This window comes from Ambystoma mexicanum, chromosome 1p, assembly GCF_040938575.1.
Source record: "Ambystoma mexicanum isolate Mex_15411 chromosome 1p, UKY_AmexF1_1, whole genome shotgun sequence".
Taxonomy (NCBI): Eukaryota; Metazoa; Chordata; class Amphibia; order Caudata; family Ambystomatidae; genus Ambystoma; species Ambystoma mexicanum.
Genome location: NC_090921.1, coordinates 450,654,462 through 450,798,640, shown reverse-complemented (window position 1 = coordinate 450,798,640; position 144,179 = coordinate 450,654,462).

The window sequence follows — 144,179 nt, the reverse complement described above, 5'->3', positions numbered from 1 at the left end:
GTTGGAGTTACTCTGTTATTGAGGTTTTTCTCTTATTGATATATTTGGGCCTATCTTAACAACTGGCAGACCATCCAGCTACTCCTGTGGCAAATTATGCCCTGAGCTTAAGAACTGGCGCAATCAGACCTGTGTGATAGCCAAGAAAGTACTGTGTGCAAAATCCTATCTTGAAAAGTGGAAGTGATAAATAACAGTTGGAAGACCCAAATTGGTGGGAATCTTTGGCCAAAGGGGACATTGTAAAGATTTGTCTCTTGGTGAAGAAGATTGCAGACACAACAGGTAGGGAAGGGCATAATTTTACTTAAGTTCCAGTTAACAAGGTAACAACAAGCGGGTAAATTACAAAGTAAGTATTAAGGAAGACACAGGAAACATCCACCGGCTCTCTCACAGGCTCTCAGCTCCAACTGACATATATATATATAACATTCAGGGATACTCACAACACAACATTCTACAGGCAAGCATTCTGCCAGGTATTCCATCTTTCTAGCATGCACACAGGGCCAGGGCAAAGGAGACACATGAAACAACAGACATCTGTATGTTATCAGAGACATAAGAAGGGTGCATCCTCATTTTCGTTTTCACATTGTGTCTAACATTTTGGACAAAAAGTTAATTTGTTTATAAGAAGAACTCTTTATGTCATAAATGTGAATTACCCCAGGGGGAGGTGAAAATGTTTAAGCTTTCTTTCAGAGATTAGAACTCTTTTTTTTCTTCAAGCGGTGAAGTTTCCACCGGATAGAATGAACCATTGTTTCTTTGAGGGTGTCTTTGATGCCTATTTTCAGGTGTAAAATGTCTCCTTGAGTGGCACATTGAGGAAGAAGGAGCCCTGGGAGTCCCAGGAGCCACGGGGCTCAGTACTCTGCAGGTCAGAAAGGGGGATTTGTTAGATTAGAAATTGGGTTGCTGTGGGTGAATGGCAATGCAAAATCTGACTCCCCTGCCATGCCTCCTTTTGTGGGGCGGGGTGCAAACATATACACTGTCTGTGTTTTCAGTCAAACCTGTTGAAGGACGTGCTGCGTGATATGGCATCTCCTCCACTGCCTTTTTGAATTTGACTTGTTTTACTGTTTTTTTGTTGCCTTTGTAAAGCCTGGATGTCAGACCATTGTCTTGTTTTGAATGCAACCAAAATTGAAGTTCTTTTCTTCCCTGCTAATACTATCCTTCTCCCCTACACTCCTTCTTTTGCCTCTTTTTCTCCTTCTCTACTACCTACCTCTAGTGGTGCTCGAAACCATGGTCTCTATCTTGATACTGATTTATCTTTTTATCATCACATCTCCATCTCCTACTCCTGTCTGTATAATCTTTTTAACATTCATAAAACTATGCCCTTCCTTACGTTAAATGCTGCTAAACCCTTGATCTTACTTATTTTCTGACGTCCATTCTATTGCTCTACCACACTTTTTGGTCTTCCTGTTTCTCGCTTTGCTCCTCTAAAGTCTGTCTTCACCTTCACCATTCGCCTTTTATATTCACTCTCTCCTCGTGATTCTATGTCATTGTCCCCATCACCTCTCGGCTGGCTTTCCTTCTAATCATGCCTCAAATTAAATAGTCTCTGTATTGTTTTTAAATCTCTCTATGACCTTGTGCCCTCTTATCTTTCATCTATTGTTTCTTTTTATCTTCTCTCTCATTCTCTTTGTTCTCAGTTCCTATTGTTACCATCACTTCCTCGCCACATGTGTGAACAATCGCAATTTTGTTCTTTTTCTTTGCTTGCTCCCCTCCACTGGAATGCTCGCCCCCTCTCTCTTTGTTATATTACTTCTTACCATGTACTTTGCACTTCCCTCAAGAGCCATCTCCTCCACTCTTGATGAAGATTTTGTACATGTTGTAAAGCCTGCAAACCTCCTTTTATTGTACTGTAAGTGTGTTCTGTACAGTGCTTTGGAGTAAAGCGCTATATAAATGTCAAATAAATATGAATACAAATGTTTGCAAGCAATTAAAAACAGAGAAAAAGAAAAAATAGAGGCAATATTCTTGGAGATGCAATTAGCCTTACCCCAGGGTTCTGTGTGCTCACTTGCTAGCTGGAGTGAGTCTCCCATCTACCAACCTTCCCAGAGTAGCTTAGCAAGCGCCAGCAAAGTTATAATGAGTTTATTAAGGCTTGAAAAACATCTTCCACTTGAAATATGAAAGTAGGGTGAGCCATTTCAGCCAAATCCTGAAAAACACAGCCGCACCCTGTAGGTACAACTGGAAGTACACCTCCATATCGGAGCCAGAAGAAAAATGCATTTGGGTAGGACAGAGATGACAAATGGAGACAGACCAAGACACTGAGAGACACACAGGCATACAGCAAGAACGGGAGAGACAGACACATAGAGAGATGAAAAAGACTGCACTGAGTTACAAAGACAAAGAAAGAGAGAGAGAGAAAGAGACAGAGAGCAAGCACAAAGGCAGGATGCCAGATTGTGAATAATACTATTGGAAAAGATCACTGGAACCACAGGAAAGTACATCAGACAAGTACATTTATTGAGTTACATTTTTTAAGTATGTGCAAAATACATATTGGACCCACAATGCCACCACCCAGGTAACTGTTTCCAACGGTCACTGCTAGAACACCTGAGGTAGGGGCGGTCCACATACACTCACACTGTGCACTGTAGGATGTATTGATCCACTTTTCTGTGCTATGCAACATCACCCTGCCTGTTATGGTGAAAGTAACTTCAACAATGGCGTCAAAACCCTTGTGTGCACCAAAAACCTACATAAACCGCGTCCTGCAACACACAAAAGAATGGATGCACAACCTGCCATCCATGGTGCATGTGTCGTGGGATAGAGCACACACTACAGAAAATGTGCCAGTGGGCTCCGTGACCAGCAAACAGAGTGCAGAGAGAGAAGCAGCGCTTTGCAATTGAAACTCAAAAATGTGCCTGTAAATCAGATTTGCTTTGCTCCTAAAAACCCCAAAATGCCTATAACACAACACTTCTCAACATCCAAAATCTTGCTTGGCGCTTAAATTCATGTAATTTTATGAAGCATTGAGAACATACATAGTCATAAATGTGAAGAGCAAAACATTTCTTCAGAAAAGAAACTGACAGCCCCTGTCAAACTCTGGGTGCAGTACCTGGGGCTACTTGTGGATGAAAGCTATCAGAGGAGCCCCTGATGAAACTGCAAATTATTAAACTAAATGTCTGCCGGCTTAGCAAACATAAAAAGGATTGTTGCTAAAAGGAATACAGATCTTAGTTGTGTTTTTGATCCCACAGATTGAATGCTAAGAAAGTAATGTATTTATGTGATTTGATGCAATAAGTTTGGTTTTGCTGGATTTTAATTAAGAATAAATTAACCTGGCTGAGCTGCAAGAACTGGAAAAGCAGGTTTCTCCCAGGCCTCTCAGCAGAAATTCACTGGGAGATGCTAATGCGGGTTAGCCCAGATATTTGTCTACAGAAAGAGAAGGAACAATGGCAGAGCTTCAGCCCAGGAAACTGAGGTGTGAAGGGAGTCGTAAACTGCTCCTGTAAGGGGCTTCCAAAGGAGGGGCTGTTCATGAACTGCAGGGAGAGACAAAGGAGCAGAACCATTTGCTGTTAAGCATGAACAAAGTACAATTTTGAAAGACTCATAACTTGGGATTCAAAGTGGTGAAAAATATACCAAGGACATATCTGTTAGTCAAATTTTTAGCTGCACGTTTTAAGAGGCGGCAGAACCGTGTAACATGTTCTGGAGAGGAATGACAATATATGTGGTTTTATGTGAAATGTATTAATATTAGAATTGTGAACATTTACACACACATCCCCATGTTGAAGGCGCACATTTGTGGTAATTTGCAGAAAATTTGGAAAATGTGTTCATGGTGAACAGGACAAAAATCTGTAAAAAGGTGAAACAAGATGCCAGAGCTGCAGGATTTTGATGAACAGCTACTACATAACATATGCCATCTTTGTTTGTGATTTGTGAAAGGTGACCAATGTAGAAATATGTATTTAGGATGAATCTGATTTTGAGACCAGTAGCTAAAGGGAGGTTTCTAAGAACTGTAGAGCAAACCATAAAATGTGACGTCATCCGGCCATGATCCAATCACTCAGTTGCAAGGCGGAGATGAGGTTTTGATGCAATCCCAGCCTACCGGGGCTCGCTTAGTTAAGCAGGCCATACACCCATTTTGTGATGTCATTTTAAAGGATAAATAGAGACAGCTGACAACACATAGGGACTCACTGATTCACTCACTTTCCTGATTCCGGCGAAGCACTCTGATCCAGCATTCTACATCCAGCTTGCTGTCATGATTCTTGCCCCTCATGTCCCCAGCCCTCCAAGATGTCAGGCTGGAACCAGGCCACGATCACCTACATGGCCCTCAAGGGCCTCTCCATCCCTCCAAAGACCCACTTGGAGTCAGACTTGTCGCTTGTGGCACCAGACTCACTCACTCCCATAGGATAACATTGGGGATTGGACTTGTAGTGCATTGATGGGGACAAGGTGGATGCCCCACATATTTCGGTTCCCAGAACTGCATGTTCAGTCTAGTCTTTGGGTGTGGTTCAGCCCAGAGACACCTGGGATACCCAGAGACTATTTAAGCCACGCCCAGGCTGAGAAACATGCTTTGTGTTTTCTGCACCTGCAGTGTGACGCTCACCGTGTTCGGATCGGTCTCCAGTAGGCCTGCATCTTTCTTTTGCGCTCAGCTCCTGCAAGAACAAGAACACTGTTAGGAACAGCCTTACCTTGCGGCGCTTCTGCCCATCATTCATCGCTCCTTCTGTTCTGCGGGCATCTTCTGTGGTGTCATTCCCATCCTCGCACGCCGCTTCCTAAGGAAAAGGGAAAAGAACAGAAAAAAGGCATTAGTAAGCATTCAGCAAATCTTCGCTTATTTTTAAAGACTGTACGAGCTTCAAACGCTTACCTGAATCCCAGCCGCTCTGGGGGAACTCTGCCTTCGGAACTTCTCATCCATCTGCAAGAGGGAAAAGATACTCCAGGTTAGCGTGGAAACATCTAGAGGCGCCGCATACCGCGCTTACTCACCACATTTCTTCTTCATAACCGGCATCCACGCTGAAAACGTCACAGCACCTAAAAGACACAGAAAAAGAACTCAGTTCAATAGAAATATGAAAGGGTTACATCGCGCATCACGCTCTCACTCACCTTCAGCGCTACTCATCTCAGCAGCACGTCGCCATCCCCGGACACCGGCCATAATCTAAGGAAGGAAAGGAAAGAAGTTAGAGAACTGTTCAAAAGACTCATTATACTTACCTGTCAGACTCTTGCCAGTGAAGTAACTAGCCAGCAAAGAGCCCGCATCAATCAACGCGCCCTTGCGCTGAAAGCAGGATGGAGAGCACACTTTCCAAGAAAACAAGGTGAGCTGTGGATCAAAGGGAAGGGTTGGACCCCGGGGAAGAAGGAGTTCAAGGACACAGAGACAATAGGGAGTTAAACTCTACCAGTCCTGTGTTTCAGGCCCAGTCTCCAGTCGAGTAGACTCCAGGGAAGGGATCGAGGTCGTAAGAGATCAGAACAGGCTGATTGACGTCCCTGTGGATACCAGGTGAGCGTTACATTTTAACATCTTTCCAGATCCAGATGCCAAGACTCTTGCAAGCAGTAGACAACTATTGACTTTCCGCAAGGCCTAATCCTCAAACTTATTCTTGCAACCCAGTGAAGCGCTGCGGTGTGAGAAGGCCTTTTGAACTAGTATCCTGAAATTCTCTGGTTTGCTACCACAAGGCTTGCCTGAGGAACTCGCTATCCAGCTGCTTGAAATACCCACAGACAAGGAGGGCAGACCCAGTGCAAATCTGGTGACCGGCATAGCTGATCCAGTACCGTGCCTGATGTGCTGTTCTTCCTAGACCAGATCCAATCCATGCCCAGAACTGACGGTCCAATTTAATAACTTAATCTGTGAGTACTAATAGGAAGAAAAGTGACCCTAATATATCTGCATTGTATGATCCCAATCTCAAACCCATCCCATCTGTAATTCAGAACCATAGTATTGCTAGAACTATCTTTGCGCTGACTCTTTTCTCATCTGTGTTATTAAACCCTAACTTCTTATTGAATGATTAAGAAAAGTAATTCCCAAACAAAACGGAAAATAGAGTATCACACATGAACTATTATGAGCGGCCGTGAATGACCTTCCTGTGTGGCATTCTACTTTTTGTAGTCTTTGCTATAGCATAAGAAAACCTATCTGTCATTTCTAAACCCGCATTTCTGTTTTCCATTCTCGCGCCTATTTTACAAAAAATGACCTTTACTAAAATCTCTAAAACTCCCTCAGTTTTTATGATAGAAGCAAGATTCCAACTCCTACTTGTACCCAACATCCTTAGCTATCCATAGAATCACAGTGAAAACAGTGCAATTCATCCGTTACAGTGAATATGGCGTAAGGAAAAGTGTGCCACAAATTGAAATTCTGAAAGGTTTTTACAGATGTGAATTAGCTTTAAACTGCTTGCAACTTGGACTTTGAGATTTCAAATGTTTTCTTTTGACTAAATCATTGTTTGTGATTGTGTGCAACTGTTCAAAGTGGCTCCATATGAATTTAGAATAATTTAAGTCTTTTTGAGCACATTTGGTGTTTTTGCTCAGTCAATTCCAACGACAATTTCAAAGCCATGCCGACAGTTGAAAAGTAAATTCTGTTTTTCTCTTGTGTTTGAAGGGGAAAGGTGGGAGTGATATTCTGTTTGATTTGTGCTATTCCTGAATACCTGCTCGCTCCTCACATCTATTCATCGCCTATTGGGGGGTTGAGGGTGTTGCAGGGGGAACATTTAACCATAGTGCCATCTATACCCAACCAACACAAAAGCATTATTTTCTGTGCTTCATTTGTTTTATGATAATTCCTTGATCCCTAGTGTATTAAAGATACTATTCAGTGTTCTATCACCCCATTGGTGATTGTTGTTTACCTACTAAAATATATTGTGATTTGAATTCTAGATACATAAATAAATATTTACCTTTGCAAACTAGCCTGATTCCTGGTTCAGTGTGACCGGCGGGGTTCCAGGAGAAGGGTGTTATACGAGTGGAATATTGTTCAGAATATTGGACTTATAGATAAAATAAATAAGAGTTTCACTTGTGCACTACACGCTGGGTGGGACTTGGGTGTGCGCCGGATTGGAATCACTTACAGCACATGACTTCACAGACTCTGATATCACATCCACAGGCATCCACGCCTACAACCAGGGATAGAGAAAACCAGATACCACACAGATCCATTCTTTATTGAAACAAAGAAATATAATTCGGGTTATCGGAGCAACATAGACAAACACCAACCATTGAGGAAACCAGGAGCAGGTAGAACCAAGAAGCCAAATGCCCAACAAGCAACTACAGGCGACAATAGACACAACACCAAGACAACCAGACCCATCTTCCATGTCCAATCACAAGGGAACAAACCTCAGAACTGCCAGAATGCACACGCTATACATACAAGCGCGTGTGAAACCAACTGCATCCATTCCAGTTCCGGGAAAGCCCTGGGAATATTTAATAACATCCCTACTAAGACCTATCTCCATCGTCAACCTTTGCTTGCAATATCCTTGCTGTGGGGAAATCAATAGACTCCATAAGGCCTTTCACGTGCCACTTGTCACTACTCCATGTCTCTTAGGTCCTTTCATATCTCTATTAATACACTTCTACATAACAGTCCCTCTTGCAGGAATCTCACTGAAATTCTTACTGATCAAGACATACCGCTTGTAACACACTTCTATGCAATAATCCTTGTGGCCGGAAAATCTATATCTTTTCTCACCTTATTTTAGCTTTAGTACATTACTCCAACACTTTGTGCACAATATTCCCTGTTGCCGCACTACAAAAACACGCTATGAAATTTGCCGTGTTAGAGGTATGCAATCATCAAAGGCGACACACCTTCTTGCGGGAACTCACTTTTGTGATAGGATTTCTATTCAGATTCCCAGCAGCCACTGGCAGCAATCCTTGCTGCCGGAAATCACTCACGTACAGCCAGCACTCCTTGCTGCCTGAAATCAATCAGGTTGTTCAGCATTCGCCACCAACCATGGGCAGCACTCCTTGCTGCCGGAAATTACTCAGTTTGTTCAGCATTCGCCATCAGCCCAGCCACGGGCAGCACTCCTTGCTGGCAGAAATCACTCATGTTGTTCAGCATTCGCCACCAGCCACTGTGGGATGTATTGACCCACTCCGCAATGCTATGCGGCATCACCCTGCCAGTTATGGTGAAAGAAACGGCAACAATGGTGGCAAAGCCCTTATGTGTGCCAAAAACCCACAAAAACTGCGTTCTCAAGCCCACAAAAAGATGGATGCCCAACCAACCACCCATTGTGCATGTGTGGTGGAATAAAGCACACACGGCAGAAAATGTGCCATTGAGCTCCATGATCAGCCAACAGAGTGCAGAGAGAGAAACAGCACTTTGCAAGTGAAACCCCAAAATGTGCATATAATTGGCACGTGCTTTGTTGCTAAAAACTCCAAAATGCCTATACAAAACTCTTCTCCACATTCAAAATCTTGCTTGGCGCTAAAATTCATGTAATCTAATGAAGCACTGCGAACATACAAAGTCCTAAATGTGAAGGGCAAAACATTCATCAGCCAAACTGAATTGTCTGTAAAATGACGAATCTGGGTGCAGTACCCTAGGCCACCTGAATGACAGCTGTCAGATGAGTTACTGATGAAACTTTAAAGTGATCTAAAACTAAAAAGTCTGCTGGATTAGCAAATATAAAAAGGATTTTTGATAAAAGGAATACAGATCTTAGTTGTGTTTTGATGCCCCAGATGTAAAGCCAAGAAAGTAATGCATTTATGTTTGATGAAACAAGTTTGGGTTTTGCTGGATTTAAGAAGGTAATTAGCCTGGTTGAGCTGCAAGAACTAGAAAAACAGGTTTCTCCCAGGGGGAGGGATATCCTCCTAGCAGAAACTCACTGGGAGATTTTAATTGCGGGATAGCCCAGACTTTTGTCTATAGAAAGAGAAGGAACAATGACAGAGCTTCAGCCCAGGAAGCAGAGGTGTTAAGGTGGTCATAAATGGCTCCTGGAAGGAACAAACAAGCAGGGGGATGCTCCTGGACTGCAGGGAGACAAAAAGGGGCGGATCATCTGTTGCTAAACATGAACAATGAACAATTTTTAAATACTCATAACTGGTGATTCAAAATGGTGAAAAATATACCAAGGACATACCTGTTAGTTTAATTTTTGACTGCACCTTTGAAGAGGAGGCAAAACCGTGTAACATGTTCTGTACAGGAAAGGAATTATATGTGGTTTTATGCGAAATGTATTAACGTTAGAATTGTGAAAATTTACACGCACATCCTTATGTTAAATACACACATTTGTGGACATTTCCATAAAGTTTGGAAATTGTGTCCATAGCAAAAAGGACAAAATTCTGTAAAAAGTTGAAACAAGACCCTACAGCTGCGGGATTTGGAGGAACAAATGCTACATAAAATATGGCACCTTTGTGTGTGATTTGTATAAAGGTGACCAACATACAAATGTGTAGTTAGTAGAAAATCCAATTTTTAGACCAGTGGCTAAAGGGAGGTCTCTGAGGACTGTAAGGCAAACCATAAGATTTGAGATCATCCGGCCTTGATCCAATCATTCAAATGCAAGGCGGAGATAAACTTTTGGTCCAATCCATACACACAGGGGCAAGCTTAGCTAAGCCGGCCCATACACCCACTTTGTGATGTCATTTTAAAGCATAAATAGAGACAGCTGACAACACATGGGAACTCACTGATCCAGTTACTTTCCTGATTCTAGTGAAGCACTCTGATCTAGCATTCTAGATCCAGCTTTAACACCCTTCCAGATCCAGATGCCAAAACTCTTGCCAGCAATAGAGAACTATTGATTTCAGCAAGACCCAAATTCTCCAATTTATTCTCTCCACCCAGTGAAGCGCTGTGTGATGTGAGAAGGCCTCTTGAACCCGTATCCTGAAATTCTCTGGCATGCCACCACTAGGCTTGCCTGAAGAACCCACTATCCAGCTGATTGAAATACCCACAGACTAGAAGGACAGATCCTGTGCAAATGCGGGGACCGACCTAGCTGGTCCAATCCTGTGCCTGATGTGTTGTTCTTCCTAGACCAGATCCAATCCCTGACCAGAACTGACGGTCCATTTAATAACTTATTTTGTGAGTATTAATAGGAAGAAAAGTGACCTCTAGTATCTTTGCATTGTCTTATCCCAATCTCAACCTATACCGTTTTTAAATTCAGAATACTGTCAGAACCTTTCCTGCGCTGATTTTTCTCATTTGTTTTATAAAATCGTAAGTCATTAGTGATTTTGAGTAAGTAAAGTAAATCCCAGAATGGAAACTAGAGTATCATACATGAAAGGTTACGCTGGCCACGTAACTGTGGAAATTCACGCGTGACATTCTCTTTTTAATAGTCATAATATAGTGTAAGCAAGCCCATCTTTCAATTTCAAAGTGCATTTTGGTTTTCCATTCTCGCGCCTAATATAAAAAAACCTTTACGAAAACCTCTATAACTCCCTCAGTTTTTATGATAGAAACTAAATTTCAACTTCTACTTGTTTCTGACATCAATGGCTATCCATAGAACCCAATCGCGAATATCGCGCAAGGAATGGTTTGCTACTAATTACAATTCTGAAAGGTTTCTACACGTTTGAAATAGCTTTAAATTGTTTCTGACTGGACTTTTAAATTTCAAAAGCTTTCTTTGGACCAAATCATTGTTTGTGATTGTGTGCAACTGTTCAAAGTGGCTCCCATATAAATTTATAATAATTTAAGTGTTTTTGACCACATTTGATGTTTGTGTTCAGTCAATTCTAAAGACAATTTCAAAGCCATTCTGCAGCTGAAAAGTCAATTCCGTTATTCCCTTGTGTTTGAAGGGGGAAGGTGGGACTGATATACTGTTTGATTTGTGCATTTCCTAAATGCCTGCTCTCTCCTCACATCTATTCATTGCCTATTGCGGGGTTGAGGTGTGTTGCAGGGGGAACCTCTAACCATAGTGCCATCTATACCAAACCAACACAAAAGTATTATTTTCTGTGCTGCATTTGTTTTATGCTAATTTTATACTCATTCCTTGATTCCCAGTGTATTAAAGATACTATTCAGTGTTCTATCACCCCTTGGTGATTGCTGTTTACCTATTAAAATATACTGTGATTACATTTTAAATACATAAATAAATATTTACCTTTGCAAACCAGCCTGATTCCTGGTTCAGTGTGAGCGGGCGGGGGGGAGGGTTCCAGGAGAAGGGTGTGATAAGAGTAATATATTGTTCAGAATATTGAACTTATAGGCAAAAATAAATAAGGGCTTCAATTGCGCACTACATGATGGGCAGAACTTGGGTGTGTGCCGGAACTTGGGGGCTTGTTGCTGGATCCTGAATTAGGCATACCACTCGTGACAGTCTAACACAGCGTGCAAGCTGACGGGGTACATACACCTTGTTGGGTCACCATACTGTGCTACACTGTATAAGCACCCCTCAAAAGAAATACTCAAAGGAGTTGGGCCTGTTTGAAAAAGTAAAGTAAACCTGAGATAAACCAGAAGGAAATTAATATTTCCGGAATGGCGACCCCAGTGGAAATCAATATTGCAAGGGAATACCTACTGCACAAATTGTTTGTCAGGGGTGAATGGCTAGAACAGGACGAACAGGTATGGCTGAAGGGAATAAAACAGCAAATCACTGAAATCAATCTTGATATCTGGCAGGGCAAGGGGCCATTACATCAAGCACTTAGCAAATTGTATATGACCCCTAAAATAAAAGAGGAGCAATGCAAAATTGCCAAAATAGCAGCCTACCTGTACCTCCACATAGGAGTCATACAGGAAAAGTATGCAGACCATGTAGATTTCACAAAGGGGCAAGAGGAAGCACTGCAGAAAATCCAGAGCAATCTGGACACTGCGGAGCAAAGGCTCCAGGATAGCAAGGAATCTGAAACAGAGGCTAGGCATTATTCCACCAAACTCCAAGAAGAACTAATGCTCTTACTGCAAAAGAATGCAGAGCAAGATGCCCAGGTACAGACACTTCAAAAAGAGTGTCAAGAAAGGTTGTATACTCTGCAACAGAGCCAACAAAAGCTGGAGCAGCAATTACATTTTAACAGAGTCTGTGCAGAACAGTTAGGGGTCTTACAAGACCGTATAGACAAATTAAAAGAGGAAAACAATAAATTAATTATTAAAGACCTAGCATCCCAAACAGAGTTTGATGAGGAGCACCAGAAAGCTGAGGCACTTAAAAAGCAGAGGTACCACCTGGCTGAGCAGAGGGGCACTGTAAGTCAGGAGAGGGACGTCGTAGGACAGGAAGTCAGCCATTTAAAAACAAAGTTAGAAGAAAATCCCCTGGCCATTCAGGAACTTGGTGAAATCAAAATGGATTACAAAAAGCTACTAGAGCACACCAGGCGGGCGGAGGAGGTTCTGACAAAGAATAATCAAACAAGTAAGGACCAAACTCAGGAGGTGAGTCTCCTGCAGCAAAAATTAGCCCAGTACTCCCAATTCAGACAGGAAGCACAGAGAGACAACGAGGCTCTCTGTGAAAAAAAATTACAAGCTCCACCAACAGATAGTCATGCAAGAACAACTCATAGAGACCAGTAAGGCCTTAATAGAGGAACAAAAATGCCAGTTATCGGCATGTCATCAGGAAATAGGGGCTGAAAGAGATGAGGTAAGATGGGAGAGAGAAACCCCTGAGCATAATCTCAGGAACCCTGTCATCAAGGACTTTAATCCCTTCAATTCCATGGACTCTGCCACCCTTATGTCCACTGGCTCATATGAACGAAGGGCCACAGGGATGGCAGACTTCAACACAATGGGAATTATGGGACTGACAGGTCAGCACCTCCTAGAAATTGATGGGCGGGCATCTATGTACAGGCTTCCAAATGCTAGGGCCAGCTTCTCTGATCAGGGAGACTCCAGTGAGGGGAGAATCAGAGAACTGGATCCTCAACAATATCACCTATCAAAGATCAGTCAGTCAAATTTGGTGGGGAATTCCATGAGACTAGTCCCACAAAAAGCATTTTAAAAACCTCTTCCCAGCTAGGACAGTGGGGGGGTACTCAGCCAATCCTGGGAGCACGAGAGAGTCAGAAGACTCTTCTGAGCGCCACAGGTCTCAAGAGACTAGGCCCCCACATTCTGCCAGCCATTCCCAAGCCTGCAGAATCAGGGAAAGCCTAGAGGATCAGGCAGCCACCTCTCGTAGCAGTGCCTCTGAGACAGAGGATGAGTGGACAAGGGTGACCAAAACTAAAAAGGCCAACAAAGTTAAAAGTGCCTTACTGAAAGATCCCCTGAAGCAAATCAAGGATATTAGGAGCGTCATCCGCCCTGCCATAAAAATGCCAAATATTCAGTTTGGGAGCACCTTGACCTGTTTGACCAAATGATGGAGACTTTCCACCTGAAGGACAGCCAAAGTTGTATTCAGTATGTTAAGTTGACATTTTCACCTGAGTACTCCAGCTTCTTTGCCGGGCTGGAGGATTAGAACCACTTTAGATGGTTCACATATAGGGTGGCCATTTTAAAGCATTTTTCAATGCATAGAAACCCTCAAAAGACTGGCAAGGCAGCCTACAACCTGCAATGTGGGGAAGACCAGGCCCCACAAGAATTTGTCCAAGAGCTGAAACGTGCCTTTGCACAGACCATCAGGAGGGTGCGCACAGACAGTAGGGAGTTTGTCAATACTTTCTTTCATGCGCTCCCTAAATACATTTTGACCCAGCTGGTGAGGGACTTTCATGAGAAAAGATCACTAGACTGGGTCATTGAACGAACGACCCACATTTGCAGAAGTGCAGAAGCCAGTAGAGACTAAAAGTGCTAATAGAAACCCAAAACCAACCAACACCCTTGCTGCTGCTAAGGTGGCGGAGGTGAAGGTTGCCCCCCTTTTACATTTGGTGATGGGAAGGCCTAAAAACATTCCTGCACAGAATCCTACTAACTCAAGACCCAGAAGGCCCTTGGGCCAAGCCCAAAAAGGGAGTCAGGGAGGTAACCCCACAAATGGCACCTCTAGCTCACCTGACTACATCAGTCCCGTTACAAGGGCAATAGACCCATCCGGGGCTATGTGTGGACTCCCCAGCCCAAGGGGGGGGATCCAACCAGACATCTGCCAACCCAGGAAACTTCCCTCCTCACTTTCCCCAGGAGGGCAGTAATCCCCCAAATGCCGGGTTGAATTTCTTTCCCCGGTACCCGCCGAACACCAACCCCCAAACCAACGCTTCTTTCTTTCCCCACTTTCCTGAGCCCAGACAGCCCAATCCGGCAGAGGGCAGACCAAGGGTGGAGGGGTACCAAAACTATCCCAACCAAGGGTATTATGGGAGAAGGGACAGTTACCCTTCCCGTGATCAACCAAGGGTAGACCAGAGGACCCCGACCCAGCCAGAGCGGGTGTCCCAAATGGAGCACTAGGTCCAGAACTTGGCACAGGATCTGGGTCGCATGCTGAGGGCTCAACAGAACCCACAGATGAGCATGGCGACTCAGAACTCCTCAAATCAAGGGTCCGGTGCTCCAGAGCAATGATGGAGAGAGAACCCGACAACCCACCGGTTCCCAGGGAGGAGGCACAGGGGGAAGGGGGGCGTAAAGCCTTAGAGGAAGCTTCCTTCCCCACCTGTGAAAAGCCCCAGGAAACCTAGGAGCCAGAACCAGAATCTCCTGCCCCCGAAAACCTGCACCACAAGGAACAGAGGGTGGGTAGGAGAAATGAAGAGCCTAAAAAGACCCATTTTGTGGAGGAGGTGCAAATCTTCCAATTTGAAGGAGGGGGGTCCTCAGAGGATTCTGGGAAAAGGATCTTCTCCTTCAGGGATGGGGGAACACCTCCCAAAGAATAATGGGTCCCAAGAGATCCTGATCAAAACTGGGTAGATGTGGGGACCAAGATAAAACCGCCCAACCTTGAACTCCAGAATGACCAGCAAGAAAATCACTTTGTTCAAACCGATTCTGGTGACTGCGTCCAAAAAGGGGGGGCAGCACAGAATCAGAACCAAGGGAGCCCAAATCTCCCCCCATATCCAATTGCCACCTTTTTCTTACAGGTTCCCAAGATCCCAAACAAAATCCTGCCCAAATCACCCCTCTGTCAGAATCCAAAGCAAAGAAATTAACACACCAATTGGCCAAAAATGCGCATTATCTTTGCCCCCTTGATGAAAAGGAGGGAAGGTTTTATGCCCCGGTCCAAATACAATGTCAATTTACACTTTTGGCACTGGTGGACACTGGATCCCAAGCCACCCTTCTGTCAAAAAGGGCCTTTGATCAGCTGAATTTGTGAAGGGGGGAGAAATACCAAATCCCTCTCACCCCTCTTCCTGGACAACTTCAGAACTTCGATGGGAAGGAAATTATGGTCGAGGGGACTGCGGATTTGGACATTAAAATTGGGCAACACAAGGTGAAGCACCCGGTCATAGTTGTGACTCCAGAGGGCACACCATGTTTACTACGGGATGACATTCCTCGTCGATTGTCCCCCCTCATAGATTGTGTAAACAAGGTCCTCTGGACCCAGACTAACCGACCAATCGAATTAAAACATAGTATCAACCATGTTAGTTTAAATGGCACATGCCACATGGTTGAACAAAAACCTGACCAAATTGAATTCCATTTCCAAAATAGCCAAATCCCAGACGTGGCAGTAATTGCAGTAGAACAAACTGGTGAAGGGAAGTCATCTCTATTTCTGAAAATCAACCTTCCTTCCAGTCTCAAGTGACATTCAACACTGGAAGGGAATACTCTGAAATTCTATACAAATTCACAATCAGAAAATCCCACTCATATAGTCCAAAATGATGAGAAACCAGCTCAAAGCTTGGTTGACATTCAGAAAATTGGAGAGCATGTGTTTATCCCTATTCAGTTAAATGAGGGGAAGGACTCTGTTCTCGGCCGAGTGTGTGTGAACCAGGGTAAGAGCTTCATCAGCGAGGCCATTTACCGCAGACTCCCAAAATATCCAGCCATTCCCACATTTAAACTGTTAGACAAATGGGAAATGGACCTGGAAACACCCAATTCCAAACATCTCCTGCCTAGCAGGTGCATGCTCAAAATGCCCATAGGCAACAAGAGCATAGTCTATAATTGTTGGGTCGTGCGAGATGTCCCTGCTGCATTTTATTTAGGCAGTGACATTCTCAATCGCTTTGCCATTAGTTTGGACCTAATAAACTTCAAAGCCTGGTACCAATTAGCGGGTAATTCTATGGACTTAGATGACCCAGAGAAAGCATTTCGGTCAGCTCAACCGCTGCCATATGCAGTTGAAATTCAGATTGGAGAGGACGTCACCATCCCAGAACGGACCCGACAATTCTCACTTGAAGTAAAAATTCAAGGAGGACAGAAACTGAAAAATCCTGACGCCTATGTTCATCTCAATGCTCATTTCCAACAGCATGGGTTGGGGGTAAACCCAACACCACTAGTCCATACCGAACATGACACTCTTCCAATAGAGGTGGATAAAAGTGACCTAAAGAGTATCACTCTGGGCGCAGGCACCATTATTGGAATGGCAGTTGATGACTGACATTTTTCCATAGATTTAGGTAACAAACTGATAGGACCAATCCCCAGTGCTTATTTTGACAGTGATAGCGACAATGACACAACACCAGAAAGGATCTTCACCCGGTATGGGGGGAAATGCCCGACTTGGGTGGAAGGGTTAACTTGGCCTATGTAGATGATGTCCTAATCAAAAGATCAACTGTGAAGGAACACATAGCAGAGATCTGTTATGTTCTGACACAGTTGAGGGCTGCCAGAGCAAAACTTTCCTTCCAAAAGGCACAGTGGTGCAGGTATCGAGTCAATTTCTTGGGGCATGAGATAACTCCCTAGAGTCTCTGTCCCCAGGAAAAGAAAGTAGAAGCACTCCAGAAAATTAAAGACCCCACAACTCTGCAGGAACTAAGGATCCTCCTTGAACTGACTAATTACAGCAGAAAGTTCATTGAGGATTACGGAGAGATCATGAGATCCCTGATCCATCTGTTGAAGAGGGGGTCAAGTGGGAGTGGGGTCCAGAACAAGCCGAGGCAGTAAGACAACTCAAAAGAAGCCTCTGACAAGCACCTTGCCTAGCTTACCCTGTCAAAAACACAGAGTTCTTCTTGGAGACAGGGTTCTCAAATACATGCGTGACTGCAGTATTATATCAAAAGCATGACAAGGTCAACAAAGTAATCACCTATGCGAGTAAGACTTTATCCTCTGTGGAGGAAAAATTCAACGATTGTGAGAAGGCACTCCTGGCAACGGTGTGGGCATTGAAGAATTACCGCCTTTTTATCCAGGGAGAACACATCATAGTGGAGACTCCACACCAGCCTCTGCAATATCTTCAAAGTGAGAGAATCCGAGCCGGAAATGTGAGTAATTCCTGAATTACTTCCTGGATTCTGTCAATGCAAGGCTATGGAGGTCAGATATGGCCAAAACAAGAGTCCCCTCGCGCAAGGACGAAAATCCTAAAATCAAGGACAACATGGAGGCATACCTTAATTCCCCACACAAAGTCTATGAAGAATAATGTGTGAGGGAATGCCCACTGTCTATGTGGATGGGTGCTCATACCATGTTGACAACAACGGGGAAAAGGAACTTGTGGCCGGCGTGAGGAATGCATGGGTGAATGATGCCCCAGATCCCTCCGCTGGGTACAAAATCGGTCTCCGAAGTAGTCAAGTGGCAGAGCTGATGGCTGTGCATCAAGCCATCCTTACTGCTGTCCAACACCAACTCCACGAACTGGTCATAATCACTGATTCAGATGTACGGAACAGGTAAGTAGAGCACCTGGTTAACTGGAAAACCAAAGGCATGCTATGTGCTAATAATAAACCTTTAAAACACGTAAAATGTATCCAAAATATTGATGATCTGATCACCTCGAATGGGATGACCATCTACTAGAAAAAGATTAAGGGTCATTCTAACATAGAAGGACCAGACAAAACTGGAAATGACCTCGCTGATCAGCTGGCCAAAACTGGAGCCCTCCAAGGGGATCTACCTGAGATTGAGTCCCTGTTGGGGGAAATCCAGGTTACTGCTATCAGTAGGTGCCATACAAATGCTCACAATTAACTCTCAACTGCACAATGGAGTAAGGAGACCCCAGATGCTGATTTGATTATGGCCCAAAAAGGGGATCCAATAATAGGTAAGTTTTATCAACACATTGAGGACCCTGAGAACTTTCCCCTGATGGATACCGATTACATTGGGAAAGAGGACCTCAGAGTGTTGATGAAATGTCAAAACATTTTCAGAATCCAAGACGGTTTGTTGGTGAGGAGATCCATATCTGGCCATGACCAGTGGGCGGTCTCTACCTCATTCCAAAGCCTCATGCTAAATCATGCCCATGATGCGGCCACAGCCAGTCATCGGGGGTTTCATACGACATTAGAAATCTTGCGAGAGGTTGCATACTGGCCACACATGGGGCAGGACCTCGACCAATACTTGAAGGGGTGTCTTGTGTGTGCACAATTTCAGCCAACATCACTCACACACTGTGCTCCCCTCCAGAAGAGGGGGATGACACTGCCTTGGTCAGATTTGCAAGTTGATTTTATCGGACCCATGATTCGCTCCTCTAGGGGGAACAAGTACATGTTGACCGTAACATGCTTCTTCACTAAATGGGTGGAATGCCTCCCGGCCCCAAATTGCAAGGCAGAAAGAGCAGCTGCCCTGATGATCAATCACATCTTCTCGCATTTTGGACTACCCCAAAGGATTGAGTCAGACTTAGGTAGTCACTTCACTAGCGAAGTGATGACAAAGATGTGGGAGATACTTGGGGTCAAAAGGAAACTACACTTTGCCTAACGGTGTCCTCTAGTGGTGGAGTTTAGAGGTACAATAAAACTATTGTGAGCATATTAAAAAGGTTTTTGGCAGATTCTGGGCCAAGTTGGGGCATTCGATTACCCCTTGTCCTGATGGCCATCAGATCTACCCCTTCTTCTGCAACAAAAATGTCTCCATTTGAGCTGATGACTGCACGAAGGATGGTGCTTCCCCCAGCATCTGCTCTACAGAACCCAAGAGCAGACCTTGATAAATGCCTCCACAACTCATGAGTATGTTGAGAATCTGAGAAAACACCTTCAACACACTTTTTTTTGTTTTATTCGTATTTTTATAGCGCACAACAGCCCGAGGACATCGTGGCACTTGTTACAGTATAAAGCTTAGTTACTTAGTTACATGGTCATTAGCAATATATATACAAGTTGCAATATAGTTACATAGTCATTAGCAGTATATATACAGGTTACAATATAGTTATATTACATTTGTGTTATATTACAATATACATGGCAGAAGTGGAGGAGGTTGTCCTCCACTTGCTAGTTGAGGAGAGTGGCCTTGAGGTTGTTGCGGAAGACAGATATGGAAGTTTCAGCTCTAAGGGTGGCAGGGAGTGAGTTCCAGAGTTTCGGTGCAATAGCAATTTGCCTATGCTCAGCGGAATCTAGAAAGATCTGCAGACAGCATGAAGACCCACTATGATCTTAAAACAACTAAAGAAGAATATCAAGTAGGTGACCAGGTCTACTTGTACAATTTCCAAAGGAACCAAGCCAAAGAGCGCAAATTCCTCTCAACTTGGCGGGGTCCTTTTGAAATTGAGGACAGAATCTCACCAGTCGCCTACAGAATCCGCATCCCCAAGGGCAGTTTGGCAGAAGGGGAAAACAAGTGGGTCCACATAAACCAACTGAAGAGTTGCCATCCCAGGCATACTTTGCACCAAATAGAGGAGCCAACCGGAAACCCAGAGTGGCAAAATCCGGAAACATAAAAGAATCACTAGATGTTCACCGTATATGTGCGAGAAGAGTGTTAAGACCATTAGTAAACAGAGATGCGGAATATCACCAATTGTAATCGATGCAAGTGTCTTTCCCACTGCTGACATCCCCCCGAAGATGTGTGGACACAGTAGTGGGACAATTTCCATAGCCATGCTATGTTCTATCTTCTAGCATCTGAACTAAGAATCATCCCAAGGATCACCAAGAAGGACCACTCGCGGACTGGGAGGAAAGACCCAAGGAGCCGGAAGTGCCGCTCCATACTCCCAACCAGAACCAGCAATACTCCCAACCAGAACCAGCAAGGAGAGCGGGTTGCCTCCAGCACTGATGGGAGAAACAACTGAAAATGTCCACATGGACAGAAAAAGAACATCCCAATCTCCCGACTTCCCCTTGACAGGAGGTCAAAACCAAGTCAGGAGGGAGGGCTCTGTGGGATGTATTAACCCGCTATGCTATGCAGCATCACCCTGCCAGTTATGGTGAAAGAAACAGCAACAATGGCGGCAAAACCCTTGTGTGTGCCAAAAACCGACAAACACTGCATTCTCAAGCCCACAAAAAGATGGATGCCCAACCAGCCACCCATGGTGCATGTGTGTGGAATAAAGCACACATTGCGGAAAATGTGCCAGTGAGCTCCATGACCAGCAAACAGAGTGCAGAGAGAGAAACAGCACTTTACAAGTTAAATCCCAAAATGTGCCTATAATTGACATGTGCTTTGTTGCTAAAATCTCCAAAATCCCTATACACAACACTTCTCCACATTCAAAATCTTGCTTGGCACTAAAATTCATGTAATCTAATGAAGCATTGCGAACATAAAAAGTCTTAAATGTGAAGAGCAAAACTTCACATCAGACAAACTGTATTGTCTGTAAACTGACAGCCTCTGTCAGAATCTGGGTGCAGTACCTTGGGCCAATTGAATGACAGCTGTCAGATGAGTTACTGATGAAACTTTAAAGTGATCTAAAACTAAAAAGTCTGCTGGCTTAGCAAACATACAAAGGATGTTTTGATTCCCCAGATGTAAAGCCAAGAAAGTAATGTATTTATGTTTGATGCAACAAGTTTGGGTTTTGCTGGATTTAAGAAGTTAATTAGCCTGGCTGAGCTGCAAGAACTGGAAAAGCAGGTTTCTCCCAGGGGGAGGGATATCCCCTCAGCAGAAACTCACTGGGAGATGTTAATTGCGGGTTAGCCCAGACTTTTGTCTATAGAAAGAGAAGGAACAATGACAGAGCTTCAGCCCAGGAAGCGGAGGTGTGACAGTGGTCATAAATGGCTCCTGGAAGGAACAAATAAGGAGGGGGATGCTCCTGGACTGCAGGGAGACAAAAAGGGGCGGACCATCTGTTGCTAAACATGAACAATGAACAATTTTTAAAGACTCATAACTGGTGATTCAAAGTGGTGAAAAATATACCAAGGACATATCTGTTAGTTTAATTTTTGACTGCACCTTTGAAGAGGAGGCAAAACCGTGTAACATGTTCTGTACAGGAAAGGAATTATATGTGGTTTTATGCGAAATGTATTAATGTTAGAATTGTGAAAATGTACACAGACATCCCTATGTTAAACACACACATTTGTGGAAATTTGAATAAAGTTTGGAAATTGTGTTCATAGCAAAAAGACAAAATTCTGTAAAAAGTTGAAACAAGACCCTACAGATGCGGTCCATTTAATAACTTATTTTGTGAGTATTAATAGGAAGAAAAGTGACCTCTAGTATCTTTGCACTGTCTTATCCCAATCTCAACCCATCCCGTTTTTAAATTCAGAATCATAGTACTGTCAGAACCTTTCCTGCGCTGATTTTTCTCATTTGTTTTATAAAATCATAAGTCATTAGTGATTTTGAGTAAGAAAAGTAAATCCCAGAACAGAAACTAGAGTAACACACGTGAAGGGTTACGCTGGCCATGTAACTGTGGAAATTCACGTGTGGCATTCTCTTTTCCTAGTCATAATATAGTGTAAGCAAACCCATCTTTCAATTTCAAAGTGCATGTCTGTTTTCCATTCTCGCGCCTAATTTACAAAAATGACCTTTACTAAAACCTCTATAACTCACTCTGTTTTTATGATAGAAACGAATATCGTGCAAGGAAAGGTTTGCCGTGAATTACAATTCTGAAAGGTTTCTACACGTGTGAAATAGCTTTAAATTGTTTTTGACTTGGACTTTGAGATTTCAAATGCTTTCTTTGGACTAAATCATTGTTTGTTCGAAGAGGCTCCTATAGGAATTAAGCGACAATGCTTTATAAAAGATGGCTTGGACTGTGTACTTTCCAATCCATCTTTATAAACATAGAAATATGCTATGCATTTCTGTGTTCATAAAAGGTGCATAGAAAGTTGTAAAGATGGCTTCAAAAGTACAGAATTTGAGCCCACAGGTTATCCAAGGGACAAAGACGCTTCGTTGACCTGGGGAGCGGGTGGGAAAACAAAGGGACCATAACTTCCGAGGGATCATGAGAGGAACGTGCAGTGCGTGAGAAGTGTCATCCAGGCACAGCGTTGCTGAATTTGAGTGACGCTGTGGCTTACTGACACTGCTGTCATTCAGCTTGCCAGACTTGAAAAGGGCAGGTGCAAGACCCATTGCGGCTGCGGCCGTGGCAGGATAATGTGTCCCCCCTTGACATGGTGGGACGGGGGCCCTGGCAGGGACCCGGCTTAGCCCCACTTTTTAGAGACTGCTGGGGCCCAGGCCATGCCCTGGCCCACTTAAAGCACTGGGCACTCCTCCCTCTCGATTATCTCAGGAGTGGGCCCTCCTGCCACTCCAGCTTGTTACATAGACTAAGCTTCCATCAACCCAGCCTGATCAAAAATCTTCCATACAGCCAAATGCTCAGAGTCAAGAGATTAGTCAGCAACCAGAGAGATTATGAGATGGCAGTTAAAGAAATGGGCAAAACAGTTTTGGCAAGAGGCTATTCAGAGGAGGAAGTAATATCTGCAGAGCTACGTACAGCCAGACAAAACAGAGATGAACTGCTCACACTTAAAAGAAATGAGAATGAGACCACTACACCACATGTCTTTGTATCAAAATATTCAGGCCAAAGTAATCGTATCAAGGCCATCATAAAGAAAAACTGGAATACAGTCACATGTGACAAAAGAGTGGAACACCTGTTTAAGGAAATCCCTACGTTTGCTTATGAACTAAGTGCCAACCTCAAAGATAGGTTGATCCATACCAGACCACCACAAAAGAAAAAACAAACTAATCGCATAGGCACATTCCCATGTTTCAACTGCAGTAACTGTAGCTATATCATGAAAGGTGACACAATAAATCATCCTTATTCTGGAGAGAAGATTAAACTTAAAGATTTTGCTGCGTGTGATACATCAGGAATTATCTATGGGATCAAATGCCCATGCGGGTTATATTACGTTGGATAGACACAACACACAGCAAAGACAAGGTGGAATGAGCATAGATCCTGCATTAGGAATGGAAATGCAAACTCAGCAGTGGACAAACATTGGCAAAGCAAAAAACATAATTTGGCTCAAATAAAGTTCGTGATTTTGGAAAAGGTCCACAGTAGAGAGAAGCATGAAGATTTACAAAAAAGACTCGATCAACGAGAGACATTTTGGATTGACAGATTGAGTGCCTTGACACCGAAAGGCATCAACGAAGAGATTAATTATATGTGCTTCCTCTAAATAAGGAAGACACATATGGGTGACTCTAACCAGAACATTGACGACTTTGTTTCATTTATTGTAATTTGTATTTTCTCAGAATTTGGAGATGTTGATTTAAATACTGGTGTGGGTTGCTAGCTGGCTTTACATTGATTGTCTTAGATTTGATTTATATATGTCTCCTTCCAGCAATAGATATTAACAAAATACTTAATCACCACTGTCAATTGTAGAACAATTTTTGGAGTGCACCCCGGTCATTCTGATCGGGTACACAAGCAAGAATCTAATGTTGTTCCCTCCTATTACACTGCAGCTAATCTTGAACAGATACAATGAATCATGTTCGTGAAACACTGAGATCCCCCATACATCTCTTTCCATATTTATTTATTTGTACTGTTTTTTCTCGGCTCCATTAGAGCTTGTATGCATCACTACGCACTGGCCTTTGAGCGCATTCTAATATACATTTACAGGAGTATCGAGACACTGATTTACTCATTGTGTGCACGTAAAACCTTGTGTGCATCACAATGCACTGGCCTTGTGTGTATGTAAAACCTTGTGTGTATCACAACGCACTGGCCTTGAGCACATTATAATACATGTTTACAGGAGCATCGAAATACTCATTGTGTGTACGTAAATAATAGCACAATTGGCATCGTTTAACTAAAATAGACTCACTTGTTTACCTGATCACTGACGTGATCACGCGGTTGTAATATGCATTATTGTCAATCAGTACGCACTTGATCTTTGAACATTAATGTTTCCATGGCGACAGTCCCACCTCTCTGTGTACTCACGCAGAGAGGTGGGACCGGAGGCGTACGTGCGCCCGCGTTCGCGCAGCTCCCCGTTGCCCCGCCCCCGTTGCCATGGACATTTCAGTAAAGCATCTGAACCCGCGTGCTTTTCGCATTTGCGTGCGAATGTGCCCGGGTCCAGACTGCTGTTTCTTTACTCGCAGGTAAGCGTTCCTGATAAAACATAAAGTAAATATGGCCAGTGTACTTCACAGCACACTGATAGTCCTCATTTCTCACATTCAACAGCGGAATTGGATGATGTAAGAAAACACGCATCCTCTTGGAGAACTTTTACAACATACCAGGTACAAGATGTGAATATGAATAACATAGAACTGTGGGTGGTCAATCTTGAAGGACATTTTTTATAATCCTTGCTCCTGTTTCTCTTTTTCTCTTTTTCTTTTTTTCATTTTCATAAATCCAGATCGACATGGGGTATGTGTTTTAATTTACATGTGTACATTTATAATTGTAATGTAGTGTGTTGTTCTACTCAATTACATAGAGTTGTGAAATTAGATATTGGTACAGCCCTGAAGATGGTCACAGACCGAAATGCATAGGCATATGTACTAATTCACAAATAGTTCCACGTATTCATGGGATGTCCCATTTGACAGAGCAAAATTAATATATGAAAACTGAAATGTGAATTAAACATTTCTCTCAGTAAACTTTAATCGACTGTTTTTTTTTACCAATTGATTGGTGAAAATATCAACAACTGTTTAGTAATTTGTACTATGTGTGCAACCCTGGTAAGGGTCAACTGTGAGCACCAGTTTTAAATAAGGTACCATCACCTTATTTTTTCTTTGTTTCTATGTTGTGAGGTCCGGATGCCTAAGGACCTTTTCTACACTGGAAGCTCCAGGATAAAGCGAGTTATATGCTCATTTATACATCTATTGAACTTTTTGATAAAACAGATTCCGTAGTGCCCACCTACACTCCGTTTCTACCCTCCTGCCACTCCATCATCTCAGGGTGGGCACTCCTCCCACTCGATCTTCTCAGGGGTGGGCACTCCTCCCACTCATTCATCTCAGGGGTGTGCACTACTCCCACGCGATCATCTCAGGGGTGGGCACGCCTCCCACTCAATCATCTCAGGGGTGGGCACTACTCCCTTTGCGATCCTCTCAGGGATGGGCACTCCTCTCAATTGATCATCTCAGGGGTGGGCACTTCTCCCACTTGATCAGCTCAGGAGCGGCACTCCTCCCGCTCGATCATCTCAGAGGTGTGCACTCCTCTCACTCGATCATCTCTGTGGTGGGCACTCCTCCCCCTCGATCATCTCAGAAGTGAGCACTCCTCCCACTCGATCATCTCAGTCGTGGGCACTCCTCCCACTCAATCATCTCAGGGGTGGGCACTCCTCCCACTCCATGATCTCAGGGGTGGGCATTCCTCTTGCTCAATCATCTCAGGGGTGGGCACTCCTCCGACTGGATTTTCTCAGAGGTGGGCACGCCTCCCACTCGATCATCTCATGGGTGCGCACTCCTTCCACTCGATCATCTCAGTCGTGGGCATTCCTCCCATTCAATCATCTCAGGGGAAACGCCTCGATCGCTTAATCTCCCGCCTGAACAGCATTCATACAGTCAGTCAGCTCTGTTCTTACCTCTGACTTAAGCTCACAAATATTCGATTGTCCTGGCTGTGTCATCTACATGGCAGAACACTTCGCACCAACAAGACCCTAGCCATTGTCATGAATGCTACTCTCCCTGAGTGTTCCTTGTCCCCATGTTCCTTGTTCCAGTGTTCTCAGCAGCATGATGGTAACACTGAAAAATGTGGGGCGCTCATTTCACACCTGACATAATTTCTTGACAAGGTGTCCATGCAGACGTAGCTCCTATGCTCCTAACAGCCCTTACAAAAATGCGTAGATGGAAAGCCTTGCTGCCCGCATGACACCACATGGGACGGCTTGTGCAGGCAACAGGATTGTCTTTCAGGCCTAACGTCTTCAGCTCCTCCTTCCGCCACCATTCCTCTACTCCCTTCACCAACAGCACCACTCCTCAGTGCGCTATCACAGCAACAGGGTGAGCTGGCACCCCTGGCACAGGGGTCCACCCCTCCATGTACACCTCTCTAAGCCTCCTTGGGGTCAATGCTGCATATTTTCATAATCCCCTTTGGCCTGACTCTCAAAGGCTAGCTTGGGTGGTGGTACTTCTTCTGGTGAGGTGGGGCTATGGTTGGCTGCTCTGCCTTCACATGCCTGGATCGTTTCCTAGCCCTCATGTGGATCACGTGTTGCCAGTGTTGTAATGGAAGATCACTAGAGCCAGGAAAGTACATCAGGTAACACCTGTTTTTGAGTTACATTCTTAAAGTTTCAACATGTATAATACACCGGTGCCTACGACCCAGGTAACTGTCCCCAGAGGTCACTGGTGGAACACCAGGCCATTCGGCGTACATTAACATTCTAGACATGACCTCACACAGAGATCGGACCCACAGACATTCACACCTACAGCCAGGGACAATGGAAACCAGATCCCACAGACACTGTATGGCGAGTACAGCTAAAGCGAGCACCACCTAGTGCTTTTCAGGCAGTCCTCTTCTAGTATGATATGATATGATATGGCATTTTTAACGCGCCTATACACAAGTGATTCAAGGCGCGACGAGGCGGGGGGGAACAAAGGGAGACAGACGACGATCCTACTAGGCCAGGTGTCATTCAGACCGCGCAAGTGCAAGGGGAGAGGGGACTGGGAAAAGTGCAAGGGGAAGGGGAGAGCGGGAAAGTGCTGTACATGGTTAGTAGAATACAAGATAATTAATAGGGGCCAGCTGGTGGCAAGTGCAAGGAAAGTGCAATACGTGGTTAGTAGAATACAAGATAAATAATAGGGCCAGCTGGTGACAAGTGCAAGGTAAGTGCCGGGAGAAGGGGCTGTGGGATACAGAGACAGTCCCGTAGTGCAGGTAGGCAGTGCAGGGAAGAGAGGCTTGGCCAAGGACCGAGATCGGCGAGGCCCCTGCTGCGGAGAGAGATCTACCCCCAGCTCGTTGCTTGGAGAAGCGGCTGACCCTTAGGTAGTTGGAGGTGGATGAGCGAAGAGCTCGAGAAGGAAGATATTTAGGAAGAGAGAGTTGAAAGTATTTTGGCCCAAGGCCCCAGAAGGCCTTGTGGACAATACAGAGGGTTTTGAACTTAATCCTCGCAGCCACTGGGAGCCAGTGTAGAGATTTCAGTCCTGGAGAGATAGGGTCCCTGTGCTTGAGGCCAAGGACAAGTCTTGCAGTCCTGTTCTGGATGAGTTGCAAAGGGCGGAGAGTAGAGGCAGGAAGATTTAGATAGAGGCTGTTACAGTAGTCCAGCTTTGAAAGAACCAGGGCTCTGGAGACAGTGAGCTTCTGGGGGAAGGAGAGGAAAGGATGGATCCCTCTGAGGAGGTGCAGCTGGTAGTGTGACTTCTTAGAGAGGTCAGATATGTGAGGAGAGAAAGAAAGTGTGGAGTCGAAGATGACCCCAAGGTTTTTTGCCTTGCAGGTGGGAGCGCCAATAAGTAGAATCTCAGTCTTAAATCTAGAGTCATCAGTGTTCCATAAAATGCATACAGTTTACAGATTGCTCAGCAAAGTGCGTCCCATATGCAATGTCATGCTGAATAGTACTGTCAAGGTTCATTTTGAACAGTACTAGCCGGTCAAGTGGCACAGCGAGTAGAGCGCTCCCTTTGACATCCGTGCAGAGCCTGCCAACGCAGGTTCGAATCCCAGCGGGCCAAACTCAGCCTTTCATCCTTCCGAGGTCGATAAATGAGCACCACACACCGTGGGTAATAAAGTAGCCCATAAAAATGCCTCGTTATTATTATTTATCTTGCGGTGTCTGTCAAGAAAAAAAACCTGAACAATATTGTTAAGGAACACGGAATGTACCCAGAACACATAGGATTGAAGAAGAAAGGGAGAGATATTAGCATCTGAAAAGCCGAGTGTATCGCATGTGTAAGGCCGCGCGTGCATCGCATGTGTAAGGCCACTCTGAATGAGGGTGCAAAGGTCTTCTGTTTTCAAGATGGACAAGGTGCAATTCTGGGGCGTCCATCAAGAAGCCTGAAGATGAGGAACCTTGTTAATAAATGATGAACATGTAGTAGGTTTAAGTAAAAAGAGAGATTGTAGGGGCTGGACAGTGCTGTATTGATTGCCAAGCACCTCATTTTTCTGTGATACTTTACGGAGATTGGAGGGCTGCTTTTCAGGGCACTTTGGCATCAGGTCCCATTTGTGCTTCTGGTTTGGGAGGGGCGTTTTGCACGGTTTGGGCTGTCAAATCCGAATTTCTGTGGAAGATGTTGATCTTTTAGAAATTCCTTTCTTCCATGGTTGGTACATATCCAGAAGTCCAATGCTGAGTGTCCAGCACAGTTGTACAGCAGAATAGGGGCTGGACTTTTAAGTACCACACTGACCACTGTACTGGCCACACACGTGTAGGATAGCGATATGATATGTTATATATAACGCGCTTAATCCCCAGAGGTTTCTAAGTGTGGACCAATCGAACCTGTGGGGCTCTGTGTCGTCTTGCTTCCAAGGCGAACACGGTGCCCCTGAGCTATCCTCCCGAGATTACATCCTTTTTTGAACATGGAGGCAATGCGAGCAGACGGGGGTTCTGGAGTGGACATTGGGCCAAAGTGATGAATGCCTCTGCAGTAACTTGATTCTGCTTATCTGTGCCACCCATCTATGATACAGTAAGTCTATGTGCACTTTCCTCGTGATGTAGGTTCAAATCACTTCGCATGTATCGGTGCTAGTGCACATCTACTGTAGTTCCCAATCTGGGTCCTGTATGTGCACACTAGAGAAACGTACCTTCCTCATGGATTTTAAACACATAACTCAGACCATATGCTCTGCTGTGTGTCACTTCCCTGTGATGCTTATGATAGGTTCTAGGTATGTATAATGTGTTCTCAGGGCTTCTTATCACTATCTACTACCTATCTCTAGCACTGCTCGAAACCATGGTCTCTATCTTGATACTGATTTATCTTTTTCTCATCACATCTCCATCTCCCACTCCTGTCTGTATCATCTTTTTAACATTCATAAATATCTGCCCTTCCTTACGTTTAATGCTACTAAACACTTGATCTCCTCACTTATTTTCTCACGTCCATTCTATTGCTCTGCCACACTCTTTGGTCTTCCTGTTTCTCGCTTTGCTCCTCTGAAGTCTGTCTTCACCTTCACCCTTCACCTTTTATATTCACTCTCTCCTCGTGACTCCATGTCATTGTCCCCATCATCTCTCGGCTGGCTTTCCTTCTATTCAAGCCTCAAATTTAATTTTCTCTGTATTGTTTTTAAATCTCTCTATGACCTTGTGTCCTCTTATCTTTCATCTATTGTTTCTTTTTATCTTCTCTCTCGTTCTCTTTGTTCTCAGTTCCTATTGTTACCATCACATCCTCGCCCTCTGTGTGAACAATCGGGATTTTGTTCTTTTTCTTTGCTTGCTCGCCTCCACTGGAATGCTCGCCCCCTCTCTCTTCGTTGTATTACTTCTTACTCTGTACTTTGCACTTCCCTCAAGAGCCATCTCCTCCACTCTTGATGAAGATTGTGTACATGTTGTAAAGTCTGCAAACCTCATGTTGTTGTACTGTAAGAGTGCTCTGTACAGTGCTTTGGGGTAAAGCGCTATATAAATGTCAAATAAATATGAATACAAATGTTTGCAAACAATTAAAAACAGAAAAAAAGAAAAAAACAGAGGCAATATTCTTGGAGATGCATTTAGCCTTACCCCAGGGTTCTGTGTGCTCACTTGCTAACGGGAGTTAGTCTCCCATCTACCAACCTTCCCAGAGTAGTTTAGCAAGCGCCATCAAAGTTATAATGGGTTTATTAAGGCTTGAAAAACCTTCTTCCACCTGAAATATGAAATTAGGGTGAGCCATTTCAGCCAAATCCTGAAAAACACAGCCAGACCCACTTCCAGTAGGTACGACTGGAAGTACACCTCTATATCAGAGCCAGAAGAACAATGCATTGTGGGTATGACAGAGATGACAAATGGAGAGAAACCAAGACAGTGAGAGACACACAGGCATACAGTGAGAATGTGAGAGACAGACACATAGAGAGATGAAAAAGACTGCACTGAGTTACAAAGACAAAGAAAGAGAGAGAGAGAGAGAGAGAGACAGAGAGCAAGCACACAGGCAGGAGGCCAGATTGGGGATACTACTATTGTAAAAGATCACTGGAACCACAGGAAAGTACATCAGGCAAGTCCATTTATTGAGTTACATTTTTTAAGTATGTGCAAAATACATATTGGACCCACATTGCCACCACCTAGGTAACTGTTTACAACGGTCACTGCTAGAACACCTGAGGTAGGGACGGTCCACATACACTCACACTGTGCACATGACTTCACAGACTCTGATATCACATCCACAGGCATCCACGCCTACAACCACATATAGAGAAAACCAGATACCACAAAGCTCCCTTCTTTATTGAAACAAAGAAATATAATTCGGGTTATAGGAGGAACATAGACAAACACCAACCATCTAGGAAACCAGGAGCAGGTAGAACCAAGTAGCCAAGTGCCCAACAAGCAACTACAGGCTACAACCGACAAAAAACCAAGACAACCAGCCCCATCTTCCAAGTCCAACCACAAGGGAACAAACCTCAGAACTGCCAGAATGCACACACCATACATACAAGCGCGTGTGAAACCAGCTGCAACCATTCCAGTTCCTGGAAGGGCCTGGGGATATTTAATAACATCCCTACTAAGACCTATCTCCATCGTCAACCTTTGCTTGCAATATACTTGCTGCAGGGAAATCAATAGACTCCTTAAGGCCTTTCACGTGCCACTTGTCACTATTCCATGTCTCTTTGTTCTTTTCATATCTCTACTAATACACTTCTGTATTCCTGTTGCGGAATCTCACTGAAATTCTTACTAATCAAGACAAATCTCTTGTAACACACTTCTATGCAATCATCCTTGTGGCTGTTAATATCTTTTCTCATCTTATTTTAGCTTTAGTGCTTGCAATGTCACATTACTCCAATACTTTGTGCACAGCACTCCCTGTTGCCGGACGACAAAAACACGCTATGCAATTCGCCGTATGCAATCATCAAAGGCTACACACCTTCTTGAGGGATATCACTTTTGTGATAGGATTTCTATTCAGATTCCCACCAGCCACAGGCAACACTCCTTGCTGCCGGAAATCACTCAGGTTGTTGAGAATTCCCCACCAGCCACGGGCAGCACTCCTTGCTGCCGGAAATCACTCAGGTTGTTGAGAATTCCCCACCAGCCACGGGCAGCACTCCTTGCTGCCGGAAATCACTCACGTTGATTAGCATTCGCCACCAGCCACGGGCAGCACTCCTTGCTGCCGAAATCACTCACGTTGTTCAGCATTCGCCACGGGCAGCACTCCTTGCTGCCGGAAATCACTCACGTTGTTCAGCATTCGCCACCAGCCACGGGCAGCACTCCTTGCTGCCGGAAATCACTCACGTTGTTCAGCATTCGCCACCAGCCACGGGCAGCACTCCTTGCTGCCGGAAATCACTCACGTTGTTTAGCATTCGCCACCAGCCACGGGCAGCACTCATTGCTGCTGGAAATCACTCACGTTGTTTAGCATTCGCCACCATAGCATTCGCCACCAGCCACAGGCAGCACTCATTGCTGCTGGAAATCACTCACGTTGTTCAGCATTCGCCACCAGCCACGGGCAGCACTCTTTGCTGCTGGAAATCACTCACGTTGTTTAGCATTCGCCACCAGCCACAGTCAGCACTCATTGCTGCTGGAAATCACTCACGTTGTTTAGCATTCGCCACCAGCCACAGGCAGCACTCATTGCATCCATACCCACACATCTGCAGAGCTTGCTATGCACTCCAGTGCCAACACTATTTCACCTCATTGCAGTGAAGCATACATGGAGCTACACGAGTGTGGTCATTCCACCTCTAGTTATTGCTTAAACTCAGGTGCAGAAAGAAGCTGGTCTTTTTAACACTTGTGACTCTTGACACATATTTGCATGGCTGCATCAATTTGACAAATGTGGCAACCGCTTTCAGAAGATTTTCATATTATCACTTCAAAGGCATTTGTGCTGCAGCCCCACCTTTAAACTATGAACCAATGTTCCTATATTTCTTTCTGTGAAAGAAAACATTTACTTTGACAGACACAGAACCCCTTACATCGATATAAATATGTTCGAATAGCAAAACTACATGCAGTAAATATTGAATAATCAGTTGCTTGTTTCCCTCTTTTTTCTCTCAAACAAAATTCAACTTCCCTAAAAGATTGTACGAATTCAGGGTGGGCACTGCCAGTGCTATAAGAGGGGTAAGAAATTGAGCGGAGGGCCCTCATTTGGGGGCATGACTTCCATGATGTGCGTGCCCTGAAAATGACCATAGTAAGGTACGCAAACAAATATATAAATTTCTGTAAGCATTTATATATTTGTTTGCATACCTTACTATGGTTTGTGTACTTTTCAAGCCATCTTTATAAAAATATAAATATGTAAAGATGGCTTGAAAAGTACACAATTTGAGCCCCCAGGTTTGTGTAATTCAAGTTCAACATTACACCGTTTCTTCAGAAACATCAGGCTGAAACACATTTTTTAAATATACTTTCCCAGCCAAAACCGAGAAGGATCAGATGGGGCAGTTGTCCACACTAACAGAGACTAACATCACTGTCCTAAAGAAAAAGTTGAATTTCAATCCCCCCGCACATGCATGTCCCCCCAAAATAGTCACCTTTGAAAATGTAGTGATGAGACAGGTACTAGACACCATAAAGAAGAAAAACTAACATAAAGATTATCTCAACAGGGAAGAGAGAACATGCCTTAAAAAGTTGAGTGAGATAGAAAGTCTGACAATTAAACCGGCAGATAAGGTTGGTGGTATTGTCCTGATGGACACCACTAAATACGAGACGAATGCCTCATCTCTGGGTGATACCATCTCATATAAAACACTTGATTGTGACCCTGCCTGAAGACTCCAAGAGGAGATTAAAAGTCTCACGGATCATGCCCTCCAAGAAGAATGGTTCTGTACAGATGAAACATGGTTCCTGAACAACATCCCAAAAAGGCAGCTTTCTATATACTGAACAAAATACAAAGAAATAAGGAAAACACCCCCAGAAGACCTATTGTGTCTGTCATAGATTTCCTTCTGGACCCCTTGTCCACATATAGCGAGTTCTTTTTTAAACCTTTTGTACTCGCCATGCCTTCATACATTAAAGATACAACGGATATGATAAAAATGCTAACGGGCTCGAATATCGGAGAAAGTGATCTGATAGTGACCATGGACGTAGAATACTTATACACGTCAATACCGCAAATGGAATGCCTGAATTTACTTGCTGAATACTTAGACACACGCAACACACCACAAAAACCACCCACAGGATTTATTCTGGAATGTTCCAGAATTGCTATGACAGAGAATTTTTTCTTATTTAAAAAACAATTGTATAAAGGGTGTGAGCATGGGGGGCAACCGTTGCCCCACATGTATCCAATCTCTATATCAGCAACTTTGAGGTCTGCTTCATATCTAACATCTTAAACAATACTACTGAATGCCAGCAAGAATTTGCCAATAAATTGCGGATATGGCAATGTTATTTAGATGACGTGTATGTCGTCTGTATAGGGAACAGTGCATCCTTACTGAAATTTCATACATGGTTGAAGACATGTGACAAAAACATCAAGTTCACAATTGAGTGGAGTAAAGATCAGATCAGTTTTCTAGACCTGATGATTAAAAAAACAAGAGATTCCCTCACAACCTCAATATACAAGAAAAAACAGACAAAAATACATTGCTACATTACTCTAGCTTTCATCCCGATGGTCTAAAATACAATCTGCCATACGGACACTTTTTACGCATACGGCGTAACTGCCCAACAATGACAGAGTATAATGAACATGCTACGCAATTGAAAGAACGACTACGGATACGGGGGTATCCTAAGAAATTGATAAGAAACAACAAAAAGAGAGCAGCAAACACTGATAGAGAAATATGCCTGACAAGTAAGGAAAAACAACACAGCAACAGGTTAGTCTGCGTGACCACAAACAACCCGGTCAATAATGAAATCAAGCGAATCATCAACCGCAATTGAGATTTGGTAAAAAACCCAGGCACACTCTCTAAGAAACCAATGTTTGCCTTTAAGGGCAATAGCAACTTGCACCAAAGGCTAGTCTTACTGGAAGAAACTAAAAGAACCAACACTCATGAGTCAATGGGGCCTACCACCTCTTATAGGACAGGAAATGCATTGTCTATCCTATGACTGAAACTAAACATGTATTCCAATATGACACCATCACGTGGACACTAAAAAACCATACTAACTGTCGCACTAAAAATGCTACTTACATCTTCTCCTGTCCCAGTAACCGACTATTTGTGGGGAAGACTACAAGAGAGGGGAGAATAAGGATAGGTGAACATTGCTCCTGCATCCGCAATCGGGTTCCAGATAAGCCACTAGTTGATCACTTCATGAAACAAAACCACAAAGACACTGATTTTAAGTGGTTTGTCTTACAAACTATTAGACCTAAAACCCGCGGTGGAGGGATATCATCTGGTTTACACAGATTGGAACAACGGTGGATCTACCTTCTAGGCACAGTACGCCACAGACTTAATATTTCCGTTGAGTGGAATGCACTTGATAGACATTGAGAGAAGACATGGTGAGATCTGTGACTTTAGCTTGCTGAATCACTCACTTTGTCTGCCGGAAAACTACACACCCCAGAAGGCACTGGGATGGACATAAAGGTAAGTAAAGTGTAGGGATGCGTCCCTATTTGCCTGAATCCAGCATAGGTACAGACCACTGAGGTGAGTTTTTTCTAAGCCCCAGTCTGCTCAAAATCATCTTCTATCAATTGTTTACAGACTACGTGCCCCATAACCCATTGGGATATGATATGATATGATAGTTTATTTATATAGCGCCTATACACAATGTGTTTCAAAGCGCTTCATATGCTGAACCCGCCCTAAGCGTTCACGATCATGCATATATCTTGTATCAACTGATGTACCATGTGCTGTATCATCTAATTACACACCATGCGAGTATCACTGCTAAGAGACTATGTGCCCCATAATCCATCAGGACACTTTGAAATTGATATTAAGGGGGTTTTCCCACATTATTTGCCCGTCCTGAGCTGTCATGGTCCTGTTATATACCTTGCATCAAATTTATGTATTGTGTGCTGTATCTTTTTAGCCATTCTATCCGCTATTATTAAATTACACATCACGCGAGTGTGACCGAGTCCTTCCTTTACCTTTATTAAATCCATTACGACAATGGCGCTGTAAACAAACCGACAGCCACTGCCTGACACTGGAGGGAATAAGTATGCTGTATCCACTCGGTATTAGAGGTAAGTTTGGAATAAACTAGGCGGCTCAGTCATGTGATATACTGCACTAGCTATAGTCCGCACGTTCTTTAGCACACACAACTGTCGGGAGTGCTCCTATTCACGGGCGATCTCTGTCCCTTTGTGCCATTTCAGACCGGGACACTGACTACCGCATAAGTATTGGCTGGGATACACCGTGCTGTCAGATTTCCATGACGCTCACGAGAGAATTGTGTTTGTGAGTATTACAGCTATTATTAAATGGTTTACACAGCAGCAAGAAAGTGAAGTAAAGTCTCTTACACAGGCATCTCTGCCTTTGTCTCTCCCTCTGCAGGGTGAGATATGCTTTAGTATACCACCCGTGAGAACGGTGTGAATATAGCACAAAGGTACATCGTCTGGTACGAGATGGACCATGCAGGCAACGCCAGATTGACTAGTTGCAGGAAAGATTACTAGTGAGTCATTCTGCCTATTTATATAGATGCAAACTAAATATATAAAAAGAGTAGAATTTCGAAAAGAACAACCATACTAATACCCTGTGATTGTATGTGCATTGTTGTTTTCTCATTCTCTAGGTGTATACACACATTTATCGGGTATACAATCTATTAAGACTTAACTCAAAACAGGAATTCATCCCATCATCAAGTCACCGCCCGCTGAACACGCAGTGGAGGTGAGTCTTGAGAAAGCAATACTTAGAGAGTGTTGTTAGTTACATACATTAACTGTTTTTCAAATAAATCAAGATGACAGGAGTGGAAGGAAAGATGGTAATTCGTGTATCTACATTATTACTTTTTAGATTGAACAGGCTTACTATCCTATCAAGAGGCAACATACATTGGACAGTTGCACTCTGTCCTGATGAAGGTTGGCTAGAATATTGGGGCAAAGAAGTGTCAGCCCACAGTGAACTAAAACCGAAACACGTGTAGACAACAAAACCCCCTGCAATAACACAGAGGGCCACATCTAAAAGACACGAGAGTGTTGAACTTGAAATTTCAAACTATTGTATGTTTGGAGACAACTATTGCCCATTTCTGAAATATGTGTTAGTATGAAGATGGTATGCATGAGTTAGGAATGAAAGATGAATGATGGGAAAGATTGAGCCTATTTTTAGTATGTTAAGGATTTACAAATAAATATTCATTGTTTATGCTATGTGAAATAAACACCATATCTTGTTGATATTTTGTCAAATCACAGCAGAATCCTGTTATCTTTACCCTATTGGTCCATATTTGGCTTTTGCTTATGTATTCTCACCTGGAGGACCGTAGATAGTGACCAGGTACCCTTATATTTATGATATAGCGGTTGTTTCCTACTATGGTGACCCCTCCTATCTTCTGGGTTGGTACTGTTGCTGCCGTGTCCATGGGCTCAGGAGAATGGGCACGTACTTGTTTTAAGTGTTGCGTTGGTGTTGTTCCCTGCGGCACCATCATCTGAGGTGGTGGTGCTGTTATTCAAGGTGCTTGTTGATGTTGTGCCTGTGGGATTAGTTGTGTTTGCTGCTGCATGTTTTGCATCGGTCCAGGTTGCTGTTGTATGTCTGGGATATAGTAGCCATTCTGTTCGCCTTGATACCCTGGTTATCCCCATACTTGCTGGATCCACTGTTCCTGCATGCTCGGGAAATGTGTTCTAATTGTCCACAGGCCCAGCACTGTGGGGGCTCCCTTGCCTGCCACAGAAATCCCCTTCTCCTCCCCCTAGCCCTTGTTGCATTTGCTGTGCGTAGCCCCAGAACCCTCCTACATACTGGTGTGATTGGGGTCCGAACCCTCATCCCCTCTGGAATCATCCCCTCCCCCTGAAGCCCTGTGGGTAACCACCTCTTCCTATGTACCCCCCTCCCATAGGTGGTGCATATGTTGACTGTGGTTGAAGTTTAGTGTGTGGTTGAGAGGTTGTGGTTTGTGTCTGTGGACTAGGGCTTGTTATGATTGCTCCTTCTAATGTGTACTTGGACAATTCCTTCTGCACTAACTTGGCTTCATCTGCCTTTCTCTTTCTGCCTTCTGTTTCATTTTTTGTTGCCATAACCTGCAATGGTGTACTATAGTGAGTTGTATTTCTGGCCATGCCTTTGCTTCCATTCCTACCAATTTTTTTTGAAGTTTTTCTGTACTGGTTCTGGTAACCCTTGTAGTAGGATGTGATAAAGTATTGCAATCGTTTTGTCCCACGGCTCTCGAGTTTCAAGGCGCCAAAGCTGTTGAATCTCCTAAATGTAATTAACAGGATCCTTGTCGTCGCGCATCTTGCGTGACATAATGGCCCCTACATCTGATGTGTCTGGGAATTGTGTCCGTAATGCCTGCCATAGTGCAGCCCTACAGTTTGAAAATGGTGCCCCATCATGTGCTGTATTGTGGATAGTCACCCCTGGGAATCCTGCCCTCTTCCAGATGTCATCAGCTGCATCGCCCAGTAAGGATACTTGTAGTCCCTTGACGTCTCCTACTGCTAACCGGTGGCCTGCCGTTAATGTTTCCATTTAATAAATCCACTTCCCTGCTTCCCCACTTAGCGAGGGTAATCTGCACTTAATGTTTTCCTTGTCTGTGTGTTTCCATGGCATGTACTGTGGTGGAGTCCCTCCCCTTTCCAGCAACGGCATTAGTGAGTATGTGGTCATCTCTTCTGGTGTACGCCGGTACTGCCTTATTTGAATGGGTCCCTCTTGTCTTCTACCTCTGCACTTATGTCTATGGGTTCTATTGTGTGTTCCTATTGTAATGTACTATGAGGCCCTACCACTCGCCCTCTGGAACAGGAATGTCCCCTTGATTTTGTGATCGTCACCCCATCTCTTTTACGTCCGGGGAGGTCTCTAAGTCTACTGCTGTACAGTGTTTTGTGGAGTCTCTCCTCTGCTGAGTCTGGTGGTTTACCCCTCTGTTCATGTGTCTTAAACTCCCAAAAAGTCCCTCCAGTAGTCCTTGTGAGGTAAAGCTTGTTAGGTCCTTCCTACTATTCATCACTGTGGTCATTGTCCGTATCACACTCGTCATCTATTTGTCTGCAGAAACTAGTTGAGAGGTTCCGTTTTTGTGTTAATAGGGTAGGGGCAAGTGGTACATTGAGGTCAATATCTGTTAGCCTACAAATGTCTTCTTCCTCCCGCGCTCCCATGCGTGCTGCACTGTGTCTACTCGACCCTCCCGTGTATTCACCAGTATTTTCCCCTTCTCCTCATTGCCCCTCTCCTTCTTGCCTTTCCCTTGCTAAATCCACCTTTATCTGGTCAATTAGCTTTTCCAACATATGCGCTTCTTCATCCATTCTAGTTTGTTCCCTTGCCCAACATTCCATTTTCAATTGTTTCAACCATTTCTCCTCGTACTTACGCGATTCCTGTGATAATATTTTCTTCCTCCACAACGCCATCTCCAACTCCTTCTCTTCCTCTAGTATCCTTTCTAGTTCCTCCCTCTTGTTTACCACTTCTTCTCTCCGCCCCCTTCCATCTGTTCTTTCCCTAGCATTGTCTTTCGTCCCTTTTGTGATAAGATCGGATATTCTGCCTTGCTTTGTCCTTGCGACTCAGTTTCATTTCCTGAGCCCTGTTTTCCTACCCTGCCTTCCCCCTGTGCTTTTATGTTTCCGCTGTCTTGAATTTGCTCTTCTTTGTTACCCTTATCCTATTTGGGCCTATACCACATCCGTGTCCTAGCTCCAAGCTTTCTATTGCCCTTGTTGCACCCTCTGCTTCCTCGTTGTGGCCCCTTTTAACTTCAGTAGTATTTGTGCAGCTATCCATTCTTCTGTTCCTATATATTCAAACTCATTCTTTGCGTGCCGTAGTCAAACCCCGTTATGGTCTGGGCCGTCGGGCACCTGCCCTATCCCTTGTGATAGTTCAGTTTGGGCATATGGGGGTGTTTTATATGTTGGGTTTGAGTAACCTTGCTTCTGCTGCTTGTAATTCTCTCAATGGATACAGGCCCTGCTCTTCATCCGCATCATCAGATATTACGCTCAGCAGTGCAGGAGGTGGAGCGGATGAATCCAGCCCTTCCTCCTTCAGTTCCCGTAAGCTCATCATCCATGGTCTATCCTCTTGAAACATACGTCACAATTCAAATATTTCCATACATTTAGCTAACTTTTTCCCTTTGTACGTACTCTGCAAATGGGTCAAAAGTGATTGCAGCACGTCTTTGGAGAAACTGCCGTTGGGTGGCCACAGTCTCGTTAATTTGCCTTCTGTGCTTTTGGGCCATTGTATGCTATATTTTATGATCTTATCTTTATACGGGGGAAGGGTTTTACAAAGGTGCTGGATGGGAGTTATCGCCCCACTATACATGGTCCCAGCTCCACCTTACGAATACATTACAACTGTTTACCTGACCGCTAGTCGAGTCTTTCGATACCCGCTGTCAATGCAAAAAAAAAGGGTTACAGTATGCAGTTTAGCAACGATTTTCACTACGAACCTCTGCAGCCCTGTACCATACATGGCAGGGTTAGTTCTCAGCCCCGCCTTCACCAGTACTGCCGCTGTCCAGCACACCACCTCAAACGTGTGCAGGCGCCTTCCGCGTTCTGCCGCTGGTTCACCTGTCCTTCAATTCCACTTCACAAAACCAACTCCTCACCTCTCCACACCGTGCCCGATGTAACAACCTAAGGGTGATGTCACCAACTAATGTCTAATATACAAGCTAATGAAGAGACAATTGTGTGCACATGATAAATGCTGCTATCCTCATTCCCGGCAATACATTCCAAACCCAAAATAACCCCACAGCTATCTTCCCACCCCTCCAGGGGTGGAGAATTCTCTTTCATCTCTTGTATTTGCTGCAACCGATGCGTCGCCTGACGGTTGAAACGCCTCTCTCTGGGGAGACTTAACCAGACAAATACCTTCCACAATCTAGGATAGCTCCAGCTTACCTTCACGGGGATCCATCATCTATGCTCTGAACTACAACATCCAACATATAGGCATACCTCATATATACAAGTTGTCACCGTCCAAGCCTACTGAGTCCACAATATTTGCTCCTCACCAGAGCCCTTCACCGCGATGCTCGAACAACCACAAAAAAGGGACTTCTACCTCCGCTTAGGTCCTTACAAACATGCACATGTCAAACAATTTCAATGCAAACAGTAATTACAAGTCATACCTTCCTCCTCCCATCTATATTAAACTCACCCACTCAATATGTTGCCTGTTATGTTGAGTTACATTCTCTTTGGGTCAGTCGACGCTGCTCGGCCGCTGGCTCCCTGTTAACCGTTTGTCTCGCCCCTCCGGACTGCGTGGACACCTCGTCGACCATGGGTGGGATAAATTTCTCAAGGCGGCTCCCGACAGCCTATCTCCGGTTGCGCTGCCTGGTTATCTCTCAAATCCTGCAAGTGTCCTGCAGCCTACTGGGTCTGACGGCTAAGGAGGCAGCGTCTGGCTGGGCTGGCGTCACTTCCGATCTCAGTGGAACCTCCAACTTGTTAGGGGTGGACCCCGAGGTACGGCCGAGCCACTCTAGGGGATCACTGGAGCGAGTCCTTGGAAGGCCTAACTCCTCCCTTTAGCCAGTCAAGAACGCCAGGTCCACACAGCCGCAAGGAGTACTGTGGTTTATTATAACAAGCACGCCACAGTGATCACATACATGGAATGGCATCTATGAAAGGCCAATTTTGTTAGCATCTGACGTCTCAATTGGCGTCATCTTCGTGAACCATCTCAAAAACCTATACTAACTCGACATAGGCTGTTGAGTAGTAGGTCCCATATGGAGATGCATAGAGGTGCTGGGTTATTGGTCTATATAGTGTTAGGTGGTACGTTTAGCCATTCCCCAAATGTTGTTACTGCAAAGTTGTTACAGTGAGTAAGCCTGGTGATTGGTTGGTGACCCCCCACTGTCCACCTTGAGGGTCCTTGGCTATGAAAGGATGAGCCTGGAGCCCCTGACCCTGGGACTAACTCTGTTCCCAGCCGCGGAACACCTGTGAATAGTGCATTGTGCAATTCTGTATCAGCAAGGTGCAACTATGTGTCAGCATCATGGCAGTGTGTAGCCCATAGCCGTAATGAGCGCGCTCTGGTTCCCAACGCAGTATGGTAATGTGACTGTAACAATATTGTTGCAGCTATTGTCTGGGTGGCGGGACAAGCTGCTCTTCTCAGGCCGTAATCTTGGCAGCTCCTCAACTTGGCCTGTTCACGTGCATGGAGGCTGTAGTCGTGAGGCCAGGAACTCCAAATTATTCTGTATTTTCTTGGGGAGCTCACTTCTCCTGTGGCCGGTGTTACTTAATTTCAGAGTGAAGAATGTCAGCTGCAACATTGTGACCACGGTGGCGGCTTTGCTGCTGCCACAGGAGTCCTGCTATGCATGATTATGTGAGGCTTGGGGTCCCGATTCTAGGCCGATCATGGCTGCTAGATTCATTGAGCCTTGGTCTGGCTTCTACTGTATTTTTTATTTATTTGTACTTGATTTATTTAAACTTTGAAAAAATACTCACAATGAAGAAAGGCAACAATACAAAAAACTTTAAAAAAGTGACAAACAGCAATCTTAACCAAATATTACATTTACACATTCAATAATTTGACACAGAAATTTGGATACACAGACAAAAGGTACCTAGCAACACTGCTAATCTACACAAGTTGTCAGTTCATGCATTAAAATACAATGATTTAAAAGATAACATATTTTATACAGAGGATCATTTTACATGTGTTCAAGGAGGTCTGTGGGACCTATCATGGAATATTATTTTTTCTGATATGATAAAATCATTACTTCGTATTGCAACCCATACTATTCACGTCAGACCACATATGTTTTTCAGAAAAGCAATTAGTCTGATTTTTTGCGAGATTACATTGCTGTGAAGCATCTGGGACCATAGTGCCTCTCTATTGACCAAGGAAATGGATATCACAAAATTTGAGAAGTATAAAATTCTCTGCGGAAGGAGTGAGGGACATACGAGCAATACGTGTTGGAGAGTTTCATCCTCTCCCACCACATTACAAAAATGACACCATTTTTTGTTCCCCCTATTCATCTTTCTGATGTTAAGTATCTCTTGTGTCTTCATGACGTTCATTCTGAAACACATTGTTTCGTTTCTGATCAATCTACTCGGATACTTACTTAAGTACCCTACTATTTCCGGATAAAATTTCCAAAAAGTTGCTACTTGACAATAGATTCTAGATCGTTGGATAGTGATCTTATTATCAGACCAATCATTACCTCTCAATATTTTCTTTCTTTCTATTTCCTTATCCGGATTATCTAACAGGGTAGATATTGACACCCCAAGACTCAATAATAAATCTTCTACCTCTGTTTTTAATTCCGTCATGAATACATCTGAGATATCTCCTCCCATAATTGCATACAGCTTTTCCTTTTTAGCGAATAAACACTTCCTCCATAGTGAGACTCTTTTCCATAAAACACATGATTTCAAAGACTGTATATCAAATTCGTATCTAATTAGTTCTATAGGTACACTTGCTGGCCAAAAAAAACAGCACCCCTTTCCACACAATCCCTTTCACCACTCTTAGGTAATCCATGAAGTCACAGACAAAAAATGTGAGGCCATATAACAATCTCAGCAACACCTTCAACCTAAACAACTTTCTGCAGGGAGTCATGGAAAATGTTCCATATTGCATTTGAACAAGGCGCATTGGTCTTGAGGCTGTCTCTTCCTTTGCCTTCAGGCAATTTTTAGCTATGGATATAGATCCGGTACCCGTAAAAGAATAGCCTAGATACAGTAGGACATTTTGAGTTTTTAGTGGTTTACTTTTGCACAGCCAAGAAAACTTTGCTTGGCTCTTGTTTCTTCTTCCGAGGTGAAGAATAACTGTTTTAGTGGGGTTGATATTTAGTTTTAGTTCTTTTACAAATTCCCCAGATGTATTTATCAAATACTGTAGTCCCACTTTAGTACTGTCAAGAAGAAGGACATTGTCAGTGTAAGAAATTCATCCCACATTAGTCCCACCTATCTTAGGGCTTATCATTCCTTTCTCCACCAGAGCTTTTCCTGCACATGAAAAATACAGATTAAAATGGGTGGGAGCCAATGTAAACCCCTGCCTGAGCCCCTTTGTGGTAAGAAGACATTAAGCCCTCTGAGTTTAAACATACTCTCATTTTCGTACTTGAGTAAAGAGGGATAATTATGTCTAGCAATCCCTGTGGCATTACCAAATCCATTAACCTGTGCCATAATATAGGGCAATCCACCATGTCAAAAGCGTTAGTGAGGTCCATTGGGGCTATGAACATTGGTGAAGCATCCTTCAGCAGTACTTTCTTCTGTAGACTTCTGAGTACCAGACCCCCGCAATCTGTTCCCATGCCTTTTTTAAAGCCTATTTGTTTATTGTCTAGGATATGATTGACCTCCATCCATTCCTGGATATATATTAGTATGAGTGAGGCAAAGATTTTTTAATCAACGTCAGCTATTGCTACTGGCCTATAACTAGTTGGACTTAAACGACTACCTTTTATTTTAAATGGGTAGAACATATGATCATTTACATGAATATGGCATTGTCTGCGGTTTAATTACATCGGCGAAAAGAATATATAGGACTCTCGCCCAAAATGTTATGTTGTATTTCAGAATCTTATTCGATAAATTATTAGGTCCTGGTGTCCTTGAATTCTTTGATCTGGCAATCAGTCTGGAGACATTCTCAACTGTGTTTTCTAAAATCCATTCCTGTTGCTTATTGCTTTATTATCTACACAAACATAATTTCCTTTGTACAGGTTTTCGAAGTGATCTATCCATACTGACTCCTCAATGGAGTTAATAACCAATTGTGTTTGCATTGTCTCAAGAAATTGGACGAGTTATGTCCCTTCAGAGAATTCAATATATCCTCTGCATCCTTCTGGTACATCTTCCCCCAATAAGAAATCATCCAATTCTTGTATTGTTGCCTTACTTGTTTAACCTCAGCTTGGATTTCATACTCTTCGCCACCCTCTTTTCTTATCTATCTTACTTTTTTACACATTAGAATTTTATGTTCATGAACCATGATATCTGAAGTATGTCTGTGAATCTGTTTGTTATTTGGACTTGTTATTTTCTTGTCCATCATCTTTTCCACATTTTTCATCAAATACATGGAAAAGCTTATAACCGAATATCGTATTAGTCTTATTTCCATCACAGATGTGTCATAATCATATATCATGGTTGTAATGATTTTTTTGTTTCCGTCCATTTTACTCTAGTACCTCTTATATTCACTGTGACTCCATCAAAATAAGTGGAATTTTCCCTTGGCACCAAACAATCAAAGAGAACAGTAAGCATTGAGTGATTACTGGTGGAGAAGTCTCTGAGTTCAAATTTCTTCATACATTTGCTAAATTAGTATGATGTAAAGATATAATCAATCACTGACAATGTTCCCCTTGCTTTCCAGGTTGGCAAAATGTTAGCCACCTGTTCCAAACCCCATGTATTTGCAAATGTTAACCACAATGATCCTCCACATTTTCTATTGCCTTCCTTAGGTGCTTAATCTCTTGAGTATGCACGCAATTCGTCACCTTCCAATGGATTCACATTGTAATCCGCATTTAGATCTCCGGTTACAACAATTTGACCCCCTTGGTTCACATATAACCACTGATCCATTAGATCACCCAGAGTTAATAAGTCGACCAACTGTTTATCTGTGTGATCCGAGGGGTTCCAGTATATATTTATTATCATCATATGGAGAGTACCTCCAGTTTCTTCCACACAAAAAGTGGCTACCAACATGGAATACGATATTTGCCACTTCCCCCTTTTCTTAATCTGTTTCCCTGACGATAGCCAAACAATAGACCGCCTTTAGGCCGATCTCGCTGGCCCCCAGTCACATGCATACAGATTACATCAAAACCATCCTACAGTAGGTTGCCTCTAGCCCAAGTTTCATTTAGCAAGATAAATTCAAAACGGGAACTTTCTACTATTAATTTATCATTCTTTAATAGTTCTGTGCACCCTCAGGAATTCCAACTAAGTAGATTCAGAGTCCCTATGGAGCTAAAGTGGTTTCCCCAACAATTTTAATTGGGAGATTGAATCTTGTAGCGATAGGGCCAACCATCGCCAATCTTGCACATCAGTGCCCTTAGATTTTTCAATGTTCGAATGCTCCATTTTGAAAGATTCAGCTTGGTCCAATCCCATCCTGGCATTATCTGTTTGCCTCTCAACATGGCATGGCAATGGACTAAAAGTCGTGATATCAAACCCTCTTTTCTGCAATGCCACCACCTCTTTCAACAACAGCGACCTAATCAGAGGGGAGGGTATGACAAGATGAACATACTCATACCTCTGTCGGTGTATGAAATTGACTAATAGAATATCTGCTGATGAAATTAGACTCAATTCTGGAATCTCGGCAAATAAGGACAGAATGTAAGGTTTATTCAGGGAATAGGGACCACCATCCTGTCAAGACTTGAATGTCGTGCAGAATATAAGACCTCCTTCCCTAAGTACCGAACCGAAAGGTAAAGTAACTTGCTGTTCAATCTTTAGGGCCACAGGTGGCAGGTACAGGAACGCAGGTCATCCCGACAGATGAAAAGGAATGATGCAGATAAGACAAACAAATGGCCACAAGATGGGTTTGTAAACAACAGGTAAGCAGTATTAGAAATCTTACCTAAGTGTTGAATACTATCCCAAAAGGGGTGTAGGTATGGTAAAAGGAAACACACCCGTTTGAGAGCGTCAATGTACCCTCAGTGTAAGCAGCAGCAGGTGGTGGAGAGTGCTCACACTGGAAGCCCCTGTGCAATGGTAACTGGAATAGTTCACTTGACGGTAACACGGTAAGTTCCAAGCTGAGGCAGGGAATTAGGAAGTATCCAGCAAAACATGATCCAAAATCGAAGTCCGTAATACAAGTCGAGGTCAGGAAGTCCGGGAGTGAATTAAGCAACAACAAATCAAAGGAAATCCAAAGATAGTCTAGAATACGTATCCGAGGTCGAGGTAACAGTTCCAAAAGCAATCGTGAGTCCAAACACCAGGTAAACGCCAGAAACACAGCTGTAAAGCAAAGAAAGGTGTAATCTTCACTGGTTTAAGGAAGTTGCCATGGAAATCCGGTCACGTGATCGGGATCCCCGTGTCACGTGACGCGGACCAAAGCGTTGTGTCATGGCAACACTGTTCCTTTTCGAGCGTGATGTCAAGCGCCAGGGTAGCTGCCAATAGAGGAATGGGCGCAGCCAGCTGCCGGGACTCTGAGGCCGCCGGGATGCTCTGGAGCCTCGGTGAACCACCCCCTGCCGCTGTAAAGGCATGGGACGTGAACTGCAGGTGGGCGTGTTTAGTGATACTGGTGGTGCATTCTGGGAATTGTAGTGCTGCGGGCCTGAGTGTTGGGACACGTGATGCTGCGGACATGGATGCTTGACACATCCTCAAATAGATAACTCATTATAAGGCTGGGAGACTCTGGGTATACAGGCTTTCTAAGATCATATTCTCTATTCCTCATACTTCTGTTCTCATAATCCCCAATATTTTCTCCTTCCTGCCTTCTAACATCGGGCCCTTTACCATTGGCCTGTACATTAGTATCTTGATTCGTGTAATTTTCCGTCCCAAGCATCCATTCTATTATCCATTTCACTGCTTCTTCATCCATACTCACATTATTCTGGCTTTTATTATCTAATTCTCTCGTTGTAATTACCTCTGTGTTTTCATACCTGTCACCCTCAATAATAGATTCTGTTCCCATCAGTATATTTGTGTTGGTGGCTGTATCAATGTTTATACAGGTGTTCCGTTCCTGCACTTTGGCGTGGTGTCTCAAGCCTGTATTGACTGAATGTGCTACAGCCCTGCTTTTTGCTGGTACTGGTCTTTCTGTTGGAGTCGCTAACTACTGACTATTTGAAACCGTACGTTGAACTCTATTTTCCAGTGTCATATCTGATTACCATTTCTGAGAAGTCGCTGACACTGGTGTAGCAGTTCTGGAGGGTGCAGCCGGGTTTTTAAAGATTTCGAAAATGTCATTAATACCATATGCAATAGACTTCAGTTGCATTTCCAACCTACCAGAATATTTCTTCTTTTTCAGAACATCTGAGAGGTTATTTTCTCTCTCATGATATTCGCTTTGTGTGGCATGATCTAACATAGTTTTCTTGGACTTAGGACTACAAGCCTCTGGAACTTCTTTTGACTTTGCTGCATCGGCAATAGGATATTTGAGTTTCACATCCTGCTGGCGATCCTCCTCTGTCCTATTGCATAAGCCTTTGTCCCCCAGGAACTTTCTCGATGATTTGATCTGATTCTTTTGATCCAGTGTTTTTTTCAGTTTGATTTTTTTTTCTTGCTGTTTTGATAGTTTAACTTTAAATTTGAAGTCATCAGCTTGATCTGTTGGCTGGATTTTGGGGTCAATTATTTCATCAATAACTACATCCTCAGTTCTTTCTCCCTTGGCTTGGCCTCCATTGGAGCCCTCCTTTATCAAGGTTTCTGTTATATCAATCACATCCTTATCTTCAACAATGTCACCCTCTTCTCTTAACTGAGGTTCACTGGGCTCTTGCGATTCCCGTGGCATTTTAATCAGTAGACCATACAATACTTCAGTTAATTTGTCGGAAACAGACCAACCGCTGTTAGAACCTCATTTAAGACGCTTGTTTGTTTACGTAGTTCTTTTATAATAACCCCACTGTGCATCCCAAATGTTATTGAGAGGTCAAACATTGTAGAGTGCCCACTGGGGTTATCTTCAATTTCATCCTTGTGTGTAGATAACCCCAGCAGAGTTATATCACCGTTTTGGAAGTTTTCAGGCGTGTCAATAAAGGATATATTTGAACTATACCCTATAGGTAGGTTACCCAGTGCCTCAGGAGATTTGGGATTTTATTCATTACCTCTGCCCTCTTTTTCGTGGTCCTCTGCAAATAAAGATTGGGAAGAATCCACGTTTTCGACCAATGTTGGTTTTTCTTTATTGTTGTTTTTAAGCTCATTTGAGCATATCTGGGCGCATACGAGTAGCTCCTCCTCAATGTCGGAGGGATGCGGTAACGTTAGAGCTGCTGCTATCACCAAGCTTGCTCTGCACGTATTTATAGAAAACGTTTTTGGTTTTGCTTGCACCTTTCTTTGCACCAGTATTCCCTGTCTTTACATATATGACTTATGCTATTCCCAACGAATAAATGAAAGCATTCAAGTGCGTCTACGTGTAATTTTTTTTATTTTGTGATAATTCTAGGCCCTTTTGGATGAGACGTGTTTCGGCATTAGACTTTGCCTTTCTCAAATCCGGGCACTTCCTAAAGTATTGCGGTCCTGATAGACTGCTTGGAGCACGAATTGAACTTTTTTTCAGCAGATGGGATTTGACCCCAATTACTAACTGGACTGCAATAAAGCAGACTCTCAGGACCGCTTTAGGAAATGCCCAGATTTGAGAAAGGCAAAGTGTAATGCTTTCATTTATTCGTTGGGAATAGCATAAGTCATATATGTGAAGACAGGAAATACTGGCGCAAAGAAAGGTGAAAGCAAAACCAAAAAGGTTTTCTATTTTTACTAACGGAGTTGAGGAGCTCATGATCTCCGTGTTTTCGACAAACTGAAGGTTAACAAAACAGAATCTCCAATTCAAAAATTCCAATTTCCAAATAGATTTGGAGCAAAAGTATCGGTTGCGAGAGTACAAATCTAAGGGTATCACCAAAAAACACCTCAAATTGAACCACTACACGTATTTATGGCTGCAAGCATGTCAGGCACGGCATCCTTTTTTGCCACCACCATCTTTTTCCTCATTTTCTTATTTGGTAAACTGTCCACCCTTAGCCAATAATCAAACCGCCCTTGCAGTTAATGTACAAGGAAAACCAGCACAGCCGTGCTGCAAAATTTCAACAGTATCTGTGTATAAATTCAAATGTTTTACCAGTCAATGACTTTCTGGAGTTGTCCCCCAAGCATGTATCTACAGAGCTTGGGTTATCTGCTCGCGGACAAACACAGAATAATAAGCACAGCCACCATAACAAACTTCTTTACCTTCTCACCTTTGTTTATCTACAGACGATGGTCAAACGGTCAAACTACATTTGCAGTTACGAATATTGTGAGTTCTTGCACCCGCTCCCAGGTAACAGGCAATAGGCACTTAGGTGCACTTCCGCAGTGCTCGCGCACGCCAGCTATATAGTGAATCACGTTGGGAGAGGGCGGGGCCTGAATAGAAAGAGAATAACAGTATATTACAACTCTAAATAATAGTAGTTAACTTCTGTCTGCTGTAAATAGTCTTTGTAGAATCCCTAGGTAATAGTCAAGTGGCGCTCATACCACAAGTAGAAAGTCCTTCAACATGCATTGGAATGAAAACAGCGTTCCATGTGGGATTCAATTCAACAGGCATTTTGATGCACTTCTGCATTGCGCGTGCGCTAGTGCACCCGCATGCCAGCCTTGTAGTGAATTACATTGGGTGGGGGTGGGGCATCTTCTCTCTCTTACCTCTCTCTGCACTCTTACTTTTTCCTACTTCCAGTCCCCATTCCAAGTGTTAGAAAGCGAGACTGTCTCACCTCCACTCCACTGGCTTCTACTATACACGCCTTCTAAATAGTCTACAAGTTAACACGTTATTGCTGTCAGGTCCCTTGGGTGCTCCTGCCACACCATGGGGTTATTTGCATATGAGCATCTGCAAGCATGTACAAAAACTCTTCTTGCTTCTTGCGTTACCGCGGTGCTGTAGCAAGCCTAATGGCAAAATAATAAACGTGCATACGCTATGTATATGTCACTGTCCTCTAACTACAGAGCTGTATGCCAGTATTCTTCCTGTAGTTGAATGTGTGTGTGTGTCCAAAGTGTGCCGATGGCACGTGTGCTTCATTTCTGATGTGGCCATGGCGTCATGGCGTCTCTAACGACAAGTGGCTTGGTGTCTTGCTTTTCAGTGGAGTCTGCCCATGTAACTGTCTCCCGCTCCGTCTTGTGTCTTTTCGTTTACTCTGGGCAGAATTCGCTCTACTGCTGGGTCATAAGGTCTGCTGGGCAGGTATCGCTCATGGTAATTGTCCATCGTGGGAGCATTTGGAATGGATGTGGGTTCGTATGAGCGACGGCCATATTGCAGCAGATTCTTCTTCCGGTTGAAGGGTCTTCCGGGACGGAGGGCACGTTCTGGTTCTCCCTTCTCAGTTCACAATACATGGCCAAACGGGAAACAGTCCTGTGGTACCCTATTGAAGATGAGGTGGAGTAATATTTGGTCAAGGAATTATACAGCATCTCGTTGCATAACAAACAAGGAATGTTTTTTGAAGCTGTGTTATAGATGGCATACCCGTCCCACAAGGTTACATAAGATGTTCCCATGGATTCCCCCGTTTGTTCGCCGGGGGGGTTGAGATAGCAGATTTTTACCATATGTGGTGGCCGTGCCCAAGGATAAATAATTACTGGCTGGAAATACTAGATATATTGAAGGCGACAACGGGTTTGAGTCTCCCACTGAACCGGTTAATAGTTCTATTAGGGGGAGTGGATCAGTTGGTATACCTATATACGAGGCAGCATGGCACGGCTGCTTACACATTTATTATTGAATGCCAGAATTACATCGGTAAAATGTTGGAAATCTATGAGGGGCCGGTGCTTTCCATGTGGTGGGTTAAGGTGTGGGAGGTGTTGGTATCAGAGAAAATTATGGATACATTGGAAGACCGGATGGATGAGTATCTTAAGATTTGGTTGCCAATTATAGAATATTGCAATGATAACCCATCAACGGCCTATAAACTGATTTTACTGCGTAATTTAACAATGACATGAGCTGGAATTTACCTTCGAGGTCTGCGGTTGGAGCTGGGTGGGGCTAGAACGTGCGGGTTGACAAAGTATGTTGTTGCTGTTACTGCATAATGTCGATTACCCAAGATGCTCTGTATCTCAGATTACGTTTTTAGTTAGAACAATGTTGTATACCATGACCACACCTTTGATGAAAATAAAATTGGTTTAAAAACACCATTAGAAAAGTTATTTCCAAGCAACTTTTTGTAAAAAGGCTTACATCCAGGATCAATATTCACCAAACATCACCTGTGCCGATCTAGGCAAAATCTGACCATGGAAACATGTCCACATTTAGACCAAGAATTTTCAAAGTTACATGTGGAAATGAAATTTCAGTTTCCTATGTAAAGTGAAACGTAAAATTAATTATGGGGCCACACAGCTGCTCCTAATATATATTTTGCTATCTTCCTTCCTGTCAAGAAATAGTATGGAACATTTTAAAAGGTATTACTTTGAAAAAAAAGGTTGCCTCACTGAATAATCTATGCACAACAAGCATTCATTTTGGAATACTCTGTATAGCATGACCCCCTAACACACCTCTCTCGCGCTCTGGTCAACTTCACCCGCCTTCTCCCTTATTGGCCGCCCTTCCCGCCCGAAAGCCGTTTTTATAAAGCAGAGGGAAAAGGCGTCCTCTACAGGCCTGGAGGAGTAAGCCTGCTAAGCAGGCAGAGTGCATGGATCTTTGATTACTAAAGGACGTCCACTGCTCTAGCGGAATTCCCTCATCTTGATTTAGCGCGAGATGCATGCTTCTATGAGCACAAGCTTTACTGAATGGGGAGCACGAAACCTGTGCACTGAAACTCAGAGGTGTTCGAATGGTGGGGTGAAAGCCATTCCGTGGGCACAGGCTATTTTAACCTCTAACTGGTGTTAAATGGGAGGACAATCTGGCAACTGTCTTATTAAACGCATTTAAAGGGAAATCCCAGAAGGACTGGCCTATGTAATTGTGTGACAGAAACAATATTTCAAAACGTATGGTTGAAGCGGTGGGAAATAAGTGTATTAGGACCCGATTCATGGAATATCTCAGAGAAACATTGTGGATTTGCGTGCCATTCTGCATGCGTAAACCTGTTTGTCGATTCATGGAATCGATTGTGTGGTACTTTTTCGTAACTTGCGTGGATTTTGTGCAGGCTCTGCATGTTTCTGCGCACGGTTGAGAGCCTAGTGTGAAACACCACGCAGAGCGTGGTCAAGGCCTGTGCAGAGAGTGGAGGAGGGGGCAGGACCCGGAAAATGAGTAAGAACAAGGGAAAAATTGGGCTTTACGAGTGACGGGCCGCAGGCAGTGCATAGTATGCTCACAAATGTGCACGACAAGGCGTATTCGTGGATGTGACCGCAATCTCTCGCCTGCGAAATGCCCATGCAAATCCTTGCCACCCATATGCATGCCTAAGAACATTTGTGCATAGGGATCGCAGCATGGAGGTAGGTTTGCATGTCGGGATTTAGTGGTGCGTGTACGCAGCTGGTGATCTGATCGGACTTAGGTGTGCGGGTATGCAGTGTAATGTGGTGCAGGTACGGTTTGCGGGGGTTTGCATACAGATTTTCCGAGTTTTACCAAAGTTACAATACATCATATGCATGTTGTCCGGGTGCCAGGAACAGTTACGGGGGACTCTGTGCAGGGTGGTCGGGAGGCAGGCGCGCTTTCAGGGGACCCCACTCACTGTTTGAAGGGTGCGTGTATTCGCACCAAGAGGAGCATGCAAAAGTAGAGCTGTTCTGGCTGTCGGGGGCGTTCCGGCCACGACTTGCATATACGGTTACCTTGCGCATTAAATTCCATGAATACGCGGGACGTGCATTTTTTAGTCTGCGCGCAGGCTTGCATTGTGTCGTTCTCAGCACAGGAGAAATGCGCACTTTTCCATGAATCGGCCCATTAGTGTGCGTGCATGCATGTGTTCAATGCTTGGGAGTGCTTGCCTTTATGAGTCAATAACTGCGCGTCCAGGTTTTTTTTATTAAACAAATTGGCTAAAACCTTACACACATTTCATCAACACAATTACTAAGGAAATAAAAGAATATCATACATACATATTACTCAGTACTCTTATTCATACAAAATAACATTGGCAGTCTTCATCGATCAATATTATATAAAAATGATGTTCCATATGTAAAAAGCGGCCTTTGGGATGTTGCTGCATTAATTGCAGCCCAAAATAGATCTGAGATTTTTGAGGCCATATCACTCACTAATTCCATATAACCCCTTAAATAGAAACCACTTCGCTTTATAAGTCCCGTGAGTAAATGCCTTGCTGTTTCCACTACGCTTCTGCAAAAGCGGCATTTCCTGAGCTCATATGGGACAGAGTTCCAGCCATTCCTATATTCTTTACAGGGAAGTCTGAGTGCATGCATGCCTGCCTGTAATGCTTGTGTTCGTAGCTGCATGATCAGTTACGTCTCTCTGTGCGTGTTCCGTGTACCTGTATGCAGGGGCGCCCAGTACGCGGGTGCTCTGGGGCACCCCTCGGGCAAGGCCATCTGCGTAAAAGCCCCTATATTTGAAATGGGACTTTTTTTTCGGGCGTTGGCACTCTCTCCCCTCCCGCCCCCCCAAAACGGAAACCCCCTGCCTGTATGTGTTGGGTACTTGGGTACTGAACGGGTTTAGTCTGACCACTTCATGTTCAGGAGACACTTGAAGACCTGGTTGTTCCCTAGAATTTGAATTTTTATGGCGGCCGCAACTGAGATCTGTTTCCAGCTCCTTGATGCCTCGTCTGAGGCGATTCGTTGCGCTTTATAAGATTTCTGCCTTCCTACTTGTCTGGTTATTTATACCTGCTTTGTTTTACTAGTTGCATGTCTGTCTGCGTGTATGTCTGAATGTGCGTGCGTCTCTGTGTGAATGCATGCTTGTGAGTCACGTGTGTGGATGTTTGCGTATGTGTTGTATGTGTTATAGCCATGTGTGTATCTACGTTTAGGGGTGCTCGTCCGTGCACCTGTGTGTGCTTGTGTGAACGTGTCTGCACGTGTGTGGATGTTTGCGTATGTGTTGTATGTGTTATAGCCATGTGTGTATCTACGTTTAGGGGTGCTCGTGCGTGCACCTGTGTGTGCTTGTGTGAACGTGTCTGCATCTGTGGCTACCTGTGTGTATGCGGTTTTAATAAATCGTTATTTAATTAACATGTGTATGTCCCCATGCATATATGAGACCTTACATTTTAGAGAACAACGCTCGCTGTGTCGGCATACATCATAACACAAAAAAATAACAAGCGTCATTGCTACCGTGCAAACAGACTCCGAGATAACGTGTGGTGACCAACTGTATGTTTAAGTTCGCTTTAAAGAAACAAGCGTTTCTGCCTCCTTTCCTTCCATGTAAACTGAGGGCTCCGGTTATTTACTTTAAAGAGGCTCTCATTTGGTATTCCAGCAGAGGGAGGTGTGCTCGCTGACTTCAACAGCTGCTTCATGACCCAAAAACCTGTCAGTCTTTCCTTGGAATAAATTGTGGACTGTTTCATTGTAAATGCATTAGGGAGGTTCGGAATTCTGCCGTGTTTTATTTCTTCATATAAAAAAGAATTCGCACGACCCGCTGTATGGCCGTGGAGGGACAAGGAGTTGGTTTTCTCGCGCTGTCAGAGCATGCAGAGAGCGGCCTGAAACATTGATCTCTGCCCCTCTGCTCTGCTGACCCCCCTGACTCGGCGAGGAACAATGGAACAGCCCATGGTAGAATCAATTCACTTTGAGGGGAACTTGAAACAGTCGATTCAGCTACTTGCCGAGTGCGGAGAGTGCGGGACTCGGCAGTCTGCTTTTCATTCTGATTGTTCGCAACTTCAGTGCGTGTGTGCTGCTGGGGCGTGTGCACGTATGTGTGTCTGTGTGCCTGTATATTTGTTTACTTTGCTTTCGGTCTGTTTGTAACAGTGTTCTTGTGTTCCCATGAGATCCCTGTATGTGCCAGTCTGTGTGTGTATGCGCCGACTTCTACAACTATGTGTCTGTGCTGGCTTGTTTGTACACTTGTGTCCATCTGTACTACTTGTGTGTGTATTTGTAGGTGTATGTCCATTTTATTTCAAAAATGGCACTTACTGTGCAAACACCGCGGGTGTAATTAAACTGGCTTGGACCGTTTCATATGCGCAAAGTAGGGTGGTAGCTGCTGCCGGGTTGGCTTGAGTCAATGTAAAGCACGTGCATTTCGTCTTGTGCGTGCATCTGGTCGGGTCTGCAATGCCCTGGAGCACCCTGCACCGCCTAAGAAGACACAAACATTTTCCTACAACTCCACTTCCACAGGTCTGGAAGTTGCAAAGTGCTCTGATGTGACTGACAGCTCTATGCGGCACTTTACTAAAACTCAGGCACCTAATAACACAGACGTTCTTCCACCCTCTCTTTTTCACAGAGGGGCTCACTGCCAGCCCTGTCTTTTCTGTGGAGCCTGTGGAAGCACCATTCACACTAACTCAAGTAGCATCCAGCACTAATTGGAAGCGCTGTGACAAGTCCACGCAGTGTCAATATATAAAGCGCTATAGTCTCTAGTAAAACATTTATATTATTATGTCTATATGGTCCGATGGGGACGTTTATATTCCGTTTATATACAGTGGCAGGGATTGCGTAGAAAAAAAGGAGTACAAGCAGGCCGTTTGTAAAGCAGTTCTCTGCCTGTTGACGTTTTCAAAGTGAACGATACCACGTTCCTGTTCTACTATTTTTAATTGCTGTTCAGATACAGGCAGGGTGCTCCGAGACGTTTAAGATGATTACGAGTTTGACATTTTATGGAATACATTGTTCCAATGCTAGGTTTCTGAAACGTAAACCGCTAGCGAGGGAGCCCGGCTCTTTGCGTGGCCTGAACTTCGCGGAACATTTTTAACGCTCCCAGGTCGCTTCTCAGTACGTGACGAAAGGTAATAATTGATTATTGTCTCTTCCATGTTATAAAAGTATATTTTAATTTGGCAACTTGCCCGGTTGTAACATAAAGCTTCGGTTGGAGCTGTAAAATCGGCAAATAAAACACTTTAAAAGGCCGATTTGAATCCGATGGCAGCAGAGCGCCACCAGGTGGCTGTATGCTCTAACTGCGCATACTAACAAAGCCATGTGTTTAGCACAGAGAGCAAGTGGCCGTGCACCTATTCTTCCACTTTATGATCAAATTGCGCGTGGTACAATGGGCGATTCGTCCACCTACCAAGAGGTCTGTGTGAGATTGGTAGCAGAAATATTTAGGTCACTAGCAAAGCCCTTGTTAGGACTCCCGATTAGTAAATGATTGGAACACAACCACCAAGAGTAGAGGACTGTAAACGACCTCAGCAGCTGCATATTTGCTAAACACAGGGACCATTCAGTGCATCCCACCTTTCTGCCCCTAGCCTCACATGCATAACATTGTGTATATACTGATCAGGTCCTGGCATGGTTGACCTCCTTTCTCACTGACCGACCCTCTCAGGTCCAACTGGGGTATTTCTTCTCTTCTATCATGTATCGTATCATATCATTTCTATCTCTCTCTCTACTTGTGCTCCCCAGGGGTCTAACCTCTCTCCCTGGCTATTCAACCACTACCTGGCATCTCTGGGCCACCGCATCGCTAGTTTCTGCTCCAAGTTATGCAGATGACACTCAGCTCTCTTTCAGGCTCCCCTCAGCTACCTCTGCTTTTTCTCTCATACCAGACTGCAATTCAGGAATGGTGCGCCACCAATGATCTCTGCCTTAATGGCAGTAATGCTGAGATCCTCCTCATTGGGGCACCTGCTCCCTCCTTTCCTCTCTCTCTGTGGCCGCCCACACTGGGCCCTCTTCCTGCTCCTTCCAGGGAGGCTAAGAACCTTGGTGTCATCTTCGACTCCACCCTCTCCTTCTCTGCTCACATCTCAGACGTCTCTAAGAAGTCAAACAATCAGCTGCACCGCCTCAGAGGTATTCTTCCTTTTCTCACTTTCCCGCAGAAGCTCACGTTCTCCAGATCTCTGGTCTTCTCTAGGCTGGACTATTGCAACAGCCTCTTTCTAAATCTTCCTGCCTCAACCCTTCTACCGTTACAACTTATCCAGAACAGGACTGCAAGACTTGTCCTTGGCCTCAAGCCCAGGGATCGTATCTCTCCAGCTATGAAATCTCTTCACTGGTTCCCTGTGGTTGCAGGGATCAACTTCAAGAGACTCTGCATTGTCCACAAGGCCTTCTCGGGCCTGGGACGGCTCTACCTCCAACTTTCTTCTCCGAAACATCAACCTTCTCGAGTTCTCAGCTCATCCACCTACAACTCTCTGAGGGTCAGACGCTTCTCCAAGCAGAGAGTTGGGGGCAGATCGATCTCCTCGGCTGGGGCCTCCCTCTGGAACAGCCTACCTGCCTCTCTCAAACTTGAGCAGAACCCCCTCCAGTTCCGGAAGCAACTCAAGACCTTCCTTTTTGCTTCCGCATTCTCTCTTCCTCTCCCCTACTGATGCACCTGACTGCTCTGCGCACTGGTCACCCTCTGAACTCGGGCCCAGGCTCCTGCATGTCCAGTGGCCCTTGCACTATCTCTGGCTTCCCCAGCACTTACGCGTCTGATCTGTAACCCTTAGTCCCTTCTCTCTGCACTTATGAGCCACCTGCTGGCTGCACTTGTGAGTTAACTGCACTTCCTCCTTCCTCTCCCCCCTGGCACCTCTCCCCTTCCCTATTCCCTGCACTTGCACGATCTGAATTACACAACGCCTAGTAAGATAGTTATTTCGTCCTCCCTTGTTTCCCCCACCCTGTCTTGTCACGCCTAGAAACACTTGTGTAGAGGCACATTATAAATGCCACATCATATCATATAACATTTTTTTATTAAGCCCCAACCTGAGGCGTGTTCGAGTATATGCAATGTGCTCTTTTCCTTATGTAAAAATAATCATAAAATAGCAGCGCATTTCTTTGAATGAGGTAGAAATGATTACACATTACCTCCATGTCCCCCTTCCTCGTCCCAGTACTTACCTTTGAGTACACTACGTGCTCACAGGAACTCCTTTTTCAAGCTGACCCCCAACCCCTCTCAGGAGGTATAACCTACCAAACACCCACCACATGTCAGTTCTTTTATTCCTGCCGGAACTGATGGATCCTCTCTGTGCGGGACATATGAGGGGTGACTGCTGGTGGCCCTGACTTGGTGGCTCCAAGGCAGGGCTTATATGCTGATGGGTGTTGGGAGGCCCGCCAGGCTCCCTGCAGCGCTGTGGGGTCCATCAGATGGTGTCTGGTGTCCTCGGATAAGCGGGGTGTTGTCCTCCAGATGTGGTCTGTATTTTGTCTTGAGGCTTGGGACTTCCGTGCCCCTCCCTGGATCTCCAGTGAGTGTGCTGTTGTCATGATGCCCGCTCCCGGGGAGCCGGTTCAGGCCCTGCGTCCCCGAAAGCGGACATCCAGTCCCCAAGGAAGTTCCCAGCTACCCCATATAGGGGCCCTTTGGACAGTGTCCTGGCGCCTATGGCGCCAGGCGCATAAAAGACATCAGTCCTGGCGCCATAGGCGCCAGGCTCATTATGGAGGTGCTTGGGTGCACTTACCTGATGCAGACCATGCTGCAGGATCCCGGCCTCCTTGAGGCCTGAAAGGAACTACTTTACCTGTGGGACTAATTTACCATCCGGGCGTGGTCGGGGAAGGATACATACCTGATTGGAGGAAGGATACATACCTGGAACTTCTTGCAAGGCTATTTAAACCCCACCCGAACAGCCACACGTGCTTCGCGTTGTTCTGCATCTAGCAGTTGGACGCTCACCGTGTCTGCTCCTGCATCCTGACTTCTGCCACGCCTGCCAGCATCCTGGATCACCTGCAAAGGAAGAGAAGAAGAGAACAGAAGAAGGAAAAGTCCTTACCTGCTAAATCCGCATCCCGGAGACATCTCGGCGACAATCCTGAAAAGGAAGACTTTTATTTAAAAGCTCATCTCGTCGATCGCTGCAGCGCCGCATTCCACTCACCTTTACTGGGCACCTCCATGTTCAGCAGCGATCATCCGGATTCGCAGTCACGCCCCAGCGCCTAGGGAGAAAAAGACCAGAACAAAAGGTGAGAGAGAGAAGGGAATAAGGAAAGCTAAATCTCCATGTTAAGACTTACCTGTTGATTCATTCCCTCTTCATTTCGGGTCTGCTCCGCATCCTGGCATTTCCGGACCCCGGCCCCTAAGGGGAAAAAGAGACATCAGCGTTAATGAGCGAATGAAAAGACATTACCAAAAAACGCTCATTAAAGACTTACCTGATTTCTACAAGGATTTCACCTCTCATCTCGGTGCCTGTTCCCCGGCATTCCGTACCCCGGCCCCTATGGGGAAAAAGACACTAGCATTAGTACATTAATGCATGGACACAAGGGGAACCTCTTATCAAAAAACTTACCTGGAAGCCAAGCAAGTTTGGTTCTCACCAATCCGAAAATCCAGTGAAGTAACTGGATACCAACGCGGCCCTGCATCAGAAGCAGGACGGAGAGCTCGTCCTTCCAGACCCTAAGGTGAGACGCTACGAGGAATCACAGAAGGGTTTCGAGGAGGGTGAGAGGGGAAAGTGGGAGGCTGATTGCATTACCCCGCAGACAGTTAATCCCCTATTTTCGGCTACAGAAGGATACTTCTGCGAGCCAGACAAGCCAGATTTGGGGGCCCGGTCCAATCCGTCTTCCGAACCCTGCGCATCACCTTAGAAGAGGTCACAGCAGCGCGAACCAGGCCAGCGCCTCCGTGGGAGTCAGGTGAGCGTTACAGCTGTTGGGGGAGGGGGGTTGCAGGGATCCGTCCACCACATGTTCTCATTCACGGCCACGCCTCCTGGTGCCTTGCGGCTCCGGTTTATGAAGATGGGACAGGGTCTGCCTCCTTGATCCTTGGCATGGTTTCCCAGGATGCGGGAACCCGCTGGGGTCCCCGCCTCTCCTGGCTGGCAGCTCTTCGGTGGGTTGGCTGCCCTGGGTGGGAGGCGCTCTGGTCTTGCAGCCCGGTGGTGGATGCTACTTTTCACTTTTTTTCTGAATAAGGGGTAAGTAGCCCCCTTTTTTGTTGAGGGAGGCCTTGGTCATGAGGGGGTATAACAATATTGAGAAAAGGACTAAGTCTACCCCACCTTGCGGACACTGGCCGTGCAAGGATCCAGCACACTAATGACAGATTCCTCCTAGTGATCTGCTTTCTAGAGAACACCCAGGCTACATGTGGCACATATATACATTTTATTCATATCATTAACTCTCCAAGACGAACAGTTTTGCTTAACAAAACATAACTAAAATTCACATAAACATTTACTTGTCCCTTGGGTCTTTTAAATAGATTTCATTCCGACATTTTGCACATTCAATTACTTTGTAATGTGGGTTAGTACATTTTGGTGACTGAGAATGCGGTCGGAGTGACCTAACATCTATCTTGTCGACACTTATTAGTGTTTCTGGCACTGAAAGGGTTGCTGGTGATGTGGTGCCGTCTTCAGGACTGTTCTAGTGGACTTGATCATGTCACCGGTTACTCAATGAAGCGGGGCATCTAAAGACAAAGTACTGGTGATTAAAAACATGGGGTGTCTCTACAGGGACTGGTGGTGCCTGATAAGGTGCTGGGTAATATCCTACCTGAGCCATTGATTTGCAGTGTCCCAGGTCTGGCGACGACAGTAAGCCTCTCGCTGTGAGCACCTTCTGTGCGCTTCGTATGATTTGATCTGGACTTAGTTAGATCCGGACTCCAGATAATTAACTGTGGAAAAGATTGTAAATATCTAAATAGGTCCCCAGTTGACTAACTGGGGGGAAAGATAATAATTATCTAATTGGTGAGGGGCAGCTACACTAGCTGTCGTGCCTCTACCTCCCTCTCTGGTTATAGTATTCCTCTATCTGCCCAAGCATGCCGTTGGGCAGGTGAACATTATCTATACTCAATTAGAAGTGCACTCTGTGTTGGTGATCGAGTGAAAAATGCTACTCATTTCGGCCTGTGATGTGTGTTCTAAATAGATCGTGGCTCCCGTGGCTTTGAGGGATGCCTGGTCAGAGCTACCTTGCTCTCTATTAGTGAAGGAGAGCGACATGCTTTACAGGGGGAGGGCACTTGGGGTGCCTGGCCAGAGCAGCCATGCTCTCTAATAGTGAAGGAGAGCGACGTGCTGTACAGGGGGAGTTTGGGACCACAGAGGGTCAGCGTACGGTTTACCTGTTGATGTGCGTAGCTGCAGATCGCTGTCGGAATGGCGGTGTCTGTAACTACGCGCATGTGTACTAGTTTTTTAGTGATCCTTGACCGCGTGAGTGCGTGCCCTGACTGCAGGGCCGCACGCACTTGAGAGCAGTGTCTCGTTCCTGTGTTTTCAAGGTAGTGTCTCGGTCGGGAGCTTGTGCATGCTAGGGACACTGTGTATCTCCTGCCACTGGCCCGTGAGAAGATTATAAATGGACCATTTGCCTACTTGTTAATGTTCTCTTATGATGCTTGCAGTATGTGAGCGTTCCACTGTATATACGGTCGCTTTCGTTATGTGCGAATAGTGTCCCCTTTTTTTTCTTAGTTGGTGCCAGGGACACTGAGGACGTGTCTATCTAGTATGGGTGAACACATACATGCTTTGCTTACATAATAGCATACTCCCGGTCTACTGAGGGCACATTCCCATACATGCTACTAACCACGGGGGTCAGCACAAGATGTGATTACCACAGTTAAAAAGCCATCCTAATACTATAGCAGACATTGCTAGTATGGCTAGGGCTACAATGTCACATGGGTAGAGAAACATCCATCACAGAGCTGGGCATGTAAGTTTAATGCATTTACCAACATTCTACATCCGTAGTTTCTTTTGATTAAAGAGTCTTATATTCATAGATAGTCTTTGACACATATAGAATAATTCACACGGAGAACTAGAAAAACAGATTCCACTCTATGGCCATGTTTAACCCGTTTTTACAGTGTCTATATGGTGTATCCATTTTTGCTCTAATTTTCTTAGTGTTAGATCTCTATCTCCCTCTCTTGCTTTGGCTTCTATAGTTTGGATCACACACCATCTTAGTTCTGTATGTTTATGTTGTTTTTTCTCAAAATGGGCAACCATTGGTTTGTCCTTTTGTCCTTTGTTTTTCAGGCAGGACCTATGTTCACATATCCTCACTTCGCGTTGGCTCTTTCCTATGTATAATAAATCGCCTCAGTGTGGTTTGGGCGGGTATTCGTGGTTTTTCTGTGGGGTACGTGTGTACCAGACGGTCCTTGATATTTTTGCTTCTTTTGAAAGCGAATCTCGGTGTTGTTGGTGTAAAAGTATCTGTTTGCAGTAAATGCCAGTTTGACAGGATTGTCTTTCGAAGTGCGTTGCTCACTGGTGAAAAAGTCGTGACGCATGTCATCTTGTCTTGCTGCTCTGTTTGATTTCGTTTTGTCAAACAATCTGTTCTGCTGCGATTTCGTGCCGTTTTTCGTGCTTTCCTGATGATTGCCCCTGGATACCCTCTGTTTCTTAGACCGTCCTCTAGGTCTTTGCCATGAGAGTCAAATTCGGTCATGGAGGAACAGTTCCTTCTTATTCTTAAAAACTGTCCGAATGGTACATTTTCTTTGAGGGCTTGCGGGTGGAAACTCGAAAATTGTAGGAGTGTATTCTTATCTGTTGGTTTACGGTATAGCGTTGTCATTATTGTCCCATCTGGTGCTCTGAGGATGTTAAGGTCAAGGAAGGCCAAGTTGTTGTTGTCGTGGTGCATTGTAAATTTAATGCACGGGTCTACAGTATTGAGCCATGTGTGAAAATGTTGTAGTTCGACCAAGTTGCCTTTCCACAGGGTGAAGATATCATCTATATACCTCACCCATCTGACTAGTTTGTTCTTGTACTGGTTTGCATCGTTATAAATGAATGAGTTTTCTAGGTTGTCCATATATAAGTTTGCGATATCTGGTGCATTCTCAGTCACCAATATGTACTAACCCACATTACAAAGTAATTGAATGTACAAAATGTCGGAATGAAATCTATTTAAAAAACCCAAAGGACAAGTAAATGTTTATGTGAATTTTAGCTATGTTTTGTTAAGCTAAACTGTTCGTCTTTGAAAGTTAATGATATGAATAAAATGTATATATGTGCCACATGTAGCCTGGGTGTTCTCTAGAAAGCAGATCACTAGGAGGAATCTGTCATTAGTGTGCTGGATTCTTGCACGGCCAGTGTCCGCAAGGTGCGGTAGCCTTAGTCCTTTTCTCAATATTGCTACTTTTCACTGCCATGGCAGTGTGGCTATTCCCCTTGGGGCGGGGCATGTCTGGTCCTTTTGTTACATTTCGGTGCAATGCTGCCTGGTTGCTTGGCAGCGGGGCGGCCACCTGTTTTTTTCCCCCAGGATCTTTCTTTTTAATGGCGGTCGGGGTGCTGTGGAGTTGAGTTCTGATGGCTTTGTCTGTTTCACTATGGGGCAGCACGCTGCTGATTTGGCCTCTTCCTTCAGGGTGACTAAGAGAAGGAAGTTGGCAGCCCCGCTCCTGGGGTTTTCAGACAGCACTTTAAGGTGCTGTTTAAAGGATTCCTTGACAGCCGTGCTGCAGGGCCTGGCGGGTCTGTGCCTGTCCCTATGTCTTCCTCGTCTGGCTCTGCTTCCTCTTCCTCGGATGCAGCTTTGTCCTCCATTTCCTCTGAAGAGGATGAGGCCATTGGAAAGTACTTGGACCGGGACAAGGTCCAGCTGGTGATGGGGTTTCAAGAGCCCTCAGTGGTGGAACAGGCTTCTGAACTGTCTATTCGACAGTATAAGCATTCTACCAAGCTGGGTCTTCCTATGATTTTGGATATTCGGGATACGATCCTGCAGGAGTGTCCTCGGTTGGAACATATCTCCATGGCCCAGTTCATTGCTAACTTGTATCCCCTCAGGAGTGAGGAATCTCGGCTGCCAGTCATGTGGAGGTGGATGACATTCAGGCTAGTCTGGTGGGCCGTTCCTCCATGTCGGCTGATGAAGTGGTTGTAAGTGACCTGGTGCCAGGAAGGTGGATTCTGCTCTCAAGAGTTCCTACGTGGGGTCTAATCTGGCTTTGCGGTCCAACACCTTTGGCTCCTATGCCGCTCATACCATGTTGGCTGGCCTTCGAAAGCTTTGGCAGTCTATGGATGATGGCGCTGACTGTTCACAGCTCCTGTTGGACATGCAGAGACAGACCAAATTCATTTTGGACCTTTGTTATGATGGTGTTCAGGGTACAGCTATGGCTATGGGCGCCAACGTCTCTGGCTGGCGGCATTTGTGTCTTCTGGATTGCAATGCTGAGAGATTCCAGAAGCCAGCTGCATTAAAGCTTCCCTTTGAGGGTCAGAAGTTGTTTCGGGATGCTCTGGAGCCTAAAGTTCAACACGTCTCTAAGGCGGATAAACATGCAAACAAATTGAGGAAAAAGGCGGTGCCTGCTGTTTTTTTTGGCCTCACAAGTCTTATGTTCATCGTCCCTGGTATGATCATAAGAAGAAGGGTTTCTGGGATCCTTTTAGTCGTACCAGTTTCCCCTTATGCCTCAGAAGTCCTGATGCTCACTGTTGGCTGCTAGGAGGGCATTTGTCTCACTTTTCTTGGATCTGGAACCTCTTGGCCTCCGACGCCTGGGCTCGTTCCACAGTTCACCTGGGGTACCGGCTGGACTTTATTTCTCCTCCTCTGGAGTCCGGTCTGCAGATGACTCCTCTGCCCAGGGGCATCTGTCTCCGTGTGGCCTTGTGCACCGCCCTACAGGACCTTGTTTGGAAGCAGGCCATATTCCCGGGGCCCATGGGCCAGAGAGGGATGGGTTTCTATTCACAGGTGTTTCTGGTCCCCAAGCCAGGGGGCTCTCCTTTTGGCACATCAACCTGCGGAGCCTGAATGCCTTTATTCTGACACAGTGCTAAAAGATGTTGGCCCTGCAGTCAGTCCTACTGGTGGTGTTGTGGGGGGATTGGTTGGTTTCCCTAAACCTACAGGACACATATTTCCATGTCCCGATCTTCCAGAGTCATCAGCGCTTCCTGCCGTTCCCCAAGGGGCAGGATCAATGTTAATTCTGGGTTCTGCCCTTTAGTCTAAAGTCTGCTCCATGGGTCTTCACAAAGTTGTTCACTCCCCTGGTGGCATTGATGCACCTGGCCGGGATTCAGGTGTACTCCTACTTTGATTGTGGTTGGTCCAGGCCGGGTCCCGGCTCTGGGCAGTAGCCCATCTTCGACTTGTCTGCTGAGCCCCGGTCTGGTGTTTTTTTTTGCTTAAATCTTCCGAAGTCCTATGTGTCTCCCTCTCAGACTCTACAGTACATCGGTGCCCAGTTCTGCACCCGGGAGGGGATGGTCCAACTCCCGCCAGACAGGGCCTTCCGGCTCCTGTTGCTCTTGAAGGATCTCTTACGCAAGGACTGGGCTACGGCTGTGAACGTTTGTGTCTCCAGTGTCACATAGCTTTCTGGGTCTTTGTGGTCCCCTGGGCACGGCTGCATTTGAGACAGTTGATGCGTCACCTGCTGTCTCATTGGCTCCCGGCACCACTTTAGTATGACTCTTTTGTCCCAGTCACATCTCCCCTCCAGAGGTCTCTACGCTGGTGCTTTGTCAGGTCTCATCTCCAGAGAAGAGTGCCCTTGTCCCCAGACCTGCTGATCATTCTTACCACTGAGGCCAGTGGCCTGGGCTGGGGGGCAACTCTCTAGGTCTTGTCTCATCAGACGAGGTGGTCTTTTCAGGACAAAAGGGGAGGTTCTCCAATTGGAAGTATTTGGTTGCTGATCTGAGGGCTTTCGTGGTCTTGTGGCCTTAAATCCTGAGGAAGGATGTTTTGGTTCGGACGGACAGTACTGCAGCTCTGCCTTATACCTACCATCAGGCGGTGCGGGATCCCGCTCCATGGATGATCTTGCATTGTCCATTGGGGCCATGCCCGAGCCACCTCACTCGGTCTTCTTGCAGGCAATTCATATCCCGGGGTGGACAATTTGACTGCAGACCAGCTCGGCAGTGTGTTTCCGGTCTCAGGGAGAATTTCCCTTCGCCTCAAGGTTTTTCAGGAGGGGTGTCATGTTACGCTCACCTGGCTCCCACAGGGGCGTTGATCGGACCCGGACAGCTGCGACTTCCTCCAACGTGAAGCGTAGTGCAGACATGACAGTCTGGACTGGACCGCCTAACCGCGTCTGCTTGACCCGTAGAAGTATTCTCCTGCAAGTTGAGAAAGGGATTTAGCCACCCGTGGATTCTAGTAATGGCACCCCACTGTTCTCCCCACTAATCACCACCAATATTCACTTTCAGTGAGCTCACCTTATGTTTGTAAATGATGAGCTCTCCATCCTGCGCGGAATGCAGGGGCGCGTAGCTACCAGTTACTTCACTGGTTTGAAGGTGTTGGAAGAGTTCCGGATGAATATTGACTCAGAGGTTCCAGCTGAGAACCCGTAAGTATAAAGTTCAAAGAGTTCAATATGTCCGATGTTCACTCGTGTACATTCCTTTCTTGTGTTGCAGCTGAGTCCAAGGGAAGATTGTCTTGTGGCAGCTGATGGTGTTCAGGTAAGAGTCTGTATTAACCAACACTGTCCGGCAAAAGATGCGTGTGTTTAAATTGCAGTTTCTCTCTCCTTACAGGTGCGACGTAAGAAGTTGCGGTTTGTTACAGAATAATGCCTTTGGTTGTTAATCAGGTAAGTCTATGGTGGGAGGTTGTATTTGTTGGCTTTTTCGGCTCAGTTTATGTTTCTTTTGTCCCCTAGATGGTGGAATTCGGCGGAGAAAATGATGGAGGCTGCGCCGGATCGAAAAAAAAAATGCTGTGAGGACTGGTAAGTATGGCGCGGCGCTGCAGCTGGCAATGCGACGCGTGTAGAATAATGTCCTTTTCAAGTTCGAAGACGTAATGGATCCGGAATTCAGGTAAGGATTGAAATAATATCTGTTTTCTAACCTTTCCTTCTTCTTTCTTCTATTGCTAGGAGCTCTGTATTCGAGACGGGCGTGGCTGAAGACTGGGTGTTGACTGCAGGTACGGTGAGCGTTACGCTGCCGGATGCAGAATAACGCGAAGCATGTGCTGCTGTTCGGGCGTGGTTTAAATTGCCTCCAAAGTAGTTCCAGGTAAGAAGTCCCTAGAACCACACCCGAGTAAAAAATAGTCCCTGTAGTAAAATAGTCCCAATTAGGAAAGAAATCGGAGTCAACAGCTACCCTAGTCATTGACGCTTTCAGTAGGAAAAAGGTCACAGTGGAGCTAATTTAGCACATATCAGTTAGCTCATAACATAAACACCAAAAGATAAGGATATCTTTTTCAAACATTAAAGAATGAGATTTATTAGATTTACACAATTAAAAACCTTTACAAGAGTCGAAAGGTAAAGTATTCCATCCTTGGCACAAGAAAACCAATATGTTTGTACAAAGTTATGCAGTAATTGTACGCATGGGTGGGTTAGTACAACAATGGTAATTATGATTACATATACTGCTAATGTTATGGCAGTATGAAAACTTGTCGACACACACAGAGTTCAGGTGTTTCTGGTACGGTGAGTAGATGGAAAACCCAGCGGATTAGGTTGGTGAAGTGCCAGGCACCTAGGGTAGTTGAAGCGTCATGGCTAACATGGTTATTTTGTATAGGGCCAGAATCTGGATGAGTCACTGGCAGGTGGGTTTTGTCCAATGTTAGGACAGGAGGTCTCTGGTCTGGTTCACAAAATGAGTCCCAGATTGTTAGAGATGAGAACTGATTTCTATCTAGGATGCTGGGTAACCGCGGTCTCTGTAGTCGAGCTTTGTTTGTGGCTGCCGGGCAGCCGCGGTAACATTGGACAAAACCCACCTGCCAGTGACTCATCCAGATTCTGGCCCTATACAAAATAACCACGTTAGCCATGACGCTTCAACTACCCTAGGTGCCTGGCACTTCACCAACCACTTTGTGTTTTCTTTTTAAAACAAATCCCCCAGTCCTGAAGACAGTCCGGTGAAATTACCAGCAGGTTCCACAACCTCATCCGCTGGTTTTTCCATCTACTCACCGTACCAGAAACACCTGAACTCTGTGTGTGTCGACAAGTTTTCATACTGCCATAACATTAGCAGTATATGTAATCATAATTACCATTGTTGTACTAACCCACCCATTCGTACAATTACTGCATACCTTTGTACAAACATATTGGTTTTCTTGTGCCAAGGATGGAATACTTTACCTTTCGACTCTTGTAAAGGTTTTTAATTGTGTAAATCTAATAAATCTCATTCTTTAATGTTTGAAAAAGATATCCTTATCTTTTGGTGTTTATGTTATGAGCTAACTGATATGTGCTAAATTAGCTCCACTGTGACCTTTTTCCTACTGAAAGCGTCCATGACTAGGGTAGCTGTTGACTCCGATTTCTTTCCTAATTGTTGCCTTACCCTCTGGAGTCAAGCCCCCTTAGAAAAAAAGAGGGTTCCCTGCCTTATCTTATACACAAAGTAAAATAGTCCCATCCAGTCCTCACGTTGGCTTGGATTCATTTGCAGCATGGTCTGCATGAGGTAAGTAAAGACTATGAGCCTGGCGCCTATGGCGCCAGGACTGATTTCTATTATGAGCCTGGCGCCTAAGGTGCCAGAACTGAACCCAGACAGCCCCCAGCCGGGGCTGCTGGGGTTTTATTAAATATCTGGATGCCTGCTCCCGGGGCTGATGGGCTTGATCTGGATGCCCGGGGGTAGGCATCATGACAGCACTACCCCCCCCCCCAAGGCCCCTCCTAAAGTTGTTCTTCCCCTTGGTCCTGGTTTGTCTGGGAAGTTCCGATAGAAGTTCTTCACCTGTTTACCAACCGAGGTCCATGAACGTGGTCACTAGGCTCCCATGACCTTTCTTGTGCCGGGGCTGCTGGGGTTTTATTAAATATCTGGATGCCTGCTCCCGGGGCTGATGGGCTTGATCTGGATGCCCGGGGGTAGGCATCATGACATGTCAGTGATTCAGCATTCCTGGATGGACCGCTTTGCCTCCTCCTGCAACACTCTGCTTCCCAGGTTTTGTTCACAGGTTATGTCCCCAGGGACCTGGGGGGTGGAAGCTCTTTCATTAGCCTGGCCACTTGTGCTTCTTTATGCCTTTCCTCCGGTCACCCCGATTCCAAGGGTCATCAGCAGGATCATAATGTATCTGGGGGTGTTTGTCCAGGTGGTCCCATACTGGCCTCGGCAGGGGTGGTTCCTGAGTCTTCTGGAGATGCAGTTGGCTCCTCCCTGGGTGTTGCCCAGTTGGCCATCTCCATTGTGGGGCGGCGGTCCCCCTTCTCCTCTCTCATCCATTGTGGGGTCTGGAAACTAAGAGGCGGGGTCTGCAGACGTTAAGCCTTTTGGCCGCGGAGGCTGCGAAGGTCCACAAGGCACGTCGGCCCTCAAAGCTTGGTTTCTCCCGAGGGTTTTTTTGGCACTGGTGTGTGGTCTGCTGGACATTTTTCAATTTCTCCATTTGTTTATTTGTGCCGCGCTGTAAGCCCACAGGCATCGGGGTGCAACATTGAAACACAAAACCATAGACTTACGGGATGACGGGACACATCGCAAGACCATGAAAAAGAACAGCATCACTAAATTAGTGAGGTGTGTTTTAAGTTTTTTCCTAAAGATGATATATTTTGACTCTAGTCTTAAATGTAACTGTAAATTGTTTCATTTGGTTGTGGCTGCTGTTGAGAAGGCTTTACCTAAGCCATTTGTTTTCTTATATGGTGCAACTATGATGCGGCTTAGGGCTTCTGATCTGAAGGCATGCCCTGGTACGTAGCGGGTGATCTTTCTTTTGAGGTAAATAGGTGCCATTGTCATGGATTTGAACTGTATTCTGTCTTCCACAGTTAGCCAGTGCAGGTCTCTTATGTCTTTACTCTGTTCTTTCTTTGATTTCTTTTTCACTATTCTGACTGCGTTATTCTGTATTAGCTGGCATTTTGCTATGGACTGTTAATTTTCTCCAAGCAGGAGTGCGTTCCCATAGTCCAGACGTGGCAATATAGTCGCTCTGGCCATAGTAGCACAGTTTTCTTCGCTCAGATAGGGTTTAATTGCTCTGAGGAGCCTAAGGTAATATAATCAGTTTTTACTCACATACATAACCTGTGCTTCTGCACTCATTGAGGATTCCAAAAACATCCCTAGTGTCTTCACCTTACCCACTACCCGGATAGGGGAGTGTTTGATGTAGAAGGACTCATATTGGGGCGTTAGTTTGGTCCGAGCTTGGTGGGATCCAAACACCATCAGCTCTGTTTTATTGCCATTGAGGCACATCAAATTGTTGTCCATCCATGATTTAATTGTATTATACAATGTCCTCACTGTGACACTCTCCTTTGTGTAGTCCCCACTCAACTCTACCGCCAGCTGGGTATCGTCAGCGTAGTTGGTAAAGTAAGTACCAATGTTGTCTAGTACTACACAGAGGAACCTGAGGTATAGATTAAAGAGGAGTGATGACAAGCTGGGCTGAACCCCATAAGGGGGCTGAGAAGGGGTTGGCGGTCTACTCTCTCTTCCCAGTGGGTGTTCATTCTGTCCTTTTGGGTTTTCTAGTTCCCCCATGTGTGGCGGGGGCTCTAGTCTCAGGGCTGTTGTAAGGGGTGTCAGATTCTCGTCCTTTGGGTCCAGTTGGGGATCGCCCATGGGATCATCCTTTGGTCCTGTCTCTGTTGCAGTGGCCTTCCTTTGAGCCCCTGGAATGTGTGGAGCTGAAGTGATTGATGCTGAAGACACCTTTCTGACTGTGGTTACTTCTGCTCAGTGTTTGGGGGATATCGGGGCCCTCTTGTGTGAGCCTCCATTTCTGGTGATCTGGGAGGAGGTGCTGGTCCTACGGCCAGACCCTTCCTTTGTACCAAAGGTCTCCTCTCGGTTCCACCGGTCTCAAGAGGTGAGCCACCTGGCTTTCTTTGCTGCTCCGTCCCCTCCTGAGGAGGAGGCGTGGCGTTGTCTGGATGTCAAGTGGACGGTCTTACAGTATCTTTCCCGGAGGAAGTCATTTCATCTCACTGATCATCTCTTGGTCACGTTTGGGGTGGGGGCCACTCTAATTATCAGCCAGTGGATAAAGTCCTTGATTCTGCAGGCCTAAGAGTCTGCTGGCCTCTACCCGGTGATGTAGGCCAATGGTCGGTCCACTAGATGGGCGGCCGCCTCTTGGGCTAGCTTGCGGTGGGTGCCTTTGCTGGACATTTGCCGGGCTGCCATCTGTGCTACTCCTAACACCTTTGTTAGACATTATCAGCTCAACGTGGAGTGGCCCCTGGACACTTCCTTTGGTGTGGCAGTTCTGGGGGCCGTGTCCGGCGGAGGCAGTGGCAGGGGTCTTGGTCTGCCTGCTTCTTTTCTTCTGTGCCTTGAATACATTGGTGTTGGGTTGGTTTTCCATTACCCCTGATGTCTGTCTTTTATGGTGGGAATGGGCATGCTTCCTGTTTCTGCTTTGGTACAACTCAAAGGTAAGTGCCGGGGGGAGGATGAGGGCTGTGGAGGTAATGTTCAGATTACTTACCACTATTCTTCATTACTCCTAGTCCTCCTCGTCCCAGTACGGAATTCCCTTCCCTCCCGCCCATGGGCAGAAGATGCCCATGAATTGGTTTTGGATTTACTGCCATGCTTTGGGTGTGTGTGAGGTTATACCTCCTGGAAGGGGAGAGGCTATAAGAGGTCAGCTTGAAAAAAAGAGTCCCTGTGAGCACGGAGCATACTCGGTAAGTACTGGGACGAGGAAGGGTAAGACTGGGTGTAATGAAGATTACCGGTAAGTAATACAAGCATATATATGTACTGGAGCTCTGGAGCACCTCTTTGTCCTTGCTTGATCTCCACACAAGCTGCACTCCATCACCACTGCTACTGATGATGCTTCAGCCAGAGGTGTCACTATTGAGACGATATCTTCGCGCGTTTAGTCACTACCACGCAGTCGATTCTAGCTGCATTTACAGCCCTGAACCGCGGGCGATGCTCCATGCCAGACACTACACGTGGCGAGAAGAATATTGCCAGCATTTAGGAAATAGATGACCGACCCTGCATCTCGAGTAGCAATCACAAGTAAGTTATTAAGTCTGTCCATCTCCCTGTGGCCTAGCGGTTGGCTTTAATCAGATTTCTTACTGTCCTTTCATGTTTGCCCTTTTTTTCCTGGCGCTATAGCAGGGCCAGAGGGCCTGACACTTCAGGTTCTGCCACAGCACACTTGGAAACAGGAGGTCACTTTAACTGTCATCCCTTCTATTTTTCACTTTTTGGTGAAGGGTGCAGATGTTAGAATACGCATTTATACTTGGCTTTCCTTTTAGGCACATTTATTGATATGTCCTTTCATTTTTCTAAATTGTAGAACTGACTTGGTCCTTCATCAGATAAGAAGGAACAAGGTGTACAATTATTCAAACAAGCTAAGCTATCAGTAAAGATCCCCTTTCCGTTTGTTTTCCACACTACACGTGATCTCTTTTGCTGCATTGAAGCATGGCCAGTAAGTCTTTTGGTAAAAAACAAAACGAGGGCAGTTTTTTCTAAAGCAAAGAAAAACATTGTTCTCTTGTTTAACTTTGCTTGTATTTTATGGACAGGGTCTACCAGTGATGGCCTAATCCTGACAAAGGCGATCATACTGATTGCCCTCGCTGAAACGTCCATTGGGTTACATTGACACGCCATTTTAGCCAACAAGCTAAATGCGGAAGTTATCCCTCCATAAAAAGTGCTACAATTGAGCACTTTGATAAAGAGCAGTGCCATTTTACACCTTCAAACTCTGCCTTTTCACTCAGAAGGGCTCAAAATGTATATGACCAAATGATAAAAACAGGTAATTAATTACTTGTTATATATAATTTTTTATGACTTTGGTATGATTTAAATTGATGTTTTGTTTCACAATGTGAAGTACTGGTGTTTTTTTTGTCAATATCTACAATTATGTAGAACTATAACAATGCTTATTTGTATATAAGATTTCAATCATGTTTTAAGGATGAGTTCAATTGGTTTGATTTTCTAAAAAAGTAAACAGAATAGTTTAAAAATATATTAGATTCAAAATCAGTTATTTTTCTCCTAAACCTCTTTTAATTAAAGTTGTGATTAGCCTACATAAATGAAACATTAGTTATTCCACCAGGAACACTTGCCGTGTGTACTCTCAAATGTAGGGGAGCCACAGAATTCATAGTTAGGGCCGAGCGAGAGTCAAGTCAGGGGATCCAGATGTGCATAAAGAGCCAAACACGATGCAAGCCAGCAAAAGACGCACCTGGCATCCCATCCCTGAACACCCACAACACAAGACCCATACCTTGCACTCTGGGTAGCCTCCACAATTATAGATGTTGGACTACGCTCAGTCATACCCAGGTCTGGCCCGACAGCCTCCCTCCCTACGCTGGATGGGCAAAAGTGACTGAAAGATAACTCAGAGTAGGCGGGGACATCCGACCGGAGAGGTCTGCCCGCGCCAGCAAAATAGAGGGAATACAGCGAAAGTCTGGATCTATAGTGTAGCCGCCCCTCCCTGCCCCCCCCCCCAGCGGGGCCCTGAAGTATGTTCCACCTCTGGGAGCTCTAGTTCTGAGGAGGGGCCCTGAGAGCCTCACCTACCCCCACCGATCTTCGGCCACCACTTTCAGCTAAACCTTCCTACTGACCAACTGTTTTGTTTAGATTTTGTGCTTGTTTCTTCATTTGTAGTTCCAAGCGAGACTCCACAGATTGTAATGCCTTAATTTTCACATGACAGATTGCAGTACTTGCTTGTGTAAAACCAATAAAAACATGTTTTAAAAAAAAAAAAGTGGCAAAAACAATGAGAACTCTGCCTCTGAAGGAACAAGCGTAAAAGCTGTGGGAATCTTAAATCAGGAGCCAAAAGTATTCTCTCAGGGAAACACGGGAGACACTAAGGCCAGCACCTTAGCGGCACTCCCAGAGATCCTCTCACAAGTACTACTGAAGCTGGGGTTAAGTGAGCAGAGGCTTTAGGCAAAATGAAATTAATATCACAAGTTGGAATACCCATGGACCAAAGACCTTTACTGCGAGTAGCAGAAAGAAAGATCTCTTTCTAAATTCTGATGCTATTTTACTCCAGGAGACCTGGTATACTCACCCAATAGAAATACAAGGGTACACAATAATCACAACCCCGGCAAGCCAAAAATCTATAGGACGACCGTTGGGGGGACTGTTGCTTGGGATTAACAACTCATTTAGCAAAAATGTCACACTTCTGCATAATGGAAATGTATTGTGACACAAGACATGAAGCATCCATCTAAATGCGCAAAAATCACCAAGACAGGGAGACAGTGGTCAGTTTGTTTGTTTGTTTGTTTGTTTATTATTTGTAATGCGCAATCCATACCCTAGGGTAACGGTGCGCAGCATTTACAAGAGATTGCAAGGCTTAGTTACGACAAAAGAACAAGATACAACAGAATATACAATATACAGTAACAGCAGGAGTATATACAAATGTGCAAGCGGGCATCATTAGGTGCAATAAAGATGAGTCTGAAAGGATTAGGTGGCTAGCTGTAGTCGGGGGCCTACGTTTTCAGCCATGAGATGACCTTCGCTCGGAAGTTCTGATAGTGCAGGTCCATTCAGAAGGGTGGTGGAAGGGAGTTCCACCGTTGTGCTGCTTTGACTGGGAAACTGTTACCGCCTATGGTGGAGCGTTTAAAGTTTGGGACAGAGAGGCAGTCTTTATTTGGTATTCTTGTTGGTCTCAGAGAGGTCTGTCTATGGAATCTGTCGATAAGATAGATAGGGGCATCATTGTTCAGTGATTTGTGAGTGAGGCAGTCTTGAGGAGGATTTTGTTATTGACAGTGAGCCAGTTGCTCTGTTGACTATGTGCAGAAATATGCTCTCTTCTAGAGATGCCAAGAGCTGCCCTAAGAGCGTTGTTCTGGAGGGTTTGGAGTTTACTGGTAACGGCTTTGGTAGATCCAAGATAGAGAGCGTTGCAATAGTCCAGGAGGGATAATATAAGGGCTCTGGCTAGGGTCAAGCAGCTAGAGTCAGACAAGAAGGGTTTGGCTGCACGGATCAATTTACAGGTGTAGGCCGATGATGAGGCTAGGGATTTCACCTGTCTGTGGAAGGAGATTTTGGAATCTAGGTAAAAACCTTGGGTTTTAACCTCTTGTCCCACCTTAATGCAGTTGCCATCAATCATGAAGGAACAGTAGTCACAGTCCAGTTTCTTCAAACTAGTGGTAGTGCCTAGAATTATGAGTTCAGTTTTATCATCATTCAGGCATAGTCCATGAGTGGCCATCCATGCCTGGATGATGATGTAAACTCTATTCACCAAGGCCAAATCCTTTCCATAATCTCCAGAAAGTGGAAGGAGGATCTGGGTATCATCCGCGTAATTCATGTAGGTGATACCGAGATGATCCAAATCATCGAAAAGGGGCTTGGTAAATATGTTGTACAAGGTAGGGGAGACGCAAGAGCCCTGTGGCACGCCACAAGTAATAGGAATGGGGTCTGCTGCAGCCGTAGGTGAGAAGACCTTCATTGTTCTGCCGTTGAGGAATGATCTGATCCATGTAATAGCCTCAGCAGAGAAATGGGCTGAAGTATGTAAGTGGTAGCATAAGACGGAGTGGTCGACTAGGTCGAAAGCTGCGGAGAGGTCTAATAGGAGGAGTAGGGAAGCTTGGCCATTATCTCTCAGCTTGTCAATCTGGGCTTTAAGGTCGATGAGGGCAGTCTCAGTTCCATGTAGGGGGCGGAAGCCTGATTGCCTGGCACCGAGTAGGTGGTGTTCTTCAGGTACTTCTGAATTTGCACGTATGCAACCTTGTCCAATATTTTTAAGAGAAAAGGCACAGTCGTTATAGGCCTATAGTTTGTAGGTATGTCTGGGTCGAGTGTGGGCTTTTTTAGTATTTTAGTAATGGCAACACCCAGGATTGTTTTAGGTTAGTGGGGATGGAGCCAGTTGAGAAGGAGGCATTGATTAGTTTCATGATGAACGGGGAGAGGTCACAGGCCGCATCTTTAATGAGCTGTGCAGGGCACAGATCACCCTGACAATTGGATGGTTTTAGTGACAGGATAATCTTTTCAACTTCCAGTACAGTGACTTTAGAGAATTTGAAGCAAGTATATTCCCTAGAGGAGGGCTTCGCAGGTGATTTAGATATGGGAATGTCATTCAGGGAGGCTTTTTTGCAGGAGATTTTATTTTGTAGTGTAGCGATTTTGTTGGCTAAGGCCTTTTGAATTTCTGAGCACCAGTTTTTATCTTTAACACAGGTATCAGGTGGTGCAATAGGAGTTTCTACTTCTTTCAAGATAGCGAATAGTTCCTTCGTATTAGAATTGGCTTGGTTTATACGGGCGTCAAAGGAGGATCGTTTGGCCAGGTAAATTTCTTGTAACCCTTGTAGAGGGTTGCTAATTTGGTTAGTTTAAGTTTGTTGGGTGCTGAAAGGTATTTTTTGCAGGTGGCTTCACAATTTCTTTTTTGTTGTCTGAGATTTTTGAGGAATGGTGTGTACCAATTGTTCAGGTGAGCTTTGGGTTTGCATGATCTGAGTTTCAGGGGAGCGATTAAATCCAGTGAGGTGGACATGATTTTATTATACTCGTCAACCAGGGTCTCAGGGTCCAGGTTGTCAGGGAGTGTGTTTAGTGTGGGAAGTAAGTTCGGGATAACCCTTTCCACAGTGATGCTCTTTTTATTCTTGTGAGTGTCGGTGGGGCCTTGCTAGTGGGTGGGGGTGGGGGTCGGTTAGTAGAGAGAGTGAATGATACCAAATAGTGGTCGGTCCATACTAGAGATGAGATGTCGGTGATATTAGCTAGGCAATTGTAGTCGGCCACCCAGTCAAGTATTCTACCTTTAACGTGTGTGGGTTCTGTGCATCTTTGGGTGAATCCTAAATCGGAGAGGGTACTAAGTGTGGAGATGGCACTTTGGTCAGCTGGGTCATTATATCCCAGGTTGAAGTCTCCAAGGGTGAGTACTTGGGTAGAACTTTTGAGGTTGCAGGAAAGTATAGTGTTGATATCTTCATCAAAGGTACCTATTGGGCCTGGGGGATGGTATATCAGGTGTATGTCGAGGGTTTGGGATGCGGTAAGAGGGACTTTGGCAGAGAGTAGTTCACAGGAGGTGAAATTAACAGTGGTTACATTTCTCATAATAAGGTTGCATTTGTGTATAATAGCAATGCCCCCTCCTCTAGAGTTGGGTCGTTCGTTTCTAAATTCTAAATTCTAAATTTCTAAATTTCTAAATTCACGGGGCCTCTTCATGCTAAATGGCTCTGTTGAAGGTGACTGCCCTTCGAAACCAACATGGTCCCGCTGCAACGCCTTCTCCACATTAGACTATGTTTTTGTCTCTGAAGACCTACAACTGAAGGAAACATCCATGGAAACAATTTGGGGAGAAGGGAGCGAGCACGCTCGATTAAGAGTCAAAATCAAGAGCTCATTGGAAGGACAGTTGGATAAATATCCACATGACTTGCTACTGAGAAAAGGCAAAGCAGTCCTGGTTAAATACAAAAGAGAGGGACAAAATTTGAATGAGAAGTTAAATCTTATCTCATTAGAAGAACAAAAAGAGAATTGAAAACCACAATGCTTTAAGCCATTCATTTGGTCGGTGCACCGTCCAACAGCAGGAGCCTTGGCAAAAGAAGTTCATCACCTACATTCTTTCGATGAGGACACATGGATTCAGAAAAGGATCTTAAGGCGAGAAGTTAGATGGCTGAAGATCTCTATTACAAATCCATTTGAACTTTATACAGAACAGAAAAAGCTCATCAGAAACTATAAGCAATGGTCACGAGCAAGAAAGATCCTTCGACACCAACACGACAATGAACAGATGCTGGAGGCTCTTTGTGAAAACAGCACCCGCAATTTCTGGTCGATAATAAATAACAAAGGAAAGAAATTAGCCAGCAACATCACCCAATGTAATCTGGTTCCAGAAAAGAGATGGATAGACTATCTGACAACAAACTTTAAAAACAAGTCAGCTACACTGGGAAATCAACAGGAGGCCGCCAAGTGGGAACTTAACTTTGATGTAAAATTAATAGAAGATCTTATTATGAGCGCCTCATCATCAAAGGCAGTGGGCCCAAATGGGTTAATTTATCAGGTTTTGAAGACCAACGCAAATACCTGGGCGATACTTCTTGATACCCTTTATAGGGAAATACTAGAGTCAATATGCTTTCCTCCCTCTTGGAAACAAGCAGTCATAATACCATTCTATAAAAGGGGCGATAGATCTCAGCCTGAAAATTACAGGCCAATTGCCCTCTTGGACATAAAAAACAAGATATTCATGCGGATACTCTTGAGGATTGAGCTAGAGGATTGGACCAAATCAAACAATGTTGTCTCCAAATTTCAAACGGGTTTCAGGCAAGGAATGTCTACAACACTAAATGGCATCACCCTGAGTCTCTTAGCAGAACACTCGAAAAAATATGGCGAGGGTCCGCTTTTTGGAGCCTGGGTAGATCTCTCCAAAGCATTTGACCGAGTAAATAGGGAGAATCTGTGGGCAAAACTGAGAAGGTGGGGTCTTCCAAACAAGCTCCTGGAAATATTAAACAAGCTTCACAAAAACACCTTGCTCATGGTAAAACTAGATGAGGCTGGTCATCTCTCCAATACAATCAGTGTGGAGCAAGGAGTGAGACAGGGGTGCATGGGAGCCCCCTTCCTCTTTAACCTATACCTGTCAGATCTGGGAGACTTTCTTCAAACATGGACTATGGCAAGTCCCAAACTTAATTCCATCAAGGTTTATTGGCTCGCCTATGCAGACGACAACGTCCTGATCGACAGGACAGCAATAGGATTGCAGCACTTACTGAATGGATTAAGTGAATACACCAAACTTAATGGTCTACAAGTAAACCAAAAGAAGTCTAACATTTTGGTGCTGAAACATCCAAAAAAACAAATTCACTTTGGTAAATGGTTTTTTGAAGGAGAGGCAATTATGAGGGTAGATGAACTAGTCCAACTGGGTTACACGATGTTTGTCTCTCCATCAGTTAGTAAAGTGGAATTTGAAATAAGATCTAAAATTGATAAAACAATACCTCAGATGAAAAAGATCTGCTTTGAGCTTTGCAAATTCTCAATTAAACCATTAATAAAGTTTTCTAACGCCAAAGTAATCACTGTGATATTGTATGGGTTGGAGGCCCAACCAAAGCTCTGGGACATAGACTGGCAAAAAATGGAGGGCCAGATTTGGAAGAGTTCTCTGGGTTTGCCTAGCTGTTTTCCTATTCAGGTCTTAAGGTTTGAACTTGGCCTGAAATCATTGCAGCAACAGGTAGCTTGGAGATTGTTATCTCTCTACAGGCTAATAATAATTCCACAGAAAGACTCTCTCGACGAAGACTTCAAACACCATCTCCGAAAGGATAGCTCCAAGATCCTCCAACAGCTGGACATAAAAGTAAAAAGAAATCTCGAAGGAGCCGATTCATTGGTAGCAACCCTGAAAGAGAACCCCATGAAAGCAAAGAAAGAACTGGAAACAATGGACTGGATCAAAACATCGTTGGAAATGAGGCTCGTTAAACCAAAGAATGGCTTTTTAGTATTGGAAAAAAATTTGGGAGATTTGCCTAAATATCTGCTAAAACATCCCAGCAGCGAATCAAGATACGTATTTCTCAGGGCCCGCCTAAATTTAATTCATACAGGCAAAATCCTAAGCATTACAGGGCAAAGTCAGAATATAATACTGTTTTGTAAAATAAGCAAAACCTGCATCATTTGCTTCTAGAATGTGAAGGAACTTGGGAGACCAGAGTTCTGTACTTTGGGAAATGTGTTCATAAACTGGAGTGCTTGCAATCAGAGAACTTTTGGAATTGTTTGATTTCGGGGCATAACACCGCTCTGACGATTGCAGTGGGTCAGGTCCTTTTAAAACTTGGCTTGACCCAAAAAAAGTGCTTGGCAGATTGGGACTAATGTTCCTCTAGAAAATGTGGCTTTACACAGCAGTAGTAACTAACAACGTAGAATGGGGTGCAGGCTTTTGGGGAAGTGATGGTTTTTTATTTTCTTCTTTTTTCTTCCTCTTTCCTTTTTATCTTTTTTGTTTTTAAAGGTTTGTCTTCTAATTTTGTGGAATTGTTTAAAAAAAGGCAACTGTATATGTAGTGTTGTAAATTGGCATTAAGTTGGTTTTAATATTTTGTAAAGATCTATTTGATCAAAACAAGTAAAAAAAAAAGATGTCTTTACAGGAGTTCAAAAGTGCCCTGGGCCCCACCTTTCACTTGGCACCCCTAAAAGCATCCCACCACACTGTAGCATGTCTTATTTAAGGTGCATGGAAATATGACCAAATCACCCTGTCCTACGCAAACTAAATTGTCTTCCTCTTCAGCCTAGGATACTATTGAAGACTGCATGCATCATCTACGAAGCAGTCACGAGGAGAACACCAGTGTACCTGGCATCTAAGCTCCACGTGTCTGTTGGTACATGCTCTTTGCACAGCCAGTTGACCAACCGGTTCGAATCACAACTAGTCCACAAAGAGAGTACCCGCAAACAATCCTTCTCTTGTCACGCACCCACCCTCTGGAACTCGATCCCAGTATGGACTCTGAAAAGCCACACAATTCTCCAATTTGCAAATCTCTTAACACATGGCTTTTTCAATGGCACCTGCCCATGGACTTTTTGGGGTGGTCAGGAATGATCCCCATCATTACAATGGATTCATGTTGCATGTGCCATATTGATGACTGGGGTGTGGCAAACTGAGCGCTATTTTGCTATTTCCTAATTGTGATGGGGGTTGTTTAGCACTGATACATATTAGCTTGAACCTGCACAGAAAGATAAAGTATTAAATCCACCAAATGTAAAATCATACATACACATCAATGTAAATACATGGGGAATTCATGAATCTCAATATAAGTGGCCTTTGCGCAATGAATCAGAACAGGTTAGGACCCTCTTGCAAAATGCACTTTGACTTCTAAACAGGTTTTCAAGTGGCAGAAGGCAGGTATATGAGTAATATTAACCTTTGCAGTCAGCATCTGCTGAGTTAGCATTGAGTTTATGGTCTGATGAGTCTCACAGATTGTGGTGCCTAACCAGTCAGAATTGCCTTTCTCTATAAATGTCAAAAACGTTTGCACCTAAGAGTGATTTATTTATCAGAATATGGTCTTAAAAAGTCCCACTCATTGTTTAACTAGCTACAGTGTTCCTTCATACATAAGGCATGTACAACATAATGGCCTCGCCAGCACGGGCAGTAGGATATATGAACCACTAATGCACAATTCTTCTGTTTAAAAATATCCACATTAATATAATTTACCTAATTAACATAATACCCCAAAAATCATCTGATATTTTTTCATCCTAAACAATTTATTAAAAAGTAAGCTTCTCTGACCTTCCTGTCAAAAATTAATTAAGAAAGTCTGATCTCGTATTTAAAATTGAAAGAGGCAGTTTTTGTCCCCTTATTTAAATAAAATATTAAATAGCATCTCCAGTCGTGGCTTGGTAACAGCCAAATGGTATCAGCTCCTTTGAGGCTTCAGAGCTGGCCATTTATGACTCCTGAGAACATTGGTCACCATAGCAAACGTTATTTGAAGAGGAGAAAAGCTCTGCCCCCTGGTGCAATTGCACCAACTTTGTGCCACAGATGTCAGACTCCAGGTCTCTCTCAGCACGAATCGCATCCTGCTTGGAAGAGCTATTTGATGATCATTTCTGATAAGTTGGGTGAAGCCTACTGATCAGCCTCTATTCCTTGTATTTTTAGGGTATTGTTGTTAGGGCCAAAGCATGATGGATGCCATTAATTTGCAGCATTTGGTTTTACTACCAAGGCCTATCTTTGAAAACAAAGCAGCCATTTGATCCTTTGCTGAATCAGGATTATCATAAAGTTTTATAGTCCAGCTTCAAAGCCTGCATTTCCCTAATCTAGGGCAAGCCATCCCTGAGCCCTCTAGCTGTTGGTAGGGACATTGCCATTTTACTTTCTAGGCCAAAGCTGCAGTTTCATAAACAAATGCAGCCTTTAAAGTCAAATGCTTTTCTACATCTCCACATTTCAATAGTCACTTTAAACAGGGTAACATTATACAGTTGTCTTTGCAATCAATCTCCTGTCAATAAGTTACACGGCAAGTTTCTATAGATTTTGATTTTATAATGCTTAGTCTTACGCCTGTACAGAAATAAACAGAAATAATGCAGGCTATTTTGATTTTTACTGTTTCAAAACATGTTGCGCCTTCATGTCCCAGATTGAATATTTTCCATTAAATAGAAAGTTGCTGCATACTTTCAGGTAACTGATAGGATATAATTTTGTATCAGGCCCATACTCTTGTTGCGGATGGGCTGCTAACATCTCAATACTTCTTGCATGTGTCATTTTCAGAACCTCTATGCAGGATACAGTTCACATGTGTATTTTTTAAATATGTCATTTTTCATTGCATCCTTTCCTTCTGTATAGATTTCCCAACAGGATCCTTTGGACCCTGAGCTATTAGATTCTTTCTATCGTGTCAATACCAATCTTTTAAGGGAAATCCATAAAACAGCCAATGATGTGGGAACTTGAAAGATATCCATCTCTGGTTCGTTCACCCTGCAGATACAACATGTTGGATTGTACATTCTGTGCCTGGGGTCCTTTTCACATGATATGATATGATATGGCATTTGTAACGCGCATATACACAAGTGTTTCAAGGCGCGACGAGGCGGGTGGAACAGGGGGGAGACATACAACGATCCTACTAGGCCAGGTGTCATTCAGATCGCGCAAGTGCAGGGGTAGAGGGGAAGGGAAAAGTGCAAGGGGAAAGGGAGAGGGGAAAGTGCAGTACAGGGTTATAAGCAAAAAAAACATTATAAATAACAAGGGCCAGCTGGTGGCAAGTGCGAGGTAAGTGCAGACAAGTGCTAGGGAAGGGGGGCTGTAGGGATACAGACACAGTCCTGCAGTGCAGGGATTGCCCGGGAGGCAGTGCAGGGGAGAGTGGCTGGGCAGGGACCGAGAACGGTGCGTGGCCCAGTTGCAGATTCAGTGCAGTTTCAGTAGTTTTAGCAGGGGAGAGGGGGAGAGAAAGCAGAGGCAAAGAGGAAGGTTTTGAGGTGCTTCCGGAACCGGAGATGGTTCTCCTCAAGTTTCAAGAAGGCAGGAAGGCTGTTCCAGAGGGAGGCCCCTGCAGAGGAGAGAGATCTGCCCCCAACTCGTTGTTTGGAGAAGCGGCTGACCCTGAGGGAGTTGGAGGCGGATGAGCGAAGAGCTCGAGAAGGAAGATATTTAGGAAGAGAGAGTTGAAGGTATTTTGGCCCAAGGGCCCAGACGGCCTTGGGCCAAAACAATGCAGAGGGTTTTGAACTTGATCCTCGCAGTCACTGGGAGCCAGTGTAGTGATTTCAGTCCCTGGGCTTGAGGCCAAGGACAAGTCTCGCAGTTCTGTTCTGGATGAGTTGCAAAGGGCGGAGAGTAGAGGCGGGCAGATTTAGATAGAGGCTGTTACAGTAGTCCAGCTTCGAGAGAACCAGGGCTCTCGAGACAGTGAGCTTGTGGGGGAAGGAGATGAAAGAAAGGATACCTCTGAGGAGGTGTAGCTGATAGTGTGACTTCTTAGAGACGTTGGATATGTGAGGAGAGAAGGAGAGTGTAGAGTCGGAGATGACCCCAAGGTTTTTTGCCTTGCAGGTAGGAGCGGGAAGAGGGCCAAGAGAGGCCGGCCAGAGAGCTGCAGGGAAGGAGGGAGTGGGTGTGCCAATGAGGAGAATCTCAGTCTTACTGGCATTAAGGCAGAGGTCCTTGGCGGCACACCATTCCTGGATAGAAGAAAGACAGTTAGAGATGAGGGAAGGAGAAGAGGAGGCCGAGGGTAGCCTGAAGATGAGCTGGGTATCGTCCGCATAGCACTGAAAGTTGGGGCAGAGAGCGGCGATGCGGTGGGCGAGAAGTGCCAGATACTGGTTGAAAAGCCAGGGAGAGAGGTTAAACCCTGGGGGACACCACAGGTAGAGAAAAAGATGTCAGAGAGGAAAGACCCCAGTTGGACCTGGGAGGGTCGATTGGAGAGGAAAGAGGTCAACCACGCCAGAGCCTGACCAGTGATACCCAGGTTATCACGGAGACGGTTGAGCAGGATGCTATGGTTGACAGTATCAAAGGCAAAAGAGAGATCAAGCAAAATGAGAACACATGGAATGTTCGAGTCAAGGTTCAAGAGCAGGTCCTCACGGATGTTCAGGAGGGCAGTTTCCATGCTTCTGGCAGCTCTGAAGCCAGACTGATGGTCATGGAGACTACCAACAGATTCAGCATGGCGATTAAGCTGGGAGATGGCCAGTTTCTCCAGGAGCTTGCCCAGGAAGGGAGTGATAGAGATTGGGCAATAGTTAGCTGGGCAGGAAGGGTCGGAAGAGGGTTTCTTAAGAAGGGGGTGCACAAGGGAGTGCTTGAGAGGGGATGGGAAAACTCCGGAGGTGAAGGAGTGATTGCAGAAGTCAGCAAGGGCAGGAGCCAAGGAGTCGATGTGGTCCTTGATAGTTTTGGAGGAACAGGGGTGGACCTGTTTTGACAAGACTTTCATAGATCGGACTTGTCTCGAAACCTTGTCAGCAGAGAAAAGGGGAAAGGCAGAGAAGGAGAGAGGAGGGGTGGCTGCAGAAAGGCCAGAGATGGGGCAGGGAATAGAGGAGGGGAGGTGATAGGAGGATAGTGAGGACAGGATGTCCTGAGTTTTAGAAGTGAAGTGAGAGGCCAGTGCCGTGCAGAATGCCTGGGAGGGGACAGGAGAGGTAGAGACTGCAGCAGGGTTGGCCAGCTCCTTGCAGATTTTAAAGAGTTCAGCCAAATTGTTAGATGCCGCAGAGATGCAGGCTTGGATAAGGGCTCTCTTTTTGGTGAGAACGGAGAACCGGTATTGCCTTTGGAGCAGGCGGCAGGCCAGTTTGTCAGGGGATGAACATGAAGCACACCATTTCCTCTCTGCCACCCTGCAATTGCGTTTAAGAGAGATGAGATCCGAGTCATATCAGGAGTTACATTTGGCATTGGGCTTCAGTCGGATTCTCATGACAGGGGCAAGGCTGTATCAGGGTGGGAGTCAGCCGAAGGGGGAGGAGGGGGCGAGAAGGTGGCAGCAAAAGCCTCGACTGACACGCGCTTCATGGGTCGGATGACCGCGAAGGAAGGTGGCAGTGATGAGGGTGGCTTTGCCTGAGGAGTAGGGAGGGTGAGGTGGGAGGAGAGGAGAAAATGATCACTCCAGGAGAGAAGAGTGGAGAGAGGGACAGAGAGGGGAAGGTCAGAAGAGTAAATGACTCTTCCACAGGGGATACAGTTTGACTTGTATATCGTAAGATTGTGTCAGTTGATTATGATTCTGGTGCAGTGCAGCTGCAAGGCAGGTGTCACAAAGCCCTGTTTCCAGGAAGCGCTCCTGGTTTTTTTCATGTTATGCCTGACAATGATCATCAAAGAGACTGTTTTTAAGACTAGTGGCATCATTACAAGTTTGGCGTCCCTGAAATAAAGGTGCTGGTAGCAACGTACCTGCACTCTTTCCCAGAACGCCAAACAGTGAATTTTCCGGTAGGGGCACAGAACTCCCGGCAGTCCTGACCTGCCGAGAGTTCAGGTCTCTACCGGCAGTGTTTTCACAGATGCACTGGCACCGTGCTTCAGTGACCCCATTCCCGTGGAGCCCTTTCGCGGGAATGGGGGTTGACGTTCCGCTGCCTGCCACGATATCCCGGTGGCACCGGGATGTCAGGTGGCAGAAATAGTGTTACGGGGTCAGCGGTAGCCCACCACCAACCTGCTAACGAGGCCCTATTTAATTACATAGGTTGGGGCTCTTCCCATTCCTACTTGTCACTTTATTTTCAGAAACCAAACAAACACTAAAGTTCTCCGAGCATAGTAGGATCATCTTGAATAGGGTACTCAACTTCTTCTTTAGGGGAGTGAGCCTTTCTCGTCTGACTTTGTGTCCCCAAAATTAAAATATATTATTGAGCTTTTGGAAGGGTAGGTTTTCCCCCACTGCGTGCAAAAGGATGAGCATGTGGCGGATCCCTTCCAACTGATCTTCAATGCTGGGAGATTTTACCAGGACTCTCACAGCATAAGGGAGCATAAGTTCAATATCCCTTCTCCTCAGAACCTGATATTGACTTGTGGAGAAAGACACATGTTTATTTACCCAACAGGGGTCCTAGTATACTTGCACTGTGGTTTGACAAAAGCAAAGGGAGGCTTATACTGGTCTGCTTACATTCCTACATGGGGTGCAGTAATGTTGTGAAGTCAAATCTAGATGGATTAAGGGCCTGATTCACAGAAGCTTTTTATGATGGCGAAAACCCTGGTCTACATAGTATATTGGCCATGGGGACATCTGTTGTGCCTTAGGGTCCATGTTATAGGATTGTTGCAGGTACTACTTGCACAAATAATTTCACAATACTCTACAGTTTTGAAAAATTGAGCCAAGGAGTCCAAGGAAGTTAAGGGTGATAAGTATTGTTTAACAAATACTGTTTAGTTGGAGTGCTAGTTTTCCTTCCTCTGTGGTACGTATAGGCATGAGATGCATTGCTTTATCTGGTCACTGAATATAGGAATCGCCTCTGGTGCAGAAGAGATTGCGTATGTCTCCTCTAGATAAGTTGACAGATCCTTAAAATGTGTCAGTTTTAAGGGTTTCTGATTCAACTACCTATTTGGAATGGAGATTGGTATGTGCTATGGTCTTAAAATATGTCATTCCCTTTCACTCACAAATAATATCTGCATCTAGGCAGGAAAATGGCTCATAGAGTAAACATCCCATTGGCAATGGCAAAAAGAACTTCATGTGACATGTCTTCCCCTTCCCTTCACAACAGATGTCAATTAGGCGCCAATAACTGGAGTTGTTGTGTCCAATCTGAAATATGTATTACAGATAGCAAATCTAAATAAGGCAGCTCTACCCCGGCAGATTCTATGAGTGTTGATGTTTTTAATAAGAACGTTAAAGCAGCAAAATGTGGTCTCCTCGCCAAGGAACTGTAGGTTAAAGGGATCCCCGTGTGCTGTAGTTTGCTACTAATTACGGCTATCAGTGCATCTGTTTCAGATACGTTGAACCCTCTGCCAAAAATAAAAAAAGGTGAAGCAACTGTTGAATGGTTAGGCCTCTTTTTAAATGGACTGATAGGCAAGCACTTGTGCTGATGTAAAAGCCTATTACAGATCAGGGAAATCCATTGAGTTTTCCACCAGGTAGGAACATACGTTTTTATTGCTGAATTCCATTACCAGAGCCAGCAGGCGCAAGATATCATTTGCATTGTAAATTTAATAATAGTTCTTATTACATATCCTAAAATCATGAAACACATTTTTCCCCACTGTAACCTTTCGGAAACATCGTCCTATGACAATATTCAGTGAGTGTGGACCATCTAACGAAGGCAAAGATTGGTCTGGAATTGAATGGAACCCAATAAGACATTTTCTTCGGAGTTGTAGAAGTTTCTTTTCACTAATGCCACTTCTTTCTTTAGTGAGGCTAAAGTGGTGTTTATTATTTGTAGATTATTATTCGACAGGAACCAGAAGTATACTAACATGTTTAGCCTATATTTTGAAAATTGCTCTGTTTTCCATTGCTTGTGAAAGAGCTTGCTAAAGGGGAAATTTACTGGCATCAGATAAGGGGTAACCTTTCCAAACTAAACCTTTTACTTTGGAATCCCATAGTCCAGGGTATCTCCCATGATATATCTGCCATTTCAGTGTGGGACATGTCACTAAATGTTACTGAAGTGGGTGAGGGGGAACTGTGGGAAATTGGGGGTATCGGTTGGCAAACACAGTGGGTAGGGTGGCCGCAGGTTAAAGGGGTGGTTAAACAGGGCTATTGTGGGCTGTCATAAAATGCTGTGAAATGTACAGTGAGATGAACTAGAGTATGTCCTTGTCCCGTCAGCTTAAGGAAGATCACAACATGCTTTCCAACAGAAACCATGACACGATGGTACTTTTGGCTCCCTGATTATCCTAAAGGGAAATCTATATAGAGTCTTTTCAATCATCTGGGTATTTCCATCAAACCAGTAACTCTAGAATGAATAGCTTTGTAGTACTTGACTGGTCTTGGGGCCATAAGACGTCATCAATTCAGTCTATTAGTGATGACAGGCCCTTCATTGCACCATTACCTAAGTGATCAGCTTCTACTATTAATGTTGGATGACTACTACTATTTAATGGCACCTTGATGTATGACGTCCATATGGTGGATAGGCCAAACAGTAACTCCAAAGCAAAGCAAATAAAAATCCCCAAACCACCAGATAAATTGCAGAGGTTGGTCACAATCCAGATCAAGCGCTTATGGTGAGGTATATAGATACAGATATTTTCTGTGATTGTTCAAAGCTCAGAGTTGAGATAAAGTTCCTGCCTGTAACCTTGCAAATACATTCCAAAATCCGTCCCAAACAATTCCAATACTGGATCTGATGTAGGTCCCACGTTTTCTTTGTAAACAGTCCAGTACTGGTACATGTAAGGGAAATTAAAATGGTGCATTTAAAGTACACTTTCTGTAAAAATTTGAATAAAAAGCAATTGGGTCTGTTGTGTAGGTCATGAAAAAGTGCAATAGACTAACAGTGCACAGGAATATTTTCTAATGCATGTTCACGATGCCTTTTCCCACAATACATGCCAGTATAAAAAACATGTTCATTCTGTCTGTACCCATACATCTCAATTTCGCTTACACCCATATATGCCAGTTTTCCCATATCAAAACATAGTCATGTTTGATTTGCACATAATACCAGTAATGATACTATTATAAAATATGGCTCGGTCAGTATATGTGAGTATCCCCATGCAAAGCTCATTGATTAATTCTAAACTTGATTATTGTAATCTTATAAGGATTCCAGCAGAGCAAATTAGTCGATAATATGAAGCTCAAAATGTAGCCATGACTCTTCGTTTCACGTCCCACAATTTGCATCGATATCTTTCCATCCTAGAGCACTTCATTGGTTACTGGTGTAACAAAGAATAATTTGTAACATTATCTGCCTCGTTTTTAAGGGCCTTTATCATATAGTCAAACTCGTCCCTTATGATCCAGCACAGTCCTTACGATCCTCTGATTAACACTTATTAATTGTAACATCTTCTCATTTTGTACATAGATGTGGTAGGTGTTTCTCGGTGGTGGGCCCTCATACATCAAATTTCCTGCCCATTAACCTTTCAACAATCGATTCTTACCTATAATTTCAAAAATGGCTGAAAGCTCACCTGTTTTAATAATTCCACATTCTTTTTTGTATTCACTGTTAGTTACTTTGGTAAAGATCAGTGCCCAGAAGCAGTTTGTTCTCTTCTTTCTTGGAAAGAATATGTGCATAATAAATAAATAAAATTCAAATTCAAGAACATACCTTTGTTGTCTTAGCCAGTAAAATTGTTATGCCACAATAAGAAAACATTCCAAGCCTAGGTTTGCCAATGTAGGCCAGTATGTATCATCATGTTTGCTTTAAACTTGATGCTCAGTAAAAAATGCCATGCCACAATAAGAAAGCATGCCTAGACTGGATGCCCCAATGTAGTCTAGCCACGTAAGAACCCTTATCATGTTTGCTTTATTCTTAATACCCATTAAAAAATACTGTGCCATGTGGGATACATTGACCCACTCGACAGAATTCTTCTCCATAACCAAGCTGCGCTTTGGCAAAAACAGCAAAATGGCTGTGCTGGCTCCTTTGGGAACCACTGCCTCAAATCAAAACTGCGTTTTGCAACTACAAAAAGATGGCTGCACCATCTTGCCAAGCACATAGTGGGCAGGATGGAACAAGGGGGCACACTGAAAAAGCCTGCCAGGGTGTTCCTTACATGCACAAAATAAGGGGAGGGAAAAAAGCAGTGCTGCTTTGCTGCAAGCCCAAAGTTCCCATTGAAAAAGGGAATATTTCATATTGAAAAGGATGGCTGCACCATCTTGGCAAACACCAACATGGATGAGTTGGAACTGGGAGCACACAGAGAAAGGTGCCAGTGTGTTCTGGGGTGCACCCAAAAGGAAGCGAATCAAAGCTGTGCTGCTTTGCTGCAAACCCACAGTTCCCATTGAAAAAGGGAAATATTTACATTAAAAATTATGCCACTCTGATGCTTTTTCCTCTGATTCCTCATCACACTATGTATTAAGGAGACTCTGCAATGCCCCTTCATATTCATATTGTGCTCCAGCAGACAAGAGCAGTATTTTGAATGACAGGCTGTTGTTCAGTTCTGAAGGAATCAAAAGAAGCTTTACTTCAGCCACACGGAAGAAGTTTTACATATGGGATAAAAGATCAATGCGTGAAAGAGGCTCTAGCTCTGGGCCCATTTCAATTTCAGTGCATCTGTGTTCAAACAATTACTGCATACAAGAAACTAACTATGGCTACAAAACAACATGGAAATGCAGAGGGAAGGGGCAAACCGAATTTGCAAGGAAAATGCCAGCTGGCTTTAGACATGGAAAAAAGGGCTTTTGCAAACCAGAAAAAAATGCCTGTTTTAAAAGTACCATGTTAAACAAAAACTTGTCTGTGCCTAGCAATGTAAAGGGGTTTGTTGTTGCGAAACACATGTTGAAACAGATGTTTTATCCAACAGGTTTGTTTTGATCCAGGACAAAAGAAAATAAAATAATAGGAATTAAACAGCATTGGCTGAAATATTGCAATCTCCAGAACAGGTTTTTCCCTGCTGGCTAAGCTAAGGCTTCCCCCAAAAGGAACCACCATAAACTTCCAGGACACAAAAGTGATAATTGCTAGCTTGAAAAACTTTGAATGGACCAAGACAAAGAAAGTTCACATGCGTGTCAGACATTCGTCTGTGCTCCAGGCTGGGACAATAGAAGTTCTGGGACACTAACCTGTGAAGTGGAGGGGGCCATAAAACATTCGATCAAACTGGGAACCCCCATCCCACACAGGGCTGAAAGTTGGTAGTAGCTGAGGAGAAATAAAATGGTCCAGTGAAGGACAAAAGCCAACCCATTTGTTTCAAAAGACTATTTTATTAAGAAACTTGGAAGACAGTTATTTTTGCAGCAGATGTTGTAGCCTTCACTGCCACCTTAGGAACAGAAGTGGCAGAGAGAATTTGGTATTCTAAGGAAAGCATACCTGATGCCACTGCGAATTTCAATGCTGACATGGCTAATGATAATCCACACACCTGTATAAAGTTATAGAATTTTAGGCCAAATATTTCACACTATAAATTAACAAAAATTATCAGAAGGGCGAAGCAATGTCTTACAGACTGCAGAGTTGGACCGGCATGTACTGCATAAAATATGTAACCTGTTTATGTAATTTGTTAAAATGCTACCAATGTACAAATGTGCCATTCATGGCAAAACTGGATTTTAGCTAAGGTAACTGTGGGAGGGTGTGGACATTGTAAAACTCACATCATAATTCTGACATCCTGCCCTTGAAACCCAACCAGCTGAGAGCAAGGCGTCAACCATTACCCCTGACCAATCAAGTTGTTTAGAGGCGTGCTGAGCTAAGCCTGCCCCACCATATAGTTCTATGATGTCACCATGCTTTATATAAAGCATGGCTGACAGGACTCTAGGCACACACTCTTTCTTGAATTTCCTGTACCAGTGTTCCTGATTTTCCACATTCATCTTGCCAGATTCCAGATCCCCTGCAAAGGCCAAAGCATAGCTGATTCCAGATTCTACTGCAAGGCCAAAGCATTGCTGACCATCCCAGCAAAGCCTCAATCCAGAGACCCCAGATCTAAAAATCTCAATAACCAAAGGGAAAGCTGTGGTGTTCTTTTGGGAAGCATCCTGAAACCAGACTGGCTTTTTGCCCACTAACTCCTTGCCCTGCTTGCCCGCTCCATCCCGCTGAGGCGTCGCTGTGCTGTGACCAGACGTTTGCCCAGCTGTTTTTTGCCAGGAGAGTCCACCGTCCAGTTACCCAAGCTCTGGAGTCCAGAACCCGGTTGACTGTGCCTAATCCCAAATTTAGGAGTGGACAGTGAAAATCCATATCCTATCACACATAGTCTACCCCCTCTTGATTTTGTCTTTGGTCCTCGCTCTAAACAACCCTATACATATCCTGATAACTTGTCCATCTGTCAGAATTCTCTGTGCATCTTGTCCTTTATCTCCAAGCGTTAGCGCCACTTTTCTCTTAACTTCTGTCTTGCATAGATCATAACTCATTAGCAATGTTTTGATTAAATCAATTAATTTTCCCTAAAGAAAAGGGGTACACTGCATGAAGGGTTACAGCTGCAGTGTAACCTTTATATTCATGGGTGGCGTTCCTCTTTTCTTAGCCATTAAATCTAGTTTAAGTAAAATTTGCCTTTCATTTTTAAAACCGTTCTTTATTTTTACTGCTCTATTTCCTCAAAACGAACCTCACTCTACCTTCCAAATCTCTCTCAATTCACCAGCTAGAGACATCTTTTCACCTCTATATTGTCCCTGTAATATATATCTATCCCCCAGTCCAAATACCGCATTGAAACTCCAAGTATTTCACCCGTTTTTCATAAAATTTGTTTGTCATTTTAAACAGGAATTGAGAAAATGCAACTTTCCAAAGTGTGAATTTGGCTGCAGCATGTTATAACTTTCCACTTGTTTTTAAATTGTATGCCTCTTGTTGATCCCTGGCCTTGTGATTGCTAGTGTTTAGGTATTCCTGTTGTTATTAGAAATCATATTTGTCTCAAAGATACATTAATTATTTATTTGTCAATTTCCGAGTGTTATTTCATGCTATTGCAAAGGGTTTAAAATCCACTAATTTTGTGAGGGAAGGTCGGATCTTGATTCTGTCTCTTATCCCTGAGTACCTGCTGCTTCCTTATATCCACTTGGAATTTAATTATTTGTGGGTTGAGGTAACATTGCAGGGGGAGATCCTAACTTGGGTGCTATCTATCCTAATTCAAAAAGTGCTCCTATTCAGTTGTGCTTTGGATAATAGGTTTGTGTAGAAGGTTAACAAGGGTAGTTCAGTAGTTTTTATTATAAGTATCACTCCATTGTTGATTGCTGCCCAATATTAAAATGTGTGTTATTTTTGTGAATTCTAAAAATAAATAAATATTATATTTTCGCCAACCGGCCCGGTCCATTGTGACCCAGAGTATTTGTAAAAGGGTGTGTGAGACGGGTTGGGTAATGGCTCAATTTGAATTTGCTGAAAGTAAATAAAAAGCATTCCTATTGAGCACCACATTCCAGGTTAAGACCAAGTGTCCTGGTCGAGTGTGTGACACCAAATTGGAAACCTTAACAGCCACAATAAGAAAATAAAACCAGATTGGCTTCACCAAAGTAGACCAGTATAACCACAAATTAAAACTTGTCATACTTACTTTACTCTTGATTCCCAATATAAATGCAATGACCCAGTATGAAAATTAACCCAGGAGCAGAGACAGGTTCCTGGTTCCTGCACATGCTTGAAGGAGCCAGAGCACTCCCCTATTAATGCCCCAGATCTTCTGAATATAGGGCTAGGCACATCCCCAATGGGCAATGCAAGATAGGGGAAGCAAAATGCCCCAGGCCTTGCATGGATTATTGGGCACGTGCTTGGGGAACCCAAACTATTAAAGAGAAAACAGGTTTCCCTGTACAGTTTAAACCAAGCACAGGAGTGCTCCCTCAGCTGTTTAATTCAGCTATTGGAGCTCTCAGTGTTTTCAATGTGCTTTTTTGGCTCGTCCATAATGCGTCGGCCGACACATCATCGCCCATCATGGATGAGCTGCTTCTATCCAAATGTATTTTCTGCATGCTATGCGCTCCCATCCTACTTTGTCTATGCCTAGGCACACCCTTCTTTGTGCCTACTTTTTACGTGTCCACATTGCATATCGTTGCTTTTTCCATAACCTTTCTGTACCTTTTTGCAACAACTTCCTTTATTTTCAGTTGCCCTGTTTTAGAGCCTGGAGGGAGGGGCTGCATGGGCTGTATGGGTAGAGGGACAGGGGTTAATCACAATATAGCCCTACTGCCATAGCCCTAATTTTTGGTTTAAAGACAGGGGAAATCAAAATGCTTTCTTGAATTTTCATTGAGCTCACTGATAACATTGCAGCCCAAGCTCAAATGTTTAACTCTCCTGATTTGGCAGGAAGACCGGAATCACTATTTTAAAAATTAACACAATATTAATAACTAGTGGGAAAGCCAGTGTGCACTGGCTAATGTATGTAAAGGAAGATTGTCAGAGTGTAAATATATTATGTGGTGCATTTTAATGTAAATTATGTTAATAGAAAAAAAATGTAAAGGATCTTGCTCCTTTTACTTGGAGGAGTAGTAACCTCAAACAATATCTCTCACAATCCGTTGAAAGTTCAACCTACAACATTTGGCCGTATGTACTATCTGCTCCTCATTGTCTTGGATTCCACTTATGGGTTTTGGATACACATATATAATGTTGAGGGATGTTGGAGTAATACAGTTGACGTGCAGCATGATTCAAAGTAGACATGCAATCATAAAATAAAGTAAATTGAAGTTGGGGAAGGGAAGGGTGGCGGGAGGGAGGGAGGGTGTGTTTGGGGTGTTTGTAGTTAAGGGAAGTTTGAACTGGGGCACGAGCCTATATAAACAGAAATGGGAAAGGGAACTGGTCTGCACTGATGGGGGGGGAATGGGAACTCTAATAAGCCATGGGGGACCTTAAAATAATTACATGGAATGTCAGGGGCCTCAATAGTTATCTAAAAAGGAACAAGGTTGTGTTGTATCTGCACAGACAAAAGATAGATATTGCACTGCTGCAGGAGACTCACCTGACACGGGAAAAGCTGGGAACGGTGGTGAAGAAATGGAAAGGGGTCGTGGTGGGCTCGACATATTCTGCCTATGCTAGAGGAGTGCTCATCTGGGTGGCGCCGCATGTCCCATTGCACTTGTTGCAGGAAACTGCGGAAGCAGATGGGAGAATGGTTATGCTGAGGGGACTGGTGGAGAACAGGGAGATATGCATTGTGAACACCTACGCCGCCTACAGAATACGGCAACATATTTCAGAACCCTGAGTACTAATCTGAGTACTAATCTTAGCATGTGTATGGGGAGTGCAGTGATCTGGGGTGGGGATTTTAACTGCGTACTGAACCCTAGGGTGGACAGATCAGATCGGAAGTTTGATAGACCTGCCCCGGCGGCAAAAGCGCTGCAGACATTTCTAGACGACTTTGGTCTGGAGGATGTGTGGAGAATGAAACACCTCCAGAAAGGCAGTATTCGCACTATTCTGCCCCGCAACAGTTGCATACGAGGCTGGTCTATGTCTTCACCACGTCCGAAATAATGATGGAGACGGTGCAGGCAGAATATAAGGCGAGGGTCCTGTCAGACCACTCACCCCTGATTATTGGCTGGCAATTCTGCCCCCTAAGAGCGAGGATCCCGACATGGCGTCTCCGGGCAGAGGCACTTAAAGACCTGCATTTTAGGGAAGATATAAGGGAGGAGATTATAAACTACTTTGAGGTGAATACGGGTAGCGTGGACTCAGCGAGCACGCTATGGGAAGCCTTTAAGGTGGTGATGCGGGGCGTAGCCATAGCAAAATCTAAAAGCCTGCAGGGAGGAATCCTGGCCAATTTACAGGAAGCAGAAAGGGAATTGGAAAAGGCGCTGAAGGGGAGAGATGATACTGAAAGAGACATGGAGTTGATACTTAAACTGCAACAGACATGTGCAGAGCAATGGGATAGACTGTGTAATCTTAACTATAAAAAATACATAGAGAGACAGCATGCGGGAGGAGATAAAACAGGAAGGCTTTTAGCATGATTATACAAGAGCGAGATCCCCAGACCCACCATTAGGAGGATAACAAGAGAGGATGGCAGTGTAGCTGACACCCAGGAGGGAGTAAATCAGGAGTTTGCAAATTACTACAGGGAACTATACGGGGATGAGGAGAGAAGCAGTTATGAAGAAATAACAGATACACTAGAAGGCATAGGTTTGCCTAAAATAAGTGCTGAAGAAACCGAGGAGCTGGATGCACCGATTACCTTGGAGGAGTTAGAAGAAGTGGTGAGACAGCTACCTACTAGTAAGACCCCGGGGGCGGACGGGTTTCCAAGTGAATTTTATAAAGTGTATAAAGCAGAAGTACTCCCCCTGATGTTGGATATGCTAAATGAGGCGTTTGAGATGGGACGGCTGTCTGAGTCAGTAAGAGAAGCGATCATAATACCGCTTCCCAAACCTAATAAGCCTGGACATAGCTGTGGCTCCTATAGACCATTGTCAATGCTGAACCAGGACAGCAAGATATTGACGGCTGTCTTGGCAAGCAGATTGCGTAGCGTCATTGGCAAACTAATACACCCTGACCAGATGGGCTATGTCCCGAATAGGAGCATAACTCATAATCACAGACGACTCCATCAGGTTGTTGAATGGGGGAGTAAGAATGAGGGTGAAATGGCAATAGTGTCCCTAGACGCTGTGAAGGCCTTTGATTCTGTCAAGTGGACATGGCTGCTGGCAACCTTGGCGGGCTAAGGTATGGGGCCTGGATACATAAGATGGGCAAAGATGCTATACACTGAACCGTTGGCCAGAGTCAAAACAGGAGCAGTGATTTCCGAGAGATGGCAACTAGGCAGAGGTACCAGCCAAGGGTGCCCATGGTCCCCTATGCTGTACATATTAGCTTTAGAGCTCCTGGCAATATACCTCAGACAACAGTACGATACTATAGGCGTCGAGGTGGTAGGGGAGCGACACTTGATCTCCTTGTATGCAGATGATTTGCTGCTGTACCTGAGGTATCCAGAGGAGAATCTCCAGTACATCCTGGAGGTTATGGAAAGCTATGCGGGGCTGTCTGGCATAGCGGTGAACCCTCAGAAATCTGTTATTTTCCCGCTAGGTAGTTATAAGGGGATCCCTGTCGGGCGGTTGCCGGTGCTGCAAGCTCCTTGGGCTGTTGGTACTTTTCGGTACCTTGGGATAGAGGTGTACCACACGGTGTAAGAAGAACATAGGTACAACACCGAGGTAGCCATAGTGAAAATTGAAAAGAATATGAAATTCTGGGTGAAGTTGCCTCTAGCAATGATGGGGCGAGGTGCAATGCTCAAGATGGTGGTCTTAGCCAGGCTCCTGCATTACTTCTGGAACATTCCGTAACTAATACCTAAGAAGTTTTTCACCAGACTGAAAGGCATGTGCAGGGACTTCCTGTGGCAGGGTACCAGAAATAGGGTGGCCTTTGGAAGTTGCAGAACATTTATGAAAAAGGGGGAATAAAACTGCCTAACTATGAGGTCTATTACGTAGCGAGCCAACTGCAATATATCGCTAAATGGCTCTCAGATGAAGCAACCCCTGAATCCAGGTTGTTTAGAGCAGACTGTGTCCCATTTTATTTAAAAGAGATGATTTGGCTGCCCAAGACAGAAATGAAAGTGCGCCCTAAGATGAGGATGCTTGGGTGGAGGATCTGGCACTGAGCATGCCGGATGATGGAAAACCCAGTCCCATGCTCCCCGCAGATACCGCTGGTTGCGTTGGCCGAGGGAGATAAGCAGCTACGAATGACAATTAGGAACCACTGGGCATTGGTGGGGTTGGTAACTATGGGAGATGTTTGGCGGGAAGGGACTATCATACATTTTGAAGAGCTAGGAGAGGAAGTGGGGTTACACGTGGGTCAATATATTACATATCATAGAATGGTGCAGAAAATTAAGACAACTTGGCCTGAGACAGTACTGGAAGAAGAGCCAGATGTTACCGTAGACATGATATATGATATAACGGAGGGAGATTTCTAGACTGTACAAAATGATGATGTCCAAGGTTGGGAAAGAACTAACGCAACTGAGACTAGACTGGGAGGCAGAGGTGGGAGCCCCGATAGAGGACGGGAAGTGGGAACATGCCCTAGGGTACCATAAAAAGGTGTCAAGAAACGCTATATTAAAACAGATACAATTATATATTTTGCACAGGGCATACATGACACCCCTGAGGATATCGAGGTTTGAAAATGCTGGCAGACAAGCATGTCCCAAATGCGAAGAAGAACAGGCTGATATGGTACATATGTTCTGGTCCTGTCCGGTGATTGGGCGCTTCTGGAGCGAAGTAGCTGGGAAACTTGCGGAAAAGGGGGTCACTATAGTCATAGATTCAGCCTGGGCTTGCTTACTGGGGGGGTTCCGCAGGTCACAGAAACTTAAGCATGTCAATAAACTGAAGGATTTAGCATATGTGCTCGCAAAAAGGAGGATTGCCATGGGATGGAAGACTTGTCATAGGCCACGAGTGGAGATGTGGTTGAATGATTTGCAGAAGTGGGCGGAGGCGGAGACCATGGTATGGCATGAGGCAAGTAACATAATGGGTGAGGAGGAGGCGGGAACCCTGATGGCATGGAAATCGTTGGTAGCGGAATTGTTTGGAATGATACAAGATTTGTCAGACTCTACTGAAAATGGGACCCCACCACGCGGTGCGGACACAAAGTGAATGGGATAAATAGGCTCGTAAGGGGGGGTGGGTTAGGGGAGCAGTGACTAAAATTGTGTAATGAACAATGTGAAAACAGTACTATTGATATTTGCACTGCAAGTTTTTTTTGCATTGGTTTTGTTTGTTTGAATATGTAATAAAAATTGTTTAAAAAAAATAAAATAAAGTAAATTGAAGTCAAATAAAATTTAAAATGTATGTGAAGATTATTGATTTAATAATAGATACCAAGAAATATATTTGTAATTGTTTTTTTAATGTATATATTTTCTTAGTGCATGCAACTTGAAATATGCTGTTAACGTGGTATTCCTGTCTTGTGCCTTTTCTGCAGATAATTGTATGTTATCATTGTTGAAATGCACATTGTTTTCGCCTGGAAGAAGAACTTGAAGTCTTATTGTTGTATAGGTAAGGAAATAGCTCCCTCTACCGGTGATAACAGGCAAAGTGGGCAGGACAGCTTTGGACAAACATACATATGGCCTTTTATTATATAGTATGATGAGAGTACTTAGGGTATGATTTGCTAAATATTTGTAAGTTTTGGCAACCAGGTAGCAATTCAGGCACTTCCTATAACCCGAAACTATTGGCATGGGAAGTTAATCCAGGAGAGAGATGGGATATGAGGACTGGCACACATCCTTTCGGTGTAGTTTGGATTTGTATCCACACATTTACTACCCAAGGCCATGCTAGTCCCTATTGTCATTCTTAACCACTACCTGCCCATACCTTTTCAAAACACGCTCTCCTCCTAGGATCTCTTTGAGCTAGCTCTGTGCATGCAAGGGGATGCCCATGTTATTTCGAAGCAGTCTTCTGAAAGGCAATTGCATATTTGCAGCTGTAAACCAGCTCCCGGTGTAATAAAAGTGGCTTAACCAAGTGTCTTAAAAAGTGTCTTAACCAATATGTATGTCTTGCCATCTGTTCCTTGTACTGAATGCCTGTTAATAACAAGTAGTGACAAAGCCAATTGTTCTGTCTCTTATATAGGCATTAGACAGGCATTTGCCAGACACTGCATAATGTACTGAGGTGCTAGTACCATTTGCCAGCTATTTCCATTGTATGGCCAGGCTGTACCACTATGGCAATATACAATTCATTTCCAATGCCTACACACAAAAAAAAAAAAAACTGTCAGCTTTGCCAATGTTTGTTGGCTTTCGTTCCATTATATCTTGACCTAGAGGTTTTCCTCAGTGATTCCTCCTTTGAATGCCTTTAAGCCATCGGGCAACTACAAATGGGTGCCAATGGCAGAATATAAACTTTACTCATTTTTTCACAGTAGCCTGTGGCCTCATATAGAGTGCTCAGACCCTTGTTGGGAGGTACATCAAGAAGGTGTTCCTTCATTATTTAAAAAAAAATGAACACTGAAACACACATCTGTGTTATCAAAAACAATGTACTGAAAATGTTTTGAATTAAACATGAGAGTTCCTTTCGTTTAAGCTGGAGAGTAATTATAGTTATAAAATGGTGGTCAAAAGCTACAGAAGAAAAATAGGAAAAAGCAGATGCGTAGGAGACACACAATATCTGCTTGGGACAGGGGACACCTTGGGTATTTGATATAGAGATAGACCAACCCATATAAACACATATGTATAATACATTTGAAAAGAAAACCCCAGCAATGAGGGCAGTTTTAAAAATGGTCATGCTTCAAACAAGTTGCAGATTTCTTAACTATGCCACAATATTTAAAGCTGATTGTAAACAGGTTTTCATCAACACAGTGTCAGACAAAGTATTTTTACACTGCTAGATGTCAGAAACCTGAGGATATTCTCACTCCTGAATCCCTTGGATCCTATGCACAGGTGGCCAGGGAAAGACCATCAGTATTGGATCATGACCCTGGGGGCAGAGAAGTGAGGGAGGATCATCTGGGTGGAGTATCCCTCGGAACAGGGAGTGGGGTACTCTTGGGCGATGCATAGTATTCCCCTTTCCCTAGTGACAACCAACCCAACCCCTCCACAACCTGTATGGGGTATTATAAGCCAGCTCCCCTCATTTATCCACCATTGACACTCAACAGTACTACAACGAAGAAGAGGCAACTAAGAGCAATGACAACTATGCTATTTTATGACTCTAGTACTGGGAAGAGGAAGATGCCTGTTAGAGGTAGTGAAGGTCAGGCATGTCCTTTAATGGGAGTCAGGCAGAACTGAATAAGCATTCACACCTGCAACCTTTCAGGGGGCTGCAGGTGTATAAATGGAGCCCAACCCAGTGGGGAAGAAAGTTGACAGGAGAAGGACCAGGAGGCTGGTGCATGCAGCAGAGAACCGTTCAGCATGGCGTGGGAGTGAGGACTCACTGGAGGGGACCAAGAAAGGTGAAGGGAGTTATGCTGGAAGGCTGCCCCATTCCTTTCTATTTAAAGTACTTATTCGCCTGCAGTGGAGGACCACCCCAGCAGTGTCCGAGGGGCAGAAACCAGAGACCCAGTACGAGAGGAAGAAAGCTGTGTGATCGATGCTGCAGCACAACCATCCTAAGCGACCACGGTGCGTGGTGCACACCACGCAGAAACCTGGTGTGCGTGTGTGAGGCTAAGCATTTTTATCAAATACATTGTATCAGAGTGGACGTGTGTAGCAGAAAGCACATTTTCGAAGGTCTCCGAACAGTGAACAGCTCAATTAAAGCAGAATGTGTGGCAAATAACTTGATCTCAAAAGTCTCTGAACACTGAACTATCCAATTAAAGCAAAACAAGCAGTTATATTTATCTACCATTAAACAAAAGCAAATATCTTGCATCAAAGTGATAGTGTGTGAAGAGAAACATGTTCTTGAAGGTCTCTGCACATTGAATTATACATTTAAAGTGAAATTAGCAATTGTTGAACTCCATAGGAAGGGAAAACAAACCCTAAGCCAGAGGTTTAATTATTGAACACCAAATTGAATTACGACTTTGCTGTCAAGCAGAACTAATGCTTTGCTATTCAACATAATTAAACAGTTCACATTAAAAAGAAAAATGTTTAAACATGTACAATTCCTACAATGAAGTGCTAAAACTGAGATGATTATAACACCAACCACCATTTGCTGAAATATAATAAGAGGTGACAAGAACAGGCAGACAAAGAGCACTGCATCCTGATGCACAGAGACATTTTCAACCTGTGGTAAAACGACAAAATCATTTGAACTTTGCATTTGAAAAAAACATTAACCAAATTGTGGAAGATAAAGACATTTTGTGTTTCTTTTGGACTTGTGTTTTGGAACTTGGTGAAGGGAACCCTGAGTCCTGATTAGAAGCCTTTCATTTCAAGATCATTTTGTGTAATGTGGAACGTGGGAAAGGGAATTCCGAGTCCTACCTTGGAGGAAGGAAACCCAGAGACCTGAAGAGACTTCTGTGCATTCTAATTCTAAATAGGGGGATTTGGAAATGTTTTTATACTTGGGGAAGGCATCTGAAAGGAGGCTGCAAGCTAGAAGAAGCTCAGCACTTTTGGTTGCTGACATCCCTACACATTGTATAGTTATAGTTGTAAGGGCAAGCTTAGGTTTTGGACACAGACAGATTCCTAAATTGAACTCTTTGACTCAGACTCTCCTTAGTTTTATTTAGCTTGGGAAGTCCCACCTTAGTATAAGGCAAGTTGATTGTTTGAATTTGGAATCTGTTTGTGTCCTTCTTCATGATGCCTTCACATAGAACAAACTTTCAAAGGTTTGAGATCGTACAACAGGGAATTTGAGGGACCAAAGTTTTCTTAATATCTTTCATGATATCGATGTAGTTGTAGTAAGGGGACCTTGTGAAACACTTGTGTATAGGCACGTTATAAATGCCATATTATATCATATCATATCATTTAAAGTGGTCAGTGGATATGTTTTAATCTCGAAGAATGTTTTGAATGGTACACTAAAGATTGGGGGCTATATGGAGAAAAAGAAAAAAGGTGAAATCAGTATTTGAATGAGGTTTCTCCGAATGAGGAAATAAAACTTATGGATACATCTGTAGAGAAGGAGCTAAGTACCCCACCTCGCCCATATTGCCCATGTGTTGGGAACCAGAGTGTGAGACATGTGCAGTACCAGTGACAATACTGATACCAAGGAGAATCCTGGAGGCAAGGTTCCCAATGAGAAAACCATACCTACATACGAGACAGTACGATGGCCATTTGAAAGAAATCCCGGAAGAAGCAGGACCAATGAATGACAAAGAACAATGGTGACGTCATACAGAGCCGAGCTGACGTACATAGAAGAGATGCAGGGACTAGAGAATGCAGCTATTCTATAAGGCATCAAGAAAGTATCTAAATAAGTGCCATCTTGGGATCAAGATGAAGAAACCTATGCTACAGAAATGATGAAGATATCAAGTCATTTTACACGTATACATATGCAAAGAAACGCAAGCAGACAAAGTATTCCTGAGGCTAGCTAAGTAGTGAATGGATTGTGGCATGCACCAACATATACATATATATATATATAGAAGTGAGTAAAGAATGGATGTTTCCACTATGTATTATAGCAGAGCTGGGCTAAAAAAAGAAGACCTCTTTTCCAGGGTGTCGCAGTTGAAAACAAGTGAATTAACAGGAGTGAAACTCAGAAAGGCGAGACTGTATGAGCAAAGAAGCCAAGGCCATATCAGGCTGGGTTGAGAAGATATTGAATACAAATCATGTGAAAGAGCAAAACTCCTGTTCAGGAGGCATGGATACAAACAAGGAAGACATCAGAGGTCTATTAGAAAATAGTATTTTAATGCACCTGAAGCTCGATTTTGTGGTCTTCAGTCACATGGAAGGATGAACATGATGGTCACACCTACGCATGAGGGCAGAGCGTGCCTTCACTCCCTTGAATTCTCCAGAACAAAAGAACACTACCAAGGACAAGTTCAAAGCCCTAATTGACACCAGACCACTGAGGTGATGATAGATGAATATGCTAATTGGTGGGAAGCTATGTTTAAGACTAGCTCACCAGCACCTGGAAGTCCAGTGTGTGTGCTGCTAACGTAGGTGGAAAAGTACTGACAGAGGTTAGAATGTGAACCAATGGTAGAGGGCCGCATGATTAAGGGTCCTTTAATTTGTGTAGCCAATGGGACGTTGTGAAATTAGTGACGTTCGTAGTGACCTGTTTTAGGGGAGGGCTTAGTTGCCCCACCTGATGTTAAGAAACATCACTGTTCTTTACTCTTTGAGATGAGTATGAATCGAATACTTAGAGGTCCCTTAAGGACCTATCACAATTGCCACTAGGTTTTTGTAGTTTGCCACGTAAGATGACGGTAGTAATACGTAGGTTTACGTCACCTATGATGATTTTTTGCTATAAAAGAATGCTTTTTTAAGATGCATTGAGAGATCATATGCTGAGACGTCCGTTGATGACCGTTGTACTCCCGGTTTTAGATAATGGATATTAAAACAGTTATCCTTCTGCCAACTACCTGAGTCGTTTCAATTATTAATGTTTGAGTAACTTCTGCATCCCCATTCATCTCAAGGGTATTGCTACCTCATCTTAAAGGGCTAGAAGCATCCAGTTCACGTGGTAGCAGAGGATAGTTAGATATCCATCGAGAGAGTAGGCTTTTGGGGTCCTGGAAATATCACGCGACCTCTGCCATTTGGCTGAAAGGACATGAAGCTCCCTGTAGATAGACTTTCAAGCAAAGGTGAGACGGGTCCCCCGGTTTCCACAGAATCCCCTCTCGGCGTCTACAGGAAGCTGACGGAAAGTTGAAGAGTCTACTAAGGAGGTGTACGATCCCGTCGTAAGCTGGAAATGCAAATTGTGAGTAAAACTGAGTGAGGTGGCAAAAGTGTGAATGGGCAGTGGGTGAAGAAAGTGATAAGGGGAAAACATGTAACAGAGGGAGGCTGGGCTAAAGTAACTTGAGAACGGTGGGCATTGAATATTAAGTATCATGAGGAGAGGCCACGATAAAGAGTACGCCCAGGTTTCCTGCGTTTTAAAGAACGGGACAGAAGGAATCATACTTAGAGCCCTATTTACGGGTGACATAGGTGACAAACTTGATTAAAGACGAGTTTGAAGAGGTCGATTCACATCCCAAATCGTGGTATTTTTAGGGGTAGGACAGGTCTTAGAGAGAAGACTGAGATATATGTGTCTTGTCGAGTATGTCAGTTTGTCTGTTTGTTTTATGCGATTGAATATGGTGAAAAAAACAATAGAGGAATTTTTAGATGCGAAAAAGAAAAACACGTGATTTGAGAATTAATTATTTATTTGTTAGTATTGAACTGATGGTGTTTGCTGAAGACATAGATTAAAGTAAAAAACGTGATATAGAGGATTTGGAGCCTGCGACGATTGGTGCACTCTCATATTGTTTTGTTTTTCTGAAATGTACTTTTGAAATCTGCAAAGTGTAAAGGTGAGTATTGACAGTGAAGTGTGAGTCAATATAGAGGATATTACTCCGCTTACACACCTCTGTAAGCAGCTACCCAAGCACGCACCCAAGCTAAAACAGTACAGTGCAGAGTGGGTTAAGGGAACAGCAGACAAAATGTTCATGCCATGGCCACAAGGGGGATCACTATCGAAGGCAGCTCTGCAGCATATGATGACATATTTGCATGCTGCATATACAGGGAAAAAGTTAGACAAGCGACTAGCAAGCTTAGAGTTCTGGAAGATGTACCAGGAGGAGAGAGAAGAGCTGCCTCCTGTAGATTGGATACTCAATCAAAGCCTTCTGCTCCACCTGCCGTGCCTGAAGCAGATGGCGATAGTAAGAAAGATGATGGGCTGTATCCATTAAGGGCGCTCAAGGCAGCAACAGGGTATAGTAACCTGGCATATGAGTCACCTGCGTAAAGCATCGACGAGGGCCCAGAGAAAAATACTAAGAGAGATGTAGTCTCTAAAATCCCGAGGGACAAGGAGAAACATGATAAAGAGAGAAGTGAATTGTCACAGCTTTGGTTTCCAGGCTCAGGAGTGGCGCGAACCAACCACCCCCTCCGAGGTCTTGGTGCTTGCAAGGCGATGCTTACACAAGCCTCCGAGACCAGAGCGGGGAAAGAGGGTTAGGGACTTGTTGTTGGATGGGTATAGGCTTGCAGGATAACCGGTAAGAGGGTTGGGAGAGGGGAAGTGGATAGGAAAGGGAAAACACAGGAAGACACAATATGAACACAGTTTTACATACAGAGCATGTACTACAGATACAACTAGGCTAAAAGCTAGAAAGAGACTTATCTCAGGGGTGAGTGCGTTCCTGCCTGCACACTCTCAGGTCTGGTATTTGGAGCAGTATCAGTGCTGCAAAGGGAGTGAGAGTTACTGATATGTGTGTTTCCTCACACACATTGGTTAAGGTACACGCTCTGGTCATGCAGTGGGGTTAGTTACACCCTTCTATGATTGCTATGGGCCCTCAGTCTGTCCCGGTGTTAATGCACATTCAATAACCAGATTAAAACCATGCACACACGGATCTAAAGCTGCACTGTAATTCGTGCTGTTCACTCTGAGTTGCAGCATCTGATGCTGCCCACCACCTGTGGCAAGTGTATTGTGCCGTTGGTTGCATGTGACAAGTTGCAGCTGTGTTAAGAGCCGCACAAGACTAATCGTTTCTGCACAGTGAACCGCTACACGTGGCTAATTAGCATGCAAAGTATATGCGCGGAATGCCCAAACTAGTGTCTGTGTATGAATCAGGTTCGCCACCCGAATCGCTATGCCAAAGGCACTATGCACTTAGCTTTGTAGGAGCAGGGGGACCTGGAACCCTGGGCAAGGCCCCCTGTGCGTGCCCCTTACTGCCAGCTATTAATCTGCCTTTCTTCTGCTGTGCTGTGGCTTGCAAGGCGATGCTTACACAAGCCTTTCGATACCCCAGCGGGGAAAGAGGGTTAAGGACTCGTTGGTTGGATAGTGTCATGCTACATTATTTTGGGTTTTGGACATTCCGGGATGGCCTGCTGTCGGGGCATCATTGCACCGTTGTATTACTTCATTTCGAAGTACTGTTGTGGGTAGATACAGAGCCTTGGCGTAATATGGAAGGCTGTTTACCAATGAGTGTTGCGACACTCTAGTGCACCAATCTTGTAGTTCTTGAGTTGACATGGCCTTCAGTACATCCTCAAAGATATTGGGTCTACCCACTATCCCTTCGATACGTGAGTTGGGTACAGATGGACGAGGCTCTGTTTCCCCCTTGGTATCACCTTCTGGATATCGTGATAATATGTCAGCCTTTTTATTATCTGTACCAGGGCGGTAGGTAATGAGAAAATCGAAATCAGCAAAGAACAATGCCCAACGTAGTTGACGAGGACTAAGAGTTTTCGCTGTCTTTATGAACTGCAGATTTCAGTGGTCGGTGATCATCAGGAGGTAGTGTCACCATTCTTCGAATGCCGCTTTTACTGCCAACAGTTCCCTGTTGGCTATAGTATAATTGGCCTCTGCAGGAAGTCGTTTTTGAGAATAATAGGCCACTGGATGTAGCAGTCCCGTTCGCTGGTCTCGCTGCGACAATACCACTCCGAGGGCATAGCTGGAGGCATCCGTCTCTACTATAAATGGTAGAGTGAGGTCCGGATGCTTTAATACAGGTGCTGATGTAAATGCCTGTTTCGACTGTTGAAAGCCTTGTTCTGCAGTTTTATCCCATTGGTACAGTTTTCCCTTCTTAAGTAACGCTGTAATAGGCGTTACCAGTTTGGAAATGTTTTTAATGAAGCGCCGGTAGAAGTTTGCAAATCCTAAAAAGGCTTGCACCACTTTGACTGACGTGGGGGCTGGCCAATCTAAGACTGCCTGGACCTTTCGTTGATCCATTTGCACCCCGGCAGGTGTTAAGAAGTACCCTAAGAACTCCACCGTAGTGCGGTGAAACTCACATTTCTCCATTTTAGCAAACAGAAAATGCTATCTCAACCTTTGAAGTACTGCTTTAACGTGTTTCATTTGCTCCTGCAGGTTCTGAGAATAAATCAGTATAAATCGTCTATATATACTGCTGCAAATACATCCAGGTATCCGTGCAGCACTTCATCTAAAAATTGCTGAAAGGCCGCTGGAGCATTGCATAAACCAAACAGCATGACCTGATACTCATATAGGCCCAATTTGGTTCGGAATGCCGTTTTCCACTCGTCTCCAGCACATACTCTGACCAAGTGGTATGCCCCTCGCATGTCTAGTTTGGTATACATTGCTGCACTGCGTACCTGATCCAAGAGCACTGGGATTAGGGGCAATGGATATCGTTGTTTTATTGTAATTCGTTTGACACCACGATAATCAATACACGTCCTCAAATCCCTGGATTTCTTCGGTATAAAGAACAGGGGTGAAGAGACGGGTGAGTTTGAATGTCTAATGAATCCATTTTGCAGGTTGATAACTATGTAATTTTTTAGGGTGCTCTGTCTCAGCTTCGGTAAGAGCGTAAACTCTACTGCAGGGCAGCACAGCCCCTGGTTCCAGGTCGATGCGACAATTGAATGGCCTGTGGGACAGCAAGGTTCCGCAGACTGTTTGCTAAATACATCTTTATACTCCTGGTATAGGGGTACTCAAGTCTGTGCTCTCTGCTGTTGTGATACGCAAACCCACCATAGGGTCCTGTTTTGGCAACAAACCCTGTTCCAGGGTGACACAGTGTGCTAGACATTTCAAAGAGGTCAAGGAAACCTTACCTTTCGACCACATTACTTGCGGATTATGCTTGTAAAACCATGGAAGGCCTAAAATAATACCAAATTGAGGCGCCGCTATTAAATCAAACAGGATGTTCCCCACATGATTTTGTTGACACTGTAACGTCAGGACCTGTGTACAATGTGTAATAGGTCCAGAACACAATGCTGTGCCATCGACCTTGTGACACAAGGGTACTCCCAGTTTACTGGCATAGTCTATGTCAATGAAGTTACCCGTAGCCCCGGAATCTAAGAAGAGGGTAACACAAACCTCATTACCATGAAATCCTAGGGTCCCTGTCACGGTGACATGCAGAACTTAATTAATGAACCCAACCGCTGGGGTAACTTCCTTCACTTGGCTCGACAGCACTTCCACTACAACTGCCGAGGCAAGGTGTTTCCCTGTGACTTGGGCTTAGTAGGGCACTCTTTTACAAAGTGCCTTGTGGTACCGCAATATAAGCAAAGCCCTTCCTTGCGCCGGTGCTCTTTTTCTTCCTTTGAGAGTGGGCCTCGCGTGGATCCAATCTGCATGGGTTCATCTGCAACCCCCTTATCAGGAGGGACAGTGGGACGGGAAACACAGAACTGATCGAGCCTCGCTATTGGTCTCGATTCCCCTCGCCTCTTGTCTCCACGGTGTTCTGCTTGACGATGATCTAGACGTAATGCCAGATCCATCATGGCTGGGCACGCTTGGGGTTGGGATCTACCTGAGTGATACGATCCTTTAACTCATCCCGCAGTCCTTGGTAAAAGAGGGACATTTGTTTCTCACAGGGCCACTCTGCCTCAGCCGCCAACCGATTAAAGTGGTTGTCACATATGTCACCAATTCTTTATTACCCTGACGCAAGGTTAATAATTCTCTATCCTTGCACATGGCCGCTGCCCTGTGGTCAAAGATCTTCTCAAACTCTGACTGAAACTCATCCCAGTCATACAACACCCCATTGTCCCTCTGCACCAAAGGGTTCGCCCTGGCCGCTGCATCCCTGGTGAGATATGAGATCACAAACGCTGTTCTGGCCTAGGTGGCCCTAAAGGCTGCTGATTTTGTTAAGAAATGGAGTTTGCACTGGGTTAAGAATGTCTGGTATTTCTGGGGAACCCCCAGAGTACCTTTCTGGTGGGGCCAATAGCACCACGGGTTCCGGAGTAACCTGGACTGGCAAGGGCCCTGTTGTCCCACCCGGAAGAGGGGACGCTTGAGCGGTCAAGCTACACACTTGGGTTGCCAGTACCGCATAGTCTTGCCTGGTAGCAGCGAGCTTGGCCTGTAAGTCTTGTAAGACTTTCGTAAACTCCTCCATGGTTGGATTGTACCACTCAGGTGCCTGTTAGACTTGAGCTTTGCTTCTGTCACAGCTTCGATTTCCAGGCTCAGGAGTGGCGTGAACCAACCGCCCCCTCCGAGGTCTTGGTGCTTGCAAGGCGATGCTTACACAAGCCTTTCGATACCCCAGCGGGGAAAGAGGGTTAAGGACTCGTTGGTTGGATGGGTATAGGCTTGCAGGATAACCGGTAAGAGTGTTGGGAGAGGGGAAGTGGATAGAAAAGGGAAAACACAGGGAGACACAATATGAATACAGTTTTACATACAGAGAATTCACTACAGACACAACTAGGCTAAAAGCCAGAAAAATAATTATCTATTGGGTGAGTAATGGCCTCCTGCCTGCGCACTCTCAGGTCCAGTATCTGGAGCAGTATCGGTGCTGCAAAGAGAGTGAGAGTTACTGATCTGTGTGTTTCCTCACACACATTGGTTAAGATACAGGCTCTGCTCATGCAATGGATTTAGTTACACCCTTCTATAATTGCTATGGGACCTTAGTCTGTCCCGGTGCATGCAATAACCGGATTAAAACCAAGCGTGGCTCTGCGCTCTAATTCGTGCTGTTCAATGTGAGTTGCAGCATCTGACGCTGCCCAACACCTGTGGCAAGTGTTTTGTGCCGTCGGTCGCACATGAATAGTTGCGGCTGTGTTAAGAGCCGCACAAGGCTAATCGCCTCTGCACAGTGAGCCGCTACACGTGGCTAATTAGAATACAAAGTATATGCACTGCTTGAGCGCTGAATGCCCAAACCAGTGTCTGCATATGAATCGGGTTTGCCACCCGAAGCGCTATGCCAAAGGCGCTATGCACTTAGCTTTGTAGGAGCAGGGGGACCTGAAACCCTGGGCAATGCCCCCCTGCGCATGCCCCTTGCTGACGGCTATGAATCTGCCTTTCTTCCGCTGCGCCGCAGTGTTATGCTGCTTCCCCCCATGCAGCGTTGACTCCCCTGGGCAGGCAGTGCTTAGCTTTTGCAGGCGAGGGGCCTGCGTTGAGATCCTTTGGGGCGTGGCCCTTGTGCTGATCCCCGTGCTCGGAGCTCCCTGGAACATGTCCTCTCAGGTCGCTCATCTAAGCACAAGCCCGTGCCTTTGGACGTGCGCGCATGCGTGCATGTGCCACGCCCAACGCGGGCTTGAGAAAGTAGTTCTCGGCCGGGAGTGCCTGGGTAATGTAGTTTGCAGGTTGTTCTTTCTGCAATAAGGACACAGAATGACACAGAATGTTGATGGACACTAGTCTGTGGGCCCTAACAGGGTCCTGTAAACAGAGTCCCAAGCTCTGCCACATGAATGACCAAGTACATCCTTAGATATAGGATGAGAAATAAAGAGATGTAAAGGAGAAAAAGATAAGATTGATGAGTTAGAGCTTATATCGATAAGATTGATGGTAAGAGCATCGAAGCTGTAAGGCAAAGGGAAGATCGAGATGAGCAAGACAAAAAGGATAAAGAAAGAGAGAAAAGATTGAAAGAAGATGGGACGAAAAGAAAGTATAGATAAAGGCGGGAACAGTTGTATCAAGAGGAGCAACTGAGAAAACAGGAAAGAGCAGAGTAGCAGAGAAAATATGATAATAGACAGAGGGTAATCGAAGAACGAGTGAGAATGGAAAGGAAAAGAATGGAGGAAGAGGAACAGAAATTAAGGGATAAAAGAAAGCAAAGACGTGGAGATGAAGAAATACAAAGGGAAAATGAGAGAAGGGACATTTAAGAGAAAAGAGGAAGAAAGGGTAAGGGAGGAAGAAAGAAAGCAAAGAGAATTTGATGATGAGCTAGAACGAAAGAGAAGGCAAAGAACACGCAATATTGATCGTATGGAAAAGGAGGTAATAGATACTAATCCAGTAGTGTCATGGGAAGACATAGAAGAGTTCTTCCCAGCACATGAGCCAATAGCAGGTCCGTCTAGAGCAAATCTAGAGGATGATTTTGACACGAGAAGCATTGGGGATGCTATTGATGAAGTCTAACATGATATGAGGACTAAGAAAGTGCTGCAAGGGAAGCGTAAAAGTGATTGACTCGAGAGTACGCAGCTGTACGATAAACAGGCAGCCTCATTTTGTTTTGAGCCCAAAGAGCTGTCTCTGAATAGAGACAAAGAGGAGAGAAGTCACACGAGTTGGGGACATGATATGTCAGACGAAGACAGACCAACCTTCTGTGGGAAAGGGGGAGGTGACACATGTGGCGCTGAAGCGTGTTTTTCAATGGATAAAGAAGTAAGATGGTCGGATCTAGACCTACCAAAATCCTGGGCGTCAGAATCATTGATGCAGCTAGATCGACCTAAAGGGCAACCCCATGGTGAGAGGGGGGACTTGCCACCGTATGTGAGCAGGTTAAGGTTGCTGCCAGGTAGAAGGCAGAGTGAAACCATTGTCCCTGTTATGGACAGATGGACGATGGGAGACGAATGTGAGTTTGGGATCTTGCAGCTTCCTTTGTTAGAGAAGGGAGAAGCAAGACCACAGTATATACCTTGGCGGCAGATGGATAAGGATAATTTAAGGTGTAAACTCCTGAGTTTAACCTCCGGTGCTGGGAAATGGATACATGAGTTAGAGAAAATGACAGGAGGAAACATGTTAGTTATAGGGGACATTAAAGGTCTCCAGATTGCCATCATTTGGGAAAGGGCTGATGACGTTTGGTCAAGAGAAGGGTATTCTAGTGTTACTACGATAAACACTGCTCATGATGGAGCACCGTTCAATAACTGTAGGGTGGCAGTCTGGAAAGCGCTTAGAGTACTGTATCCGGACACATCAGATATGGGAGCTATAATGGCAAGAAAGATGCAGGAAGTGGATGATCCTCTTGTTTACATTCAAAATTATCAAGAGCAGTGGGCATTGGAGACACGGGAATCTGGTGGGAAATCTATACCTGTATTTTATCATATATATGGTCTAAGGGCAGCCAGATGCAGTGCAGAAACAGCTCAAGAAATTGGTGGACATGGAAGCGAAACCGTGGTCAGAAATACAGTTGACTATTGCGCATTATTGCAGGCTGATGCAAGAGAAGAATCGAACGAAAGACGATGCTAGGAAAAGTGAAGAGGCAAAGTTAGTGTGGAAGAAACTGTCAAAATATGCCATTGAAGGGGCAATGTTGACTAGTGGAGATGGGTCGGGTTCACAGCAAGCAGCGAACATGCCGCATGTAAATAACCAAAGGCAGTTTTATCAGAATAATAGTGGATTTGCACCACGGGGAAGGGGAGGCTTTCAAGGTAGAGGCTTCCAGAATAACCAGGGAAACTTCCAGAATAATCAAAGTGGGTTTCAAAACACACAGAACGATAGTCATGACACGCAGTAGGGGCAAATTAGGAGACCTCCTCCTGTATGCTGGACATGTGATATATCAGGGCACTTTTCCAACATATGTAGAAGTCAAGGATTTGCGCAGAATGGGCAGTTCCCAAGAAGGGGACTACAAACCCGCCTGCATATTCACAGCAGAATGGAGAGGGGTTTGCTCTGAATCAGACAGTGCAGCAGACACAAGCGCTGAGAATACAGCAAGACTTTCAAACTCAGCAAGCACCAATGAATCCGCCACAAGGGCAGTCACAGCAGTCATCCATGCAGATACAGCAGAGCACAAACACGGGACAATTAATGATTCCTAGAATAGGGGGTGTCACTTTTGATGGAGGGAATCCTTTTACAAGTACGGGGATGAAAATGCACCCACAATAGGACAGCTCACTGGAAGACTTGATGTGTTCGATACTATCTGTACAGCCTAATCCTCAAGAGGAACCGAGGGTTGACGTTAATATAGGAGGAAAATGTTTTTTGACACAAGTGCAAAACACTCATACACACGAGAGAGAACATTTTCGATGTCTGGAAATGCCATGAATACTCAAGGTTTCACAGGAGTTACAAGTAGAGTTCCTTTTACTGAAGAATTGCCAGTCTCTATAGGAGAGTGTGACATGTATGTGCGTTGCTATATTCAAGGCAGACACCTGTCAATATATTAGGTTGAGATTTAATGACCAACTTGAACATGAAGATTTTGTTCACTGATGAAGGCATAGTGTGTTCAACGCCAGGAATGCATTATTTAAACGTGAGTGAATTTACTATGGTGTTTCCAGGACAAGTGGTCATGCGAGCAGTACCGTTAGAACCAGACGTTTTTTCATTATGGGTACGCATTCTGTTGACATGGCAGCCAGGTTTAGTGGGCAGAATTATGAGAACACCTGATGAATATTTGTTCAGGCCAAAGATACCTATGGATGAAGAGGAAGGGCTAATCTTTCCTTTAGAATTACAAGCAGCCATAGTAAGAGGAGAAATGGCTTTTGGCTTGATGGAAATTATCATGATGGCAGATGATGGTGCACAGTAATTGCCATTGGGGAAGGTTACAGATTGATTGATATCACTGATGAGGATATGTTTAGAGATCATCCATCAGAGGATGAAGTAATATTTGAGATGAGTATTACTTATTGGGTGAGGGCAATTAAATGTGAGGTTCCTCAGAAAATGATGTTAGAACGGAAGCGCCCCGAATATTTTGATGATGACAATCGAAAGTGCCTGTTTTGTTATGGACAACAAGCCCCTATGACATAGGCCTATCGAAGGGGGCTGGGGAAGTGAAGATTAAATTGAAACCAGGTGCAATTTTACCTCGAGCACGACAGTATCCCATGTCTCGAGAGGCAGATGAAGGTATTTTTAAGACAATATCTGCCATAATGGAACAGGGCATCTTAGTGATGTCAGAGTCACTGTGTAATACCGCAATTTATCTGATTAAAAATGGAAAGGGGGTTCATGGCGTTAATTCAAGACCTACACCTGATTAACCAGACTGTAGATGCCGAGTTCCATCTAGTTCCTAATCCTGCGGCGATCTTATGTAATATCCCTGTTGAAGCATGATATGTCACTTTGATTGATTTGAAAAATGCATTTTTCTCAATCCCATTGCATAAAGACTTGCAAGATTTGATGTCATTTACGTTCAGACAAAGTCTTCTGAAAAGCACCAGTTTACCCCAGGGATACTGTGAGTCTCCATCGATTTTCAATAGAGTCCTACAGATGGACTTAAACAATATTGATTTAGAAAGTGTTGTGTTGCAGTACGTGGATGACATATTGGTAGTGGAAGAGTGGAGACATGATTCAGTTTAACTGATGATTATTCTCACAGAGAAAGGCTATAAAGTAGACAAGGAGAAATTGCAGTACTGTCAAGAGGAAGTGCTGTACATAGGCCAGCTAATTTTGTGTGCAGGAATGAAAGTTACTCCTGAGAGGGCTGAGGCTATTTTGAAAACAGCAAACCACTCACGATAAAGCACATGCAGAGATTTTTGGGACTGGGGTAACTATGTAAGAGCATGGGTCTTTGATTACAGTTCATACATAAGGACCTTATTGCCAGCTCTGAAGCAAGCACAGGTAAATCAGGAAAAAATATTTTGGACTGAGGAAATGGAAGAAGGGTTTGATGAGTTAAAAAAGGAAATTTGCACAGCTCCAGTTTTAGGGATCCCCAATTATGCTGAGGATTTTTTTTTTGTTCTCGCACACGAATGCCACTGTTCTGGCAGCAGCACTTACGCAGAGAACCATGTTGGGGTACAAGACCCTTGCATATTACAGTGGGATTCAAGACCCAGTAATGAGACGTCACTTTCCGTGCAAACAGTCTTTGGCTGCTGCCACGGTCGCCATTAAGAAGGCAGCTAGCATAGCAACGGGGTGTTCCATGAAGTTATTTGTTGAATATGCTTTGTTTGCCCTTTTGGAAAAACCTAAGGGTACGTTGACTTCTCAAAGGGCTTCTACCTATGAGGTAGTCATATCAAATCTGGCAATTAAAATAGTCTGATGCAGAATAGTGAACGCGGCCATGTTTGTAGCAGAACCACTGGCAGAGGACGAGGATGCACATGATTGCTCGAATTATGAGGATTTCTATGATGAACTCCCGAGGATGAAGGAAAATGCGTTGGCAGCTATGAAGATTCTTTTTATTGACGGTTCTTCTAGAATTGTTCAAAATGATGGACAGAGATATACAGGTGCCACTGTGGTGAAGCACACGGCCAATGGAGAGTTTGAAGTATTGATAAGTGCATGACTATGTCTCACTTTTTGACACAGTCTGCAGATTTAGTGGCACTGATTATCGCACTCGAGAGACAAGCAGACCAGGAAGTAACCATGTACAGGGACTCTGCCTATGTGACGTCAACAGTGCACGCAAGGCCAGCACCTTGGAAAAGGAGGGGCTACCTCCGAGCTGACTGCACTCCAGTGCTGCACGTAGCCTTATTGCCTTATTGGACACACTCATTAAAGCACTACAGCTCCCAGTAGCCATCGCAGTAGTTAAATGCGCAGCACATACTAAGAGAACAGATTTTATTTCACGTGGAAATGAAAAAGCAGACAAGGAAGCCAAGCGAATTGCATGTTCAGAACCTATTATGTCATTTGATACGCCTGGTGTGAATGAAAGTATGGTGGTTATGATGAGTGTGCCTGAATGTTATAATAATTTGTCTTGGACTCAGCAAGCAGAGATCCAGGGGAAGCATGAGTAGGACTTGTGGATGCGGATAGGTTGTTCTTTAAACCCCTCTGAAGCATTGTGGTAACAAGACAGCACTGGTAAACTGGTGATGCCTGTAGCCTTATTGAGGGTGGCATTGGAACAGCTACTCCACCATGTGCAAGTTACTAGAGTGAGCCTCGCCGCAACTATTGCGAAGGATTGGTTAATTCCAAATATAGTAGACCACATTGCATTTTATGTAGTAAATTGTATCGTATGTCAAAATATTCCTGCTGAGCACATATTGTGCACAGTTAGAGCAGTTATTTCAAGACCTAATGGACGCTTTCAGCCTTTGCATATCGTCTATGTCGACATGCAGCAACTATTTAATGGATACAGATACATGATGTCCTTTCTCAAGGTGGATTGAAGCTGGACCTTGTGCACACCCAGACTCAATCTGTGCAGCTAAAATTTTAGTATGAGAAGTGTTTCCTAGATGGGGAATATGTGAAGTATTGAGATCAGATAATGGCCCTCATTTTGTTAATGAAGCCTTGGAACAAATGAGATTGGTGCTCAGTATAAAGCACATGTTTTCATCGGTGTATCACCTGCAAGCAAACGGGATCTGTGAGAGACTCAATGGCTTGCTTGAAGAGAGAACAGCCAAATTGAAGCTTAACCGGAAGAAAGGATGCTTTCATTGTCTATCACTGGCATTGTATGCGTTGAGAAATCAGCCAGGTTCAGACCACCATCTTACCCCCCATGAGATAGTGACAGGGAGGCAAATGAGGACACCTCTCACACCTCCTTCTAGAACTAGAAGTGATGCCCAGACAACAGCAGAATTGTTAGCAAAGGAGTTACATGACCATTTTACGTGTATTACTCTGTCATTTCAGATCAGCTCAAATGAAAGGGGCGTGGGGCAGCGCAGAACACAGCAGGAGATGCTACAACAACCGGAATTGATAAGTTATGTCTTCCCAAACTTTTCCAAGAGATGCAGTCCTAATCCGCAACTTCACTAGAAGGTGGCACGAGCCTTGTTTTAATGGCCCCTTTATAGTGGAGGACGTGACACTGTCTGCAGTCAAGGTACAAGACAGACGCGCTTGGATTTTCCTTGGAGATGTGAAGATCTATGCTGGAGAATCCCCCACACCCTCACCCCCATCGGCAGTAAGCATCAGGGAAGAACCACAGCACATGCAGACTAGGTCTATAATGAGGAAGAAGGACGCAGAAGCTATCTAGTAAAGACAAAGAGTATACTGGACTGTGGCTTATTTCGGGACACTCTTTTCAGTCACTAAAAAAGGAGTTAAGGGAAGCTATTTTTTCTAGAGACACAGGAGTTTGTTGACATTGGAATGAGACATGCTTAAGTCTTGATCATAAAGCATAGTATGCCAGATTCGGAGTTCATTTTCGACGACTGGAACAGGGAGCTGTTCCCCAATTCCTTTCTCACAGAATTTCTTTTCAGAGGGGCCTATGGTGGTGCCCAATGACAGCGTTTCATGGATTGTTCTTGCAGTTTTTCTGTTCATTTTGTGCGCTACCCTGCACTTGTGGGGAGAACTACTAGTGTTCATCTGTTCTTGCAAGATCCTAAGAATGGTCCAACCGTGAGGAGATTGCTCGCGGCTATCATTGAGCAAATTCTTCAGCTTCCTGAATTCAGTGGGGAAAACACAAATGCCCCTATCACCGGATAATACGCATAGACTGGTCAGTTTGGTGTTCTACTATCTGATTGAGGAATGCCTGCATCTTGTTTGGAGACAAACTGATGTCAGAACCTTCCTGAGAGACCCGAGGAACAATGCAGCGCTCAATTAAATATTGAGAGACATCATAATACAAGTGAACGGGAACCCTGAGAGAACAATGAGGACTGAATGAGACTTTCAAGTGAGAAGATCCAAACGTCGACTGGTTGAGGAACTTTGTTTCATTCTGAAGGCAAATCTCATGTCATCTGGTAAAAGGCCATTCGTGGCCTCCACTGGGAACTTTTGTTCATCATCGTATAGCCAGCTGAAGCTGATCGAGGAACTTGTTGAGCCGATTCAGTAGCTTCCATATGTTGTGAATGACTTTGCCCGATTAAAGATTTGTTTTTCCTTCCTTAAAGAGTAAAATGTGCAGCATCAATAGCAATATTATTATGGAAGATCCTGAGATGTCCACGTCGTGCAAAAACTATTTCTGCAAATGGTCTTATTTGTGTGTTATCTACACTTGTATTCTGTTCATAGTAATGCTGTTCTCACTTACAGTATGTACGGCTTTCTATGTAGACACAAATAGAGTAAGGATTCCTGTGTATACTCCTATGCAGGGGAAGGGTACAGATGTGGAAACTACTAAGCAACCAAGACCCTATGTAATCATTCCTATTCCAGTAGACGGTGTAAAATTACCTGGGTCTATGACAAATGTTACCAGACATCTTTCTTTAAAAAAAGTGTTGTGGAGATTGTTATTGAGCACCAGAAACAGGCTCGAAAGGAGAGACAAAGGAAGAGATTGGCTAGGAGGGAACCTATACAAGTAGCACATGTAAAAACACCCAGTCCACTGACACATGTCCCTATAATTTGTCCTTAATGAAGAGTTATGCTGACATGTTTCATGAGATAATTATAGAGGCTCGTGAGAAAAGAATGAGACCCAAGAGAACTACTAGGGAGGATGATAAAGAGCTGAATGATTACCTGGATAGCACTGCACATTTAGGGAATAACATATGATATCAGCATATGAAGGAAGTGGGAAGGAGAACCTCAAAGGAGGAATACTAAGTGTGTGAACTCCTGCCTTATAGCATGGGGAAGTCTAAGAACTTCATAGCTATTGAAACAGATGTCCTGACTGCGCACTGCATATCACACCTGGCATCCTGTCAAATGGGCAACTAAATGGACAGATCCAGATGAAGATGACTATGTCCAAGATACAAAGACAAGGTTAAGAGGTCATACGAAGAATCATGTGATTAGATACGAAAAGCCTGGACTGAAAGGAGCTGGAATAAGGAGAGAAGTAAATAAAAGACTGGAGAGTCCAGGAAAATCTGCAGAAGACATTCGCAAATGGAAAAACAGAGGCCAGATGCAGGTTTGGGGATCGGTGTTATCACCAGATGGTTGGGAAGAAGGTGTAGTGATCTGCAGAGATTGGGTAATAGTGGGTCACAACCAGCCAACTGTTGAAAATGCACAAAGCGTGTCTGAACCTTTATGGTCAAAACTTGCTAAACTACTGACCTGGGTCGAAGACAGAGGAGGACCCTTGCAGATAGTGCCTTTGAAGAGTGCAAAGTTGTGCTTCAGAAACAATGGCACAAGAAAAGTCAGAGAAAACCAGAACTGTGGTTGAATTTTTGAGCCACAAGGAATGAACATTGGGACAGCAGTGATCATGGATAATTATTGGGCTTGTGGAGCCAGAGCTTATATGAAGTTACCTAAGGATTGGGACGGAATGTGCACACTGGTGAATGTTCATGTTCCAGCGTTGGTGATTCCTAAAAGTGATTTGAACGTTGACAGTTTCCCGAAAGCAAATACTCACCTGAGGAAGAAGAGATCTGTGGAGCTGATTAATCGAATGAAGAGGCAGAACTATTTCTCTGCCAAGTCAATAGAAGCTTTTGACTCCATTCCTTATGTGCACAGACTGTTCAGTCAGACCTCGTCAGTATTTACATTGATCTTCATGCCGAGAATCCAGGTTGGAGCAAATACCAAATGGCTGCAGATTACCAGATGGGAATTGTTTCAGATGATCAACACAACCATAAAGGGATTCAATACTTTCTGAGACGAGATGAGAGCCATACGACTGATGACTCTTCAGAATAGATACATCCTGGATATGATTACATCTATGGATGGAGTTGTTTGTGCAAAAATTGGAGAATCATGTTGCACGTTCATATCTTCTCACAACGACGAGAATGGCACGTTGACAGAGGCCATAGCGATCCTAACAAGCTACACGTCCAGATGATAGATGAAGTGGAAGACATTGCTGATGACAGCTGGTTTGGATCACTCTTTTCTTGGGTTCCACAATGGATGGCAGACATGTTCAAGTACCTTGGAGCCCTGAGCGTATTGGTATTGCTTGGATTTTGTGTGATAAAGATAATAATCACACAATGCATGAAGACTGAAAGAAAGCCATAGGGATGAACATCATGATCGATGTTGAATCAGGATAGAAGGCCAGAGACTTGACAGATGAAGAAATCAGCTACTTTGTGAAGGCCAGCATCCATACACCTGAGGGAACGACATTCCTGTATCCAAAGAACCATAAGAAGTATGTGGGAACGTGGATCTATTGCAGTCCAAGTGAACAGTGCATGCCCATGACTTGGAACAAGGATGAGCATGTGAAATCAGTAGAATGCCTGAAGGGAGGCATTCAGATATGGATTCCAAAGAAGCATTTCTTCAGACAAGGATGTCTAGATGTGAAGGATGATGGGAGAGTGGTCGATGAATCGCCCAGAGGGGGGAGTGTAGAGAAGGAGCTAAGTACCCCCACCTCATCAACCATGCCCATATTGCCTATGTGTTGGGATGCAGAGTGTGAAACACGTGCGGTACCAGTGAAAATACCGATACCAAGGAGAATCCTAGAGGCAAGATTCCCATTAAGAAAACCATACATACAAACGAGACAGTACAATGGCCATTTGAAAGAAATCCCGGAAGAAGCAGGACCAATGAATGGCAAAGAAGAATGGTGACGTCATACAGAGCCGAGCTGACGTACATAGAAGAGATGCAGAGACTAGAGAATGCAGCTATTCCATAAGGCATCAAGAAGGTATCGAAGATAAGTGGCATCTTGGGATCAAAATGAAGAAACATATGCTACAGAAATGATGAAGATGTCAAGTCATTTTACATGTATACATATGCAAAGAAACGCAAGCAGACAATGTATTCTTGAGGCTAGCTAAGTACTGAATAGATTGCGCCAACATATACATATATATATATAGAAATGAGTAAAGAATGGATGTTTCCACTATGTATTATAGCAGAGCTGGGCTAAAAAAGGAAGGCCTCTTTTCCAGTCTGTCTCAGTTGAAAAACAAGTAAATTAACAGGAGTGAATCTCAGAAAGGCAAGACTGGATGAGCCAAGAAACCAAGGCCATATCAGGCTGGGGTGAGCAGACGTTGGATACAACTTGTGTGAAAGAACAAAACTCCTGTTCAGGAGGCATGGAAAAAAACAAGGAAGATGTCAGAGGTCTATTAGAAAATAGTATTTGAATGCACCAGAGGCTCGATGTTGTGCTCTTCAGTTACGTTGAAGGATGAAGTTGGACGAACATGATGGCCACACCTACGCATGAGTGCAGAGCGTGCCTTCACTCCCCTGAATTCTTAGGAGAAAAAGGACACTCCGAAGGACAAGTTCAAAGCCCTAATTGACAGCAGACCACTGAGGTAATGATAGATGAATATGCTAATTGGTGGGAAGCTATGGTTAAGACTAGCTCACCAGCACCTGAAAGTCCAGTCTGCGTGCTGCTAACATAGGTGGAAAAGTACTGACTGGAAGTCCCAGATATGGCCTGCACTCCAGCTACCCATTTTGAAGCACCAGGAACGTACACACCAAAATATGTGACATATGATGTGCAAATAAACCAGCAGAGAGCCGCGCTAGGGCTTTGCCCAGTGCCCATTGGAAGAGCATTGCCTATTGAAATGCCAATAACCATACAATCATGGGCAGCACGGTACCCATTGAGACAACCGTACCAGCAGCTGACACGACATGAAGACTACTTTCAAACTGTCCCAGAAGAGACCCAAAGGGCCTTAATTGAAGGCGAATGGTGATGACACAAGGGCCCGGACAGACGTACAGATGAATGAACAACAACCAAAACACCATGGATAAGGATATCACAGATATAGAAGAAGAGACAATGTTCAAATATAAAGAAACATAACTGTAAAGCAGGATGAAAGTATGCAATCAGCTAATACCTGTACATAGGCTTGTAATGCAAGAAGCTAAGAAAAGAGTGTGGCTTGCTATGCTTACTAGAAGAATAGAGCGGCAAGCGCCAACTATATATATCTACCTCAATGAAGCACATTATATAAGTGCAGTCCACCTTATACGAAAGGTGAATTAATCCCAGGATGGTAGGGGTCAAACAGGCCAGGATTCATATACCAGCACAAAGCCAGACAAAAGAGCGGAATCGAAACTTAGCAAGAAGCAGCTCATGCCTAGGAATTCGAGGTCAACCCAAGGAAGGGAGGAGAGCGGCAACATCGAAGAATCAAAACTTAAGAGCATAGCAGCCTGCCCGTGAAGGTCGAGATAAGGAGGCTCAAGCAGGTGGCAAGGCCGAAGGGAGAATCAAATACACAAATACACAAATAGAAGGAAAATTACTAACACGTGACCAGCCAGGCGCGAATAGGTACCAACGTCTGATGTCACCCAAAACCAGAGGATTCCATAACTTTTCCTGATAAGAAGCTACAGTTTCAAGGGCATCCTCAGCCAACTAATTGACACATAGCCCTAAAGTACTGATTGATGGAAGGGAGGCAGGGTGAATCTTGGGGCATGCCGCATTCGGGTAACCATTCTGCATGCTGCTAATTAAAGTGGAGATTTATGTCTAGGGGTGTAACTGACCCAATCACAATGGGCCAAATAATCTAGGGTCCTATAACTAGTAGAACGAATGAGACATTGTACTTTTAGTGACGTTTGGCATGAGTGATGTAGAGGGATGGGCGTAGACGCCCACCCGATAAGAGTTATCCAATCCTCACACCATATACAGATATAGGGCCTCATTACGACCCTGGCGGAAGACCATGGTGCTAATAGCACCATGGTCCATACCGGTAAATTACCGACTCCGCCATGGAGAAAGGGGGAATTACCACCCCATTACAAGGTTGGCGGGGCGGTAATTCCCCCATCCTCCATGGCTCTTCCCCATTCCCATTTTTGCCCCATAGGGCTCAATGGGAATGGGAAAGGCGCTAAGTACGGTGCCGCAAATTGCGGCACCGTAATTAGCACCAAGGTCCCTTTGCGGGTCCCTACTTTAACGGCTGGTCTCCACCAGCCGTTAAGGTCGGGTCCCGCAAAGGGACCTCGTAATTTGGCGCTAATAGGTTTACGGTGCCGCAGCCTTTTACGGCGCCGTTAGCCCATTAGCGCCTGGGTCGTAATGAGGCCCATAGTACCTATACTTAAGTTACCTTTTCCAACCAATCAATTGTCATTGTATGACAAACCTTTGAGTGTTACACGTCAATGATGATGAATTTTGCCTATTTGAATGAAGATTTTGGGGAGTTGAAGCGAAACGGGCGATCGCATCACTGTTGATTTCCATGTTTCCCCGTTTTTTGTACTTGTCATTAAACGGACTTCTCTTTGCCAAACCATTGAGTTGTCCTTATTTGATTGGTGTTGGAGTAAGAGAGTCCCGCACCCCATCCACCTCAAGGTGCCGCTATCTCGTCTTAAAGTACTTGAGGGAGTGATCTGATCCTATGGGCCCGTCAGAGGTCACTCCGCCCTCCTGTACAGAGGTTAGAATGCGAACCAATGGCAGGGGGCCGCGTGATTAAGGGTCCAATCGTTTGTGTAGCCAATGGGAAGTTGTGTATTTAGTGACGTTCATAGTGTCCTGTTTTAGGGGAGGATTTAGTTGCCCCAACTAATGTTAAGAAACCTATCACTGCTCTTCACTCTTTTAGACGTGTATAGATTGTATACTTAGAGGTCCCTTAAGGACCTATCACAATTGCCGCTAAGTTTTTGTAGTTTGCCACGTAGGATGATGTTAGTAATACATAGGTTTACGTCACCTATGACAATCGTTTGCTATAAAAGAATGTTTTTTTTAAAGATGCATTGAGAGATCTTATGCTGAGACGTCCATTGATGTCCATTGTACTCCCTGTTGTAGATAATTGATATTAAAACAGTTATCCTTTTCCAACTACCTGAGTTGCTTCGATTATTGATGTTTGAGTAACTTCTGCATCCCCATTCATGTCAAGGGTATTGCTGCCTCATCTGAAAGGGCTTAAAGCATCCAGTTCACATCTGTTCTGTTGTATACCTTCTGCATGGCACTCTGTGTGTTGATTCTCGAAGCTAGGTCCACGCTCATTAAATATAATAATAATAAAATAATAATAATAATAATAATAATAATAATAATAATAATAATAATAAAATGTAATATTAAGTGCAGGTCTCCTCTCAAACCCATCACATGCAAAGAATAGCCAGTATTTGTATAACTGGAGAGCTATTCTCACCATGCTAAGTCAAAGCACAGAAGTTTAATGATAAATGCCAGGCAGGTCAATCTAAAAACATTTGGAGCTCCAAGATGCCCACTCCTGTGACTTTCTCACATATAAATTGATGCAGAGGGTGAATGGCTGGGAATTTAAAAGTCACAGTGAAAGTTGATAAAGAAGTACAAATAAAAATATCCACTCACCAATAAACACTGAGGGGTTGATCCATGTCATTTAGGGCCATAAACCTATGGTATATGTCAGTGTGTGTTCTATGTGTGAGTGGCTTGCCAGGAAGAGTTTGTTTCTGTGTCCCTGCACGCAGGGCCAGTCCTAGGATTTGTGGGGCACAGTGCAGCAATTCAAGTGTGGAACCTCTTTAATGTGCATATGGTGACACCAGAGGAAATGACATCATCGGACATTACTTCACTAGACAAATGTTACTTACCTCTGTAAACACAGTTTTCCACGACATATTTTGAATATTGCTATTCCTCAATCTAGAAACATGTAAAAACTTAAAATAAACATGCACAGAAATGTAAAAATAACTAAACTGCCTAGAAGTGATTTCATTAGTTGTTTGAGAAAATGTATGTGTGAAACAAAGCAGTGTGGTAGATAATGGAAGATCCTTCAACTGGCACAGAAGGTGGAGCAGCAAAACAACCTGAATGGGAGGTATCTGAAGACATAAGAGGCGCTAGGAGTTTTAGTGGCTAGAAGGGGAGGGAGCAAATACCCACAGAAAAAGTAATAACAGTAAATGGAAAGGTAAGCCAAGAAAACATGGGCATGAGAAGATAGGTGGGGATGCATTAGGAATACAATGAAAAAACAAAGAGAAATACATAAGAAGCAGACAATGGAGAAACAGAGGAGTAAAAGGAGATTGCACAGACACTAAGCAAGAGACTTGATAAGTAATATATATAGGAAAGGAAGTCATGTGACCATTTTGGAATGAAGGAGGTGGAGATGGGTAGAAGGATGTATGACAGAGAGAAAGAACAAGCAAATTGTAGAGAAGGAGATCTGATTTGAAGCTAGAGCTGAATTGAAAAAAGGACATGCTGAATGAAAGTAGGGGCTGGCTGGGGGTAGAACCGTAGTCTATACAATCTCAGGGAATAAATATGGTAAAACCCCTTCTTCTTTAGCACAGACAAGTGAAGGCAAGCCCCTCAATGCTCACACCAGAGAGAATGCAACCCGCTATCGAAGAAAGGCCCAAGTCGATCTTTTAAGGATAACAAGTTTTAATCTCACATGCAGATGAGAGCAACAGCAAAGAACTATGCTGCTAAGAACGCTCTGCCAAAAAATAGTACAAGCAGAATCTTATAAAGGAAAAATTGTCATACATGATGCAATACATATAGTAAAATCCTGTGTGGCTGGTTCGTGTGCGCCTATACATGATCTGCCTGCTCCATAAGAGAGGCCAGGCCATAGGTTGCAGCCCAATCCACCCGTCTTCCATCATGTGTGTGTTGCAGTAATCATCTTCTTCTCACATTGCAGGCAAACACACAAATTAATTATACTCCTAACATACAACATACTTTATCACTCATACTGTGCATCTGGCAGGCCTTAAGATGGGCACAAGGGAGGCTCTGGGGCACTTCAACTTTCACACACATATTTCACTCACTCCCTTCTGTGCCATCTGGCTCCAAGGTCTCTACCCTCGTTTTGAACTATGATGTATCCTTCCTAGCACCTCGCAATACAAATCACACAATTGTCGCTCAACGATGTGCCCTGTCCGTCCTCTTTGAACATTTCAAGACTGTTTACTTTGGGGTTGGTGGTCAAAGGGCACCTGGTGCCATAGAATTTAGGGATCTTAAAGTTTAGTCAGTTATATTGGCTATAACTTGTGGTAGCCTGGGAATTTACCTTGGTTAACCCGAATTTTATTCCAATGTTTGCAGATTCTTCCAAATTCGGCTGCTTGCCTTGCCCTGAATTCTCTCACACTTTCTGATTCCTAAGAGCTCCTCTGCCAACTTCACAGGCTTCCTGTGAAAAGCTGTATTAAATATGAAGTCTTCTGTCTTGTTCACCGAGCTACTCACAATGTTGGGGTGGAATTTCTGAAATCCAAATTGGTATCCTACAGATGCTGCTGAGCTTTTCGCTCGGCTAATCTCCCACTGCTCTGTATTTCTCGATTCCTACGGACTCGCTCCGGTGGAAGGTCTTTCTCTGTGCTCGGTCCCACTTTGTGGAATGCGCTTCCTTGTGAGATTCATAACATCCCTCATTTTCTCCCTTTCCATAAGCGTCTAAAAACGTTTCTGGTCGAGTACCTTTGCCTAGTGCCTTTTTGCCTTCATTGGTTTTGTTCATGCTTTATTGAGTATCACTACAATACATGAGCCGGTTCATGCTTTGGCCAATGTGAGATAACATGCACCTGAGGCGCTGGTCAGTGATCACAGCCTTGTAGGACACATTTCTCTTGAGTAAACAACACATCTTTGAAACACTGTTAGAACAATGGATAGGCATTGTGGTGGTTGGGGGTGTGGGCTGTCCTCATGGGAGCTCAGGCATGTCTCGAGATTTCCCTCGTCTCACAATTTGGGCCTAGTGCATACAATGCTGCATTTGCTGCACCAGCCTTGTCTCTTGACTACAATTACTGACATCTATGTGAAAATAACAATGTTTTCTTGTGCCCTACACTACACAATGTGGGTTAATTATATTTGATTATATTGAAATGGGATCCTTTGTATTGGGAAGTGGTCCTATCCCCATCCTCCCACCCTCTAGCCCATCATAGTGCTTTGAATGCATCTTGCCTCACTCTAAAATGCTTAGGAGGATAGATGGGGCTGCCCCCTTCCCAACATTCCCCCCTTTCGTTGCCTCTACAGTAATTAACTATAACTCTGCGCTCCCACTCCCTCCTCTCAGCTTCCACATAAGTTCCCTTCATTGGCACCCAGGCTCTACATACTGACCACAAACTCTCCCCCATACACACATACTTTTCAGGTGAGCAAGTCATACAGATGCATCCCCACTCCCCCGCCAGGTCCCATCAAACCTCTGTGTAATTTTCTAGATCAGGGGATAGAGAAATAATAGCGTGGTATGGATGGTCAACCTCATCTCCATACGGGATGGGATAGGAAGCATTTCATACTTACAGCCACTTTGTGGGATATCAGTTTGTACTTCAATATCTTTTGTCTTGCGAGGTGCTTTTGGAACCCCAATTTATACCATCAATCTTTCGCTATTAGGTTCCACATTGGCACAACATCAAAGGCCCAGTTGACAGGTGAAAAAGTTAACTAGGATGAACATGATGATGGGCATTAATATCTTCATGATTGTTCTGAGCCACGAAGGTTCCCAACTGAATGCCAAGGTAAACTAATCACTGTCCTGTTCTCCTCCCTCCTTCTTAATGCGAACACCCAAGCCATGAACAGCTGCAATGATGTGGGATAATGATGCTTTCTCTGCAACCTCTGGAGACACAAATGTGCAGCAGGAATCACCAAATTGTTTGCAAACCCCTGCTTCCATTTTTGTTAATATGTCCAACAGACATCCATTTTGCATCGTCATAAGTCTTAATTTACGCAACTCAACCGTGACCACAGTGAACCCGTTCCCTGTATCATTCCCGAGCTGGACCAGCTCCCATCTCATGATCTGCAACCATTTGGCATTTGATGTGGCCTGTACTCCTGGCAAAAGTAAAGATGCAAAAAAGGATTCTGCTGAGTTGAAGAGCCTGTATTCTCCAGTTATTTCAGCAAGCAATGCAGAAAAGTCTTTGGATATGTGATTCAATCTTTTCGTCCTTTTTAATTGTTGGAACTGCCCTTTTCCTGGCAGGATGTGGAGCTCTTGCGTGGGCAACTGGCCCTTATCTTCATTTCAGAATGTGGGGAGAATAGTTGGCCCCTCGGCAGACAGTGACCCCCCCTTCAGATGTTCTTCTTGGATTACTAATCGCACTGAGTGAAATGTGGCCACCGAACAACAGCCCCTCCATGATGGTGGGAGGTACAAGTAAGCTTGTTGGCCACAGACCGAGTAGTAATCCATCATCACCGCTTTTCCTTTCTTCATGTCTCTGGTCAAGAGAGTCTTATTACAACATTTGTTTGAGCCGACAAATACAGTACCCTTGCTGTGGAAGCAGAGTCTATATTTTTCTTCCTTGTGCACCCGTACCGGCTTTTCCATTGCTGCAATCCACGTCAGCTTTTTTATATGCTCTGTCCGGGTGTGCACAAAAATTGTCCACCTGTGCTATCTTTTCCTTGCTATATGTTACCAGTCCTTCTGCCAAGCAAGGTAGTGTGGTGTCCTCACCAGTTATTATTGACATGTTTACACCCTTTCACCATCAGATATCGCAGCTCCATACACTTGATATCTTTTAAATCACTGCTGCACTGTACATGACCTGGACCCACCATTTGCTGTTGCACACTACGTGCCTGGAACATTTCTTTTATTCTGCCTAGCAAAAGATGAACTAGGTATTGTGCCTCTATAATTGGGAATGCTTCTGGTACTAGCACCGTGGGAGCCCCTGGCGCATGCGAAATGAGTAAACACACATGACAGCTTCTATTCACAGCGTTTCCTCCCACACCACTCATGTCGGAATACCATGATTTGGTAGACTTGGGATGATGGATACCCTCAATCACATCCAATCCCAGTCCTTGAAACTTGTCATACTTCCTTCGTACCTCTCTTTTAATTCTTCCATACACGCTCCCAGGGATGACAGCTTTAATAGTGCTATTGGGAATAACATTATATTGTTTTGCATTGGTAGACAATCTCCTACTTGCTGAGAACAACCTTTTCACTGTTTCCTCCACTGTCATATTGTGCCTGTTATATTCATTTCCATTATAATTATTAGTATTTACATTATTACTAATATTTGTAACTCCACAAATAGTATTTACATTTATATGTTTTGTCCCGTTTGGATAATGTATAATCCCATTCCCCCCTTTTATAGGACCTCCACCTAGAACATCCTCCCCCGCAATACAATCTCAATAGTACTATCAATGTCACACAAAGACCTGTGATAATGGTCAACCCAAAATAATAAACATAGGTAATTATCCTCTCATTCGTGCATCTACACCTCAGGTCCATACTTTTTTTTTTTTTTTTTTTTTTTAATCTGTTTTATTATTTTCATTGTGTCATCAACGTGAACATACACAAAAAACAAAGTGCAATCACACCCATCCCACCCTCCCCCCTCCCTATCCCAACTTGTCCGGGCCCAAACGTGTTACACCACCAGTTCATCCACGTGATTGTTGTGGGTCATCTGTGTCATCGCCAGAGGAGCTTCCCATGTTGGGGCTGAACAGCGTAACCGTTAGCTCCACCCATTGTAGTAGGTCGTCTGAGGTGTCCTGCCTTTGTTGGCACTGCGCCATCTCCCAGACCGCTGTCTCTGCGTTCGTCCATTTGCGGAGGTCTTGCCACCAAGTCAACAAGCAGGGGGCCCGCGGGCGCTTCCAATTCATTGCAATGCGTCTCTTCGCCAGTATATACATTAGGTCTTTTAGTTTATTGAGTGGTCTGTTCTTCTTGCTTCTGGGGTATATGCCGAGGATGCATGCTTTTGGCGTATGAACTTCTAGGGTGATGTTCGCCTCGGCCACCTTGGCTTTGACCTGGGCCCAGAAAGACTGAATGGCGGGGCATCCCCAAAACATATGTATCATCGCCGCGTGGGCTTCGTTGCATTTGGGGCACCCAGTGGTCACAGCTCCACTAAATCTGGAGATGACGTCTGGTGTGAGATACGCTCTATTCGTAATGTAGAATTGGATGAGTTGGAACCTGGCGTTCCTGGATACTTTCCTGTGGTATCCCATTATGACCCCCCATTCATTGTCTTCGAATTGTGATCCTAGTTCCTGTTCCCACGCCGCCTTACACTGGAGGTTTCGTTGGGTGACGCTGTCTAGCAGTGTGTCATATATTCTTGAGGTCTCATGGCCACCCTCGGCCGCCCCGAGCAGGTCCTCAATGTGTTCGTGACCAGTATTTAGCGGATCCGTTGGTGGCCAGCGGGTCACCAGTTTCCTAATCACTGCATTGTGGAGTAAGAACTGTCCCGTGTGGATACCAGAGACTTTTTGTAACTCCGCGAAGGTTAAGATTCCCTGATCATCCGCCAGGTCGCCCAGGGTAGCTACGCCGCAAGGTTCCCAAGTGTCTCTTATTATCCTATGGCTTCCCGGTCTGTTGGCCATGATGGCGGCTATAGGGATCTGAGGAGAGTAGGGGTCAGGGATCAGTGCAGCCTTGCAGGCCCTCCGCCAGATTTGGACGCCCAAGAGAATCAGGTATGAGTGAGGTTGTTTAGACTTGGGTTCAGACCATAGCAGGTCCCTGAGGAGCAATTGCGGGACTTGCGGCTGTAGCAAGCGAGTGTCCGTAGTGGCCTCGTCGGCCATCCATTGTATCACGTGCTTCAATTGTCCGGCCAGGTAATACAGTTCGAAGTTGGGCACTCTGAGGCCCCCCTTGTCATACGGTCTCTGCATCGTTTCGAGGGCGACCTTACGCCTGCCATCCTGCCACAAGAATGTTCTGCACAGTCTGTGTAGTTCGTTGAAAAATTGTCGTGGTATGTTGTGTGGTACGTTGGTGAAGAAATACAGCAGTCTGGGAAGCGCCACCATTTTCAGCAGGCCCACCCTGCCCGCTACCGATAGCGGCAGCCTGCTCCAGAACTCCATTGACCTTGCCAGGCCTTCCTTTGCCCTCACTGTGTTCAGTACGTGCTCAGTCTTGGGGTCTCTGTGCACTCTGATGCCCAGGTATTTGAAGGAGGAGGGTTCCCAGTTTAGGGCAAGATCGGGGAGCTGACCGGCCATTTTCCCGCTCAAGGCGGCGAGGGGGAATAGGCATGATTTGTCCCGGTTGATCTGGATCCCCGTGTATCTGTGAAATCTATCTAAGGTTTCCAGTATGTAGGGCAGTATGTGTGTGGGGTTTGTTAGATAGAGGAGCATATCGTCGGCGTACATGGAAATCACATGGTTCACCCCATCTACTAGTATGCCTCCATCCCCGTATTCCTGTCTCACATATGCTGCCACGGGTTCTATAGCTATAATATACAGCATGGGTGATAGGGGGCATCCCTGCCTAGTTCCTCGAGAAAGCTCCCATTTGTGTGAGAAGGTGCTGTTGGTGCGTACTCTGGCCTCTGGATTGGTGTAAAGGAGTGTGACCCATTTTATGTAGCTGAGCCCTATTCCCATCTTAGACATGGTGGCCAGGAGCCATCTCCAGCGCACTGAGTCAAATGCTTTAGAGGCGTCAAGGGATGCTACTGCACATTGTGTCCGTCTGCCTTCAGTGCTGTGGATAACATGGTGCAGTCTGCGTAGGTTTTCCGTAATGGTTCTACCGGGCACATATGCTGTCTGGTCTTGGTGGATCAGGGACGGGATGACTCTGCGTAACCTCATGGCCAGGATTGCTGCGAGAATCTTGCTATCTGTGTTCAGTAGGGATAGCGGCCTGTACGAGCCGCACTCTGCGCCATCTTTATCAGGTTTCAAGAGGGGTATGATGGTTGCCTCTCTCATGGTGCTGGGTAGTCGGCCTGTGTCGTATGCCTCGTTGAAGACTTGGGCAAGTAGTGGGGCTAGTTCGGCTTCGTAGGCCTTATAGAACTCGCCCGGGAGCCCATCCGGACCTGGGGTTTTCCCTGCGGGGAGCGTTCTAATGATCACTGCGACCTCGTCGGGGGTTATTGGCCCTTCCAGGGATTCAGCCGCGTGTTCCTCGAGGTGTGGTAAATCAATGATGTCCAATACATCCCCTATTTCAGTGTCTGTTGGCTGTGAGGGGTCGGTGTAGAGGGCCTGATAGTACTTCGTGAATATATGGTTTATGGTTGCTTGTGAGTACGTGTCTACGCCTTCATCATCGCGCATGTGGCAGATAGGTATTCTAGGGGTTTCCCGCTTGCAGAGCCACGCTAGTAGCTTGCCCGGTTTGTCACCGAGGGCGTGGTTTCTTTCGATGTATTTCGTGTAGCTGAGTTTCCCGAGGGCCTCCCAATGTTGTAGACAGGCCTTCTTTAGTTCGATTATGCTATGTACGTGGGCTGGGTCTGAGGAGGCCAAAGATTCTAGTTGCTGCAGCTCGTTTTCAGCAATAGCCAACTTAGCTGTGATAGACTTTTGGGCCCCCCCTATAGTGGCTATCGCCTCCCCCCTAATCACTACTTTGTAAGCTTCCCATGCCGTGCTGACATGTTGGACACTGTCCTTATTTGTCAGCCAATAGTTCGCCGTGCATTGCCTAATCTGTTCTTGGAAAGCCTTGTCTAACAGTGCTTCGCCTCTGAGTCTCCATGTGGGTATGGGGGGTCGCGGTGCCGTTAATGTCCAGGAGGTTACTATGGGGGAGTGATCAGACAGCACTCTAGCGAGGTATTGCGTGTCTACAAATGTGTCTAAGTGTTCCTCGCTCACCAGTAGGCTGTCGATTCTAGTGTAGACCGCGTGAGGGGGTGAGTAAAAGGAGTAGCCTCTTTCTTCCGGGTGCTGAGTCCTCCAGAGGTCTAGCAGGGCGTATTGATGTAAGAGGGCTTTCAGTATTTTAGCGGGAGGGGAGGGGCGGGTATGTTTGTTATCCGATCTGTCCATACGCGGGTCAAGGGTGCAGTTATGATCGCCACCCCATATGAGCGTGCCGTCTCTGTCCGGGCTAAGCCGGGTGTATAAGGAGCGGAAGAAGACCGTCGCATCATGGTTGGGGGCATAGGTGTTTACTAGGCAGAATTCTCTGCCGTCTATGGTGCCTCTGAGCAAGGCCATCCTACCTTCGTTATCGATGTGGGTGCATGCGAGGTTGACGGGAATGGTGGGGGCAATCCATATCAGGACTCCCCGTGCATAGTTAGAGTACGTGGTGCCTATCAGGGTTCCTCTCCATCTCTTAGCCAGTGCCGCAAGTTTCTGTGCATTCAGGTGGGTTTCCTGCAATAGGGCGATTCCTATCTTGTGGCGTTTGAGGAAGGTGTGGACCCTGTGTTGTTTGATGTAGCTGTTCAGGCCCCTAACGTTCCATGACATGACTTTAACAACGTTAGTCATGGGTGTAGCGTGAGTGTGAGGGCGTGGGTGGGCTGCCCTGTGGTGTCGCCCCCCGGCCTATCAGTGTATGGTTCAGTGGCCTGCTCTGGCGGTGGCACTTAACAATACTAGTTTGAAGTGGTGATGTGTGGTGGTCAAGGTGGTTCCGGACTTTCCCATTAACTAACTGGGACGGGATGCTAACGGGCAATTTCCCGATCCTGCAAACAGTGAACTTGGCGTTAGCCAATAACAGAACTAGTCTAACGGGGTTCCCCCCATCCTGACATCCCCGTTTCTGCTCCATTAGACCTACGGTCCTCTGGTGCCCTACGGGCGGGTTAGATACCCAAAGAGATTCGGGGGTGCGGGCCAATCCCCTTGGTAGTGTCCGATACCAAGCGGTGCCATTCGGTCAGCTCCAAGACACTCGATGGTGCCACAATCTGCAAGGTGAGATTACTTCGCATACGTCCCGATAAAGTGGTTTCATTAGGCTTCCTTGGGGGTGCCGTTTTCTCTTGTTTTCCGTTGCCTTCCTTCTATGTCAGGGATCTGCTCCCTGTCCATCCATTCATTTATATCTGTCGGTGATTCGAAGAGGTGCGTTCGATTGTTATGGATGATCTTAAGTCTGGCCGGGTATAGTAGCATGTATCGCAAGCCCGCATTTTTCAATCTGGCCTTGATGTGGGCGAATTGGGCTCTGCTCCTTTGGACTTGGAGGGTATAGTCCGGGTAGATTGCGATTTTGGCGGAGCCAGACTCAATGTGGCCCCCATTCCGTGAGTGGGCCAGGATAGTCTCTCTGTCTTTGTAATTGAGGACTTTAGCTATTATCGGCCTTGGCGGGTTCCCCGGTGGTGGGCGCTTAGTGAGGGATCTGTGCGCCCTCTCGATGGTGAACCCCTGAGACAATTTGCCGGCACCGACCTCTTGCAGCAGCAGATTTTCGACAAAGTTCGTGGGGTCGTTCCCTTCCGTCCCCTCCGGCAATCCGATAATTCTTATGTTATTGCGGCGTGCCCGTCCTTCCGCCTCGTCCGCCCTGTCTTCGAGGTTCTTGACTTTCTGGGCTAGGGCATCTACCTCTCTTAAGAGGCGAGTTTTGGCGTCAGTATTTTCTTTAACCTGGGACTCCAATGCCTCCGTTCTGCCCGCAATGGAGCGCACATCTTGTCTGAGTAGGTTTAAGTCGATGGCCATGGCATCTATCTTGCCCTCCATGGTTTTTTGGAGCGCCGTAATGGCTTCCAGTAGTTGCGAGTTCGTGGGTTCAGAGGGTCCTACCTCCGAGGTCGTCGAGGCGGCATCTGGTTTGAGGGCGCCAGTGGCTGCGAACGCCTCCATGGTTGTCTGCTTGTGCTTGTTCCTGGGGCCTTTTGCGGACATCTCTTGTGCGGGCGGGCTTGGAATGGGGGGCGCCGGCGGGTTGGGGTGCTGGGGGGCGAGGATTATGATCTCGGCAAACCCTTGCTTCCGGAGCGCCCCGGCCTCCAATAGGGCCGGTGGTAGAGTGCACCCTCTCTCAGGGATGATGCAGCAGGTTCGGTCGACGAGCCGAATGTCCCCCCAGCCCTGTTCCCACTCCGTACCTCGTAGCGCTGTTACCGGGTCTGAGCCCTTCGTTGTGCGCCTCTACCGCAGGGGAGGCGCACGGGGCAGATGCAGTCTCCGGCCGTCGGTCGACTGGGCCAATTCCCCCTGGTAGCCGGAGTCCGAGGCGAGCCTCCTTTTCCGCTCTGTGTTGGGCGCGATCCGGCGCTCGTCTCTTCCGCGGTCAGCAAGCGGTCGCCATTTTGAGTCGTGCGCTTTCCTCCTACACCACGGCGTTTCTCCTCGGTGAGGCCACGCACCGGCCCCAAAACACCGTCGGAAGGTCAGCCGACTGTACCGAAGCGATCTTCGGGTCGCAGGTGTAGTTTCATTTAAGGTGGATGCAGGTTGTGGGCAAAATGATGAGCGCATCAACGGAGCTGCTACGAAGCGCGGCTTTCTCACATGGCGGTCGGCCACGCCCCCCTCCACCTCAGGTCCATACTTAATAAGTTATTTACGTCCATATTCTTCTTTTCTGAAATGAATATACAGACACACATGACAATGAAAATAAGAGACATACAAGGTGTACTTTTTACACAAAGAAAGAGGAAAAGAAAAAGAGAGAGAGAGAAAAAGAAAGAAAAGAAAAAAGCGCACCTGAAAAAAAGAAAGCTACAAAGCTAGCAGCTAAGCTTCGGGCTGAAACTGGAGCATGCTACTGCACAGGTATCGCCCCCTGGACATGCCAGTGAGTTAGATGGGGTACATTTACTGCTACCCCTTGTTTTTAAGATAACTGGCGTACCATTGTACTATATGGCGGTGTCCTATGAACGTTGGAGAAGTGGACCCAATAGCACAACTTTTACTGCAAGGGGAGTTCAAAACACCACTTCGTAGGGCATGTGGGACCGAGAGTTGTTCCACCTGCGCACGAAAATACGGACACATATGAAGTCACCAGGCAGCAGTGGTTGAGTGGTCATATGCTGGGGATCTGTGCCGTAGTAGTCGCGACATCTGGTGTCTCTGCCGTCTCAATCCTGGGAGGTGCAATCTGTCGGGAGACACATTTAGTTTCCCTAGTTAGTGTGGTCAAATAATCTCTGAAGTCATTGCCTAGCACTGCTGCTGTCCTATGTGTGTCTGACGCTCTTCTTAAAGTGGATATCGGGGTATGACTACCCCAGCTAAAGACCACTTTGTGAGGTGACAAATGGTGCTCTTTACTGGGCTATATGCGTAAACTGAAGAGGGCCAGAGACAAACAGTGCACCCAATTCTTCTTCAACGTGGTGCACAGTTTGGATAACTTACTTTTGAGAAGCCTGTTTATTCTCTCCACAATGCCATTTGCCGGTGGGTGGTAAATCGAACACATCCGGTGATCGATGCCAAGGATTGCTGTGACGTGCTGAAACAATCATTGAAAACGTGTGTGCCTTTGTCTGACCATAAAACCTTGCACACACCCCATCGAGGGAAAAGGGGACACCACTACAATGAGGTACCTAGATCCATTATAATGTTCACCCATGTCAACGTAATCTGTGTGTAATTGATGGAACGGGGGCATTAGGGCGGGGCACGGTGCCTCGTAATGTCCATAGTGTCATTGATGTACTGAAATGTTGACATGTGGTGCAATGTATGACCATTTTTGTAATACTCTCCTGAATTTTAGGTATAAACGAATCTTCCTGTATGTCTGCTACTATGTGCTGCTTCGAACTGTGAGATGGGTAATGTAACTATTCAAAGGCTACAGCTAGCAGCTCCTGGGGATTTAATATCTTCCCAGAGCTCTCTTGTCTCCAAAATAGATCTGTTGGGGATTGCTTGCAACCTCTCCGTTACCACAACTCTTTCTCTCTTTCAGGTGCCCTTCCTTGTAACTCGATAATCTAGAAGATGTGCCATGCTGTGTAAGGTACTGGATGTTCGCTTGAGGGTGGGGCAGTCATAATGTATTCGGCATGTGTTTCATTTGGCAGCTATGCTGCCAATTTGGCTGACGCATCAGCGGCTGCGTTCCCTATTGATATTTTGACTGTCCTGTTAGTTTGGGCGGCGCACTTGATGACCGCCACAACAGATGGCTGGGACAATGCTTCTATCAGTATTTCTAGCAGTGCTGCATGCTGCACTGGGGATACATCCACCCTCCGAAACCCCCTCCTCTTCCAGCCCGATAGACCGGCGTGCACCATTGTTGTGAGGTACGCTGTGTCTGAATATATTGTGACATAGCACCCTTTAGATGCTCTCAATGCTTCAATGAGCGCTATGAGTTCTGATGCCTGTGCAGAATAAAGCATGGTTAGCCTTTTCATTACCACCATCTTGTACTCTGCTTCCTCAAGTCGTACCACTGCTGCCCATGTCCGTCTCTGCCCACCCTCCTGGTCAATTGTGGAAGACCCATTAAAGAAAAGTATTTCTCCCTCTGACTATGAGCAGTCCCTTGCTTTGAGGTGGTTGCCCCCCTCCCCTTCGTATGTGACACAGTCGTACGTCATTATGTCCTCTGTAGTAGGCATGTCTGTTAAAAAGGTGGCAGGGTGCACTGTTTTGCATCTAACCCCATGAATATGGGGTTTAGAAATGATAATCTCATTTGCTAACTATCTTTGCGTAGTCAGAGCAGATTGAGACCTTTTCAGAATGGCAAACAAAAAGTGTTCCACATACAACGTAACTAAGAACCCCATTACAATTGTAGAACGTTTCTCTATTGCAAAAGTAGCAGCTGCTAAAGCTTGTTTGCCTGCAAACTGCCCTTGCATCAATGCATCCAGAGTGCCGCTATAATAGGCCAATGGCTTAAGGCCCATAGTGCTCTTTTGTGTCAGTACCGCTGTCATAAGCTGACCATCTGAATGTGAGAATAGGTAAAATTCCTGCATGTAGTCTGGGGTGGCCAGTACGGGTGCCAAACTAATTACCTCTTTTAAATCGTCAAACTGTTTCATCATGTCCGCTGTCCACTTTAACTTATAGTCCTTTGTTTTTTGTGCTTCCCCACGGGCCTGCAAAAGTGGCCTCATGTATTCAGCGTAATCTAAGATTCATGCCCTACAGTAGTTACACAGGCCCAGAAACATCTGCATTTCTTTAACTGAGGCGGGTCTGTGGGTGGCGCGAACTGACGCTGCCCTGTCTGGTAGTATTCTTTTACCATTTGCTGATAGCAACTGCCCCAGATAGAGCACATCCTGTTGGCAGTATTGAAACCTAGCCTTGTCGACCCTGTACCCCTTATGGACCAGCAATTGTAGAAGAGTAATGGAATCCCTTTGACAGTGCTGCTCACTATCACTATAAACTAGCAGGTTGTACTGGATAATCATGTTGGGTACCTGAATGTTCCCTAAATCAGCGTCTAGTATCCTATTAAAGATGCTCAGGCTCTCACAGTACCCCTGAGGTAAACTCTTATGTTTGAACCGGATCTCACTTTATGCAAATGCTATGCGGTACCTTGACTCAGGATGGAGTGGAATCGAAAAGAATGCATTTCTCAAGTCTACAGGTAGGTAGTAACGTGTCAAAGAGCAAACGTGAGCGAGGTCATGGGCTACCTAACTGCTGAACGAAGGGTGATCACACTCCTGTGTGGGTTACACCTTGGAGAGGTGGGCACACAAAAACTGTGAATGGATTCTGACAGAAATGTATCAGGACAATTCAGAGTACTGCAGTAGGTTTTTAATGAAACTGCAGTTATTGTGTTACAGATACACTTGACTTAGGAGTAACACAAGATACAACAATATTTACACATTTTGAAGGTATATTAACCAATTCATAGGTAACAAATGTCCAATATTTGTAGCGTCTTTTTAGTGCTTCCACGTCCACTGAGGGGTCCTTGGGAAGGAGACCAGTGGACTTAGTGAGGTGATAGCATATTGAACAGCACAGATGTGTCAAAACAATGTAGGCTTGAACACCGACAACACACACAATATAACAAGTCAACACAACAGTGTTTCGGCCAGAAGGTGAGCTTGGATGAGCTCTGATGGTGTGGCCTTCATCAGGACGAGATATTCCATAGACGGAAGTATCTTGTGGGGTCTGTTGGAGAAAACAGACAAGAGTGTTTTAGGAGTGGGCACATTCGTATATATCTAGCAGAGGTAGAGGGCTAAGTACAGAAAGGACTGGTGCTTACCAGAACTTGGGAGCTAGGTGGCTCAAGGAAACGCAGTGTCAGGAGTACACTGGAGGATTTCAAGGTTAATATACCTTCAAAATGTGTAAATATTGTTGTATCATGTGTTACTCCTCAGTCAAGTGTATCTGTAACACAATAACTGCAGTTTCATTAAAAACCTACTGCAGTACTCTGAATTGTCCTGATACATTTCTGTCGGAATCCATTCACAGTTTTTGTGTGCCCACCTCTCCAAGGTGTAACCCACACAGGAGTGTGATCACAGGTGTGGCCATTCCTGCAAGAGTCGAAAGGATACACAGGCTATGATAAGCCATAAAGGATTGTGGAGCAACTGTGTGCTGGAAAAAAGGTATAGATGACACAATGATCCCCTGGTCCAGCAGGGCCTATACTGTCTTTCTAATACCCTCCTCCACCTCCCTCGATAATGGGTATTGTCTTACCCTGGGCAGCACTGCACCTGGCTTCAGTGTTATACGCATAGGGGTCACATCTTTCAGTATTCCTACATCATGTGGATTTGTAGCCCACAACTGTGAAGGCACGTGTTGTAAGTCTTCATCAAGGAATAGAGGCGAGGTTAGTACTGCCATCAAAGGGCATTGCACCCTCCAATATTGTACCATTATGTCACTGGGATAGAAATTTCTAATATTCATTCTCCATCTTTATCATTGTCCTCAAACAGCTCTTCATCCTTCACTTCCTTTATCTCTACTGTTGGATCTATACAGAGCACTGTGCTCACACCCATCCGTGTTAATTCCAATCATGACAACCCTCTTGTCAGAAACCAACAATCCCTGCAAATCCAGTGATAATATCATTCCCGCCACCACCTCAGATGACACTGCTGGACGAATGATGAAATCTGTGGGCCCTCGCCAACACTGTTTAGCAATTTGAGCCACCACCCCGATGAGCACAGTAATACTGTAAATGAACATGTCAGGGTCAACAGAAGTCCCGCGGTCAACCACTTCCCTTGCCATCGTGTGTATTATCAACATCGCTCTTATAGCACACATCCCAGGTGTGGAGAAAACTATACCACATTCTATAAATGATATCGTCATGTTTAATTTGCTGAGCATCCCTGCCCAGTAAATTAACAGGAGAACATTTTGAATATCATAAGGGGGCACGCACTACCTTCCCTCCCTTTATCTCCCGCTCCTCAATGTATAGAACCTTGGAAATAGCCCCAGAGAATCCCTGCAAGTCAAGATGTTTTCCTGATAAGGGAACATTTCCCTCCTTGATACACAATTTAGTTGCACCTGAGTCCACCATAAATCCTTTTCAGGGTGGATGGTCTTTGACAAGACCTGGCCACGAGTGCTCTCTGTGAGCTGTCCTAATCAGGATATGTGTTCATTCCAGGGAATGAGAAGGGGTTGCCCCCCATCACTGCCGCTCCTCCAAAGTGAGCGGTAGCCCCACTTGGTACCCTGATCACCGGGGCAGTACCACCCTGCTGTTGCTGTGGTGGATTCCACACTTGCATGTCAGAGTCTGCTGATTGTATGTCCCGTGTTTCCCCTGTGGATACCCTTGGTTCTGATATCCTTGACCTTGTTGTGGATACCCTAATCCCTGGGGCCCTTGGGTCCATGACCCTACTGCTGTGACCTGTAATTATACCCCATTGCAGACCTGCTCCTACATTCTCTTGCAAAATGCCCCCCACCTTAAACAATTCCAACATTGGGATGGCCCAAACCCACCCCCCCCGGTTCCAACACCTCACCCTCTTGCTCCTCCAAATCCCCCTCTTCCTCGCTTCAGTCTTCCTTATTGCCACTGTGGGCTGGGATACTGTTGTCCCTGCCCCACTCTCCTTGTCCTCCTTCAGCCCAGAGCACAGCAATGGTGATGCTCATGACTTGTTGGGTACTTTCTGTCCCCTCCACCTGTACAGGCGTCGGCACACCTGAACAACAACCTTTGCCAATTTATTTTCTAACAATTTTGCTTCTTTCTCCTGATGCCTTTGAGCTGTTTCCCTCTCATGTTCCTTAATCCTTTTGCAATGATGCACTATTATACTCTGTTTTTCCGGCCACCCCTTTGCCAATACCAACAATGTTATCTAGAGCCTTCTGCACTTCCTTTGGCAATCGTCATTATATTGAATGATCCCACGTTCCGCCCGTTTCAGCTATCCACATCTCTTGTCATTTAATAATACATTTAGGTGGGTCCTCATCACCACCCATTGTACACTGCATCAGGGACTGTAAATAGGGGGTATCCGGGAAAGCCCTCCATAACTCGTCCCACACTTGTGTCCTCATTCTGTTAAACAGTGCTGCATCATGTTAATAGTCCCCCAGGGTTATTCCCTGGTTTCCAGCTTTAACCCACACATCCCCAGCCTTGCCCTCAATTATAGCAACCATCAATCTCTTAAGATCCCCTATTGCTAGGGTGGCCCCTGCTGTTTGCCTTTGAAATTCATATATCCACTTGCTCGCCCCTGCTGTGAGCTGTGCGAGGGCCTTAATTATATTATTCTTGTCCATCTGGGGCCAGGTCACATACTGTATTCTCCCCGCCCCTTATGCATTAGGGGCATCTGCATCTTTACCCCAATTTCCATACCCTTCTTCACACTTCACCTTTTTCTTACTGATGCCATCCGGCCGATCCTACCTCTCAACCTGCCCCTCCTCCATCTACCTACTGCTTGGGGAGTTCTTTTCACCCTATTCCACAGTGAACAAGTCACTATCATCGTCCCTCTCAACATCTCCCACTACCATACATGACCTGATGTATGTTCACTTACCCCCTTCTCTTTCCTTTCGACACATACATTTTTTATTCCTCCTGATTCATTCTAAGCAAGAGCTCTCTTGATATCCATTCCACTAATCTGTCTTCTGGTGCACCTACATCCCTCAACTCTCTTGAGGATGCTTGTATCCTGTTCAGTTCCGTTAATTGCTCTGACAACCAGTCTCGGAACTCTCTTGACCTGACACCCGCGGATGCCGATACTTCCGGTGGGTTTGTGTGTGTGGGTGGGGGAGTGGTAGTCTGTGGTGTTACTGGTGCTGAAGGGGTCCCTACCACAGTGGGTATATAAGTTGGATTTGTGTACCCTTCTGCAGGACTTGGTGTCAAGGTATATAATCCCCTGTGCTCTGCTGGCACCCTGCCCTCTCCTTCTCCTGCCCAGCACTTTCCATCAATGTGTCTCTGCACCTCTACTCCACTCCCTTGGTCTTCTGTGTCTTCGAACTTGTGCCAGAGATCTTAGATTTCTATTCTCTTCTGTAGCTGCTTCCCTTTATATTTAGCTACTAAAAATGTGGAAATATGTTCCAGCACGCTCTTATTGTGTGAGCCCTGCCCTGGCCATGTGCAGGGCAATCCCCCTCTGCAATCCACGGCTTCTGATATTTTCTCACCCTGTCACAATACAGTGGCAGGGCCTTATACATGTGCTCTATTTGTTTTCCTCCCCCCATGCTAGTGACGTCTATCTCTGAATGACCCCACAAGGTTCGGCGCACGCTGTCTCTTGCATGTGACAAAAAAAAATCAACCCCCACCCTCTTCTGTCCGTGCTCCTTGCACACACACACCACGCCAAAAAAACATCCACTGCCACACCACGAGACACAGAATTACCGCCCAGAGGGCCTGTTCTTTATGCTATAAAACACAAATACAATACACTAAA